Below are 144179 nucleotides of genomic sequence, written 5' to 3'. Positions count from 1 at the left end.
TGTCGCCCTGATGGATGACTTTTATCGAGAGAGGGACAGGGGGAGTGCAACCCTGTTAATTCTGCTTGATCTCTCATCAGCTTTTGATACCATTGACCATGGTATGCTCCTGGATTGACTCCGTGGGATGTTGACTCCGCCAATTTCAGAGAATAACCTTGGGTGACTATTCCTCGGCCCCTTGGCAATTGAGTTATGGGGTGCCGCAGGGTACCATCTTTTCCCCAGTGTTGTTTAACATCTATATGAAGCCACTAGGAGCGGTCATTAGGGAATTTGGAGCTAGATGCCATCAGTATGCTGATGACACACAGCTCTATCTCCCTGTGACATTTGAATCAGAAGAGGCTGTGCAAGTCCTGAATCAGTGCCTAGACTCAGTAATGGGCTGGATGAGGGCCAATAAACTGAAGCTGAATCCTGGCAAGATGGAAGCCCTGTAGGAGAGTGGTTCCCTGGTCAGTGAGATAGGCTCATTGCCTGTTCTGGATGGGGTTGCACTCCTGAAAGATCAGGTCCGTAGTCGGGGTACTCCTAGATCCATCATTGTTGCTGGAGGCCCAAGTGGTTGCAGCAGATCAGAGTGCCTTTTACCAGCTTCAGCTGATTCGCTACTACGGCTTCTCTTGGACAGGGATAGCTTGACCATGGTGGTACAGGCATTAGTAACCTCAAGACTGGATTACTGCAGTGCGCTCTATGTGGGGCTGCCCGTAAGGCTGGTCCAGAAGCTGGAGCTAGTGCAGAATGCAGCAGCTTGGCTGTTGTCAGGAGTTGCCCCTTTTCAGCATGTAACTCCTTTGCTGAGGGAACTGCACTGGCGGCCTAAACCGGGCCAGGTTTAAGGTATTAGTACTAGCGTACAAAGCCCTAAACAACTTGGGACCAGGTTGCCTGAGAGAGCGCCTCCTTCCTTACCAACCTGCCCGGTCACTAAGGTCATCAGAGGGCATGCTCCTGGTGGTTCCACATTTGGACCCATGGCTTGGTTGGAGTCCACCAGGAAAAGAGCCTTCAGTGTGGTGGCCCCCTTCCTGTGGGATTTCCTACCATTAGAGGTCAGGCAGGCGCCAACATTGTGTTCCTTCTGGCACCTCCTGAAGACGTTGTTCTTTCAAGAGGCCTTCCTTGCATGACCAGCCGTGGTTTGTTAAACTCCACTTTGTTGGGGTTTGTCTGTTTTAAAAAATGTTTTAACTCTTTTAACCATTGTTTTATTCTTTTATCATGTTGTTCACCGCTCCAAAATCTTCTGATGAGGAGCGGTATATAAATATTGTAAATAAATAAAATAAATAAAGTGCCACAAGACGCTTGTTTTTGCTGCAACAGAGTTAACGCAGCTACCGCTCTGGAAACCAGGTAAAGGAGTATGTCTTCTGAGCATCATTTTCTTATCACCTGAGATATACTACCATTTATGAGAACCTTTGAAACTCTGGCTTCATCATCATTGTTATGCTGCTTGTCATACTGCACTTAAGCCATGTCTTCCCAGGCAAATACCTTTGGAACCAACAGTAAGAAAAGTCTATGGCATGTTTCCATGTTTGGTGGTTATACTATTGTCCATGTGACTGAATAATACCATCTTCAAGGCTGGTCCAAATAGAGATGTAAAATGTCCAGAAATGTTGACGTCATGGAAAAAACCCATTCCCGCTCCCTGCTTTTTTCCTGAACAAATAGAAATTTGGGGGAAAATTAAAAAAATATACAGTACTTCTTTTTTTATATCTTTACAGACCTAAATTCACCTCATTACTTCAGGAATATAATATTTTTATGTATAACTTGGTTTGCTCATAAAATTACCATTAATAATTTTAATGAGCTATTGTGATGTAGTGGTCAGAGTGTTGAACTGGGATTCAGGAGATCCAGGTTCTAGTCCCCACTCAACCATGAAGCTCACTAGGTAACTCTGGGCCAATCACTCAGCCTAACCTACTTTGCAGGGTTGTTGAGAGAATAAGGTGGAGAGGAGGAGAACCACATGAGCTGCCTTCGGTTTCTTGCAAGAGGAAAAAAAGCATGTTATAAATGTAATAATAAATGAAATGTAAAACTAAATTGAAGTTAAAAATGTTTAAAAGTAAACTTGTAATTATTGTCTGAATAACCTATACGTATACATGTAGTGTACCAAACATGATAATTTTATGGGCAAACCAAGTCACATTTAATACATTGCAGGTTCTTATTTTATATCTGACTAGAGAGAACTTCAGGAAGTAGTCCAGCAAATATTGGAATTATCTTAGAAGCTGGAAGAAGCAGGAAGAACTGGAGGCAGAGGAATACTAGTGTCTTGTATCTGTTTCTGTTTGTGAGGAATTGGTTGGGGTGGAGTTTAGGGATATCTGATCTGAAGGGAAAGCTCTTGAGAACTTATTTAGGTGGGGAATGCTCTCGCACCTGTTCGGAGTGGTAACTAGGCATATTTTAAGTACCTTTAAGTAATCTCAAGCTTTTACTTGAAGAGTGACATTTTATTCTCTTTTGTAAATGCTTCTTAATAAACATCTTAACTTTTGTTCAGTTTGACATGTTGTCTCTGGTGGTGCTGTCAATTCCATGTCTATACCATAGGAACCAGTTACTGAGGTTTTTTTTTTTTTTTTTTTTAAGGTATAGAGGGTTTATTTTGGTAGTAGTGGTTAAAGGTTTTATAGCTGAGTCAACATTCCCTAACAATTGGGTGTTTTATTAAAACCTGTGACAGTGTATTCCATAGACAGTGAATGCCAAGGCTCAACATTTTTTTTTAAAGAAACATAGGTGGAATAACCCACATTTATGAAAGATATGACCCAGTGGACTTTATCATATGTTCTTTTCAGGGTGTTTTTTTTAAAAACTACACTGAAGAGAAACTAATTCCAGGGCACAGAAAGGTGAAGATGGTCAGGGCTGGCCCTAACATTAAGCAAATGACAGTCGCCTCAGGTGGAAGATGCTGGAAGGCAGGCAGTGGCAGCAAGGTGTTGAAGAACAGAGCTTTGCACCCCCTAAGCTAGCCTGCTGCCGTCAGGAGTAATGGAGGATGCTGTCCCATTGGCAGCGTTGAAGCAAGGTTCACCTGCCAGTCTGGTTGGCTTCTGTACATGGAATTGGAGGTGGGCATTACCCTGTACTTCACCTCAGGCAGCAAAATATCTTGGGCCTTGATATTTGTGAAGGCCCAGGAAAAATATATGAGAAAAAAACCCTTTTTGGTTTTTTTCTGAAAATTTTGAAAAATCGAACAGTTGTGTATTATGAATTATTTTCTTTTAGAATGATGAATAAAATGTTTATGACAAAGTGTTCCTATAATACTACTGAGCCTTTACTCCCCAAAAATAATTTCTAAAAACTATACAAGAAGAAGATTTTTATGTAAGACTAGAGCTGTAAAATTCCTGAAATTTTGAAGCCATGGGTAGAAATTGTATTTTTAATCCTCTCTGTTAAGTTTTACAGCACAGTTATTTGTTCAATTCCTTATTACAGTTATTGATCTAATGTACATTTTACTAACAGACATTTAGGGATGCTCCAAGTCATGCTCAGTTTCCAAATGTGTAACTATATAATATGTGAAGAAAATGTGCATATCTGCACATTTGTGGCAGTTTGAGTTTTATTCTGTATAGATTCCTCACTTTGTGGGCTTTTTCTGGTTCGATTCTATAACAGTCAATGAATATAGTTATAAAAGCCACATGTGAAACACTGTGCATTATCCCGCCACTACATGTGATGGAATCAGTCAATATTATACACTAGACTTTTCCTCCCAGTGTACAGTGAAAACAATAACGTTAATCCTCATTTCCTTTCCTCTTAAGAATAGTAAAGTATTAACTCCTGCTACTTAGGTTTTTAGTGCCATCAAACTTCTTCAACTCTTTTTTCTATATAGAAAGTATTTTCCTAATACAGAGACGTTCACCAGTATATCTGGATGTGGATGTGTTTTGACAATATGAGATCTGCAGCGTGAAAGGTGTGTGCACAGCTTATCCCTTTGGGCAGAAATCCAGTGCTGCCCTTGCGTGAGTGGCCAGCCCCACTGATTGTGGTCCATGAACCTGCCCTTCCTGGAAACGAGAGTTTACGCTTGTTTCGGAGCTTGTCCCTGAAAGCACTACGTCGCCGTTCTGCAAGCAGTAGGGGCTGTATGTGGGCTGGAAACGTAGGGGCTGGCTGCGTGCGGACAAGAATCAGTGGGGCTGGCCACGCGTGCAAGGGCAGCAATGGATTCTGACCTTTGTAACTCTTGCAAGAATACTATTACTTGATGGGATACAGGTGGGCATACCTTTTAACTGTGTTGCAGTGCAGAATGTTGAATAATCACTTACATTTCAGTCCTGCCTTGCCTCAGGGACTTGGCTTTTTATTTAAAATATTATCTATGAAGAACTGTGTCATAGTACTATTGTAGGGAAGCACGTTGATTTTCTTTAAATATTTCTGTGTAAAGTTGTTGTCTCTTTCAGGCCCAAATTGCGTTCCTTCAAGGGGAAAGAAAGGGTCAAGAAAATTTGAAGAAGGATCTAGTGCGGAGAATAAAAATGCTGGAATATGCTCTTAAACAAGAAAGGTACTCTGCTTTATGACAGTTATCTATATCTTAAATTGTTAACTGCACATGTAGGTGCTGCTTATCTGCCTTGAAGGGGCAACATTGACTCTCTGATCCTTATTTTTCCCTCCTCCCCCACCCACCCACCCACCTAGAAAAATATGAAATAGCCTTTAACTAGCTGCTGATTTTCTCCTAACCAGTCAGCAGAAGCTATGTATTTACAACCACTCCCAACCATAATTAATTTATAGATGGTAATGCATAGAAAGGTATCCAGTCTAGAGATGTGAAGGCCTCGGGGAAAAAACTGGAAAATTCAGGGAAAAAACAGTTTTTTCAAAGCCTTTTTTTGTTTTTCCGGAAAAAAATAAAAAAAATCTAGGATTATGAAATGTTCTGTTTTAGAATGGTGAATAAAATGTCTCTATCCAGGCAAACCTTCCATTTTTAGATTTTTTACATTTGTAACAAAAATTAAAAACATTTAAAAGCGAATTCAATAAATTCTTTGTAATGATTGTCTGAATAAACTATAGTTTTAAACTTAATATACTAAATACGATAATTTTATGAGCAAACCAAACTAGAAATTAGAAGATGTCTTATGTATAAAGTAACAAAGTGACTTTCGATTGGATAAAGGGTGCTAAAAAGATGTACTGCATATTTTTGATTTCCCCCAAACATTTCCATTTCCCAGAGAGAGTGAAAAATCAGTTTTTTTTCCCCATGGCTTCCATAAATTTTACATCTCTAATCCGGACTATAATATTGCCCCTACTTGAGGCCAGGTTTAAATCCAGCCTGATTTGAGATAGAGATGTTATCTATCGAGTTATTTTAAAAGCTTCTGGCAAACTATATCCATAGATAAGTAAAGGGTGAACTGAATGGTCAGTCTGAAAATGATAAATATACAGATGCAGTATTTTATTTATTTATTAAATTTATTAATCGCCCATCTGGCTGGTCACCCAGCCACTCTGGGTGACGTACAATAATAGAAACCGTTTTAAAAAATAAAATTCTACATTAAAAACATATTTCTAAAAATACCCTAACCCACCCCAAATGCATGCCTGAACAACCACATTTTTCATGCGTGGTGGAAGCACATTAAAGTGGGGGCAAGGCGGGGTTCCCTCAGGAGGGAGTTCCACAGAGTGCAGCCACCACAGAGAAGGCTCTCTCCCTTGTCCTCACCAGTCTAGCTGTCCTGGCTGATGGGACAGAGGGATGGCCATCTGAGGCTGATGTTGTTGACCAAGAACCATTTGGTGTTGCTGGAGGCGCACCTTAAGATAGGCTGGGCCAGAACCATATAGGGTTTTAAAGGTCAAAACCAACACCTTGAATTTGGCCCAGAAAACAACTGGTAACAAGTGTAACTCCTTCAGCACTGGAGTGATGTGATCTTGCCGGTGACTGCCTTTTAATCAGGCGAGCCGCCGCGTTCTGTACCAGCTGCAGCTTCCGAACCATCTTCAAGGGTAACCCCATGTAGAGCGAGATTTGAACGAGAGGTAGACCTGCATGTGATCCACATATCGATGACACCGCACCCCAAACCTCCCGATGATAGCCCCCAGCAGCTTCACATAGATGTTAAATAGCATTGGGGAGAGGATGGAACCCTGTGGCACCCCACAAGTGAGCGGCCATGGGTCCGAAACCTCCTCTCCCAGCGCTACCCCCTGGTACCTGCCGGAGAGGAAGGACCGGAACCACCGTAATACGGGGTCTCCAATGCCCAACCCCTCCAGGCGGTCCAGGAGGATACCGTCAACGGTATCAAAAGCTGCTGAGAGGTCGAGGAGAACAAGGAAGGAGCATTCGCCCCTATCCAGAGCCCTCCTCATATCATCCACCAAGGCGACCAAGGCCGTTTCTGTCCCATGTCCAGGCCTGAAGCCCGACTGAAATGGATCTAGATAATTGGCTTCTTCCAAGTGTGCCTTCAACTACTTTGCCGCCACCTGCTCAATCACCTTGCCCCAAAATGGCAGATTTGGGACTGGGCGAAAGTTGTTCAGAACTTGGGGATCCAAGGAGAGCTTTTTAAAGAGCGGTCTTATCATTGCTTCCTTGAGAGCTGATGGCATCACTCCCTCCTCAAGGGAGGCATTTACCACCACCCTGATCCCCTCACCCAGCCTCTCTCTGCAGCTCATAATGATCCAAGATGGGCAAGGATCAGGTAAGCAGGTGGTCGGCCTTACAGATGAAAGCACCTTGTCCACTTCATCAGAAGGAAGAAGCTGGAACCTATCCCACAAAACCGGTTTGCCACAGACTGCCTCTTGCTCGCTAACTGTATCCACAGCGCACGGAATAACACTCCTAATCCGTATGTAAGGAACCATTCAGTTATAGCTTTAATTGCTACAATATCAACTATTGAGAATAATTTAAGTGTCCTAAAATCTGCAATAAAGTTTTGAAAGGAAAGGAAAGGTTCCTCCTTTGCAAGCACCGGGTCATTACTGATGTCAGGGTGGACACTGAGCCCATAGAATCCCAGAGTAGTTCTGATTCTGAGGAAGAGCAGTTTCTCCTGGGAGAGGAGCGCGCTCCTCTTTCCCAGGACCAACAGCTGACAGAGATTCCTCCCACCAGCATTCCTAGTTTAGTTAGCAGTCCAGGGAGTGACCAAGCACAGATAGCAGACTTGGTGGATGTGCGACGCAGACGCAGAGAGCGGCGCCAGATGGAGGGCGCGGAAAGGAGGCGAAGTGCCAGGTTGGCGCGCAAACAACGGCTGCGCCCAGAGGCTCCAAGGGAAAAGGGGAGGGACTCTCCCTAGTCCTTAAGTTCAGGGGTCTGCCAGTAATTCCCTTTCAAACGGGGACCAACTGTTCCAACTTAGGGCATAGGTACTGTGCTGCTCAGATCTAGTTGCAAACGGTATAGTTGTTAAGTTGTAAAAGAAGAATAAAGCTTTGAAAGGAATCCCTTTGTCTGTGTCTGGACTTAGCTACTGGATTAGACTGAGAGAGCCCTCCAAGGAGCCCTTGACAACTGACCCCTAGAGGGACGCTGCTTACGCTGGCATTTTCATGGCAGACTATAGCAGGGTGGTTCACCCTTGCCTTCCCCAGTCGTGACTACCTTTCTCCCAGCAAGCTGGGTACTCATTTTACTGACCTCAGAAGGATGGAAGGCTGAGTCGACCTGAGACAGCTACCCGAGACCCAGCTTCCGCTGGGATTGAACTCAGGTCTTGGGGAGAGTTTTGGTTGCAATACTGCTGCCTACCACTTTGCGCCACACGAGGTTCTAAAGTTTTGAAAAGTTTAGGTGGAAATGGGAAAATTAACAAATGTGCCTTTTTAAAAAGCCAACATCAGCTGACCATTGCACTTGTTGATAAAACGCTATTGACAGATGCACAGTCTACGTTGGGACAAATCATTTGAACTTCTGTATAATGTAATCTGAGCTGCTCATTGCTGACATAGCTGAACTGTGTTTAGTTGAGAGAAGACCTGTGCTGTAATTAAATTATAATTTTAAAAGGCTTTTCATCCAGGAAAGGCCTAAAGGCACAATCAAGCTGTCAGGATATATGAAGTGTAATGTGGGAAATAATCAGAAAAATTATCTAACGTCCTTCCTGGAACCTACATTCCCTTTTTCCAGTGGTGACATAGTAAAATCTAGGCCAATTAAGAAAAAAGTCTGATGATGAACCTACATGAGGACACTAAGGATTACTTCACAGCCTCTGATCTAGCTAGCTGGTTGTGATTAAATCCTACTAATTGCAATGGGATTTAAATTAGGTATGACTAACTTCCAATGAGATGTGCAGACCAATCCTATTAATTTTTACTGGGAAGTAAATTCCACTGATTTCAGTTCAGCAACCTTCATCACAGCGAACAGTCTGAATCTTTTCACAGTTGCTTATGCTTAAGCCCACTGATTTCAGGCTGTAACTCTGGCTGGATCAGAGCCAGTATTCCTACTTCCTACACTTAAGATTTAAGTGAAATATATATTTGTTACATGTGTACACAGTTTTCCTACATGAAAGCAATATCCATATAAGAAACCGTGGGTAGGGCAGCCCTAAGAAATACTACAATTGGAGAGAAAAGCAAGGAGACACAATGATCCAAAATTATATAAGAATAATTAAGAAGAAATTAATATTACTATTCAAAATCTATCTCATATAAACAAGATATACCAGAGTAACTGTTCATGCATCCTTCATTTTGCTTCTTGGACCATTCAGTTATTTACATTGAATAGGACTTGTAGTTAAAAACAAGTCTGTGCTTGAGGCACTTTTTTTAGAAGTGTAACAGCACTTCCAGTACTTTCAGATTGTGGAATGAATACTTTTACAATTTTAATTTAGCACCAAAGATTATTTGTTTACTATTAGCTTAGTATCTGTTTATGAGGGCTGCATACTTTAACGGATTTCATCAGCAGATTTACCATCCAAAGCTTTAGTGGCTTAATTGTTTTAATAAGTTGTAATTAATGAGAGCAGATATTAATTGATGGTGCTGCAAATTAAGACACTTCAGTTTTTTTGAGGCTGTTTGTTTCTGGTGTGTGGCTGTAATGGGGAATGGAAATATAAACATGGCTCTTGCCTTCTAACAATGGTGGGTGACTATTGTTTGTTAAATTCAAAGGACATCTCTACTGAGATGTTGATAGTATACAGACTGACATTTTTTACAGAATTAATCAGTTAAAAGGTAGATGATTAATCAGCTAACAGTACTTAGCTGGTAATAGGTCTGTCAAATCAGCTGATAGTCCTGTTTATTTATTTATTGCTCTTTGTATCCCATCCTTTCTCCAAGGAGCTCAGGGCTTCCACAGACGGGCTTTTCTCACTTTCCCTTGCCTCAGCCCTGTCACACTGAGAGAAAGTTAGTCAGCCAAGGCCACCGACTGAGCTTTATGGCTGAATAGAGATCTGAAGCCTGATCTCCCAGCACGCTCTATCATAACTGGCTCTCAGTGTATGCATGTCACGTGATTGTTAGATGACTTCATGTTGCAGAAGGCTTTCAGTTGCAGCAAATAAGAAAAATAACAGCCTTGACATTGCTGTTCCATTCTCTGTGCAATGTAATAATTTGATCCCCAAACTCTGAGTGCTCAACACAGCTTAGCTTGATTTTAGTTTATTATTTATAGCCCTAATTCTATTAAAATAAACTGCTATTCAATAGGGACCTCAGGATTGAAGCGGGCATCGCCTCTGTAATAGATAAACAATCTGATATACGTTCAGGTGTTCCCAAGCAGGAATCTTACTTGCCCAAGTGTGCGCGCAAGATTTCCAGTTCATATTAAGGCATTTGTGGTCACTGCTTTTACTCAATATATTGAAGATGCATGAAGGACACAGTCAGCAGCAGAAGATAAATATTTTTTATAGTCTACATATAGGCTGGGATCCAAAGAACTACTTCAGGTGAGCCTACGAATTTGAGATAATTGAATGGGAATATTGACTTTAAGCAGCAAATCCTGAAGCTGTTGCAAACTGCTTCTGTAATTCCCCTCAATTTCAAGCTCCATTGAAAGTTCAGTATTCTTGGGAGCACAGAACTAGTTCAATGGCTCTTTGGATTCTGGCCCTGTATTGTGGGCCTTGTTAACAATGCAATTGGGTTAGATAATAAAACTGAGTTGGGTTGGATCCAGAGTTCCCATGAGTGGAATTCCACCCATGGGATGCTAGTGCTGGAGGAAAAGGTGTGGGGGTGGCCATCTTTGCTGATTTTTCCTTCCCCTGCAACTCCTTATTCTTCCTGAAAAGCTGCTGTGGAGACCCTGAGAGAAGTGTGAGAGGTGGCATGGAGACTAAAGGGAGAATTGGCAAAAAAAAAAGCCCTCCCTTTTTTTTTCACCAGAGGGAGCTCTGCTCGATCTCAGTTCCTTTCATAAACAGAAGGAGCCCTTCCATTCTTAGAAAGCATTTTTTTTTTGTCTTTGCATTTGGAAAATTAATTAAATTTTAAAAAGAAAAAGAAAGAAGGATCCTATCCATAACTAATTAATTCAATGCAATATTTTATTGCGTTTTTGATATACAAAAGAAGCTAAAGGGCAACAGATGATGGGATAGAACCACTTGCATAATGCAGTAGGTTCTAAATTAATTATGCTGTAGTTTCTTTAACATCCACAAAGTTGCAGTATCTGCTTGTATATATGTCAAAGCCATCCTTGTCGAGGTTTCTCTAAGAGATAAAGACCTGATTCACACAATCAAAATAAGTCACCCAGCACGTGCTGGGCAGAATTTCCATAATAACTGCCCGGGCATGACTTGTCGTGTCATCCAAATCCAGATGGCATGGCTTGTTGGAAGGGGGAACAACCCTCCAATAATCCTGCAACAGCCCATGGGTTATTGGAGGGTTGTTTCCCCCTCCAACAAGCCATGCCACCTGGGTTTGGATGACACGACAAGTCATGCCCGGGCAGTTGTTATGGAAATTCTGCCTAGCACGTGCTGGGTGACTTATTTTGATTGTGTGAATCAGGTCTTTATCTCTTAGAGAAACCTCGACAAGGATGGCTCGACAAGGATACAACAAGCCGTGCCCAGGCAGTGATTATGGAAATCGTGCCCCATGCTGCCTGACATGTGCCATGATTTAAAGAAGCCACTGTGGCTTGTTTTGATCATGTGAACTGGCCCACCATGTCATTATATCCCTTAATGGATACCCATCTTTTATATTTCAAGTATGCTCCCAGTGCCTCTTATCTAAAGGATTATACTTTTAAAATAAATAACTTATTCTTATGTAAGTCTTTTGAGTTATGTTTATGGTCAGAGCCTTCTCCATGACAGAGATTCTGTCTTGGTGCTTTTCCTGGCAGTGTTGCTTGTTTATGTCTCTTGGTCTGGCAGTAACTCCTAGTTTTTCTGTGCATGTTTGGCAGACTTGCTAAGCACAGCTGGATTGGATTTTCCAGGTCTTTAGACTGCAGGTTTGGCAACCAAACTGGTCCTTTTGTAGGAACAGGCCTTGTGAGATTGATTTGTCCATTGTTGGTAATTCATATATATCAAGTATATCTAACTGACAAATAGTGATAAAATGGATTATAGTATTTCTGAACTTTAAAAAAGCGTGATTTAGGGAGAGAATTTCAAGGAGATATACTTTTTTTTTTGCTTTTGTTACGGTGTAAAAGAGTGAAGACAAAATAGTTTCATGGTCTTCTCCAAAGAGAGGCATTTTCACACACTAATTCATTTCCTGTTTCTTTTTTAGAGCGAAATACCACAAGTTAAAATATGGCACAGAGCTGAATCAGGGAGATATGAAGCCCCCAAACTATGATTCTGGTAAGAATTGATTTGTATGGAGGAAATCAATTAAGACTGGGCAGAAAACAATTTGGAAAGAGTGCTGCCCAGGCCAATATGGATGTAATAGGTACCAGGGCTGAGGGATCAGGAGTGAGTAATAGGATTTTTCATACTCTGCTTTGTCATCATCCCGCTCCCCCCTTCAGTCTACCTAATAACATTAACCTCTGGCTGTAGTCCACTTGGCGTAAAATGAAACTTGGTGGGCTCCCAAGCTCACTTTTGAGAACCCAGTTTTAATTGAGGTTGTATCCAGCACAGACAACACTGGCGGTATCCAGGTATAGAAGGTTGGGGGAATTTGATTGCCAGAGGGGAGAGGATACACACTCAATCTTGTGGAGCTTCTAAATCCTGGTTACTGGTGTTGTCCAAACTGACTTTGCATTTTACAACATAAAAATACTTAATAAGTAGTTACATTGTTGAATTGGTATGTAGGTTGCTTCTCAGTGCTCACTGTAGACACCCAGAAAAAAACATAAATTCAATGTATCTGGAATAAAATCTGTTAAAAATCTGGAGTTTACATGGATTTTTCTAGGGAAATTGTTTGTTCTTTAATGCTTAATAAATATCTAGAAAAGCCTTTGTTGGGAAACTACCAATAAAACATAAAAGCAATATGGGACTGGAAAAGGTTTTTTCTGTGTATTGTAGCTCTGTGAAAAGAGCTCTGCCTCCTTTGGAGATACATGAATGATTGAACGAGCGGATGGATAATTTTCTTGGGACCAGATTATATGTGACACTAAACGTGCTATTAGAAAGCATTTCTCTCTGTGTGTGTGTTTTAATTCATAGGTGCAGGGCTGCTTTTCATTGGAACTGCAGTATGTATGGGGGGGGCAGATTTAACCCTTCTCTTCTGAGCTGTCATCTCAACTAAAAACATTTGTGCTCAAGTTTGATGAAAATCTAGTCTGTCCCCCTGCCCCTGCCGTTAAATTTTTTTAAATGCTTTCTGATTATATTTTTAGCATCATGCCTGATTTGGCCCTTAGTGATCTCTTGAGTCATTGAGGATAAGAGCAGCTGTAATTCCTCTTGCTTTTATTAGCAAACAACACTTGAAAGAAGGACTCATTTTCTGCACTTTCATCCACTATGCTTTGGAACTTAACTGGTAGAAAGAATAACTGAGGTGATCCTTCAGTTTTATTCAAATGCTGCTTGAAATATTCTCTGAAAAGTGTCTCCTGTTTAATTGAACATTGTGTTGTCTCTATCATGGGCAGATGCTAAAAAGACATAGCAAATTTTACACTTGAGAGTTTTCAGGCTTACGTAGAAACTGAGTCTTATCCTGTTTTCTTATAAATATATGTGTCATGTGCCATTATGTGTGACATGTTTACCATTATATATACCAGGGGTGACCAAAGATACAGTTCTTTGACAGTTCAATTATGGCTCTTGTGCTAACAAATGTGCCCATGTATTTTGTGATTCCTGGCATCCTCCCAGTGGACTGAACAGTCCCTACCCTCTGCGGCTATTTTGGCTGCAGGCACCTCTTAGGGCAAAGGGAAAGCATCTTGCATGCAAGAGAAAGAAGGGGAGGAGACTGCTGAGGACGTATGGAGGGGAGCAGACACAAGCAGTTGCCTAAGAGGTGTAAGCAACGTAAAAAGGAGGAGAGAGTCACTGGCTGCTGAACTCTGCTGTAGTTTAACAGCATGGAGAGAGCAGATTCAGCCAAAAAGGAATTACACAAACCTGTGGCAGAGAGGAAAGAGAAGGGGCTACTAAGGCCTAGAGAAGGGCAAGAGGTCTGTCAATACTGCCCCCTTTTAGGCACCCATGGCCATCTTGCCAGGAGTTATCCACAGACTGTGGGGCCTCCTCCCCACTTTTTCTTTTATCCATTTTTTGTATGCCTCACCTAGGAAAGTATGTGTTAATCTGTCCCTTCCAAGGCCTGTTCTTTTTTCACAGAATACTAGAACAGACAGGGGAACTAATCTGCAGCTTCTCTTGGCCTTTCCCTTCTCGCCATGCTCTGCAGGCCTTTCCTAGGAAAGGCAGGAAGTTAATGCATGATTAAAAGTTATTCCTGTCTTGTGGCTCTTGAACTCTTCAAGGTTGTGGTCTGTGGCTCAGGAGGGCTGAAACTTTGGCCACCCCTGATATTTACTGAAACTTATTTCCGGTGCAAGCCATTAATTAAAATACCTGGCATCAGTCATTAATTAATAGACCTGGTTTTAACTGTTTTATTTTGAGTTTATTTATTTATTTATTATTTAATTTATTAATCGCCCATCTGGCTGGTCACCCAGCCACTCTGGGCGATGTACAACATACAATAAAACAATAAAATTCTACAATAAAAACATTTTCTAAAATACCCTAACCCACCCCAAATGCCTGCCTGAACAGCCACGTTTTTAATGCACGACGGAAGCTCATTAAAGAGGGGGCATGACGGAGTTCCCTAGGGAGGGAGTTCCACAGAGTGGGGGCCACTACAGAAAAGGCCCTCTCCCTCGTCCCCACCAGTCTAGCTGTCCTGGCTGATGGGACAGAGAGAAGGCCATCCGAGGCTGATCTTGTTAAGCGGCGGCCTGTCTGGTGCTGCTGGAGGCGCTCCTTAAGATAGGCTGGGCCGGAACCATATAGGGTCACTAATCACTAATATTTTTGAAAATGTATAGTAGGGCAATACCTTTATTAGGACGAACTAAAATGTCTCAAAATAGTGATCAAGCAGAGTGTTAAACAAAAGTGAGGGAAGAGATTTTGGATTTTTTTTCTAATGTGCCAAATGTTCAACTGTACTAAGTCTGTTATATCTCTTCTTCCATCCCACTTTTTCTTTGCAAAACAAAAGGTTCGTACATAAGAGCAGAGCTATTGCTTCTAGATTCCTCAGACCTAAGAACGGGATTCTTAGGCATTCTCACCTTGTTACCTATTTTAATCTTTGTACCTGTTTGTGAAGGATTGCTGGTTTCACCCCAACAACCCTGCAAGGTAGGACAGGCCCAACTTGGCCACAGATTTCCCCAAAAGTAACCCAGTGGCTGCCCCAATGGCCCTCATGGTTCTTACGTTATTACGTTATTAACCCATTCTGGACACTGTTTAACAAGCAGCTTTTAATACACAGTAGCCTATCCTATTAGGGTAGCACCTTCTGTTTAGGAAAATCACTAGCAGCTGCACATCCTCCATTCCTCGAGATGAACATCATCCATAACTCTACAATTTCCAAAAGCAAATCATACTAAAACAAAGGCAGTCATAAGAAAAAATCCAAAATTCATATAGTGTAATACCTTTATTAGGCCAAATCAAAGGTCACATAAAAGGTGCAAGCGTTCAAGGTCTCCAAATCTTTTAATCGGGCAAGGTGTTACAAAAAGCAGGTTGGTGTGGGTGGGTGAGGAAAGGCTGACTGGATGTTTTAGTCAGGATGTCTGCATAGTCAGTCTTAAGATGAGGAAGAGGAGGGTTTGCAGACATTCAAATTGGGTTCTGCTGGGCGATGTGATGGTTTCCATGCACATAGGATCACTGGGGGCAAGAAATTACCAGCCATTTTTTGAAAATATAGAATCCAGCTGTTAACTCAAAACGTTCTCTATCCCGCCTGCATCTTCTTCCAGTGTAGTGCAAACCAGTTTTTCTTTCTTTGGATGCATTCAGACAGAGGGTTCCTAGCACTACCAATGGGAAATAATTGTGCAGCTTTTCCGTCTTTTTCTCGGTAATGGATTTTCTGTGGTAAGAAAAAAGACAAAGCAGTGGGAAAACATGGGAAAGTTACGAGAGGAAGATGACATAATCTGTACCCCCCATAACATTCCGTGAATGAGGCAGGGTGAAGGCATGATAAAAGCCTCTTCTGCAAGCATCCCTTACACAGGCTTTCTTTTCTTAAATGAAGATTTTTGAATAGATGGAGCATGTAGACCAATGCTTGAAGTGTAACTTACCAAAATATATTATTTTTTCTGCTCTGAATTATAGGAATTAAATGTACGCTCTTCAGATATAAATAATTAAACATGTAATTGTTTAATTTTCTTTCTTAAACATGGTATAATACACAATTTTCTGAGCAAAAGGAGATCCAAAACTGTGTTCATGTCCAATGCACTTTATGTTTTTAGTACAGTGTTCTACACCTTTCCAACCTGTGTTTCTCTGTGATTAGGACAGTTATGATTACATAGTCACTGCTAGAAGATAGACTTGATAAAACTGAAAAACTCCTCACTGTGTCTTTATTATACTGGGTTTTGTCTTGTTTTCATTTTTTAGATGAAGGGAATGAAACTGAAGTTCAGTCACAGCCAAATAGTCAGCTAATATGGAAACAAGGAAGACAGTTGCTCAGACAGTAAGTTGTCCAAAAGTTTGTAATCTTGTCCTATTATGCTTGTTCCCATTGTCCTAGGAAACTATTTTGTGGCTGATCATTCTCTGCATAATACTAGTTCCAAAGAGAGTGCAACTCTAAATGTTAAAATCCCAGTTATCCAGTACAGCCTCTGAAGGCTTCCCCTGAGAGCACCCCACCAGTGCAACTTTACCCCATTCCAGTAAGCAGTGAGAAAATTACAGCTCCCACCCCCTTTCTCCTGTTCTGGCCACTTCTCCCTGTTGGCAACGACAGGCTTCTCTGCTGTCAGTGATTGCCTCAATACCACGGTAGATTACTACTGCGATAAAGCGCTAATGCACATTTTTTTAATGGCAAGGGAAAGAGGAGAGAAAGCTCCCTGTTTGAAACTCTGAAAATGTGCACATTCAAAACTGCGCAAATGTGCGAAGCAAAAATAAAAAAGGAAAAGGAACAGAGATAACTGCCGAATAGGGGGAAATGGGAGGCGGGGGGATGCTCACTTTTGAATGAAGAAGCTAAAATCCACAATTATCCAGTACAGCTGCTGAAGGCTCCTTATGAGAGCACCCCACCACTGCAATTTTGCCCCATTCCAGCAAACTATAACTTCCAGTCAGGGAGTTATAGTTCCTACCCCTTTTCCCATTTATGCCCACTTCTCCATGAAGAAACTAAATCCTGCTATTATTCACTAGAGCATTTGGAAGGGCACCCTGTCTATACAGTTTCAGCCCATTCCAGCAAACTATCAGGGAGTTACAGCTCCCACCCTACCTCTTCCCCTTTATGCACACTTTTTAAGCATTGGAGAAGCTCCAAAGTAATACATGCATCAGAGAAGCTCCGAAGTAATACATGCGTCAGAGATTCTCTGATCGCGTGGCCTCGATACAGCGAAGTAACATAAGCATCAGAGAAGTGCCAGGGTAACACAAGCATCAGGGAGGTGCATAATCATGGGTCTCAGTGGGGACAGGCTGGAAAATGGGGTCTAGTTATTCCCACTGCTGAAAAGGAAGTACAGTGCAATTCTGAAGGCTCAAAAGAGCACTCTAGCACTTTGATGAGTTGGAAAAGCAGGCTAGTTATTCTAGTTAATCTCCCTGGGGACAGTAGTGCTAATGGGGAAAAAGAGTGAATGAGGTGATGGAAGAGGTGGCCCCACACCTTGACCATGTCACTGTCAGGTCACAGAGTCACACCCAGGATTTAATGAGGAGGGTTGGGGCACAATGCAGCAGAACCACCTGGGAGCTGCTTTAACTATATGAAAAAAAATGGAGCAAAAGGACTTTCTGATAATGCTGCTTTTCAAGACAGAAGTTGCTGGTTGGCAGTGGATTGGCAACAACGTCATGTGTTGCAAAGGACCTCAAACTACTCTCACTCTGAACTAAATCACTCGTGTAGACAGCCCCCAGGAGTCTTGATCTTGCTGGAATTGACAGGCAGAAGGAATTCAAATAGGCAAAAGCATTTGCTCCTCGTGATTATCGCATTAATATTTAAAAGATTTTTGCTGAAAAATTAAAAGTGGGGAGGAAGGTTAAACCAAACGTAATGGATAGGAGATTTTAGGGAGGATCCAATGGGGCACTACCAGTGGTGGTGAGCACCCCTGGTTTCTGGTGCGTGTGCAGCTGGCCCTGCCAGCAGTGGCAGCAAAGTAGACTTCCGGGGGCAAGCCCCCCAAAGACTGGAAATGCCAGTTTCTGGAAGGCGTGACCTGCCCCTTCCAGAAACATGTGTTCTCGGTTGTTTGGGGGCTTGCAGCTGGAAGTGCTACATTGCCTAGGGGCTGTGCGTGCACCGGGAACCGGCAGTGCTTGTTGCCAGTGGTAGGGCCTCGTTGGATCTTACCCTTAACTCTGGCTTGGTTTGTCAAATCATGAACAATTGAAATGGAAAGTTTAAAACAGTGGTAACCGAGGGTGAAATCAAATATCATGCTAGCAGACTTCTGCTTGTGCAGCAAGCCCAACTTCTCTAGAGTGTCCCCCGATCCTTTGGAGCAGATTTTGAGGGCATGTGAGGGCTGCATGGAGGAGAGGGAGTTGCCCCCTTCCTATTCTGCTGACGGAAGCACTTCTGTGGTGGGGAGGGGCTAATTGAATACAACCCTATGTTAGGCACACCTTTCACATATTTCCCCCCCGCCCCCGTATTAATCTGTGTGAAGCAGATTTTATTAGACAGTGTTCTGCTGAAAAAGGAAGCTGGAAGAGAATGTAATGTGGTAGACTGGGCAGCTGACACAATGGAAATTCTTATGAAATTGCCTAGTTTAAGACTTTGATCCTAGCAAATTTCCTCTAAAGAGTTGCATATATGTCACCGGGTTCTATCCAGAGGGTTTCTTTGAGGCTTCCACTGGACAAAGGAAGAGGGGACTATTTTTGTTGATTTCCCCCTCTTCCTTGCATGCTGCCACACCACTTCCCATACTGTTCCAGAGGGCCCCTCAACCCTCAGGAGCAGTTCTGCAGGGGAACAGAGGAATCACCAAAAATCTTCCTCCCTCCTTCCACCACAGGTTGTGCCCTGTGAGTAAAGTTCTGCTCACGGGAACTCTGGAAGCAATTCACTAGATTTATGAAAGAATGTTTTGGCTGATTTTTTCCCTTTTGGCTAATATAATGAATAACGTATTTGTGCATATGCAGATAGCAAAGCGCTTTTCTTTTCTTGGGGACTGTAGAGGCTGGTACTGCAAGAGACGATCCCCACTGCAGCTGGTACAAGATGATTTGTGTGAGCCTCTTGTGTCAGCACACAGCCACATTCTTCTTCCCATTTAAATGTTGATCAGTTCTAGGTGTATTGTAGCAAGTGACTGTAACATCTCTGACCAACTGGCATGGTTTCTATTCATACAGATACCTGCAAGAGGTGGGATACACTGACACGATACTGGACGTGAAGTCAAAACGGGTACGAACTTTGCTGGGTCTCTCAGGTGATGGTCCAGACAGGGAAAATGACAAAAACCAAGAATCAATGGTGAATGGCACAGATGCTGAGCTTAAAGAAAAAGTGATGATTGGGTAAGTATTATTGGGTTTATCCCAGTAATGCAAATTACACTTTTAAAATAATCTACATAAGTTAAAGTTTCCAGTGGTGTGGTATACTACACCAATATGACATTCGAACAGTGTGTGTGTTTCCTGAATTTTTATAAGAAATAGGCTCTTCTCTCCCCACTTTTGTTTCTTGTAAGCTATACTGACAATTCACATTTCTAGGTTTGCATAGCTTAGCAAAATTGGTGGGTTCTTTACTAAAGTACGCTAGTAGGATACTGTAATTATCAAGCTCAGCTAGGACCTTTGTTGGGTCTTTAACTTGTCTGTTTCTTGTGCAAGTCTTGAAAGAAATGTCATGACCTGAGATGCAATATGGTTGCTGCTCGGCTTTCAAAATGTCATTACAGTAATTCAGGGCATTACCATGATGCTAGTTAGTAGTTAATGTCTACTGATTATTTTAGAACGGATACAGCTGGAAATTGGAGGGAGAAAAAAATAAAATAGTTTGTATGAAGAACTCTGGATTCAGGGACTCCACATTTATAAAGTCCTTTATTTTTCTTCTGGGACAACTCTATTGATGAGTGTGTGCTTTTATTTACTGTTATCAGAGTAGTTATAAATCAGCAAGTGTAAAAAACACTGGACAAGAAAACATCTTTTTAAGAGCAAATCTTTTATCTATTTAGCTCCGCAAAGTGATGACAAGGTGGCATAATGCTTCCTTAAAGAAGAGTTATTTGTTCTGTCCATGGAACTGTTTACGCAAGCCAATGTATTTGCTAATGTACAGATCACAGTGAAAACTTTTACATTCAAGAGCATCATGTGACTTGGGAGGCATCCTGGAAGATTTCGAGTCCATCAATGGAAACATTATTTTGATAGTTTGACAGATATAATCCTACTCACACATGTTTCATAATATTTAATGAAAGAAATGTTGCACTTCTTCAGATCAGCATACTGCTTTTACAAAAGATAAGTACCACAGCTCAGCATGAACGAACTCAGCAGGGATTACTAAAAATTAACCTTTGTATTAACATTGAGCATTTTCAGTGTTTGCTGTGAATGTAAAGGATGCGTTTTGCCATTAACATCTTTGGAAGAAGAAAAACAGACAAATGAAACTGCCGCATCAGTTTGGGTGTAGCATTGTGTGGCATACCAGTTAGTTTTCATTTTAATCCCTGCTTCTTTATTTTAATAGTGTTACTTTTCCCTTGCAAGTTGAGTAAATATTTTTGGGACTGCATTGTTTGATATCTAATGTATAAATGTGCAGTAATAAAGCTGAAAACATGTAAAATGTCTGCTTTGAAAAGAAATTGACTTTAATGGAGAAGTATCACTGTAAACAGTCTGCTTGTCAGGCAATATGTTTAAGGTGTGTTTAAGTTTTTAAAGTTATTTTTCCATTAAACAGATAAAAAAACTTTAAATAATACTTTAGAGTACTAGTACTGATTATACTGTATAAATATCCACATTCATTTTTGTAGTGCCAATGTTTTGAAGCGATAATTTTCAAAAAATCTACCTTTGTTAAATATCTTTTAACTGTCTCACATATTAAAATACTGTAACATTTAAATAGGTTTCATAACTGAAAAAGTCTCCTAGCTAATTAAACTTCAAACTGGCATCCCATACAAAGAGCTTCATGCTTCAGATGAGTTGATACAAGTATTCCAATATCAGACTTGTGAAAGAACTTTGCAATAATAATGTCACTTTCTCTTTCTTTCTCTCTCTCTCTCTCTTTTTGCAATGCTGAGATTGATTTTTTTTAAAAACCTGCTTTTTGCTGTGCCATATATTCTCCAGGCCAAACTTTAGACATGTCAAGTTTGTATGTGGGGGCCCTAATCACTCCCTTTTTCACATCAGTTATTTGCAGCCTGAGGCTTGTATACAACAAAACACTTGCGTGAGCAGACAACAGTTCTACTATCCCAGGGAAGAGCTTTGGATTTCTGCCGATTCTCCTCCCTGCCCTATACCTGAAGCTTCTTGTGTCACATTAAATGTTGTTCTGAAGGATCCTCTAATGCTCAGAAATGGGCATGGGGGTTGCACAGGCAGGAGAACACAGGAAAGCCCCTTTCTGTGAGTGGAAAATTGCTTAGTGTTCTTTGGATCCAAGCCTTTATTTGTGGTTTTGCTGCCCCTTTTCCTTATTTCTGCTTCTTGTTCTTGGGACTGTGATGCCAGCTAGTCAAGGATCATGTTGTAAATGTGGCAACATCACATAGCCAGTCAGATTTTGCCGCAGTGCAGTGTGAAGCCAGTTCAAAGTGAATATCATGTTTCTTGGCCTTACATTGAATGGCCTTTTTGATGGTGTCATGTGGCAGACAGATTTGACTGTGTGACAGCATAATAAAACCAATTCAGAGTGTGGGCTGAAAGCATTTTTCTCATGCTGGGAGGATGCCAGGAAGATTGCCATGTTGCAAACACGTCTTACTTTGTTCATAACATCTTTCTTTTAAAAATTGCCAAAAAGGAGGCACTTCATGCAGGTTGGGAATGAAAACATTCATGAAATCTGTGTGCCATTTTGGCTCAACCTTATTTACAATTATAAACTATTTTTAAAAATCTGAAATAGGAACATAAATCCACAAGGCTAGGATTGAAGGCCTAAATCTAAGTGCTTCTTGTATCAAGGCAGTATCAATGAGGACTTAAGCTGGCGAATTGGATTGTATTCCAGAAAGCAGAAATAATACAGGTATCTTAAGGAGCGCCTCCAGCAACACCAGACAGGCCGCTTAACAAGATCAGCCTCGGATGGCCTTCTCTCTGTCCCATCAGCCAGGACAGCTAGACTGGTGGGGACAAGGGAGAGGGCCTTTTCTGTGGTGGCCCCCACTCTGTGGAACTCCCTCCCTAGGGAACTCCACCATGCCCCGTCTTTAATGAGCTTCCACCACGCATTAAAAATGTGGTTGTTCAGGCAGGCATTTGGGGTGGGTTAGGGTATTTTAGAAAATGTTTTTACTGTAGAATTTTATTGTTTTAAACTGTTTTATTATATGCTTGTACATCGCCCAGAGTGGCTGGGTGACCAGCCAGATGGGCGATTAATAAATTTAAATAAATAAATAAATACATGTTTTAGCTCTATCAGATTATTTTTTCTCCATCCATGAATTCCCTGAGGATTTAGGGATTGTGCTGTTTCTGCTCCTTCCCACACCCACAAATCTTCATCAGACAACAAATTGCAGAGAAAATAAACTATAGACCCGAGATCCTTTTTCAATTGATAGGAGTTCTAAGGAATATAGGTATATAGAAGGGATGCAGTAAACCTTGTTCTGTGTAACAAAAAATAGTTACTCCCTTTATACAGTAAGTATGTGTAGTATATGTGGTATTTGTATTTCTTTTAAAAGATATACATTATGACAGTTTCCTGGATTTTATTGTGTGATCTGATTTTCAATATTGTCATTCAGTAGATGTTGGAATAGTCATGATTGTTTAGGCAGTAAACATAAACTGCATTTAAAAGCACTTTTGTTAGTATTCCAAAGTTAATTTGCATAATCTCTTGAGCAGCATGTATAAAAGGGAATTCAGAATGCGTTCATAAGTTGTGGCTAGTTGTTTGGCACAGTGAGTACAACCTCTGCAATACAATTCTGGCGTACCAGTATTATGTGATAGCTGTTTCTTCAAGTCCTCCATTCACACATACCTGCAAGTGTGTGAAATCTACATTTTGTGGGGAAATGGAATCGTCCAATGTGTACCTGTCCCATCTCTGGGCCCTGTTCATGTTTACATTGGCATAATATTTGTTGGAACTCCATTTTCAACATACGTAGGCAACATCTGAGTTATTCTTAATCCTAAAATTTATGTGTGTAGAATCCTATGTGCATAGATTCCATTTAAATGTTATGTTGAATATGTGCATGCTAGATAGGCATACCTTAGGGCAGGCAGTTTTGCCACCAGACACAGACACTTTCAGAGATGTATGAATAAGATCATGTGATGTTTCTGCACTGTGGTGCTGGTTAGCTACAGAAAGGAATGTATAAATTGGCTCTGTATGTGTGTTCCCTACAATTTCTGAGATACTTAGGCTGCAATCCTATACACATTTACTTGGGAGTAAGCTCTATTGAACTCAGTAGGGCTTATGCCTGAGTAAACATGCATAGGATTGCACTGTCAGTCCCGTTAATATCTTGATAATGTGCATGAAAACAACATATGGATAGCTTTCAGAAATGGTAGCTTTGGTTATTCTTAATGGCAGTGGGCTTCACTTGGGCTCCTTTACAGTCTTCTAAAGTGACCTTGACTGATACAGCATTAATGCTAACCTTTTCCTTGCATTATTGTTCCTAGTAGAATGGTGAAAAATAGCTTATCAACATAGCCTCTGATACAGCCTCCTAGTGCATTTCAGGCTTTATTGAAAAGAAAACCATAAAACTGCAATATAGAGATAATACTTGCCCATTCTCTCCAATTTTAGTGTTACATAGTAATTAGGATGAAGTGAAGGGTTAATTATTAGAGAGTTGTAGGTTATAAACTTCGTGCACATTCAAGAATAAAATCATTGAAACTCTTGATCCAGCAAAGTTTATGATGAGGCTAGATTTTCTGAATTTTCCATCTAGTTGCGGTGTATGTGTGTTACACTATCTAGAAAATGAATTTAACAGTTGCTGGGTGAGTGATGAAGACATCTCATAGTTTTCTTGGGAGAACCTCTTAGTAAAGAGAGGTGTTTTGGTAGCTGTAAGTTGTGGCTTCAGTTATTTTCTTCTTGCCCAAGAAGATTCCTTTCATTGTGAATAGGGAAGCATGGAACCCAGCAAGTGAATTCTATTTTTTCAAAAATATAAAATGGTAATGTAGAAACATCTAGAGACTTAAACATCTAGCTATATCAGTGAAGACATTACTCTCCAATCTCAAGACAAAAGAAGAGGATTTCAGGTACAGAACTGAGAATTTTGATGTGGCTGTTTAATAGTAGAAGCACTGGCTAATCTGTTGGAAATCATGGAGCCATGTGTGTTTCTTTCCAAAAGTAATGCTGATAGTGGCTGTGTGTATGTTTTTCCCCTTTTAAAACAACTTCACAATGGTTGCCAAAATGTGATCAATCAAGCTAGTAATTAAAGCACAGTAGGTAAATGTAAGGGCTTGGATCCAGAGTAGCCCTTCTGTGAAGGACTGAAGATCAAGCAGAGGCTGCTGCTGCTGAAAGAGGGAGAGGAGGTGATCTTATACAATCTGCCCCCCCTTCCTGTTGCCACCTTCCATACCTCTGGAGGAGATTTTTAGGGGGTACAGGAAGGATCAGCAAAAATTGGCTCCCCCCCCCCCCTTCAGTCAGATTGAGACTCAACTTACAGATTTCTGAATCCAACCCAAGCTGTAATATTATATCCCCTGGTTGTTACCATATATTACTATATATCTTTATGAACCTGAAAGTGCAGATCCAGTGAAGAATTATATTATTTTAATGTATGTTATTGTTATGTTGGGCACAATGAAGAGAAGCAGGCAGAGACAAAATAATTTGTGTTGCTGTTTTAATTTTTATCTAGGAAACCAGATTTGACAGACTCTGCCTCTCTGCTAGAGACATTTAAATTCCTTGAAAATGCTGCTGCAGAATTTAGTGATGAAGATGAAGATGATGATATTGATGGAAGAGAGAGAACAATCATGGACACTTCAACGGTGGGCTGAGAAATCTAATAGTAAAATGAGGCTTGCAGTGAAGGGATCTTAAATATCTTGATATGACAAAAACATATATACATAAAGATACCTTTATCTGTAGGCAAATTGCAAGGACTTAATTGTAGCGCGTTCATTTGCAACAAATCTGATAAAATCCTTGTTATATGAGGCCAAAACTTTCCTCAAGAAGGATTTCTACAATCTGAATAAATTGTGACATGTATGAAACCTATACTAAACATAGGAAGGGAAAAGGAGCTATGCAGGAATACTGAATTCCCTACCTACTGGCTAACTAGAAGCTCAGCGTGGCTTCCTCCTGGCTTCTAAGATCTACAGTTTACATGATGTAAATATAGATTACATACTGCTCTGAATAAATTCCCCAGTATTGTAAAGATTATATTGGGTGGGGAATTTGTAGCCTTCCAGATTTTTTGATCTACACTTCCCATCAGCCCTAGCCAATGGTGAAGGATGATGGGAGCTGTAGGCCAGAATATCTGAATAATATATTAGTACTTCAGTTAGATTTAAACTGAGAAGCAATCCGTGCATCCTCTTGTTTTTCTTGCTTGCAATTTTACTTGCTTAGAGGTGTGTGTGTGTTAATTTGGTCCTGTTTAGCTTCAGAACCGATACCAATTCGGTTTAAGACACTCTGGTGGGTTACCAAGCAAAGTCTAAACAGGGGAACATTACCACGACTCAAAGGAAATTGAAATGCATTAAACATTTAATTTAAGAAAATTACAAATAATTGAGAAAATTAGTGTGTTGGTTATGTGAGAATAATTTGGAAACTTATTTATGATGACATTATTAGTAGTGAAAGAGAATGTAACATAAATTTAAGGTTAAATAAAAGGATTGCGGTTGACAAAGCTGGCACTCCAAATGTAGCAAGCAAGATAGCAAATTGAGTTTTTAGCATTGTTGTTTGTTTAATATGACTCACCCTCAGCACTTTCCTGCACTCTACTTGCATTGTAAAGCTACACTAAAACATGCTAAAATTTCTAACTTCTCCTTGACTTTCTCCTGCATATTACTTGAATGTAAAAAGCTATGGTAAAGCATTACTAAGTTCCTCTAGGAATGTGAAGAATTAAACATCATACCTATGTAATTAAGGGTGCAATCCTATGACCGCTAGTCAGCGGCTAAACAGCCATAGGAGAGGTTGGTTCCCGGAGAACCTACCCCCACCCCCTCCTGCGCTGCCTTGTAGGCAGCACGGATCAGCCCCACACTCATAAGAGCAGCGCGGAGCAGCGAAAATGGAGCGTTCCAGGGGTGGGCCGGGTGGGGAGGTTGGAAATGCCAGTACAACACATCCTATGTATCTTCCGGCTGCCACTACCTGCATTCCGAGGTCCTGCAGCTAGACAGCCAAAATCAGCTGTCTAGGCACGAAAGCAGGGCGGGGAGAGTGAGGCGATCTGCTCCTCACCACTCCTCTCTCCCTGCACTGTATCGGCGGTCACCCCTGGGGTCAGAGGCCACTGTCAATCCACATAGGATTGCTCCCTCCATGTAGAAGGTAGAGTGGGAAAACCAAAGTCTGAAAGTTAAAATTAAGTGGTCTAAACAAAAATGTTTCAGGGGCTAACCAAATTTGGGATTAAAAGGGTTAACCAAATTTGGTTGTAAGTTAGCTTCAAATTCGGAAATGATTCCAAGTCCCATTTTCCAGGAGTAAGACAAAATCCTAAGTCCAGAATATATTTTTAAGGTCTAACTTCAGGAAGTAAAGAGTTAAAATTATTTGCAAGTTCTAAGATATTAGAGTCTAAAGAAGTCAATAGTTACCCAAATCTTTGGTTCTTGTGGTCCAGAGAAGTTCAGAGGCAAAGCAGCAAGAGAGGAAAGTGAAGCAGCAGTAGTAGTAACTAAGAGCTCTCACTACCTGTGCTTTTAAATGCTTGTTCTGGCCGGAGGTGGGGGCTCCAATGAGTGATGTGATCATAGAATCATGGAAGAATAGGGTTGGAAGGGGCCTACAAGGTCACTGAGTCCAACTCCCTGCTCAATGCAGGAATCTAAGTCAGAGCATCCCTGACAGATAGCTGTCCAGCCTCGTCTTGAATGCATCCAGTCTGGGAGAGCCCACCACTTCCTTAGGTAATTGGTTCCATTGTCGTATTGCTCTAACAGTCAGGACGTTTTTCCTGATGTTCAGCGGAATCTGGCTTCCTGTAACTTGAGCCCATTATTTCGTGTCCTGCACTCTGGGATGATCGAGAAGAGATGCTGGCCTTCCTCTCTGTGACAACCTTTCAAGTACTTGAAGAGCGCTATCATATCTTCCCTCAGTCTTCTTAAGCTAAACATGCCCAATTCTTTCAGTCTCTCTTCATAGGGCTTTGTTTCCAGTCCCCTGATCATCTTTGTTGCCCTCCTCTGAACCCTCTCCAGTTTGTCTGCATCATTCTTAAAGTGTGGTGCCCAGAACTGGACACCGTACTCCAGATGAGGCCTAACCAGTGCTGAGTAGAGGGGAACTAGTACTTCCTGGGATTTGGAAGCTGTGCTTCTATTAATGCAGCCCAAAAGAGCATTTGCCTTTTTTGCAGCCACATCACCTTGTTGGCTCATATCCAGCTTGTGATCGACAACAATTCCAAGATCCTTCTTGCTTGTAGTGTTGTTGAGCTACGTATCCCCCATCTTGTAACTGTGCATCTGGTTGCTTTTTCCTAGGTGCAGAACTTGGCATTTCTCCCTATTAAATGTCATTCTGTTGTTTTCTGCCCAGCGCTCCAGTCTATCAAGATCACTTTGAATTTTGTTTCTGTCTTCCAAAGTATTAGCTATCCTGCCCAATCTTGTGTCATCTGCAAATTTGATCAGCATTTCCTTCCCCTCCTCCTCCAAGTCATTAATAAAAATGTTGAAGAGCACTGGGCCCAGGACTGAGCCCTGCGGTACCCCACTCGTTACCTCTCCCCAGTTTGAGAAGATCCCATTGATAAGCACTCTTTGAGTCCAGTTCTGTAACCAACTGTGGATCCACCGGATCGGTGTTTCATCTGGCCCACTTTGAGCTAGTTTGCTCATCAGGATATCATGGGGCACTTTGCTGAAAGCTTTGCTGAAGTTGAGGTATATTATGTTTACAGCATTCCCACAGTCCACAAGGCAGGTGACTTGATCAAAAAATGAGATCAGATTTGTCTGGCAGGACTTGTTTTTGACAAATCCATGTTGGCTTTGAGTAATCACGGTATTGTTTTCAAGGTGTTTCCAGATGGATTGCTTTATCATCTGCTCTAGAATTTTCCCAGGGATTGATTTCAGACTGACTGGTCTGTAGTTCCCAGGTTCCTCCTTTTTACCCTTTTTGAAGATAGGGACAACATTAGCCCTCCTCCAGTCATCTGGCACTTCCCCCATCCTCCATGATTTCTCAAAGAGAATAGACAGCAGTTCTGAGTTCTTCTGCCAGTTCCTTTTTTACTCTAGGATGCAGTTCATCTGGCCCTGGAGATTTGAACTCATTCAAAGTAATTAGGTGTTCCTTGACCAGATGCCTGTTCATCTCAAGCTGTAATCCTGCCCCTTCAGCCTGTACTTCGTCTTTGCCAGTGGGGGTCATAGACCTTCTTTGAGGAGAAGACTGAGCCAAAGTAGAAATTGAGCACTTCTGCCTTTTCTTTGTCATCTGTTATCATTTTGCCATCCTGATTTAATAGCTGAACCACCATTTCTTTCCTCTGCCTTTTACTATGCGCGTAGCTGAAGAAAGCCTTTTTGTTGCTTTTAGCATCCCTCGCTAACCTCAGTTTGTCCTCAGCTTTAGCCTTCCTGACGCCATCCCTGCAATTCTGTGCTAACTGCCCGTACTCTTCCTTTGTTGCTTGGCCTTCTTTCCACTTCCTATATGTGTCCTTTTTTGTTTTCAGGTCATCTCTAAGCTTTTTGTGAAGCCACATTGGCTTCTTCTGTTGTCTTCCACCTTTTCTTCTTGTTGGAATTGTTTGTAATTGTGCCTTGAGAATTTCCTTTTTTAAAAGCTCCCACCCATCTTGGACTCCTTTTCTCGTTAGAGTCGCTTGCCATGGGACCTTACTTATCACTGTTCTGAGTTTATTAAAATCAGCTTTCCTAAAATCCAGGGTACGCGTTTGACTTCACTCGGATTTTGCTTCCCTTAGAACCAAGAACTCAAGTATAACATGGTCGCTTTCTCCCAGAGTTCCTGTAACTGCTGCTTTATCCACTAAGTCATCTCTGTTGGTTAGGATCAAGTCAAGGATAGCCAATCCTCTAGTTCTTCCTCTACTTTCTGTAGGAGGAAGTTATCCACCACACAAGTCAGGAATTTCCTGGAGGGGCCATGTTTTACAGAATTTGTCTCCCAACAAATATCAGGGAAATTGAAGTCCCCCATTACTACTACTTCATGCTTCCTTGAAACATTGGCAATTTGCTTTTCAAAAGTTTCATCCTCATCTTCTCCTTGATTGGGTGGCCGGTAGTAGAATCCGACCACCGTGTTCCTTTTCTTCTTTGCTCCATTTATTTTAACCCAGATGCTCTCTATGGGGCTACCAAGCTCATCCTCCTGTATTTCTTTGCAGAGATATGTATTTTTAACATATAGTGCAACCCCACCTCCCTTTCTGTTCCTTCTGTTCTTTTTGAACAAGTTATATCCTTCAATTGCTGTATTCCAGTCATGAGAGTCATCCCTCCAAGTCTCAGTTACACCTATCAAATCATAAAATTCCTCTTGTATTAAGAGTTCAAGTTTGTTCTGTTTGTTTCCCATACTCTGGGCATTATGTTCTTCATTGTGTGGCTTTCTTCCTACATGTTTCTGAAGACTATTACTGGGCACTATTAGAGCTGTTTTCTCCGTTGTGGTGCATGAGCCTTCATCCACTGTTACCCCCAACTTTACATCTCCCTTCCCCGTAGGATTCAATTTAAAGCCCTCTTGATGAAGTTCTTCATGCTGTGGCCAAACACATTCTTCCCAGCCTTTGTGAGGTGCAGCCCATCCCTTGTCAACAGTCCATCTTCCAGGAAGTATAGCCCGTGGTCGCAGAATCCAAATCTCTCACGCCTGCACCATCTTCGTAGCCAGTCATTTACCTGGAGTATTTTTCTTTCCCTTTCTATCCCTCTTCTAACTGCTGGAAGGATGGATGAGAAAACTGTTAGGCCCCCAAAGTTCTTGAGTTTCCTTCCCAAAGCTTCAAAGTCTGATGTGATTTCTTCGTAGCTCTGCTTGGCAATATCATTTGTTCCCACATGGATGAGAAGAAAGGGATACCTGTCAGTGGGCTTTATGAGTGCAGACAACCTTTCAGTCAGGTCTCTAATCCGTCCTCCCGGGAGACAACATACCCGGCAAGTTCACGGGTCTTCGCGACATACTTGGGTTTTGATCCCATGCAGCAAGGAGTCTCCCACTACTACTACTCTTCTTGTTGTTGTAGGCCTGGGTTTCATCGCCTCTCCTTGACTGACCTTCAGCCTCTTGCTCACTCTCATGCAGGTTCCCCTGTAATTCTTCCTCTGCAGGCTGTCCTCCAGTCTCATCCTCAAGTACCTGGAATTGGTTTCATAGCTCCACTGCTTCCACTGGTGCAGAGTGGCATCTAGTTCTTCTTCTCCTGACTGTCACCCTTTTCCAAGGAGTATCCTCTACTCCATTTTTCTTCACCTCAGCATTTTCCACTTCTGCCTCAGCTTGCTGTTGCTCTTCAAGCTTCTGGTCTTCCCTTTGCTGCTGTAGTTCCCCCATTCTGTCCAAGAACTCTTTGTGTTCTCTTATTCCCCGGAGGGTCGACAGTCGCCTCTCCAGTCGTCTTACTTTTTCTTCCAGCAGCGTGATCAACTTGCACTTGTTGCAGGTGTAGGCCATGTTGTTCTCAGGCAAGAAAACAAACATTGCACACACCTTGCAGGTCACCACCACTGGAGAGTCTTGTCCTTCCATAGTCTCTTTTCCCTTTTTGTGTCTAGCTTTGTGATTGTTCTAGACTAGCCTGTGCCTGGTCCTCTACTCACTGGAGATTAAAAGCAGAGTCCCACTGGTATGGAAGTGTGTTTTACAAGAAAAATAAATTTTAAAAAAATGTTAGGGGCCTCCCCCTTGACCTCCTCTGCCGAACTCCCCTGGCCAACTCCTGTTTGCTCCCCCTGTTCGCTCGCTCTGGTTGGTCACTTTCTGGGAGCTTGCTTGCTTCTGTAGTCCCTGGACCAGCTGGAGTAGCCTGCTCTGTTCTGCTCAGCTGGGAGGTGGGAAACAGACTGAAGCTTCCTGCCCACACAGCTGCTGGGAGTACTCAGGCCACACACTTCCAATTCAGTTGGAGCTCTCAGGAGCACCTGGTGAGCTCACAGCCACTTAGAAGGATAAAGGACAGCCTCCTGGGCTTCCTGCAGCCCACTTACCTCTTTGCCTCTGTCTCCTTTGTCTCTTCTACCACCTGGTGAGCTCACATCCACTCAGAAGGAAAAAGGACAGCCCCCTGGGCTTCCTGCAGCCCACTTACCTCTTTGCCTCTGTCTCCTTTGTCTCTTCTACCACTGCAACTCCCCTGGCCAACTCCTGTTTACTCCCCCTGTTTCCTCGCTCTGGTCGCTCGCTCTCTGTGAGCTTGCTTGCTTCTGTAGTCCCTGGACCAGCTGGAGCAGCTTGCTCTGCTCTGCTGGGAGGTGGGAAACAGGATAATCATCTTCCAATCAAAAATGGTGTGTGTGTGTGTGTGTGTGTGTGTGGTTAGACCACCCATTAACCACTTAGAAATGAGATTTCTATCCCCCAACAATCTCACGTTTTATGCCCACATGTTGGGAACATCTCTGACCTTATACTTAAACAGGTTAATCTGAAACATCCTAAAATTTTGCAAAAGAAATTTTCTACCTGAGCATGTTATCTTGATTGATGTGTTTCTCCCGGGTACATCGTCCTTGAACTTACGGTCATCTTCTGTCACATATGCCTTAACACCTTTGTTCGTGCTTAAGTTATGACTGCCCAAACCAATAGGCATTGAGTAAGAACATGCTTCAGCATCTCTTGTCAGGCAGGTTCATAACACTATCTGCTTTAGCAGGGTTTTTTCCCCCTTAGTTGTTATCTGAGCATGTGTCAGACCCCACTCCACCGCTCACATCAGCATCTCTGCCAGCACAGTTCTAGGGATGGACGGAACACTTACCTTCCGTTCCGTTCTGTTTCTGCTGGCGGGGGGAGGCGCTCTGTCCCTCCCCCCGGAATCCTCGACGGGGCGGGGAGGCGATCCAGTCCTCCCCTCCGGAATCCTGCCCGGCCGCCCACAGCCGGACATCCGGCCGCTGGGCAGCCCTGCAGGGACGCAAATGGCGGCTGTCATAGCCACCGCCATTTGCGTCCCTGTATTTAGCCGTGATAGGCTACGTAAATATTTATGTAGCCTATCACGGCAGGGGGGGAAAAAATGCAGCATACGCAAATGGCAGTAGCCGCCACCATTTGCATACGCTGGGGTTTTTTTCCCCCTGCCATGATAGGCTATGTAAGTATTTATGTAGCCTGTCACGGCTATGAAGAGGAAGCGAATGGCGGCCGCAGGACAGCCGCCATTCGCAAAGCAGCGCAGACGGGAGCAGGTAAGTGCTCCCTTTCACGCACCTTTTGTGGGTTGGGCGCGGGGGGGACTTTGTCCCGCGTGCCTTTCGTGGGTTGGGGGGGGGGGCTTTGTTCCGCGACGGATTTGGAGGGGCCGAATGCACTGGCATTCAGCCTCACCGAGATCTGTCGCGGAATTCTCTGACATCCCTACACAGTTCACCATGATCTTGCTGTTACCCTACAGAAGCCATTTGCAAAATGCAGTTGCATTTTTTTCTTCCTTCGAAGCCAGTCCTGTAGAGTCTTAGAGGCGTTATAATGCCATAACATTAATTAGCATAGAATCACAATTTCAGGGTCTTCTTGCCCATGGGTCATGTCTCTGGAATATAAGTATGAGGTCTTCTTAAATATGAGTCTGGGGTCTTTTAGGGGATGGACTTGTAGATCTCCAAAATCCTCATTCAGACCATTCAACCATTCCAGATCAAATTAGCCTTCTGCAGTTTGAAGTAACCTCTTCAGTCTTTTGTTAGCAAAATTATTTAACCCCTTCAGTTCCAAATTAACAGGGTGCAGGGGAGAAAAATAACACATCATTTTTAAATTTCATTTTGTGTCCTTCATAGATTGTGAGGAAACGGGTGGTGTCTGATAACAGTGAAGACAGGGATACTGAAGAAGCCCTGAAAGAGTTTGATTTCTTGGCTACATCCGATGAAGGGGATGGAGAATCCAGAAGTTCAGGAGATGGTACAGACTGGGGTAAGGAAGTAAAAAGAACTTGTCAAAAATGCAGGAACTTGGTTAAATCAACAATTTATGCTGAGATTGCAGTATCCTTAGGAAAATCCTGCTGTAGTTATTGAGGGAGACAAGCCTGGTAAGGCCCCCTTTTTCTTTATTTTCTTTGCAGAAGAAATATTTTTCTTGAATGGATTACCTACTTTTTATAGTTTGGATTAATTGCAGGCTGTAATTCTCTAAACTCTGTTTTTTAGGGGGAAATGGCTTTTCCCCCTTTGGGATATTATTAAAGCACCATACAAAAACTGCTAACTCTTCAAGCACGCAGCAGATACAGTGTCTTAACCACATAATGTATGGATATTCGCTGTGAACCAAGATAAGAGGTGACCCAGTATTAAAACACTGTAGTCAAATATGTGTACATGCCAGTGGTTGGCAAAAAAGGAAACAATAATTCAGTCAAAGGGTTTTCATTATAGAAGTGAGTACTTACTGCTTCTGTTCCTCCTTGACGTTACTCAGCATTAAATCCCTTGGGTCAGAATAGGCCATAGAGTCCATTTTAACATTAGCTCCTTGACTTCAAGAAGGAACGGGGGAGACAGGAGCAGGCTAAGAGAACATCAGGACTTGCTCCATTTGGACTCCCCACTCCACCAAGGGCTAAGTGACCATCAGTTGCCCTGTGGAAAAGAAGAAGGGGCGAGGAAGACAGGAGCAGTCTGAGGGTGCATCAGGGATTGCTCCATTTGGACTCCACGGGGCTAATGGACATCAAGTGCCCTGTGGGAAAGAAGAGGCAAGGGAGACCGGACCAGGCCGAAGAATCATCACAGCCTGCTACATTTGGACTCACACATACATACATGCACACAGATGGCTAACTGACATCAATTGCCCTGTGGGAAAGAAGAGTCAGGGAGACAGGAGCAGGCCAAAGGAACATCAGGGCGTGCTCTGTTTGGACACCTCTGGGCTAACTGACATCAACTGCCCTGTGGGAAGAAGAAAGAGCAAGGAAGATAGGAGCAGGCTGAGGGAACATAAAGGCCTGCTCCAGTTGGACTCTCCTCCTCCCCTTTGGGAGATGAAAGGCGTAGCAGGGCTGTTCCACCAGCCCTGCTGAAAATCTACTTAATTTTTTCCTTTTCCCTTCCTATCCCCTTTTCCTTGTGTGTCATGTCTTTTTAAATTATAAGCTTGCAGGTATTGGTTGTAAGCTGCTCCGGGGACCTTTTTTTGGCTGAGGAATGGCATAAAATACTTTAAATAAATGAATAAGTAATGAGTAGGCAAATACAAGGGGAAGTGGGGTAGAAATGGCAGCAGATATGAGTCTGCGTTAGGGCAAAGTGGTTAGATGGGAGTCTGACGTGCAGCTGACACCATGCCCAGGCCATTTAAGAATATCAAGGATCTTTCTATTGCCACTGATACTTTTTATCACAACATCATTTGGATATTTTCAATGGCTTCACATGCCCATCTGTTACAACATACACAACATCTTGGTAAATCAATGTCATGTGTCTGCAGCTTGCACTTGTTAATGACATCACTCCCTAGCTGCTAGAATGTCTGGCAGCTGCTGGTGATCATGAAGTCTCCTTTCCACAGTAAGCCCCAAAACAAGTACCAATACCTTTCTGGAGCTGCAATATTAATTCCTTACTTAACTCAGTACAGTGGAATTTGTTATGACTCTGATCATATTAAATAATCTTATTTGGGGTTGGCCCTACATAAAGCAGTCAGGTTGGATATTTTAAGATACAGGAAGGACAGGTTGCTTACTTGTAACTGTAGTTCGTTGAGTGGTCATCTGTGAACTCACACATACAGGTTTTGTGTCTGCACAGAGCAGTCCTTTGGAACCTGCTAGAGCTAGGCAGAACTTTAGGCGGGAGTTCTGTCCACTCTCCCCTATTTGAAGCCATGGCTCTAGTCGAGTGGCTGGGTCAAAAGTTCTGAGAAACTAGGCTTGCAGTGGCCACACACAAAGGCATGTGTCAGGGTCACAGCCGTGGTTGCAGCCATCAGGCCAAAGAGGCATTGGCTTCTGCTCAGCACCAGAGACAAGAGTTGATACTGCTTGCCAGACATCTCAGCGGATCTGCTTTGTTGGCGGGTAAGTAGGCATGAACCTGTGTTGAGTCCAGAACAGTCCCTGTGAACTGGTTGACCTGGGGATTCACAGAGCTTAAAAGTTCTAAGACAACCTTGATGTTGACCTGGAAAAGGTTGGATGAGGGGTGATGAAGAGCCAGTCATCCATATATGGGATGATGAATATTCCCAGCAATTGGAGATGCCCTATGGCCATGCATTTTGTGAAAATTGTTGGCACGGTGGCAAGGACTTTGAATTGGAAGTATTTGTTGCTGAGGGTGAAGAGAGGAAACAATATGATGCAGGGTGGATAGTGACATGGAAATAAGCATTGTGGAGACCCACTGTGGCAAACCAATCTCTGCAACAAAGTAAAGGAAGTATTGAAAGAGTAGTCATCCGGAATTTCCTGGGTCTAATAGAGCTGTTGATGTCCTGTAGGTTGAGTATGGGGTATAGACCTCCTTTTGGGAGGGTACAGTGAAATACTGGGAAAAGAAGCTGGTAAGCTTTTGGTGAGGGGCAATCCTTCCTATTGTTCCCTTGTCCAAGAGTGTAGTGATTTCTTCCACGAGCGTGGAGTTGGGATGAGTGGTACAGAAGTTTCCCATGGGCAGAGTCTGTGTGACCTCAATGGTGTAACTGTCCCAGATGATCGATAGCACCCATGCATCTCTGGTGATGGATTGGCATGACAACTGGAATGTCTGAGATGGTTGGAAAAAAGGGGGTTGGGTGGTAGGACTCATCTGTCCAAGTCAAAGACACTGTTTTGATTGGTTGGGGTTCTTTCCCCTTGAGGGTTGGCAATATTTATTGTGGAAGGCTCCACATTAGCTTGAAATGGAGTCTCAGACCATGGTCTGGGTGCCCTGCTCAAGGTTTAATTTGACTGGCACTTAGCGGGTCCCTGGGGCGTCCAGTATGATTGAGGGCATTATGTAGAGGCTGATGAGTATTGTGATCCCATTCTCATTCTGTGGGCCGAAGTTTTCATCTTTTGGAACTGCTCTGGCGTTTAATCTATGGAGGCACTGAAAAGTCCCTCTTTGTCAAACATTGTCCTGAGCCATGCATGATGATATGGTGAGATGGCGGCTGCTGTTGCTTAGAGCTGCAGTCGGTCATGTGACAGACTGTGTTGAGATTCAGCTTGAAAAATAATTGCCCAGTTCTTAACATCATTGGGAGGTGGTCAAAGAAGGTGGCTGCCTTTTCCCACAAGAATTGCTGGTAGGTGCCTGCATGCCTTGTAATTTGCCACCCTGAGTGCAAGAGCGGCTGTGGAGTATATTCTGTGGTCCATGGAGCCCAACTTCCATCCTTTGGAGTTGACTGGAGAGGAATGGGGATTCTGTTGGCCCTTAGTCTGAGAAGCTTCAACAGTTATCGAGTTCGGAGTTGGTTGATTGAAGAGAAAGGAGCACTAATCCTCTTGTACTTTATGGAGGTTTCCAAGCTTTCTGGAAGTTGGTGGCATAGTGGAGAGTTTTGTCCAGGATTGTTTGATGCCTTGGAGCAGGGTGAGTAACATCAGTATTGTTACTGGTGGGGCCAGATCTGGTTGAATGCTTTTGAAGACCATGATCAGGACTGGGGGAGCTGTTATTTTCAGACTGAAGGACTCCATCTGGAGCATTTGTTTGGCATAGGGTCATATATCCTCCTTAGGAGAAAGAGGGTTGTGGTCTCTGACTGTCACATCCAGAGAACTACCATGGATGAGCGGGAAGACAAGTCCAAACAGTAGCTATCCTTTCCTGAGGAGCGGTTCCCCAAGTGAGGCGGAGCTGCAGGCTTCTGTGCTAGCTCCTGAGGTTTGATAATGGTCCATATGTCCATTATGGTTGCTATTGGGGCTGTGATACTGTAGGTGTAGACAAAGAAACCATGGCTCCCGAGGTAGTCATCGGTACTTTGGGGAGAAGGGCATTCTGGAAGAAATTAGGAGGTAGAGGTGGCCTCATTGCATATCACTGAGTAAGTTCTGCGTTGGGTGGCCTCGATACCATGTGGCTCAGAGGTCAGTAGATATAAGGGACCTCTGATTTGTCACTATGCTGAGGAGAGCGAGAGTGGTAGTGTCAGGAGTAGTGGTGGTGGGGCATCCCTCCCCGTGTAGTCTGGGTGCCACACTGAGGATGGGTGATGCCATTGTGGTGGTGACCAGTCCTTATAACAGTAAGATGAAAGGAACTGAATGTAGCGTGGACAATATCAGTCATCCCAGGGAAGGTCGTAGAAGTAGCAAAGGAAACTTCCCAAAGAGGTTGACAATGCTGGGGAGGCCTCTCAGTTCCAAAGAGATCGGGTTTGATAGGAGTGATGCCTATGTGGTGAGGATGAGGGTGATTGGTGTCTGGAAACAAACCTACAAATAGTGCTTGGTGGGGAACTTGCCCTGGTTTCACCTTCCAATACCGATCCCACACATTGAACCTCGTCCAATGAAAGATGATCTGGAGATTGCAGTTTCTCCAGGAAAGGGCTGGGGGATGAACTGGTGGAGCTTGAGGAGGAAACATTGTAGATTCGTCAGTGGATTTGATTCTACAGGTCATCATCTTTTTTTTTGGTCCCATCCCTCTGGCTTAGCTGAAGGGAGTTTGGTGCAGGACTTTGTTGGCTTAACCTGTTCAGCCTCAACCACCGGTACTCAAGTTTCAGGATTGACTTGGGGTGCTGGAGCTGAGCGTGAATCCTGAAGCACAAATTGACCTAATGTCCCTTGCCTAAACAAAGGAAGCCCTAGGAGCGGCCATCGGTTGGTGCTAACTTCCCACACAACAGGTATACTTCTTGAAGAAGACTGTGGAGGCCATACACCCGTGAGGCGGGAAGAAAGAGAAAAATGAGTAGTTCGATGATGAAGTATAATGATGAAGGAAAAGATGGAGGAAAATCCTCTGCCCAGCAGTCCCTGAGAGGGGAACAACAGAATGAGAAGAAACCATGAATATGGAGGAAATTCCAAATGCTGCTAATGCTGCAGTGAGCAAAAAGGAACTGAGCAGGAGACGGGAGCTATGCCCAAAGCATGCGCAGGGGGTGGGGTGGGACCCCCATCTAAAGCTCTGTTCAGCTCTAGAAGGTTCTGAAGGACTACTCTGTGCAGGCACCAAACCCATATGTGTGAGTTTGCCTTTTTCTAGTTTGGCCTTCAATTGCAGCGTTCTTTATTGTTGAAATAAAAAATGTATAGATAATTTTTATGTCATTTTTCAGTACAAATATATATATATATATATTAAATGACATAAAGAGAATGTTTCATTTGTTTTACTTTGTCTAGAAAAGGAAGACCAGTGTCTCATGCCTGAAGCCTGGAATGTGGACCAGGGAGTAATAACCAAACTGAAGGAACAATACAAAAAGGAGCGCAAGGGGAAAAAGGGGGTGAAGAGTAAGTGGAAAACATTGCACTTTAAAATTCACAAATCCTGCCTCTTTTACTTCACCAATATTACGTTTCTTTCAATGTTTTCCTCAAACTACTTACTCTTACTTTGCTGCTCCCAGCTGCTTTCCTCTTCACAGTTACCAGGGGTGGAAATTAATGCTACTTAAAATCAAAAGGTGTTGGGAGTATTGCTTTTATCCAGCTGGATAAAGTAAGGGGGAGTATCAATTAGTAATTATCTTTGGCTATCATAAAACACTTCTTGCTAAGGATTGTCCAAACCAGCCAATTTTGCGTGACTTAGATACCTAGCAATATTGCAGAGGGATTATGAATCTCGTGCTTCATTGTGTGATCTGCCCTGCCCTCTGTTTCTGTGATTCTTCACGTAGAAGTCAGGATTTCAGTAAATGGGCACTAAGCTTCTCTCCTAACTTTTAAAACTGGTTTAGTGTGTATGTGCTCATTTACAGTAGACACTGCAACTAGGTTCCAAAGAGCCATTCAGGTCTTTCCATGTGCCAAAGGATGCTTTGGACTTGCTTGTTTCTTGAACAGCAGCCTTCAATTATATGTGTGGCAAAACACTTTAGAAGTTAAGGGGAGCTCAAAAAGCCATTTGTGATAGTATAAACATTCACTTGCAGTGCACAGGCCCATGAGCTAACCTGAAGTAGCTCTCTGGATCTCAGTTCTTTTTACTTTCATGTTAGTTTTCTAATGGGAGCCATGAGGCAACTCCCCCTAAACAAAGTAAAGAGGGTTGTGTCATATTATAAACTTCACAGTCCTTTAGAGATGTTTCATGACTTTTCTGCGCATCAAAGCTGTTAGTGTGTGTACAGTGTGTACAGTGTCTGTATATTTAGTAGTGTGTTTAAAAACAAAAGCCAGGCCCATTGTTCTGGATGGAAATGTGGGTAGACTGCAAACCTGTAAACAGTAGCACAAAGGATGCGCAAAATCAAGATGTAAAGAATGACAACAGAGGATCCTTGGTCTGGACATACCCTTAACCAGCAGTGGAAGATAAATTAATTTCTACCCTTGTTTATATTAAATGTTTGCTACATGCAAGTCATGCTGTCCTCATAACTTGAATGCAGGGCTTGAAATGGAAAATATTCTCTGATCAGGCTTTTAGTAAAATCAGTCAGTCCTAATCAAACATAAGTATATTTGGCTGAGTGCTGTTTTTATACCAAGCAAATAATTGGATCAGTATTTCAAATGAATTTCTAGCCCTGCATATCATACTTTTTTTCCATGTTACATCTCTTAAAATATAAATCCATTATGTGGAAACTATGCTCTCAAAATATGCTGTGTAACTCTTTTATATGTTTAATATGGAAGTCGCAGGCTTATATTTCATACACAACATTTGTATTCTGTGGATTCATGAAGGAACTATATGATGCTATTGCACAATAATTGAGAGGTTCAGTTGAGGTGGATATTGCAAGAAGATGCTTAATTTTAAATAATTGTGTGATTGCAATGTTGATAAAAATAGTAACTTCTCCCCATTATTATGTAAGGTTACTCAGCAGATTGCTAGGTTTTAGCATGTTTTAGAGGTGTTTCCTGTGACTTGTAGTGTTAGCTCTGTAAAGTTCATAGAATATAGAATTTTCCAGTTAACAAATAGTATAATTGGATCACTGTACCACCATAGAACAATGCAAAAACACATATGGTAATGTTAAAAGATAATTCATTGCTTATGGGCCTCATGGCAAAATGCACGCTAAACACAGGAATTTGGATAAAGAGGAATATTTGGTGTATATCACTATTTTGTTGCTCAGAGCTTGGTATACTTATTAGTCTACAAACCTATGAAGAAGTGCTCTTCATACCAGCTGGTTGTGAGGTTCTACTGAGGCCATGGTAGTTTCTCAGATGTTACGTTTGGCAAGTTGCCTATATTTTCCCCAGAAGACTGCCTCCCAGAAGAGGAAAAGCGGGAGCCCTTTGGGAGTACTTGCTTTTCTGAAGCCTCATCACTTAGTCAGTTCCTTATATTCTGCCACCTGAGTAGTGAAAAAAGGAAGGCAAATAAACTTATTGCTTAGTTTTGGGTTATGGAGGTACAGTTCACATTCATTAATACAAGTAACTTGCACCTGGAGCAGTTATGTCACCTTGCAAATCATTCCTTCAAAACACTGTATGTAGCATCTTCCTCCAAAACATCACTTGAGGCTAGCCACTCTTCTGGAGCTGTTTCCAAGATCTCCTGGCAGCCTCCCACTATTTCTTTTTAAGTCTTCTGCCAGCCAGTCCAAATCAGTTAATAACGGGGTCAGACACCAGATAAAGACTTTGGACTCTGGACCAGATGAAGACCTAACCACTGATCTGAACACATACTTTAGAAGAGGTATTCACACTCCTGTTCTGCGGGTATGGATTCATCTCTGATGCCTGTTCCTCAGCTGTTGTTAACATTACTTAGCGGACCTAGTAATAGACCTAGTTCTTTACCAAATTCCTTATTGTTGGGGTTGGGCAAAGGTAATCTCTTGCCCCTTGTCCATTTACCCCCCCCCCATGTGTATCCCACAATTTGGGGATCTCTACAAGCTTGTTAAATGTTGTGGTTCATGAATGTATACAACATGGGTGTCCAGCCTTGTCATATGGGTGGAACAGAGGCCTATATAATTCACCATGCTGTAGGCGACCCACTAGCTATACATTGCAGCCTGCCAGAGGCTTACCTGTAAAATTGGGTAGTATCCAGTGATAGCACAAGTGGAATGCATCTCATGCAGCTGATTTTTCTGTCCCTTCCTCCTCCTGACACAGCCCCTTGTACCCCCCAAAACCCACTCCAGAGGTTCAGAGGGCTCTCCTGAGTGTGGGCTATGTCACACAGAATTGCAGTGTGAGGTGGGAAACCACCAAAATTGGGGATCTTGTGCCAGTGGAGTGACCACTCGTGCAAGGTTCTGCTCCCCAATTTTGGGCAATTCCTTCCTCATAACAGCCCATGCTGTTCACGCTGCCTTCTGTTCATGCGGACATCGGATAGAATCCTCTGGTTTTGCTCCCTGTCTGAGACTGCAAGAACTGGAAGTTGCCAGTTACCTGGCAGGTGAGCTGTGTTTGGTTTGTTGGGTAACAAGACTTAAACAGAAGCAAAATTAAAGACCAGGGGACGGTATGAATATTGTAATGCTCCTTAGTGTGACACACTTGGGCAAAAAAATTGGCTACCACTGGTATAGAAACAAACTTCTTGCCACTGGAGAAACTAACTAAACTAACTAAAGTTATTTTAAGGTGAAGCGTTTGGAACTTTAACTACAAATTCTGTGATAAATTGCACGGAACCAAATTGTGTATGAAAGTCATTGCTCAGCTCTTTCTGAACCAAAGAACTAAATATTTTAACCCAAACCAACTTTTTCTGCTGTGAAAAATAACAGCTTGACTGAAGTCAAACAGCTTTTTGCCATTACAGAAATTAAGCCTCTTTTCAGGGCAAAATTCCCCTAAAGACATCACTTCTGTGTAAGCTAGAGTACCTTAAAACTGAGATAAACTGGTTTGATTCGATGGATGAACATTTAAAAGTAGAAATCTAGGGGGAGGGGGGAACAAGAATGTTCAGCTGCAAGTTTTATCATTTTAATCTAATCAATTATGAATGTACATTCCTATTGAATTGTGTATGTTTTTGCAGACATGCATGTCAGTGATACAATCTTGCAAAATCCTACATAGTTTGTGTGATGCAAATATTTGTAGTGATAAGTTACAATGTTTTCATCATTTAAGGCAGGATTTGGGGCATATAATATTTGACATGAGGGCATTTCTGTGATTTTGCAAGGCTGTGGTAAAAAGTCCTTGTGAAGAGTATTAAGTTCAAACCTATGTTAGAATACGCTTTAAGCTGCCTAGCAATAGCTGTATTTACTAGATTAGGAAAAACAGTTATGGACTGTGGGTAAGATATTTTCCCATTCTTAATTAAACTTACAACAGGAAAAACTACCGAAGATATGTTTCAGCCTCAGTCCTATATTAAACAGTCAAAGCAGGGATGTGGGAAAATGATGGAGCAAAATACAGGTAAGTGTTGAGAAGGGCATGGGTCTTCACCACATGTAGTTTCAGGAAGAACGAAAACAGTGACTCTTGCTTGATTTTTGTTTTTATTTGTTTTTAAAGTAACTGTCATACTTTTTAGATTGTGGCACAACAAAGCTACAGCCCAACTCAATTTTGTGAAAGTTTCAAAACTTGTGGAAATTTTTTTTAATTCACAAGCATTACAGTTTTTTGGAAAATTAAAAATATTTTCGTTTTATCATTTGCTGTCACTTTGATGTACTTTACATTGTCATGCAAGTCCATAAAGTGAACAAAAGTGTTGTGTCTCTGTGTGCAAAATCTCATTTTTTATTACTTCCTTTTCAAAACACTTCATTTCATGCATTAAATGTCATTATTGTTGAAAGTAGGGCTCATGAATTGACTCACATTCACATTTTTTGCTAGCACCCACTGATAGCACCCACTGTAATTAGTATTGGCATAACATACCTGGTAATGGTAACCATACTTTTATTAATGTTTACAAAAAGTTTGCACGTTTTTTGTTTGTTTTTGGCCAGGGCCCAACAGGTCAAAACTACAAGATATGCTTGCTAATTTGAGAGATGTTGATGATCTGCCTGCATTACAACCATCTGTTGTGCCACCCACCAGACCCAGTACTTCACGGCTTATTGAGCAAGAGATAAACAGGACAGATGAAGGTAAGACGTGTGAGTCTGTACGCACTTATAGAACGTGTATGTAGGTTTACATGTATGTGTAAGGTTATTGGTGCGGATTGAAAAAATCTTAATTAATTGACTAGCACTCAGAAGATCTATCAAACAGGTATATGGATAAAAGCAATGGTTCTGAAATAAGAGGAGGACCTGGTTTTTTATGATGTGTATTGCAGCAGGCATAATTTTAGAAGAGGCAATTGAGAGCAAAGCGGGGAGTGGGGGAATGCCAAGATGGAACTTGCCACCTGCAGTTTTTATTTTTAAGTATTGGTATTACAAATATATATACATGTTTGGAGGGGGGATTGTTTTAAAAAAAATCTGTCAAATTCCACTGTCTAGTTATTTGGGGGACAACCCTTTAGTTGATTTAAAGGTTTTTTAAATCAGTTAATCTAACCAAGTAATTGATTAAATATTGCCCTGCTAGTTTGTACATAAAATTAAGATACTTGCATTTTACCTTCTCTGAGTATCTCGTCCATTTCACATCACTAGTTTTGAGGTGGGAAAGCTACCTCCTAGTTCTTACATAGTAACATGTTATTGTGACAGCACCCCTATCTAGCAAGACTGCAGAATTGCCATAACCTGAGTATATTCCCTTTTCTAGCAGTTTTTCAGGTCTTGTCAAATTGTAGTTATTTAATCAGCCCTTAATGCACCTTACCAATATATAAAACATCACTGTTTCACTGTAAAATAGCTAAGTATTGGATTTCTGTAGCATGTTTTCCAAGAAAGCCTCGAGTTTATAATTTTTAAGGACCCACTTGCATTTGATGGCCATCTCTACACAAGTTCCTCACGAACATGCAAGACTGGGTTGACTAGCACTCAAATGAAAGAACAATTTGTGTGATCCAGCACAACCACATATTGGGGTTTTGTGCACAGCTGCCACAGCCTCAGCTGTTGTGATGGTACTTTTGAGCTGCCCTTCCATCAGTGGAACTATTTCATTGGATTTCACCCATAAAATAAAAAACCATAAAACAACAAATCAGCAAAACATCTTCACATGTTTTCTTTAATTTTGTAGATATATTTTGTGAGTAATAAAAATTAAGGAAAGTTGGCACCACATGGACTTCTCTGGAGAGGGTGCTTCATAACAGTGGTGCCACCACAATAAAGGCCTGGGTTCATTATATTTCTAATGATGTGCTTCAAAATTTCTATTTGAACTATCGGTGAGCTATCCAGGGAGGGTACTGCTCTAGGTTTGTTTTGTACTCTAATATTAATTGTTTCAATAAACCCTTTTCCCCCCTAAGATTACCTTGTTACTTTTCACCTTGTGATGATGGGGTGGGATGGTTATGTAGGAGTCAAATCCATATTGCTCAGGGTTTTTACACAGAATGTAATGAACAAACGGGCCCTGAAAGTCTCTTGCACTAATACTTGTGCAATCAATCTTACACTATTTCCTCTTTTTGTAGTGAATTGCTTTGAACCACTTAGAGGGGTATTGATTCCTAGAGGTTTATATTGTAGAGCTTTGTTTGCCAATAGTCAAATCTTTCTGGTGCTTCTTCTTAAATGTTAATTTCGTTTTGTTTTTTGTAATGAGGTTACTATTTTGAATTCCACATTGAATTTCCTACATGGAATTTCTTATGTATAGGTTTTAGGTTTGTGGCATACCTACCTGTATTTTCTCTCTTTCAGTGGAAGCTTTAACATTTCCACCTTCATCTGGAAAATCTTTCATTATGGGAGCAGATGAGGCCCTTGAAAGTGAGCTTGGGCTTGGAGAATTGGCAGGCCTCACGGTAGCCAATGAGGCAGATTCACTGACGTATGATGTAAGTGCTATTCTGTAGTAGTCCCCCACCGATCAACTGGGAATAATAGTGATCTACCTTTTGGATTGTTAGAAGGGCAGACATAAATAGAGAGTACAGAATAATGTATTAATAAAAATGCTTTATAAAAATGGTCACTAGCATTTGCACACCAGGTCCATGCAGTATTATCCAACATAATCGTAGTGCTTGCTACAGATTTCTCCCCTCCCCTTATTCTGTTACTTCCTCAATCTTCTCATCTTCTTCTCATCTTTCATTCTCTTTTCCTGATCTCTCCCATTTTTCAGCTTTTTTCTTCCTCCAACCTTTTCATTGTTCCTTCTTATTCTCTTCTGTCTCTCAAGGAAAATGGTAAGCAGTCACAGAGTAGCTGCCAGTAGCTTCACCCCTCTTTGCAAAGGCTCTGGGAGATAATGTAGGGCAGATGGCTTGGTACTTGTTTCTCATGAGTACAGTTTCCATGCTGTTCTGATCCCTGGACTACTCAAAGCTGCCTATCCTCTTGTACAGGATAATGTTTTGATGTGCAGTTTTTTAAATATTGGATAGTGGTTGGTATGCTGGAATGAGACACACATGCTTTTTGTAATGCATGGGCAGATAATTTATTGCTGGCCCTTAATTGTATGAACTTTTGAAGGCTTTTCTAAGGGGCCACCTCCCATGTGAACCTGCCTGCCTGTGGGATGCAAAGCTGAGGCGTTGCTTTGCATCCTACCACCATCAAATGTGCAGTCGGCAGTGACTTGGGACGGGGCCTTTTCAAGAGTGGTGCCCAGGCTTTAGAACTTCCTCCCACTTGAAGTTTGTATGGCCCTGGAACTACAGGTTTTTCATTGTGCTGTGAAAAACATTTTATTTCACCAGGCTTTCAGTCTGGAGTGATTCTTCTGTTGCCCCAGCTTTGTTGTTGTGTTTTGCTGAGAGACTCTACAGCTCTGTGTTTACACTTTTTATTTAGTACTTTAATGCTGTGATTTGGGATTTTGTTTGTAAGCTGTTTCGAAGACCTTTGGGTAGGAAAGTGGCTTATAAATATAAATAAAACATTTATATTGCTGATATTTAAAGAAACAACCTCTTACACAAATGGAATAGTGGGGAAGGTGGGCTCAGAGAGCATGAGCATCCTTGAAATTATGTGGGTGATGGCATCACTGACAGACTGTTATAGGAAAGGGGAGGCAAGTGTAAGATTACAGAACAAAAATAAATTGATTCAAAGAAGGAATCAGAATTATAGTCAGAGGCAGACGCTTTATCAAAAGCCTTCCAATTATTAATAAGGCATGTTGAGTATTGTTAAAAAGAGAACATATGTTCCCTTGAGTTTATAGCTCATGATGTTTTGCAGACTACGCTATTAGGATGCAAAAGTACAGGTTGTTCAGCTCTTCTTGGCATTTTTTAAATCTTAAACTGCTGTTGGTGAGTTACTTTAGTAGAAACAATAGCATCAGATAGGGAAAAAACAATCAGATCTTCACTTACCTTGTTACACATAGTCCTGACTAAGCATTTGATAACAGGAAATTGAAATATATAATTATTGATATTTTCCCCTCCCCCTGCCTAAACTATAGATTTTGGTGTGTGTTTGTTTACAACAGATAGCAAACAACAAAGATGCACTGAGGAAGACTTGGAATCCCAAGTTTACTTTAAGAAGCCATTTTGATGGAATAAGAGGTCTGGCCTTCCATCCAGTCGAACCAGTGCTAATTACAGCCTCAGAAGATCATACATTAAAAATGTGGAATTTGCAAAAAACTTCTCCAGCTAAAAAGTAAGGTCATGTGTGATAAAGATATGTGGAGATTAAATGCTTATTATATACATTGGAGAAATGTAGTAGGAATAGAATGGCTGTTATGAGCCTGATTAATTTTCCACTGGAGTACTGAGACGGTCTGGACTTGATCCTAACCAACAGAGATGACTTAGTGGATCAAGTAGCAGTTACAGGAACTCGGGGGGAAAGCGACCATGTTGTACTTGAGTTCTTGGTTCTAAGGGAAGCAAAAGCCGAGTGTAGTCAAACGCGTACCCTGGATTTTAGGAAAGCTGATTTTCATAAACTCAGAACAATGATCAGGAAGGTCCCATGGCAAGCGACGCTAGCGAGAAAAGGAGTCCAAGATGGGTGGGAGCTTTTAAAAAAGGAAATTCTCAAGGCACAATCACAAGCAATTCCAACAAGAAGAAAAGGTGGAAGACAACAGAAGAAGCCAATGTGGCTGCACAAAAAGCTTAGGATGACCTGAAAACAAAAAAGGACACATATAGGAAGTGGAAAGAAGGCCAAGTAACCAAGGAAGAGTACAGGCAGGTAGCACAGAATTGCAGGGATGGCGTCAGGAAGGCTAAAGCTGAGAACGAGCTGAGGTTAGCGAGGGATGTTAAAAGCAACAAAAAGGCTTTCTTCAGCTACGTCCATAGTAAAAGGCAGAGGAAAGAAATGGTTGTTCAGCTATTAAATAAGGATGGCAAAACGATAACAGATGACAAAGAAAAGGCAGAGGTGCTCAATTCCTACTTTGGCTCAGTCTTCTCCCAAAAGAGGGTCTATGACCCCCCTGGCAAAGGTGAAGTACAGGCTGAAGGGGCAGGATTGCAGCTTGAGATTGATAGGCATCTGGTCATGGAACACCTAATTACTTTGAATGAGTTCAAATCTCCAGGGCCAGATGAACTGCATCCTAGAGTAATCAAGGAACTGGCAGAAGAACTCTCAGAACTGCTGTCTATTCTCTTTGAGAAATCATGGAGGACGGGGGAAGTGCCAGATGACTGGAGGAGGGCTAGTGTTGTCCCTATCTTCAAAAAGGGTAAAAAGGAGGAACCTGGGAACTACAGACCAGTCAGTCTGACACCAATCCCTGGGAAAATTCTGGAGCAGATGATAAAGCAATCCATCTGTAAGCACCTTGAAAACAATGCAGTGATTACTCGAAACCAACATGGATTTGTCAAAAACAAGTCCTGCCAGACGAATCTGATCTCATTTTTTGATCAAGTCACCTCCTTTGTGGACTGTGGGAATGTTGTAGACATAATATACCTCGACTTCAGCAAAGCTTTCGACAAAGTGCCCCATGATATCCTGATGAGCAAACTAGTTCAAAGTGGGCTAGATGAAACAACGATCCGGTGGATCCACAGTTGGCTACAGAATTGGACTCAAAGAGTGCTTATCAATGGGATCTTCTCAAACTGGGGAGAGGTAATGAGTGGGGTACCGCAGGGCTCAGTCCTGGGCCCAGTGCTCTTCAACATTTTTATGAATGACTTGGAGGAGGAGGTGCAGGGAATGCTGATCAAATTTGCAGATGACACAAAATTGGTCAGGATAGCTAGTACCTTGGAAGAAAGAAACAAAATTCAAAGTGATCTGGATAGACTGGAGCGCTGGGCAGAAAACAACAGAATGACATTTAATGGGGAGAAATGCCAAGTTCTGCACCTAGGAAAAAGAAACTAAATGTACAGTTACAAGATGGGGGATACGTGGCTCAACAACACTACAAGCGAGAAGGATCTTGGAATTGTTGTCGATCACAAGCTGAATATGAGCCAACAATGTGATGTGGCTGTAAAAAAGGCAAATGCTCTTTTGGGCTGCATTAATAGAAGCAAAGCTTCCAAATCTCGGGAAGTACTAGTTCCCCTCTACTCAGCACTGGTTAGGCCTCATCTGGAGTACTGTGTCCAGTTCTGGGCGCCACACTTGAAGAAGGATGCAGACAAACTGGAGAGGGTTCAGAGGAGGGGAACAAAGACGATCGGGGGACTGGAAACAAAGCCCTGTGAAGAGAGACTGAAAGAACTGGGCATGTTTAGCCTTGAGAACACTGAGGGGAGATATGATAGCTCTGTTCAAGTCCTTGAAAGGTTGTCACAGAGAGGAAGGCCAGGATCTCTTCTTGATCATCCCAGAGTGCAGGACATGGAATAATGGGCTCAAGTTACAGGAAGCCAGATTCTGGCTGAACATCAGGAAAAAATTCCTGACTGTTAGAGCAATACGACAATGGAACCAATTCCCTAGGGAGGTGGTGGGCTCTCCCACACTGGAGGCGTTCAAGATGAGGCTGGACAGCCATCTGTCAGGGATGGTCTGACTTGGATTCCTGCATTGAGCAGGGGGTTGGACTCGATGGCCTTGTAGGCCCCTTCCAACCCTACTATTCTATGATTCTATGATTCTGTGGTCTACTAATACAGAGTTGGATGCAGACTGTCTCTCCGTGAATGGAAGGGCTCCTTGTATTTGTGAAGGAAACTGGGTTCCTGTGGAGGCTTCCCACTGGAAGAAGGGGTTGGGCCATCTGGAGTTGGATCTGTGCCACCTACATCCCTACAGAACAGCACGGGAGGTGGCACGTGGGAGGCTGCTCTGGGAATCGGGAAACATTGCTTCCTTCCTCCAGTGCTAGTGGAATTGCACAAGTCTGGATCCAACCCAGTGTGTTGTATTATGATCATTTTGTGGCTAAAGAATATTGCCTCCCTTCCAAAATACATGCCACTTGAGATTTGGGAATGTTTTTAAGTATAATAAGTTGCCATAGTCTCTAAGTAAAGGAGGCTTAGCCATAGCCTTCAGTGTTCTCCTATAACTCAGGAGTGTTGGGCTTTATAAGTTGGTATTTTCAGCAAATAAAAAATTTATCCTGGTAGAATTATCATAACTAACCATAATTTATTGCAGCTAGAATTGATCTGTGAGTGAGTACTCATTAGCTTTTCAAGAGCCACATTTTCTCTCTCTTCCTAAACAGTAAATAATTTGGCTATTGGCAGTTGGTGGCCATTGAAATTAATTTTGTGAGCACTCTCTGCTGGTTATTTCAGAGTGTGTCTTTTCAACAGGATAATGAAAAGATTCCTTCTCCGTTTGCAAGCTGTCGTAATTATGATTTGTCCGCACACACCTAGGAGAGCAAGAAGTCCCTGCCCACAGGACTGATATGTTTCTCAAAATATGTGAGAAACCTAGGGTGTGGAGTCAGGAACTAATAATGCACATCTTGATGTGAAAGAGGGTTTAGAAATCTCTAAATCAGTTTATGTCTTATCAAATGTTTTTCAGTGGCTTGTGCCCTATAAATGTTTGAATCTGTGATTCCGCTTTTATTTTTGTGTAGGAGTGCCTCTCTTGATGTTGAACCTATATATACCTTCAGGGCGCATAAGTAAGTAAATGTTGAGGAAGAGATGGAACCTATTTGTGTTGTCACAGATGTAGTTGCAGTGCTTGATGCAACCCCTATTATGAGAGAAACTGGGTTGATGCAATCCATGAAATAGTCATGAGATTGCTTCAGCTTGTGGCTGGAGCTCAGCTCACCACATGTCTGGTATGTTACTGAACTGCTTCTTCCAAAAGGGGTGAGGTGGTGTGATAAAAGCTGTGCTCTGACAGTGCAATCTAACATCAATGGGGGACGTTACCTACCAGCCCTTCATTTCCAAGAAACACAGAAAAGTCTGTACATATGTGATATCAGTTGCAGGCCTGCATATGTTTGTGTAATATTTGTGTAATGTTGATTAGGTTGCACTACAACCTGCCATTAGGAAGAAAACTTACTAAATCAGTATTGTTTTGACATCCTTTCTCCTGCAGCAGTCCAGTACTTTGTGTGGTAATGAGTAATAGTGGTGAGCAGTGTTACAGTGGAGGAACTGATGGCCTCATCCAGGGTTGGAATACTACAAATGCAAATATCGACCCTTATGATTCCTATGGTGAGTGTCCCTTATTTTGGGAGGTCTCATTTTTGCACATTAAAAAGTGCATGGCAGCTTGCTGAGTGCACTGGAGCTCAACATAAAATCCGGGAAATGGGTATATTGAGGAACAAAATGTGACAAGAACCTGGTGAAACAGACGTTCCAGATAAGAGATCAGTCATGTGAGATATGCTGTCTGGAAGTAACCTTACATGGGTTAGGGAAAAGATATAGAATAAGCTTGTGGTGGTTGATAGATTTGGAGGGAAAATGAATCAGCAGTCAATGTTATCCACTATCTTGCAGTTAGAATAGAGCAATTAAAAAAAATACTGGCATCAGAACATTTTAAGTTAATAAGGCACACAACTTAAGAGACTTTTAAAACCTTGATTTTATCTTGACCTGTATAATTTGTTCACAGATCCTTCTGTCGTAAGAGGAACATTTGTTGGCCACACGGATGCAGTGTGGGGCTTGGTTTACAGCGGAACACACCAGCGCTTGCTGTCCTGTTCAGCAGATGGCACTATACGTTTATGGAAAGCTTTAGAGATCTCTCCAGCTCTGAATATATTTAATGATAATCAAGGTATGGAATAACCTTCTGGATTTTAGAACTCTCCATAGCTCATTGTTTTTAACTATCATTGCTTTAACCACATTCTGACAAGATTATGTGATTTAATTCAGATGGATTGTTTTATGCAGCTGAATAGTGGTAAGAGATTCCCAGCATTGCAACATTTGAAGCTCCCTGGGAAAGCATACAGTTCCCAAAGCCATTACATTAAATGTAATTACATTTTATAATAATTATTACATTTTATTGTTTTCAACTGTTTTTATTGTATGTTGTACATCGCCCAGAGTGGCTGGGTGACCAGCCAGATGGGCGATTAATAAATTTAATAAAATTACATTTTATTGTTTTAAACTGTTTTTATTGTATGTTGTACATCGCCCAGAGTGGCTGGGTGACCAGCCAGATGGGCGAGTAATAAATTTAATAATAATAAATTAAATTGAAAAGTTTGTGTTTACACCTCTTAAGTCTCAGAATAAAAATCACACCACTCTATTTCATTTGCTTTGAGGGGTGTGGGTGCATACATGCTACAGTTATTTATAGTAGTAACTGTTACTAGAGAATGTCCATTGATTTCTTTTTTTAAATATTTATTTGGGACAGTATTATGAGGTTCATTTTCTAGAACAGAAATGCATAGTAAGTTCTATTACTTACTATAAGTTAAGTTATAGTAAGTTGCTATATTTAACACTTTGATACTCCTCTTGAGAAATAAGTGAGCAAATTTGAAATTCTGGTAGGTGCTGTTTTTCTTTGATGATTGTAATAGTATAAGCAGTTCCTATCAAATCTAGACAAAGTAGTTTCCTGCTTTGCTAGAAATTGTAATAAGAAAATTTAGGCTATTGGAGTGAGGTTCCAAGAGAGAAATTGTAACCATTGCCCAGAGAAAAATTGTAGCTTTTGCCCTCTAAAGGTGCATACTTAAAACTTCTTACTCTTGAGTAGTCCCATTATTCAGTGGGACTATTCCATAGTAGCAGTTTGAGAATTGCACAAACTGCTTTTAGGATTGCAGTATAAATACCCTAGAGCAATAAAAGCTACATGATTATTAGATTCGAGGCAAAGTTTTAAGAAATATTATTTATTTTATGTATTTTTAAAATTTATCAATTTATTTCTGTTTTGTAGAGATGGGGATTCCAACTTCTGTGGATCTTGTGAGCAGTGACCCAAGCCACATGGTTGCATCGTTTAACAGTGGGCATACAAGCATTTTTAATATGGAAACAAGACAACGCATTCTGACCTTGGAATCCAACATAGATACTAGTATGTATCCAAAGTGGGGATTGGGGGATATTTAAAGTATTCTTTTCATTGTTTTTAGGACAATGTGCTACTGTAATCTCAGTATTCAATACAGATTTTAAAGTTTATTGGGGATTCGAATATGGAATAGCAAGAGAGAAGCAAAGGCCACGCATAATGAGAGAGAAACTATATTTGGGTTTAGAGCAAGGAAAGGAGGAGCTCTAGATTTTAGGGGAGCAAAGCAAATTGAGAATTACCTTTCCAGAAGGATTTAAAGTAAAGCAGGGGAATTTGGATGGCCCAGAAACCCTGAAGCATTGGGATAATGGGGGATGCACAGAAATAATAGGTGGCAAGACACCAGTCCATATGTTGCAGAGAAGCAGGAAGTGCTTCTCTCCTGTGATGATGTGCAAAATAGGAGTTGCCTCTGGTGATATCAGTGAGCGCCAGGGGATATCTGTAGCCTATGAATCTGTCCACAGGTGAGGGTGCAACTCCCCACTTTGCACAGTAGAGCAAAATTGGTGAAAGCAAAATGCAGGTCGCTTCCTCTTTTCTGTAAAATATGAACTAGCATTGAAGAGACTATAGTCTCAGATTTGTGTCTGCTTAATTTGCCAACTTCCACATTTACACTGTTTGAGAGACCATCATCCCCATCCTAAGCATGTTGCCTGGAAGTGAATTCAGTGAGGTATTGTTATGTATAACACATTTGGGATAGAGAAGTTTGTGTCTAGTTGTTTTTTATGGGCTGCTGGCTGTAGTCCTTATGTAATTGACAACCTAATCATAAGTGCAGCCTGGTACAGACAGGGGAAATAATTCTGGAGAGACAAAAGTGTGAAATAGCGCACCAAGCTCTCGTACCCTCCCTGTTGCTCATTTTCCCCTTACCATGCTTCTCTCCCCTTAAGTCTACCTGTACTATCCCTAGACAATTTGGTCTTTTGTCCCCCCATTTCCTCCTCCCTTCATGCTATCAGGATGGATACAATCAACAACATAATCAGTGCAAAATGTTAAACATAGGAATTTCCTGCATTATAGAGCTACATGACAGAGGAGGCTTTTTACCAGCCTCTCTGAGACTGTATGGTGTTGCCTAATTTATGTGTGATTTTTGTTTTGTTTTGTTTGGGAGGGCATTGTGGTTTCAGTCATCCAGTACACTGAATGAGCATTCTAAGGTGCAACAAGCTTGAGTAGGCTGAGTATAATATTTTGAACCTTGAAAATGGTTTTGTACCAAGCTGGTCTGCTAAATCGGCCCAATAGCCTTTTGGTAGCGTATGTGACTTAATCATTTTTAGGGGAATTGATTATGTGTGTTTATTCCCTTAGCACTTAGCTCTTCTTGCCAAATAAACAAAGTAATCAGCCATCCAACGCTTCCAATCAGTATCACAGCCCATGAGGACAGACACATCAAATTCTATGACAATAACACAGGTAAGCAGACTCTTTCCCCCTAGTGTAGCTTATCATAAAAAAATAAATATCATGACATTGTCTTAACATCTAACAGTTTAGAGATAAATATTTGAAACTGAGCTTTGGAAGTTTTCTGAGATTTAACATAGATCATAGTAACAAAAGGCCTGGTGGCTGAACTGTGCTGTCCAAAGGAATTGACCTGGCACAACATTTTAATTATGGCTTCGACATCCCACCCAGAAAATCCCTGATATTTTTCTTTGTCTAAGAAACGTGGATGGTCCAGGAACAAGATACTTGGGGAGACTGGGAGAACTATTTATGCATCCATGTCTTCCACACTGCACAAGATGGGATTGCTGTCAAAGCTGTGGGTGCTTTTTTGTGTGTATCTTTCTGAAAAGCTACAAGAGGAGTGTTTATGCTCTTTGTCCTTCATCTTAAAGCCCCACACCACTACTTCATCTGTAATGAAAGTAAATATGTAAATCATAGCTGTTGAAATACTTGCAGTCATTATAGGTTGTATCTTAAATATGTGCTTCAAGCAAAAACATGTTCAGTGCATTATTTTCCCAAGCTGGATGCAATGTTATTGATCTCTGTTATTTAGCTCTATATGTCTTAACCTAGGAGCCTTCTGCTTAGCTTGGCAAAGGAGCATAGTAGGAATCTATACAAGCAGCTTTGTTATAACCTTGAGCCACTAGATAACTTGAATACCTTGTGATTTGCAAGATCTCATACCAAAGCTGCCTAGGAGTTTTGATTCAGTAAAGTTACCTTGAAATGCAAACAGGCTGCACACCTTTCCAGGAGAATTGAACTACATTTGCTTTGATCTAACAAACTGAGGTCATGGTGGTTTTTATTATACACTTTGGAAGAGAAACGGTAGAAATGATTCTCATACTGTGCTAGTTATGATGAGAATATCATAACTGCATTATCCTTTCTAATGTATGGAAATGGCAACTAGAATTGGGCCCTTGCTTCCATTTATTCTAAAGGCTAATGCTGCAAAATACATTTTTGTGTGCGTTTCACAGCTGGGTATATATGTTGTTGTTGTTGTTGTTCAGTTCAGTCGTGTCCGACTCTTCGTGACCCCATGGACCATAGCACGCCAGGCCTTCCTGTCCTGCGCTCTCTCCCGGAGCGTGCTCAAGTTCATATTCATTGCATCGGTGATGCTATCTAGCCATCTCATCCTCTGCCGTCCCCTTCTCCTTTTGCCTTCAGTCTTTCCCAGCATCAGGGTCTTTTCCAGGGAGTTTTCTCTTCGCATTAGGTGGCCAAAATATTTGAGCTTCAGCTTCAGTATCTGTCCTTCCAATGAGCAGTCAGGGTTGATTTCCTTTAGGATGGACTGATTTGACCTCCTCGCAGTCCAGGGGACTCGTAAGAGTCTTCTCCAGCACCACAGTTCGAAAGCATCAATTCTTCGGCGCTCAGCCTTCCTTATAGTCCAGCTCTCACAGCCATACATTACTACTGGGAAAACCATAGCTTTGATTAGACGGACCTTTGTCAGCAAGGTGATGTCTCTGCTTCTTACTATGCTGTCTAGGTTTGCCATAGCTTTCCTCCCAAGGAGCAAGCGTCTTTTAATTTCATGGCTACAGTCACCGTCTGCGGTGATCTTGGAGCCCAAGAAAGTAAAATCTGTCACTGCTTCCATTTCTTCCCCTTCTATATGCCAGGAAGTGATAGGGCCAGATGCCATGATCTTCGTTTTTTTAATGTTGAGTTTCAAACCAGCTTTTGCACTCTCCTCTTTCACCCTCAACAAGAGGCTCTTGAGATCCTCTTCGCTTTCTGCCATTAGGGTGGTATCGTCTGCATATCGGAGGTTGTTGATAATTCTCCCAGCAATCTTAATTCCGACCTCTGATTGATCCAACCCGGCGTTTCTCATGATGTACTCTGCATATAAGTTAATAAGCAGGGTGACAATATGCAGCCTTGTCGTACTCCTTTCCCAATTTTGAACCAATCGGTTGTTCCAGCTCTGGTTCTTACTGTTGCTTCTTGACCCTCGTACAGGTTTCTCAGGAGACAGGTAAGGTGGTCTGGTACTCCCATCACTTTCAGAATTTGCCACAGTTTGTTGTGATCCACACAATCAAAGGCTTTAGCATAGTCAATGAAGCAGAAATAGACGTTTTTCTGGAATTCTCTTGCTTTCTCCATGATGCAGCGAATGTTGGCGATTTGATCTCTAGTTCCTCTGCCTCTTCGAAACCCAGCTTGTACTTCCGGTAGTTCTCGGTTCGCATACTGCTGAAGCCTAGCTTGTAGGATTTTGAGCATCACCTTGCTGGCATGTGAAATGAGCGCAATTGTGCGGTAGTTTGAACACTCTTTGGCGTTGCCCTTCTTTGGAATTGGAATGTAAACTGACCTTTTCCAGTCTTGTGGCCACTGTTGAGTGTTCCAGATTTGTTGGCATATTGAATGCAGCACTTTAACAGCATCATCTTTTAGGATTTTAAATAGCTCAGCTGGAAGACTGTCATCTCCGCTAGCTTTGTTGTTACTAATGCTTCCTAAGGCCCACTTGACTTCACTCTCGAGGATGTCCGGCTCAAGTTCAGTGACCGCACTCTCATGGCTATCAGGGACATTCAGATCTTTCCTGTATAGTTCTTCTGTGTATTCTTGCCACCTCTTCTTAATCTCATCTGCTTCTGTTAGGTCCCTGCCTTCTTTGTCCTTTATCATGCCCGTCTTTGCACAAAACGTTCCCTTGAGATCTCCAATTTTCTTGAAGAGATCTCTAGTCTTTCCCATTCTGTTGTTTTCCTCGATTTCTTTGCATTGTTCATTTAAGAAGGCCTTCTTGTCTCTCCTTGCTATTCTCTGGATCTCTGCATTCAGTTGGGTATATCTTCCCCTTTCTCCCTTGCTTTTCGCTGCCCTTCTTTCGTGAGCTACTTGTAAAGCCTCATCAGACAGCCACTTTGCTTTCTTGCATTTCTTTTTCTTTGGGATGGATTTCGTTGCTGCCTCCTGAACAATGTTACGGACCTCCGTCCATAGTTCCTCAGGCACTCTGTCTATCAGGTCTAATCCCTGAAATCTATTCCTCACCTCCACTGTATATTCATCAGGGATATGATTTAGGTCATACCTGAATGGTTTAGTGGTTTTCCCTACGTTCTTCAATTTAAGCCGAAATTTTGCAAGAAGCAGCTCATGATCTGAGCCACAGTCAGCTCCAGGTCTTGTTTTGACTGACTGTATGGAGCTTCTCCATCTTTGGCTGCAAAGGACATAATCAATCTGATTTCAATATTGACCATCTGGTGATGTCCATGTGTAGTCGCCTCTTGTGCTGTTGGAAAAGAGTGTTTGCTATGATCAGCATGTTCTCTTGGCAAAACTCTATTAGCTTTTGTCCTGCTTCGTTTTGTACACCAAGGCCATGCCTGCCTGTTATCCCGGTGATTTCTTGACTTCCTACTTTAGCATTCCAATCCCCTATGATGAAGAGGACATCTTTTTTTGGTGTTAGTTCTAGAAGGTGTTGTAGGTCTTCATAGAACCGATCAACCTCAGCTTCTTCAGCCTCAGTGGTTGGGGCATAGACTTGAATTACTGTGATGTTGAATGGTTTGCCTTGGATTCGTACTGAGATCATTCTATCATTTTTAAGATTGTACCCCAGTACTGCTTTTCCCACCCTTTTGTTGACTATGAGTGCTACTCCATTTCTTCTAAGGGATTCTTGCCCACAATAGTAGGTATGATGGTCACCTGAATTAAATTCGCCCATGCCTGTCCATTTTAGTTCGCTGATTCCCAAGGTGTCGATGTTCAATCTTGCCATCTCATGTTTGACCACCTCCAGCTTACCTTGATTCATTGATCTGACATTCCAGGTTCCTAAACAATATTGTTCTTTACAGCATCAGATTTTCTTTTCACCACCAGACACATCCACAGCTGAGTGTCCTTTCGGGTTTGGCCCAGCCGCTTCACTCTTTCTGGCGCTACTTGGAAATACCCTCTGCTCTTCCCCAGTAGCATATTGGACACCTTCCGACCTGAGGGGCTCATCTTCCGGCGTCATCTCTTTTAGCCTTGTGATACGTTCCATGGGGTTTTCTTGGCAAGAATACTGGAGTGGGTTGCCATTTCCTTCTCCAGTGGACCACATTTTGTCAGAACTCTCTGCCATGACCTGTCCGTCTTGGGTGGCCCTGCACGGCATAGCTTATGGCTTCACTGAGTTACGCAAGCCCCTTCGCCACAACAAGGCAGTGATCCATGAAGGGGGGGTACATATGTATTCTGTACTAAATAAGAGTCCACCCTTGGCTCTTTCTACAGTTTGCTTGTCAATAACATTGTTTAGGACTGGGATTCCCAAGTGGTATGCCAGGAAACACCAGTCTGCTCTGAGAGATCCCTAGGAAGTGTACCTTTGAAAAATGAATGCACCATGATGGATGCATCTACTACTGTATCTGTACCAGAGTAATGTGATCCCATGCAGGCTTAATCCTCTCATTTTAGTCACTCAGTCACAAAAGAGTGGCTGCACTGGGATTCTGTCATGTAGTCTTTGCTACAGCTGACAGGTGCAAGGAAATGCCAGAAGTAGAACAACTGCCCAGAAACAAATGGATCCATTGATTGACTGGGCAAAAGAGAAGGTGGGATGCTGGTAGGGCTTGGGGAGGAGATGGCTGTCCGTAGCAGTTGTAAGGCAGGTGCCTGTCCATTGCTCTGGAAGCAAATCAAGAAAAATATGTCTGTCTTTTGAGTGCAATAGTGAAGTGTGCTTTCACTTTTAATTGAGGAAATAGCTATGGTCCAGGTGTTCAGTTTGGGAAGCACAGGTTTAGGAAACTGTGAAACTGACCATCACAGAGACAGTAAGGTGATCACTTTTCAAAGGGAGGGGGAAGGTAAGTAATACTAGGCATCAGAGCTCCACCTCAGTCAGAATAATGGGTGGGTGTGCTTTGTCTAAACTTTTCATTATAAATACCATCTTACATAAACACCTCTAAAGGTCTGTAATGCATTAAAGTATGACAAGTTATAAAACAATGTTTCACCTTTCTTTACAAAGGGAAATTGATCCACTCCATGGTAGCCCACTTGGATGCAGTCACAAGTTTAGCTGTTGATCCAAATGGCTTATACTTGATGTCTGGCAGTAAGTACATCTAATATTCTTTAAGTATCTTACTAATGTTAATGTTGACTGCAAGTCTAAGAAAATACGTTTTCCCTCTTTCTAATGTAGGCCATGACTGTTCAATACGATTATGGAACCTTGAAAGTAAGACCTGCATTCAAGAATTTACAGCTCATCGCAAAAAGCATGATGAATCCATTCATGACGTGGCATTCCACCCATCCAAATGTTATATTGCCAGTGCAGGAGCAGATGCGCTTGCTAAAGTCTTTGTATGATGCAATACTTCCCTTCCAGCTGCCGTGTATATGCAGCAAGCTGTACAAAAGACAAGGGCAAGAATCTTCTCTTTGTGCCCTTTAATTCGGTGAATGTTAGTAATTGTTTAGGGTTTTTTTCTGAAGGGTGCTCTTTTCTAAATTAAAGGGTGGTTCAGGTTATATTAGCTCAGCTAGTGCTGAGAGCTGGGAAACCTTCTGTTTCAAATGGTCCATAAAAGAACCATTTTTATTTTTGATGGTATCAGTATTTGTCCAGGCTGGCCTTGGGCGAAATGAGATCCTCTGAAAACAATATGGGCAATCTAGGGTCGTCAGTAAAGAAGCCAATAGTTCAATGTCTGTAGAGCATGGGTAGATAAAAGCTTTTCTGCCTGTTTTTTGAAGAATTTTATTCACATATTTCAGTAAAACAACCCCAAAATGTGGTGATTCATGTAACTTGGAACCATGAAATATATTGCATTCCATCTTCTCCTTTTTTGGTATTGAACGGTTGGATGATGTAAAGAAAGTTGATTTCATCTTAGCCTGCAGACTATTTATATTAGGTGGATTGGATTTAAAAATATGAATGCAGCAATTCCCTAAATAAATCATATTAAAAGCAGATATATAAAATGCATTAAAATGTATCTTTTATTTAAACTTTTGAAAGTATATGTTAGGAAGTGGCTGGAACCACAGCTTAGCCTTTAATCCAACTTCATATAATGTGGTGGACATCTGTTTGCAACAGGGATGACACTTATTTCTAATGCTGATGACTCTTCTGCTCACATTTGAGCTCAGTAAAATAAATTATGAATCTCTGTCCTTTTCAGTTAAAGAAGAAATGATTATATGTGCAGGCTTTAACATGTCTTAAAATGGAAATGCGTCTTAACTCCATCCTAACAATATTTTTTATTATGAATAAACCCTGCCCTGCTATCATGTAAAGTCTCCCCAACCCCACCCCAATTTCTCTCACTTAAACACATATAGCATCGAAACTGCTTCCCTGTGGTTCAGTCCCAAGCTACTGGCATGGGGGGGATATGAGTGTGTGTGTGTGTGTGTGTGTGTGTGAGAGAGAGAGAGAGAACCATGTAGGTGGGGCTGGTCAGGAGGCTTTTCTCCACTTTGATCCTCACTCTCCCAGTGGGGCACTTATTGGGTGGGAAAGTGTGTGCAAGTGAGGCACTTATTGGGTGGGAAAGTGTGTGCATAGCTGCTTAATTCACAAATTCTACAGCAGCAGAAGCAGATTCTATGCTACTTGGAGTCTGTGTAGGACGATTTAGTGGCTGTTCATCCAGCATGAAAACTGCTGTAGCATCCCAGAAAAATGTCCTGTCTTTCAAACTGGTACAGCTTCCTGTGGCCCCAAAACATTTATCGTTAACTGCATGAAAGGATATGCCAGCCCTAGGGGGAAGTGACCAAAGGTGAATGGTGTTGTCTTATAGGAAGGGTAGTCCACCTTATCATCATGGCTTTAGCCAAGACGTTTTCCTGATTGGGAACAAGTAGTTGGGATTATATTTTAGAAACATTTGAAGTTCATAAAGATTTGTCTTTTTCTTTTTTTAAGCAAAACTGCTTAGGCTACCACACACATTTGGAGCAGAAACAAATCTTAACACAAGCACGGAGAACGTTTGTCACTGTCTTGTGGCACTGTAAATGGTTATCTTCTGTAGGTATAAAGATTGCAGAATTTTGCATTTGGTACAAAAAATGTGTAAAGCACCTGTTTGTAGATGTTTCTTCTCTTGCAGGTACTGATGTGCAACATGTTTCCCTTAAATGCAAATAGACTTCTTGTCCAAAAAATTACAATAATATCTCAAAAGATTTAGCATTCATTATATGCTTGATTTTGACTCAAAGCAGAAAGTCCAACATAAAATACATTTATCTTCTGTGTATGCACCCCTTGTTCTCTTGGTGTTCTTATTTTTTTAAAAGGATATTACAAAGGTTTATTTGGGGAAAAAACATGAAGTTGTGTATATTATGTGTGTGTACATATATATATATATATATATATAGATAGATATATAGAGAGAGGTTGTAAACAGTATGTATTAAATGCATCTAAGGGAAGATTCTATGGGTAATTTTAATGTTTTAGTATTAAGTTCTCCAGACTTTGTTGAATACAAAGGATAAAAGGTATTGGTATTGTGCTCTTTGCTTAAGCAATATAATACATAGTTGCTGATGTTTAAATTGCTGTACATACAACTAATAGGCCAGCATGCTTGTTTTTAAGACTCCCATTTGATTAAATTATGAATGTAAGAAAAAAAAAGTTGCTATTCAAATGTGAATTGGAAGATGCTCCATCCTGCTTAGTGAAGTCTTGATCCAAGTGAAGTGACTTTTAAAATAGGCGAATAGCTAGAGGCTGAGGTGCCTTTTGACAAACAAAATGTAGCCTTACTATAAGGTTGTGGGCTCTATTTGTGCTCTTCTCCAGACTGTGTTTGTGTCTGTCAATCTCCTGCTTGCGTACTATAGACTGCATTGTACTGTGCACAAGTATTAAAGTTATTTGAGATGTCATCTTCTCTTAGAGATGGAGACCCTGTTTAATTTGGCTACCTCTTCCATTTACCTGCCAGTGTTGTGTTGCACTCCTTTTATGCATTTACAGGCATTTGAACCAGACTGGTTAACCTTCAGCCCACATCCATTTTTACTGCTATTCTTTATACCACTCAATTGCAGCTGACTAAGTGAACTGCCTTCATTGGAATGTATAGTGGTTAAAATCATATCCCATGATATCAAAGCCCTGTGGTTTGATCTGTGGGGAACTGTTGAACATATGCCTGTCATTGAGTGATAAACATGCATTAAGTAAGCTTACTTTTGGAAGAAACTTTTGAACTAACAGCACACAAACACCCACCATGATTTTTATTAGAACACAGCATGGTGGACTTCCCCCTGCCTTTCATTTCTCCTTTGCAAATAAGGGGAGGAATTTGAAGCGTCCATTTGTGGTTTGTAACAAACTGCAGTTTCCCTTTTTGTTTGTATATGATAAACTGCAGTTTGTGCAAGCCATAGTTGAGTATCAACCCCGGATCAGATCCATAGTCAGATGAAATTACGGTTTGTTATGAATTAGATTTTATAAGACATTTCCCTAATTCTGGCTTCTAACCGATGCAAAATTAATGATCCAAGGCTTTAGAATTCTAACTTCTTGCATGCAGGTACTTGAACTGATGGATCCTAACATAACTTGCTATAAGTCTTGCAGAAGAATTACACAGCTGGACTTTTAGGAATTTTTAGAGAAAGAAAAATAACTCTTTGCCAAGTCAAACACATCCATTGCCTTCATGGATAACGTAATAAAAACCAGCCAGATTATATAAGGAATATTGGTAGGGTTCAGACTTTAAACAATGTTTATTCCTCCTCTGTAATTAGTGTTCTAGTGTAATTTGGCTTCTAGTTAGATGACTTCCGAAGTATTTCCTATCATAGTCAGGTGTCTATCATAAACACAGGTTTCATAACCATTGCAACTGTGCTATTATTTCTAACTGGAGAGCCCACATTAACTGAAAAGATCTCTAATACTAGAGTCAGTGGCTTCCTGAAACCCTGCATAGTAGCAACTGAAAACACAGGATAACAGCCATATTTCACAGTTATGTGTGCTGGTTGGATTTACCAAAAGCATTTCTGTTGAAGTGAAAGGAAGTTACATCAGAATACTTCTTTTGTTGTACAGTCTTACTGATTAAACCCAGCCAGTGTGGAGGTTTCTCAAAAGTCCAAACACAACTCCATTGTGTTTAGACTGAGAACTTTTCTTCATTCTTTGCACATTGTTTGGTATCTTGCTAGAACATCATCCTTTCTTTGATGAAAGGCTTTTAATAGGTTGGTTTGGCTTTCCTACATGCTGATTGGTTATTTGTTTGGCATATTTCTTCTTGTTAGATATTGGTTGTTTGGCATATTCCTTCTTGTTAGATATTGACAAAATGACTGGACCATCACTTGCTTTGTTTCTTTTGCAATATTTTGTTCCAAACACTGTGGAAACATGTTAGAATTTAAGTAATTTGTTTTAATTTTACTGCTTATTCTTTAAATACTTGTATTTTGAGTCCCGTTCTCATCTTTAGGCAGTGAGTGGTAGTCTGAAAGTACTAGATGTGATTTTCATTCCTGACCAGGTAACTATGCTTTATTTGCTTCTGCTCGTTTTCAACACAATTGAACTGAAGTTGAAGACACTTCCCAAAATATGTGGAAATATATCCCTAAAACAAAAACTGCAGTTAGAGATCCTAATGTTCTGGTTAGTTATTAGGATCACATGGTGACTGAAATAATCACATGATCCCCAGGTAATTTGATGCTTTTGTGTGTGGGGAATAACAGTCAACAGGAGTAATGCTTGTACATAGGACTATTGGAATATGAATAGGCTGTGAAATGTTCATGTGGACTGGATTAATTTAAGACCAATATGACGTGGGCCCTGGCCATTTTCTGAGGCATGAATGGATAACTACACCAAGTTGCTCGCTCTAGTTGATTTTTCTAGTTGATCTAGAATATCATGTACGTTGCAAGATAGTTACTGTATTTACCCTGGATAGGAGCTTTCATATTCTTCCAGATCATCTGAAAGAATTTCCTGTGGTGAGGAATGGTGATCAGTGAACATGTGAAAATACTCTTGCTTAAATATGGTCAGCCTTTTCACTTACTTATTGTCCTGCTATGGCTGGGTCAGTCCCAGTGTTAAGGTAAATTAAGAGGCAAATTCAATAGAAATGCAAGTCAATGAACAGTCAAAGGTCAAGCACAGAAGTACCAATCCAGCAGAAGAGCAGTTCTAGGCAGGGGTAGTTAGTAAACAAGCAATGGCCAAAGGCACGGTATTACTAGACAAGAGGGAGGGTTCCAAGAAAGAGGTCTGAGGTACGGCCAAGATGCAAATACAGATAGGTTGTTGTTGTTGTTGTTCAGGCGTTTCCTTCTCCAGTGGACCACATTTTGTCAGAACTCTCCGCCATGACCTGTCCGTCTTGGGTGGCCCTGCACGGCATAGCTTATGGCTTCACTGAGTTACGCAAGCCCCTTCGCCACAACAAGGCAGTGATCCATGAAGGGGACAGATAGGTAGTCAGATGCAAACACAGTCCAAGAAGCAGAGTCAAACAGGATGCAAAGAACAGTAGCACAAAGGTTCAGTCACAGATCAAGGTCAAAGGAACAAAAGTACAAGGCACTAGTTGCTGAGGTAAGGTGCTGTTTCCAGCAGCTAGTAGGTAGCCACTACTTATATGCTGGAGCTTCCAGAGCCCCAACTAGGACTCAGCTGTATCATGTAGAGGGTTGTATAAGAAGGGCTCTTCTCATGAGGAACCCTCTTCAGCAAGCAGGGACTCCTTTGACTGGCCACCATCCTTGCCTGAATCTTAAGGTGTCCACGTTCTTGGGGGGTAGGTGGTGGTTCAGCATCACCCTATGCCTCAGAAGGTGAGCTCTCTGCCTCTCAAGGGGGCAGATCTGCAGGCATCTCCTCTGAGGGCCTAGGGCCATCTTGGCTAGTGCCAGGGTCCTCTGAGGCGACCTGTTCCTTGGGGACATCTGGCTCCAAAGGTTCAAGCACTTCCTCTGATGAGGAATCCTCCGAGGGAGTCATGACATTTATAGAAAGGTAGCTTTGATGGAAAATACCTGGTTACTGAGTAGTCATTTTTTCCTTCAATCTATGCATGTTTACTCAAAGGTTAGCTCCACTGGCTTACTCCCAGTTAAGTGTATATAGGATTGTAGGCTTAGTATTGCAGTACATAATATTTTTTATAGTGCCATGTAATATAGTGATTTGTCTAAATTTTGACCAAAGTAAATTATGTCAGTCTAAATCAGTGTTGCAGTCATTTTCATCACATTAGGGATATTTAGTATTAATGAGGAAAGCATTGGTGGTGGTAATACATCTTAGGCATAACTTTTCCACCACAAAAATACAAGGCATTACTGAATGTTAGCTGAGAGCTGTAAGTTTGACTCTTGAGAATCCATCAGCAACAGATTGAAGGATGTGGGTTTGAAGAACTGCTTTCAATATGTTACCATTTTTATCAAAACCAAGTAAGATGCAAAAAAAAACCTACCGAGAAATCACTAGTGTGACACTCTTCTTAAAAACTCTAAATTTTAGAGTTTAAAAACAAGCCACCTTTAAAAGTAAACACCAGCAAAACTGTTTGTGGAACATCTTGAGTAAACTTGTTTGCTTATCTGATAATGTGGAGAAAATGTTCTCATAATATAGTACACAGATCATCTCCTGTTAATACATAGTTTAATGAGGAAATACTGAGTTATTAATGAAGGCAGTTGCACTGGATAGTAGCTAAGCAAAGTGGGATTTTTGTGTACAGTACCTGCATTCTATGTTAAGTAAAATCAAATGGACCTTCCTGAAGTAACACTATACAGAGCAGCTTTACTAAATATTACAACAGCAAATAAATGTCCTTTGTACTATGTATTTATGTAAATTGGGTGCTAATAAATACTATTTTTCAACATCTCTGTGTGTTTTCTAAATGAAAACAGGTTACAGGTTTGGAGAACCGCTCTGAAAATACAAGGCATAGGGATATTGTCAGTAGCCATGTTGATCCACTAGGAAGAAAAGTTCAAAAGCCACAGTAACGCAATACCTTTATTAGAATCAATTATTTTTTTTAAAGTAGTAAGCATGTGAGTTCCCCTGATCTCCACTTCAGGCTGGATGTTAGGAAAAACAAGGGGGAAAGAAATTGATCTCCACTTCAGGCTGGATGTTAGGAAAAACAAGGGGGAAAGAAATTCAGGCATGATGAAGAATCTGTAATTCATAACCCTCTTAAGATGGTGTGCAAGAGGTATTGGGCATGTTTAATCTGATTAGACTGCTAAGTGCAAAACACATATTAGGTTGCACCTGTGGCTGCTGGATGAAACAATCATGGGTGCTCCCTCAATTAAAAAAAATACTGTGGGTTTTGGATCTGTTTGCCCATATTATGCACACTCTTAGGAATAGTATTTAGTATAAGAAGCAGACAGTTCTGTTACTTTGTAATCAGTTGATGAAATAGGACAGATGGTGTTTGTAACTTGCCCAAGCTATCAGCAAATCCTGACAACTCGTAAGAATGTCTCTGGTTCTGTACTGCAAATTTACAAGGCTACTTTCAGTGATTCAGAGATTCCAGACTGTTTATGAAGTACAAATTAACATACATGATTCTCCTTATTTTTTTCAAGTTGAGTGTGGAACCTCATTTGTATTCCCTTCATACTTAAAGTATGTGAAGCTCAAGATGGTCTTTACCCTCCACACACACCCAGCTTTGTAGAAATAAACGTAGGTAAGAAAAGAGTATTTAGAACCTCTGATATCCCTCCATTTTAGTATGTATGAAATCTAGAACCCCTACCACAATCATCTTAGTCTACCTACAGATGTACAAGCTGCAGCAATTTTATCCTGTGGTGCCAAAGGTATGGTATTTGGGAAAGGTGTTTAATTAGGACAACCCTTGCTCTCACATGCTTGGTTCACCGTTGCCATGTACATTTCAATACACTTGATTACTGGCAGCTGGAAAGCCTTTCAATTGAAGTCTGTTATGTTTGGGCTGGTATGAAGAAGAACGAATGAAAGCTTTGTCTGTGGTAGATCATTCACACATGCAATTTAGCACTTGATGTTGCCTTTTTAAATGTGAACTGGTTTATAGTTTCAGGAATCTCTAGGAAAAGAGTTCAACTCTGTCTGGAAATGGCGCCCTCTGATCTGGAAGCCTAATACTTCATGCATAGGGAGTATAAATGCTGTAACTAAGTAAAATACTCATTAGTGAGTGACATCTACTCTGTACATGATCAGGGCATTTTCATATACTCCAGTTAAAGCCTTGTCAATGAAAACATGCTGGGGAGTATGCTATTGGAATGCAGCTTCTAAATACCACATAAGCTTGTTCAGACAGTAGCCTAATCCTACTGTTAAACTGTAAAAGTGTTACAGAGCTAACGGAAGGTACAATAACCTCTCCAGTCAGAAGAATAACAGCAGCTATTTAAGAACAAACCAATATGTTAATTTGGTGAGGGTCCATAGCTTAGTGGGTGACCACATGCTTTGCATGCTCCAAGTCCAAGGGCCAATTGCTGGCATCTTCCTTTAAGAAGATTTCCAGTGGCAGTGCTGCGAAAGACGCTGGCCTACAACCCTGGGCAGCCCCCGAGTCAGACAAACTACAGGTCTGATGCAGTAGGCAACTTCATATGTTCACATTCCTAGGCAGTATGAATGTCGCCTTGAGTTTCCAAGGAAAGAACTGTATACAGGCTTTGGTTTCAGAACTGCATTCTAAAGGCATTGTGCAGGTATTCTGTCTTTCCCTCCTTAATGGATTTCCTATGGTAAAAAAAAAGGCGGAAGAAGCAGTGGGAAAAGATGGGAGAATTACAGATGGCAGATGATGCTGTACGGGCCGCCCCACTGCCCCCAAATTCTGTGAATGAGGCAGGGCAACTGCACAATAACAGCCTCATCCAGAAGGACCCAAAGTTTCTTAGGTATTAAAAGTGTGTGGACATAATGTCACATGTTTGGGGGTTTTCTTCAAAAGAAACAAAGTCTAATACACTATTTTTTTGTAAACTTTATTGCAAAAGATAACAGCAACTTATGAAAAGCTCTTTAAGTGATAGAAGAAGAGTTCTGCTTCCTTTTCAAATATACATGTGTTTAGGGGGGAAAAAACTTTAAATGGAGACTTCCAAGATCATGTTTCATCCACAAAACCTTTGCAGAGATGTTTCAGTATTCAACGTTGAACACTTTGCATCTGTCATCACTACATGAGATGTAGAGCAGGCACCCAAGGAAGGGAGTCTGAAGAACTGAGGCAAGCAGTGGCGACAGATGAAATTCTAGACCTTACTGGCAAAATAAAAATTAACAAATCCCTGGGTCTGGATGGTATCCACCCAAGAGTTTTTAAGTCTCATGTGAAATTCCTGATCATCTAGCAAAAATATGTAACTTATCCCCAAAATCAGCCTTTGTACCTGAAGACTAGAAAGTGGCCAATGTAACACCCTCTTTAAAAAAAAGCCCTGGGGGATCCAGGAAATTATAGGCTTGTTAGCTTAACGTCTGTTCCAAGTAAATTGGTGGAAAGCATTATTAAAAATAAAATTATCAAGCATAGAGATGCATCTGAATACAACCTTAGTAGCATCTGTATAAACTACAGACCATCTCTAAATTAAGGCTTGCTTAGTAAAATAGCTGGAGGGGAAGTGTAGAGTAGGGTATCTGCCTTGTCAGTGGATGTGATGTTACTGAATTAGGATTGTGAGATGCTCATCTCTGGGCCTGCTCTTTGTGAAGGTAAGGAAATCAGGAGGTACCTTTTTTTTGACTGCCTTGCCCTTTGGTGACAGGTTACAGACTCGGTATGTCTGGCTTGTGTTGCAGCCGCTCTTGGCAAAACCTCCTGGTGTGTGTTATTTCATATGCAAGCAACAATTTGCCCAGCACATCAAAATGCTTCTACCTGTATAGAAGGCACAACAAACTAAAGTAGCCTGAGGGGGACAGCTAAGAGAACAATTGTATGCAGGCATGCAGCTGGTAGGAATGCCACACTGCAATTCCATTGTTGTTAGCTGTTACATTTTCCTAGACCAAATCCTGCCTCCCATCTTTCATTGATCTTGCTTCTTGTAATTGTTACTCCTTGCGTGCCTCCTATATCCTTGCAAGTCTGCCAGCTCTAATTAAAGACAAGGATCCAGTGCTGTGCAATATTTGAAAGCCACCTCTAGGTCAGCCACTTGCTCCCCTCTCCATCACTGGGGAGTTGTAATGGGACATGTCCCAACAAATGACATTTCCAGCACACCCATGGTTTAAGTCCAGTGCATCTGGGTTGCAATCCTAGAACTATTCTTCACCTGTTCTATGTGGAAGTTAATTCCAAACTATGCCTTTGCGTCAACTGAATTTTTCTAACCAAGGATTATAGCTGACTCACTATCAAATCAATTTTGAAACCAGCAAGGGGGAGGGGGAATAAATGCATCAGTCTACACCCATTATTGCCATGCATGGAGAACAGAGCTGAAATAGTCCCTTATCTGGAAATGCCTTTCAAACTCCTGGCCAGCATAGCTTGCCTAAAATGTTGTGTTCTGTCTCATGTCGTATTCAGTGATGCAGCATTTAGTGGAATATGCTGAACTGATCAGTTCCGTGGCTGTGAATTGAACTCCATACAAATATTCTGGATGATCCTAGGAACGAATCTGTAGAGGCTGTCGAATTCGTCCACAAAGAATGAGTGCTCTTTATCAGGGTCGGTTGCGATGGCTTCCAGCTCATCTTGGGCAGCCCATGCAATTCCTACCGAATAGGCTATGACTCCTGAAGTGAGAAATATTAGTACATAATGTGTGGATGCCTTATTTCGAAACAATAGTGCATACAGATTAATCTTTAGTATAATCCATAATATGCAAAAGATGATCATTGTGTGTTAGAAGAAATGGCATGGGTTGATTTTCTCCCCCATTCATTTGCAGTTGTGACAAGCAGCCTGGTTTTTCTATGCTAATAGGAGCTCAAAAGCCCCTATACCACAGTGTCTGTCTTTGGAGGGAGCAATGCCACCACTGACTCTTACAGGGAATGATAGCAAAAATAGCTACACTGAGACCAAGAAAAAATGGGAGGGAAGAGGTTAGTATAATGGGAATAACCATCTCTCACCTTGCTGCAGTCATTTAAGTTGAGCAAATCTGCACATGTGTGTGTGTGAAAATGTTTCATGAAGTATTCCAATCACCATCTGGAAACATTTTCGACTTCAGGACCTATACAATTCACTACAAAGCAGAACTAATGCTCCCCAATTTCTGTTGTCTTGTATCTAACGACACATGCTTGCTATCACCCCTATCTCAACCTGTTAGAGTCAACATTTATGTGTGTTTGTGGTGGTGGTGGTGGTGGGAGAGATGGGGGAATCCCAAGCTTAATTATCACAATTAATAGTTGTATCTAATTCTGGCTCGCTGCCAACAGAACAAATGGGCTTCCACTTGCACCTTGTTCTCCGCCCCCTGCAGCCGCCCCCCACAATCTGCTCTGGAGTACCCCCAGAGCATGTTTGGGAGTGGGGCTGCAGTGGGGAGGAGAGCAAGGTTGTGCAACATTGGATTTAGGCCTAAACATGCAAATGTGCAACAAAATGTTTTTCTTCACAGATTTCTGGATTCCATAATTTAAGTGCAATATTCTAGAGCCACAACTCCACACGCCGTGGGCTGAAGCTTTTTAAACAGATGTATATTTGGCACCGCGCTTTACCGTTTTGATGAGCTGCTATCGCTGGCCCTCGGACATCATCATACGATCTGCCGTCAGTAATCAGAATCATTATCTTCCTCTTGTTGGGCTTAGATTTGCTGAAGAGCTGTCCAAAGGCATAGTTGATGGCTGCTCCAGTGCTGGTTCCTCCACTCCAATAGTTGATTCTCTTGACAGCATTCAGGACATCCTGCTTAGTGCTGTGCTTGTCAAAGCCAAACTCCAGCCTCTGTTCGTAGGTGTACTGCACAGCTCCGACACGGGTGTCTGTATCAGAAATCTCAAATTCTTTGCTAATATTGGCCACGAACTGGAGGACGGTGCGGAAGTTACCAGTGCCGACACTGCTGGATCCGTCGATGACAAACCCAATATCTGCCGCGTTTAGACAGGTCTTGCTGCATGCCAGGCGATCAGAGTCACAGATCCGTTTCACTAAAGGCTGCACCACTTTGTGTAAGCTAAACCAGCTGGGAACATTGATAGAATAGTATCCATTGGTCCTGCATACAGCCTGAAAGAGATGTGAACAAAAAGTGTTTGCAATGCAATTTATGAAGATGTCATGATATGACTATCCCTGATTTCACCTTACCACATTGGTACTACATTGAACAAGCAGAAAACAGGGCTGGGTAGTGCCTGTCCCTTTAATATACAAGGAAGTTTGAGTTTTGTGGCATGGTTGTTCTCTCACTACCACCACCACCACCAGGCACGCATCTTACCTGCCTCCAGCAACTGTCCCACTACAGCTTACTGGGCTGACAACTTAATGGTAGACCAGTCTTCCCAACCTGGTGTTCTTCAGATGTTTTTGACTACAACTCCCAGAATTTCTGAGCATTGGTCATGCTGGCTGGGGCTGATGGGAGTTGAACTCCAAAACATCTGGAGGGCACCAGGCTGGAGGTCTTTATACACTTTACTAGACCAACTACCATATTGCAAAACTGGCATTTAAATGGGATCTATAATTGTTGAATAGATTAAGAATTCATTGCGTATATTTATGCTCTCCTTTCTTGCAGCTGTTTCCACTTTCTCAGATATGCCTACCATAGGTCACTACTGTGTATGAACTTGGACTTCTTGTCTCGTTCTACTTTTCCAATCTGGCAAGCGCACAGAGGCTCACTGTGGCTCTGCCCCGTTCAAACTTAAAATAAAACCAAGGCCATCAGCCAGTCCAATTCAGGCTGGATGCTACCCAGCTTGAAGGTATTAAGGGGCTTTGAAGCTCATAGGAAATGTGTTTCATGGCAGAGACACAGTGGAAAGTGCACAAAATTATCAGAACAAGTGTCCAGAGCAAAGAAGTTGCTTTCTGAAGGACAGTTACCAAAGTCCACTTTGCTTCCTGAAACAGAGCTTGTTTGCCAGGCTTCCAGGAAGAGCTACATGCCAGACTAACACCACTCAGTTGAATAGGCATTCTGTGATGGGTACCAATCTATACTATACAGCTTGTGAGAACAAGATCTAACTGAAGTGTATCCAGAACTTCCATGTGTGTTAGAGGAAAACCGGAGGTAACAGCACACAGTGTTCAGTAAACACCATCTGACACTACACACCTTGATTTAGGCTTTGAAATTACTTGATTGCTTGAGCCTTGCTACTTCTCCCTCCAAACCTTCATACTATTTTACTCTTCCAATTAAGAACTCAAGGCCAAACTAGATATGTTTGCTATGTAGTTTGCCCTTGCACAGTTGTTTTTTTTTTCAAAACAGCTGGCACGTGGGGCAGGGGGAGTGCGAGGAGAGGGTCATTAACTCTTTGCTTCTTCTGCAGTCGCAACTGGAACCTCCCTCACCTACTATTTGAAATAAGAGAAAAACGACCACTGATGCCAGTGGGAGGTTTCCTCCCTTTGCAAACAAAAGGTGCATGTGTGGGTGGCGTGGGGAATGACACTTCCAGTGCGGACTGCACTGGAGGCAAAGAATTAAAATTCCCCCATCCCCATTGGCCATTTATCCTTTTAAAAACAAAAGGGAAGAACAAAACTTTCTGGTGGGGAATGTTTGACCCTCCAGATGTTGGTCCAACAACATCTGGAGGGCCATATGTTTCCCATCCCTGACATTTTGTTGTTCAGTCGTTCAGTCGTGTCCGACTCTTCGTGACCCCATGGACCATAGCACGCCAAGCCTTCCTGTCCTGCGCTCTCTCCCGGAGCGTGCTCAAGTTCATATTCATTGCATCGGTGATGCTATCTAGCCATCTCATCCTCTGCCGTCCCCTTCTCCTTTTGCCTTCAGTCTTTCCCAGCATCAGGGTCTTTTCCAGGGAGTTTTCTCTTCGCATTAGGTGGCCAAAATATTGGAGCTTCAGCTTCAGTATCTGTCCTTCCAATGAGCACTCAGGGTTGATTTCCTTTAGGATGGACTGATTTGACCTCCTTGCAGTCCAGGGGACTCGTAAGAGTCTTCTCCAGCACCACAGTTCGAAAGCATCAATTCTTCGGCGCTCAGCCTTCCTTATAGTCCAGCTCTCACAGCCATACATTACTACTGGGAAAACCATAGCTTTGATTAGACGGACCTTTGTCGGCAAGGTGATGTCTCTGCTTCTTACTATGCTGTCTAGGTTGGCCATAGCTTTCCTCCCAAGGAGCAAGCGTCTTTTAATTTCATGGCTACAGTCACCGTCTGCGGTGATCTTGGAGCCCAAGAAAGTAAAATCTGTCACTGCTTCCATTTCTTCCCCTTCTATATGCCAAGAAGTGATGGGGCCAGATGCCATGATCTTCGTTTTTTTAATGTTGAGTTTCAAACCAGCTTTTGCACTCTCCTCTTTCACCCTCAACAAGAGGCTCTTGAGATCCTCTTCGCTTTCTGCCATTAGGGTGGTATCGTCTGCATATCGGAGGTTGTTGATAATTCTCCCAGCAATCTTAATTCCGACCTGTGATTCATCCAACCCGGCATTTCTCATGATGTACTCTGCATATAAGTTAAATAAGCAGGGTGACAATATGCAGCCTTGTCGTACTCCTTTCCCAATTTGGAACCAATCGGTTGTTCCATGTCTGGTTCTTACTGTTGCTTCTTGACCCTCGTACAGGTTTCTCAGGAGACAGGTAAGGTGGTCTGGTACTCCCATCACTTTCAGAATTTGCCACAGTTTGTTGTGATCCACACAATCAAAGGCTTTAGCGTAGTCAATGAAGCAGAAATAAACGTTTTTCTGGAATTCTCTTGCTTTCACCATGATGCAGCGAATGTTGGCGATTTGATCTCTAGTTCCTCTGCCTCTTCGAAACCCAGCTTGTACTTCCGGTAGTTCTCGGTTCGCATACTGCTGAAGCCTAGCTTGTAGGATTTTGAGCATCACCTTGCTGGCATGTGAAATGAGCGCAATTGTGCGGTAGTTTGAACACTCTTTGGCGTTGCCCTTCTTTGGAATTGGAATGTAAACTGACCTTTTCCAGTCTTGTGGCCACTGTTGAGTGTTCCAGATTTGTTGGCATATTGAATGCAGCACTTTAACAGCATCATCTTTTAGGATTTTAAATAGCTCGGCTGGAATACTGTCATCTCCACTAGCTTTGTTGTTAGTAATGCTTCCTAAGGCCCGCTTGACTTCACTCTCTAGGATGTCCGGCTCAAGTTCAGTGACCGCACTATCATGGCTATCAGGGACATTCAGATCTTTCCTGTATAGTTCTTCTGTGTATTCTTGCCACCTCTTCTTAATCTCATCTGCTTCTGTTAGGTCCCTGCCTTCTTTGTCCTTTATCATGCCCGTCTTTGCACAAAACGTTCCCTTGAGATCTCCAATTTTCTTGAAGAGATCTCTAGTCTTTCCCATTCTGTTGTTTTCCTCAATTTCTTTGCATTGTTCATTTAAGAAGGCCTTCTTGTCTCTCCTTGCTATTCTCTGGAACTCTGCATTCAGTTGGGTATATCTTCCCCTTTCTCCCTTGCTTTTCGCTTCCCTTCTTTCCTCAGCTACTTGTAAAGCCTCATCAGACAGCCACTTTGCTTTCTTGCATTTCTTTTTCTTTGGGATGGATTTCGTTGCTGCTTCCTGAACAATGTTACGGACCTCCGTCCATAGTTCCTCAGGCACTCTGTCTATCAGGTCTAATCCCTGAAATCTATTCCTCACCTCCACTGTATATTCATCAGGGATATGATTTAGGTCATACCTGAATGGTTTAGTGGTTTTCCCTACGTTCTTCAATTTAAGCTGAAATTCTGCAAGAAGCAGCTCATGATCTGAGCCACAGTCAGCTCCAGGTCTTGTTTTGACTGACTGTATGGAGCTTCTCCATCTTTGGCTGCAAAGGACATAATCAATCTGATTTCGATATTGACCATCTGGTGATGTCCATGTGTAGAGTCGCCTCTTGTGCTGTTGGAAAAGAGTGTTTGCTATGATCAGCATGTTCTCTTGGCAAAACTCTATTAGCTTTTGTCCTGCTTCGTTTTGTACACCAAGGCCATGCCTGCCTGTTATCCCGGTGATTTCTTGACTTCCTACTTTAGCATTCCAATCCCCTATGATGAAGAGGACATCTTTTTTTGGTGTTAGTTCTAGAAGGTGTTGTAGGTCTTCATAGAACCGATCAACCTCAGCTTCTTCGGCCTCAGTGGTTGGGGCATAGACTTGAATTACTGTGATGTTGAATGGTTTGCCTTGGATTTGTACTGAGATCATTCTATCATTTTTAAGATTGTACCCCAGTACTGCTTTTCCCACCCTTTTGTTGACTATGAGTGCTACTCCATTTCTTCTAAGGGATTCTTGCCCACAGTAGTAGATATGATGGTCACCTGAATTAAATTCGCCCATGCCTGTCCATTTTAGTTCGCTGATTCCCAAGATGTCGATGTTCAATCTTGCCATCTCATGTTTGACCACCTCCAGCTTACCTTGATTCATTGATCTGACATTCCAGGTTCCTAAACAATATTGTTCTTTACAGCATCGGATTTTCTTTTCACCACCAGACACATCCACAGCTGAGTGTCCTTTCGGGTTTGGCCCAGCCGCTTCACTCTTTCTGGTGCTACTTGGAAATACCCTCTGCTCTTCCCCAGTAGCATATTGGACACCTTCCGACCTGAGGGGCTCATCTTCCAGCGTCATCTCTTTTAGCCTTGTGATACGTTCCATGGGGTTTTCTTGGCAAGAATACTGGAGTGGGTTGCCATTTCCTTCTCCAGTGGACCACATTTTGTCAGAACTCTCTGCCATGACCTGTCTGTCTTGGGTGGCCCTGCACGGCATAGCTTATGACTTCACTGAGTTACGCAAGCCCCTTCGCCACAATAAGGCAGTGATCCATGAAGGGGATCCCTGACATAGACACATCCTATTAGGCTGGGATCATAAAACTTCACAGGACTGAGCAGTAGTAGCAATAGAGAATATGAATGGGGGACAACTGTAGCTGAGCACAGGGGTAGTTGGAACAGAGTGGCAGGCATTTTGTTCACACTTGTTTATTTTGTCAGGCAAACATGTCCTACTTCTACATCGACTGCCCCACACATTATAAAGGTGAGGGGCTCAAAACTCTGACAGCCTCAAAGTCTATATCTTGCCTCTCCTCTGATGTATTTTCCTTACCTTGTCCACAAAGTTTGTTTCAATGACATTCTTTTTTTCATTTTCATCTGGTCCTTCAATGGTGACAAAGAAAATGTTAATGCCAGATTCCCTTGCCAGCCTGGAGGCCTCTTCTACCTTATCAGTGGGCCATCCATCCACCATCACTATAACAACATTGGGTGCACCACCTCGGTTCCCATTGGAATCCTCAAAGAAGTTTTTGTTAAGAAAGGATAGTGCTCTCCCTGTCAGAGAAGATAGGAAGGAAAAAAGCAAGAACAGTTGTAACTCTAGTTGGTCTTAGAAAAGATGCAAATGCAAGAGCCTAAGAGGGCTGCTCACTGTTCCTTTGTTTTTGGCATAATGTTCCATATAACTTTTAAAATCATCATCACCATCATCACCATCATCATTATCATCGTAATAGTCATCATTATCATCATCAACACTATCATCAGCATTATTAACATTTGTATGCTGCCCCATATCCGAAGCTCAATGGGCAGTTTACAAAAACTAAGGAACAGAGACAGTAAATGGAGGACACAATATGACAATGCTGCTAAAACTGTCAATAGCCCAGATGCAGTTACATGCAATAACATGCATTCAGCCTGAGATGGTGCTTGAGAGTGCATATTTCTATCCAGATTGCAATGGAAATACGTATCCCAATCAAAACCATGTTGTGCAAATGGTTGCCTCACATTCAGATGTGCCTGACATTGCAGATTATACATGTGGTTGCACATTCATATCCAACATGTGTATGTAGTCTCTGACCCAGCCAGAGAATTTGCTATGGAAACTGCTTGCATGTGTATCTTTGCTGGATTGGATGAATGTCTCTCTAACATATGCCTGACGTAGCATAGAAGCTGGAAGCGGGGGATGGATTTTCCATAAGTGCCACAGAATTAATGTAGAATGTCATTCTCAACGAGATCCTTTTGGCAACCTCACTGTATGCATTTAGATGCCAGGCTAAGACCTTCCGAGCCTCGTGTGGCGCAGAGTGGTAGGCGGCAGTATGGCAACCGAAACTCTCCCCATGACCCGAGTTTGATCCCAGCGGAAGCTGGGTCTCAGGTAGCCAGCTCAGGTCAACTCAGCCTTCCATCCTTCCGAGGTTGGTAAAATGAGTACCCAGCTTGCTGGGGGAAAGGTAGTCACAACTGGGGAAGGCAATGGCAAACCACCCCGCTATAGTCTGCCATGAAAACGCTAAGCGGCATCCCTCTAGGGGTCAGCAGTGACCCGGTGCATGCACTTTCCTTTCCTTTCCTTTCCTTTCCTTTCCTTTCCTTTCCTTTCCTTTCCTTTCCTTTCCTTTCCTTTCCTTTCCTTTCCTTTCCTTTCCTTTCCTTTCCTTTCCTAAGATCTTCCAGTACGCATTTAATCTTTACTGTTGTTCTGATTATTAAATTTGTTACTGGCTCTTTAATATTTTAATATTTTCATTAGTTGTATTATTGTATCATTTGTCATAGAATCATAGAATAATAGGGTTGGAGGGGCCTACAAGGCCATCGAGTCCAACCCCCTGCTCAATGCAGGAATCCAAGTCAGTTTAGTCTTGTTCTGGGTTATGATTGTAAAACAGCCCAAGGGGATTTTCTCATTTGGGTGGTATATAAATTTAAGAAATAAGTAATTAAGGTATTGGGTATTTAGTTTTTGTTTGGAACCCCATCCTGGTAACTAGCGGTTGCAACCCACTGTGGCTGTTCTCATGCTGTGAAATAGACACACACAAATATATTTATATCAGGGAAACGATTCAGATACTAACTCTTGACTTTATGGAAGAGAAGCATATTTCCAGCATGGAGGTAGAGGGAACTGAAATGAGTGAAGTCTTGACCTGAATCTGCCTAGAATATGAGCATACCACTGTGCCCTGTCTTCTGACTCTTTAAGCTGATTAGTTCTGAATGCATCATGCAGGCTACATACCAACATTAGATAATCCTCCTTTCTGGACTATTTTCTCGATAGCATTTTTCAGATCCTTAGAGTTTGCATAGGTCTTCAAGTTAAATTCGGTAGAAGGGTCATCGCTGTATTTAAAAAAAAACAACGAGCAGTTTCCTCTTGTGTTATCCCCTACAAAATCTGGTATTAATGGCAGCACATTAATGGTGATAATTGGGGGGGGGGGCAATTTACATGTATACTTTTCTGAACAGGAAACAATGTGCATGAATAATTACTGTATGCACACAAATATGTGAATATTTACACACAACATATGCTTGTGTATGTGTGTGTGGGGGGGTTCTGTGTGTTTTTACTTTTCACAATTATACATTTGACCATTACATTTTCATAGGTACAAAACTCATTTGCAGAATTTATTTTCTCACCAGAAAATGCAGTGCTAATAATTAACTGATCATTCATTTTCTTCCACCTGATCATTTCATATCAGGACATCAAGGCTTCTGTCTGATGAATAAAAACATACTGCTAAAGAAGGAGTGTGATGTGCAGATCTGCGGGGTTAGGCATAGGGCTCCATAGAGCCCTCTTACATCCTGATCCTTCTCCAGCTGGCCCTTAGGTGTGGATACACCGTGTGTGCTGTTTGCTTTCCCCAAAAGGAGGGCTGTGTGCTTGTTCCATATACTCATCTTGCTATAAGAGGGCCAGCTAGATGCATACTGGGAGCACCAATGGGCTACTCATTATGAGAGATAGTTGGCACAAGTGGGACCTGCGACAGAATGCTGCAGTGTGGAGTGCTTCTGTTCAGGATTCCAGCCAGCCATGCCCTCTTTGAGAATATGCCATTCCACCACCACCCTGGTTTTTCTGTGTCCCTCCACTCACACATCCCCAATGAGCATGGTCAGTCCTTATTTGGCTATTTTGAAGGGTTCCCCTGCACTTCAGTTTTTTAACCCCCTAAATATTTATTTGTACTTCTACCAACCTTGAAGTTCCCCCAAGGCTGCTAATATCTCCCTCTTGTGCATTGGATATGGTGTTTTGGCTACATAAGGACTGGCACTTGGAGAATGCGTTGGCTATTAGTATATGGCCAAACAGCATATTACTAGTGTCCACAGAGGGATGCATTTTGGCCAAGTGTTTTTGTTTTTCAGATAGTCACACAAATAGTTGCTATGTCTTTCGATTGGCTTAACTGTTGTAAACTAAGAAGACTCACTTATCCTGTCAGCATAGTCTAAACTTTGAGTCTCACTCTTCAGGACAATATATTTGTGCCCATGTTTCTTTCCTGTGATGCAGATGTAATTAGTGTGATGTTCCACATTATCAACATACGTTCTGTGATGATGTGCTGGCAGTCCTGCTAGCACATTTTCTCCTAAGCTGCTGATGCAGCAGGTGGGCTAGTAATCCTATAAAAGTCTACTGTTTCAGTCCCCTGAATTCTTACTGGAATTTATAGCTGTCCCTTTATATAACTCAATTCTAGTCAAAACAGTAAAAATAGATATAAAATATTTCCAGAAAAATTATTATTATTTATTTATTTATTATATATTCAATCTGCCTAATAACCAATGTTCTCTGGGCAGAGTTCAGAAAGTTCTTGTGGTATTGCTACATATACAGGTATGGAGACAGGAGTTAAGATTAATCCAGATGTTAAGAAAACAAAGAATGTTCTTACCCATACTGAATGATGCCAATGAGAGGGCCAGATATGCCAACATCCAGGGCTTGAGTTACATCTTTGAGGAACTGTTTTTGGATCTGAAAGCGGCGCTTGCCGATGCTCCAGCTCCCATCTATCAAAAATGATACATCAACTTTGCAATCTGGAAAAAAAAGATTAGAAGAACTTTGCTCTTTCTCCAAAATGGTATGCTTTTTCAGCACAAGATCATGACACCTAACTATCATAGACTTATCAGAGCATCTACTGGACCATTCTAAGAGTTTATCAAGGATATGAACAACTCCCTTGCCATAGACAGCAGTAATCCAACTTGGCAAGTAGGTGAGGCCTTATTCCACCAGTTCAGTTAGGAAGAAATTCAGGTTCTGCAAGTGAAGTTTGAATTAGTAATCTAGACTGTTTATTCCTATAGCCTAGATCAGCCAATTTAGACCTTCCCCCCTATAATATAGGACAATAGAACCAATCATCTTGAAATCACACAGACCTTTTAAAGGAAAGCTCAGCTCAGTAGACAATTGTAGGGACCCACATGTACATTAAGGCTGCAGTCCTATACACACTTACTTGGGAATAAGTCTAACAGAACTGATATTAAGTTCTGATATTATTATTGTTGTTCAGTCGTTCAGTCGTGTCCGACTCTTCGTGACCCCATGAACCATAGCACGCCAGGCCTTCCTGTCCTGCGCTCTCTCCCAGAGCATGCTCAAGTCCATATTTATTGCATTGGTGATGCTATCTAGCCATCTCATCCTCTGCCGTCCCCTTCTCCTTTTGCCTTCAGTCTTTCCCAGCATCAGGGTCTTTTCCAGAGAGTTTTCTCTTCGCATTAGGTGGCCAAAATATTTCAGCTTCAGCTTCAGTATCTGTCCTTCCAATGAGCACTCAGGGTTGATTTCTTTTAGGATGGACTGATTTGACCTTCCTGCAGTCCAGGGGACTCGTAAGAGTCTTCTCTAGCACCACCGTTTGAAAGCATCAATTCTTCGGCGCTCAGCCTTCCTTATAGTCCAGCTCTCACAGCCATACTTTACTACTGGGAAAACCATAGCTTTGATTAGACAGACCTTTGTCGGCAAGGTGATGTCTCTGCTTCTTACTATGCTGTCTAGGCTTGCCATAGCTTTCCTCCCAAGAAGCAAGCATCTTTTAATTTCATGGCTACAGTCACTGTCTGCGGTGATCTTGGAGCCCAAGAAAATGAAATCTGTCACTGCTTCCATTTCTTCCCCTTCTATATGCCAGGAAGTGATGGGGCCAGATGCCATGATCTTCGTTTTTTTAATGTTGAGTTTCAAACCAGCTTTTGCACTCTCCTCTTTCACCCTCAACAAGAGGCTCTTGAGATCCTCTTCGCTTTCTGCCATTAGGGTGGTATCATCTGCGTATCTGAGGTTGTTGATAATTCTCCCGGCAACCTTAATTCCGACCTGTGATTCATCCAACCCAGCGTTTCTCATGATGTACTCTGCATATAAGTTAAATAAGCAGGGCGACAATATGCAGCCTTGTCGTACTCCTTTCCCAATTTGGAACCAATCGGTTGTTCCATCTCTGGTTCTTACTGTTGCTTCTTGGCCCTCGTACAGGTTTCTCAGGAGACAGGTAAGGTGGTCTGGTACTCCCATCACTTTCAGAATTTGCCACAGTTTGTTGTGATCCACACAATCAAAGGCTTTAGCGTAGTCAATGAAGCAGAAATAGACGTTTTTCTGGAATTCTCCTGCTTTCTCCGTGATCCAGTGAAAGTTGGCAATTTGATCTCTAGTTCCTCTGCCTCTTCGAAACCCAGCTTGTACTTCCGGTAGTTCTCAGTTCGCATACTGCTGAAGCCTAGCTTGTAGGATTTTGAGCATCACCTTGCTGGCATGTGAAATGAGCGCAATTGTGCGGTAGTTCGAACACTCTTTGGCGTTGCCCTTCTTTGGAATTGGAATGTAAACTGACCTTTTCCAGTCTTGTGGCCACTGTTGAGTGTTCCAAATTTGTTGGCATATTAGTGCAGCACTTTAACAGCATCATCTTTTAGGATTTTAAATAGCTCAGCTGGAATACTGTCATCTCTGCTAGTTTTGTTGTTAGTAATGCTTCCTAAGGCCCACTTGACTTCACTCTCTAGGATGTCTGGCTCAAGTTCAGTGACCGCACTATCATGGCTACCAGGGACATTCAGATCTTTCCTGTATAGTTCTTCTGTGTATTCTTGCCACCTCTTCTTAATCTCATCTGCTTCTGTTAGGTCCCTGCCTTCTTTGTCCTTTATCATGCCTGTCTTTGCACAAAACGTTCCCTTGAGATCTCCGATTTTCTTGAAGAGATCTCTAGTCTTTCCCATTCTGTTGTTTTCCTCGATTTCTTTGCATTGTTCATTTAAGAAGGCCTTCTTGTCTCTCCTTGCTATTCTCTGGAACTCTGCATTCAGTTGGGTATATCTTCCCCTTTCTCCCTTGCTTTTCACTTCCCTTCTTTCCTCAGCTACTTGTAAAGCCTCATCAGACAGCCACTTTGCTTTCTTGCAATTCTTTTTCTTTGGGATGGATTTCGTTGCTGCCTCCTGAACAATGTTACGGACCTCCGTCCATAGTTCCTCAGGCACTCTGTCTATCAGGTCTAATCCCTGAAATCTATTCCTCACCTCCACTGTATATTCATCAGGGATATGATTTAGGTCATACCTGAATGGTTTAGTGGTTTTCCCTACGTTCTTCAATTTAAGCCGAAATTTTGCAAGAAGCAGCTCATGATCTGAGCCACAGTCAGCTCCAGGTCTTGTTTTGACTGACTGTATGGAGCTTCTCCATCTTTGGCTGCAAAGGACATAATCAATCTGATTTCAATATTGACCATCTGGTGATGTCCATGTGTAGTCACCTCTTGTGCTGTTGGAAAAGAGTGTTTGCTATGATCAGCATGTTCTCTTGGCAAAACTCTATTAGCTTTTGTACTGCTTCATTTTGTACACCAAGGCCATGCCTGCCTGTTATCCCAGTGATTTCTTGACTTCCTACTTTAGCATTCCAATCCCCTATGATGAAGAGGACATCTTTTTTTGGTGTTAGTTCTAGAAGGTGTTGTAGGTCTTCATAGAACCGATCAACCTCAGCTTCTTCGGCCTCAGTGGTTGGGGCATAGACTTGAATTACTGTGATGTTGAATGGTTTGCCTTGGATTCGTACTGAGATCATTCTATCATTTTTGAGATTGTACCCCAGTACTGCTTTTCCCACCCTTTTGTTGACTATGAGTGCTACTCCATTTCTTCTAAGGGATTCTTGCTCACAGTAGTAGATATGATGGTCACCTGAATTAAATTCGCCCATGCCTGTCCATTTTAGTTCGCTGATTCCCAAGATGTCGATGTTTAATCTTGCCATCTCATGTTTGACCACCTCCAGCTTACCTTGATTCATTGATCTGACATTCCAGGTTCCTAAACAATATTGTTCTTTACAGCACTGGATTTTCTTTTCACCACCAGACACATCCAAAGTTGAGTTTCCTTTCGGCTTTGGCCCAGCCGCTTCACTCTTTCTGGCGCTACTTGGAAATACCCTCTGCTCTTCCCCAGTAGTATATTGGACACCTTCCGACCTGAGGGGCTCATCTTCCGGCGTCATCTCTTTTAGCCTTGTGATACGTTCCATGGGGTTTTCTTGGCAAGAATACTGGAGTGGGTTGCCATTTCCTTCTCCAGTGGACCACATTTTGTCAGAACTCTCCGCCATGACCTGTCCGTCTTGGGTGGCCCTGCACGGCATAGCTTATGGTTTACTGAGTTATGCAAGCCCCTTCGCCGCAACAAGGCAGTGATCCATGTTCCACCGTTAATGCCTGTTCATGATTTGATGACTATGGGTTTGATCCAGACTTTCATGGAGCGGAAGTCCACTTACTGTGTGCCCTTATGGGTGAAAAGGAGGGGAGATGGTTTTTGCCACTTGTCCCTCCCTGCTTCATCCCCTATGCCCCTGAAAATATGGTTGGAACACTGCGGGAGACAGAGATGGGGGCTGCAAGAGGAAGGGGGAAGTTGGTGAATATTACTTCCCCTGGTTCCAGCAGGGAGCTTGTGCTCAATCCAAGTCATTTCCACAAATGGAAGGACCCTTCCCCAGATCATGAGCCCTATAACTTTGCACAAGATTCAAACTTCAGAGGCAGTCTGGACAAACAGTTCATCATGTGTTAAACCTGCATCTGGATTGCACCATGTGAGTATGGAGGTCTGGAATTAAATGAATATTTAACAAAACAAGCAAATAAAATCCTCCTTGCACCTATAAGACTAGCATAGCAGGGAAATGGCTATGGTAGAATGTTTCTCTCTCTCTGCTAACATTCTGTGTACAGAGTGTGTTTTTTACAAGAAAGCATTCAATCGGGGCATTTCCACCCACAGCCCTGTAGTCTGAAGTGGTACAGTCCAGGAACAGTTTTACCATATTAAGTGTCTCTCTTTCCTTCCTACATTGTAGTCATATTCTTTATAACAGAGGTGTGCAATTTTAGGCAGTCCAGGGGCCAATTTCCAGCACCCAGAACCCCTTGGAGGCCACATTTCTACCACCTCACTACCCAGTGGCACAACCCAGTGGCAAAAAAATGGTGGTTTACCACCAAAATCCAGTGGAAAGCCATTATGGAGACTGAAAAGGGCCACATTTAGCTTGAAAACAATCTACATTTGGCATTTTTGAATCACCATAGCGGTTTGCAGCCAAATTTCACTGGCAAAACCACCAGGATTTTTGCCACTGCACCACCAAATTTCAGCACTGTGGGGGCAGCAGTGAGTGTGTGGGTGGGTGCACTCAAGGCCATGTGGAGGTACATTTTGCCCACTCCTGTTCTATATAAAGTGAATCCTGCATTCTTATTTGTATAGTTTTTTATGTTCTTTAATTAGGTCCGGAACAAAAATTCAAGCTGGAATTGCTATTTTGCCAGAAGTAATTCAAAGAATCATAATCTCTTGTGTGGCTTTCTGATCTGTCTCTTGAGTCCGGATATTTTAAAACTTGTTTATCGTCTCCCTACTCGTCTTGCTATTTTGGCTCACAGAACTCTAGACAAACGCCCAATGTTAAAACAACCTCTTCTCTTTATTTTATTTTTTTAAAGAACCAAACTGATTCTTAGTGACTTACAAGTAATGTCTTCAAGCATTAACAACCTATTCTTATTTCTCTGCACACTGGCAAGAAAATACTCATTTACTAGAAAGGATAGGCTTAAATGGCAATTAATGGTTTTTGTTCTCGGTCGTAGTTCTCACATGATTTCTCTTTGAAACTAGTCCCACTAAGACTTATGTGCTAATAAAGGTACATTTAATTGGAAAGAGCAAGCTTGTAAAGATTCCCCCCTGTCCCTCTATCAAACAGATGAGCGGCTGTGTTCCAGCACTCTGTGCTGGAAGCAGGATTTGTAGCGCATGCTGGGATTGTTCCCCCTGCCCAGTAGAACTATTTCAGTGCGTGCAAGATTGGATCCAGAATCATACATGCCTAAAAACCTAGGCAAATGGTGCAATTATATGTGGAGGATTGAAAAAACAACAACTGGTGAGACATTAGACCAGGTCCACCCCAATATATTTTGCTGCCTGAGGCAAAGGACAAGATGGTGCTCCCTCTCCATCCTAAATTCAGAAGCCAGCTAGACTGGCAAATTAATCTTACTTCAACACTTGCGATGGGATAGTGTCCATCACACCTGAAGCACCAGGCTAGTTTAGGGGGGCAGATCAGGCTGTTTCCTCCAAAAAGAAGGGAATAGCCAGGGAATTCAAGAGAGGCCCCTTCTTTGAGATCACTACTTTCAGAGGCACATTTAGGGCATCTCTACACCATAACAGGGCTTTCTGCTTCTGTTTTAAATGCAGGATCACGGTGACTCCCTTTTTCATGTGCTTCCTTTTCCCCCACTCCCTTCCCCCTCCTTCTCCCCATAATCTGAGTCTTCCATTATCTTTCATTGATCTAGCTCCTCTTCTTGCGGCTTTTACTCTTTTCACAGAGGAAACTGAAGCAGAACACAACAGGGTAATTTGATAGCTCATTATCTGCGATCTATTTAAAAACAAAACAAAGGGCATTTAATGCGGGAGACGCCTTGAATGATCAAGTAAAGAGCCCGCAAATTTCTGTGAAGGAGCAAGCTCAATCTCAGGATAAAAGCTCAATTTGAAGGAGCCCTTGGTGGCAACATGAAAGAGGGCTTTCTTGATGGCCACTCCCATGTTGCAGAACTTCCTGCCAAAGCAGGCTAAGTTGGCTCCCTCTTGGCTGCCCTTCTGCCACCAGGCGGAATGAAAAGACCTTTTCATTCAAGCAGGCCTTGGCCTGTAAGCAGGTCTGTTGGGCTGGATCTTGTTTTTATTCTGTTATTGTTCTGTTTTTGATTGTGCTTTAATGCATTTGTTTTGTTAATGTTTTAATCAAGTTTTATGTATGGTTGTAAGCCACCTTAAGTACCATTTTTCTTGGTAGAAAAGTAGGCTACAAATCAAATAAATAAAGTAATAAATAAACAGTCAGGAAGGTGTCACTGTTGTCCCGCAGCATCTATCACTTGAAGCAATCACATTGCTCTACCTAATGGCAGATTATCCTTCTTACTAGTCTAGGAGGAAAAGGTACACTTTTGTGCAGATTTCCAAAGGTGGTTCATAAATTTTGTCCAACAGTGGTCAACAATGCAAGATTATATAGATGGCATTTGCCACAAGAAATGGTAGTGTATATGTTTGTGTCCTAGAAAAGAAAAGTAATGTCTCTGAACTGAGAGGAATGAATCAACATGCTGATATATTGCAATAAAAACATTATATGTGAGCAAGGCTTCATTCTGATTTGAGTTGTTGAATTAGCCTTGCTAATACTTCTCTACAGTCAGGTAGCATTTTTCTAAATTGTGCTTGTACCTTAGCATATCTCCTAAGTTAGGATAAAATGTCTGCTAAAAATAAAGAGAAACTAGTTGTACAAAAAGAAACCTCACTGACATAATCAGGTATACATAATGAATGATGTGGAGGAGCTTGGTGATTTCACTCTTGCAACAGACCCTTACTGGCAGCCCACTACTGTGCTCAAAAATCCCTTGATCAGGACACCTGTTCACTTCTGATACAAAACGAATAAAAGATGATGTACTGAAAATACTGTGAAAGCACAACATGTTAGTGAGCATTGAGCACGGCAAGTCAATTTCCTCCCTGAAAATCACTGCGTGAAATGCCGTATTGCATTTTGTACATTTCAGTTGATTTTAGGGACATTTCACACGTTTGCAACTGGATTAACTGGCTGCCAAATGTAGACAAGAACCAGAAGCTGAAGCTAACCCTGGTTTCTTGGTAAGTATACTTGGATGATACACATGACTGTAAAGACATGTTTATCGTAGCCATAATTTATATTTGTAGGTATACATTTGCAGCATTGTAAGTGTGCACCTGTAAGATGTGAAGCAGCTTTCAGTCCTAGTACATCTCCCTCTAGGAGCATCCCCTTCTGGATTATTCTACAAATCCTAACTAATTTAAACAGTAGCTCAGTTTGTAGAAGTAAAGCCCAGTCCTGGATGAACTCTCCTTGTCTCAGTTTGGAATGGATTCAGCTAAAATTATTGTGTGTGTGTTTTTAAATAAGCAAAATATCCACAAGCCCACTTCCAAAATGTGGACTCCATTGTAGTCCTAACTGTATCAGTGGGAATGTGATGGGGCCTAAATAGCGTCCTGCAAGCCCCTACCACCCCGGAGCAACCACAATGGAGGAGACCTCCTAAAAAGTTCTCCATACCTCCCAGTGGCTGGAACACCGAAACAGCAGAAACTCGAGTGACAGTACATTTTTGATTCACTTACTTGGGTTTCCCTGGGAAACTGGCTCCAAAGGTTTTGGGACCAAGTCTTCCTTGGAGCTGAAACCTAGAATGATCAATAATACATTTAGTTATTAAATACAGAAGACATGAGTCAATGAACATATCATATGAAAAAATATCCCTACACATTTAAGAAGTAAATCAATCATCTATCTTTTAACTATTAATCAATTAAATGTAAAATAACTTTGCACATGAACAAAGCTCAGTGTGTCTTTTTGAAATACTGAAGGAAGTAGAATATCATAAAAGCAACTACTGTTAGTTAGAAAAGTCCATATTGAAGAAGTTATTTTTCATTCCCTATTACAGAGTATATCAGAACCAAAATAGCCAATAAATTAATAAATAATGCTTTTATTCACCTGTTATCATTTTTCCTCTCTAATTTAAACAGTTCTCATCAATTAATCAACACTCCTCTTTGCCACGCAGATGATAATTAGCCTGCAATCCTATATCCACTTATCTGGGAGTAAACCACACTGAACTCAATACGACTTAATTTTGAGTAGACACATTTACAGTTGTGCTGTCGAAGTACAATATCAACTTTATTTATTTCATTTATTTCATTTATATCCCTCCTTTTTTCTTCCTGAAGGAACCCAAGGTGGCGTACATAATCCTCCTCCTCCTGTGTGGTAAGGTGGGCTGTCTGTGACTGGCCCAAAGTAACCCAGTGAGCTTCTATGGCCAAGTGGGGACTAGAACCCAGATCTCCCGACTCCCAGTCTAACACTCTAGCTGCTACACCACTGATCAAAGTTCACAGTCCTACCTATTGATATAAGAAGTGTGATAATTACTTGTGAAATGAGGAAATATAGGAAGAGGAAGATCTGGTCTCCACCATATTGTACTTTCAGTTATCACCTGTCCTGCACAGCAGTCCATACAGGATTGTTGCACTGAATTGCATCCCACATAATGCCACAAGGCATACTAGACTGTGTTTATGCTTTTCCTGGAGACCATGCTGGGCCAGTTCGCACAACACAGCTAGCTCATCCTGTGTATTATTTAACCCACAATGAGCCATGTGCAGCCGCCATTTTGAATATGCAACCCCAATCAGGGGTTGCCTATTGAAAACAGCAACCACAGGGCATGTGCCACAGCTCATCGTGAGTTAAATAACCTATGATGAGCTGGCCGTGTTGTGCAAACCAGGTCACTGTATCTCTCCTAGCTCAGAATAATAATTCCATTTTGAATCCTGAACAACATAGTCCTTTTGGTGTTCATCTTTTGGCGGAATGTAATACTTACATAATACTTATGGAAGGTTGAGAATTAGCCGACTTTTTAAAAGTGAATTGTTATTGCTTTAAAACTGTATTTATACTAGTTTAGCTGTATTGTAAGCTGCTTTGTGAAAGCTTCCTGTCTTGAAAAGTGGTGTATAAATACCTACCCTAACTAACTAACTAACTAATTAAGAATAAGAAGGCCACCCAACAAGTAATGTAATTGAAAAGGCAGTCTTTTACGGTGAATCCTGCCCTACCAGGTTCCCAGACCTGCTTTAAGATTGTATTGTCAGTCATGGGAATATTAGCTCTCTGTCTTCGTACTTCACTATAGGCTAATTAAGCTTTTTCACCACTGGATTGTCACAGCTGTCCAGCCTCATTAAATCTCCAGTCAATAGTTGTCTCATACAAACTATAAGTAATTCTCTTTGAAGTGATAATCTGTATGCATCAAACTTCACCACTAGGCTAACCTTTTACTGCATTCTGGTCCCTTGGAAAACATTCCTCCTCCCTGCAACCCCACCCCACCAAGCTGGATATCTCCTGCAATGAATAATTTTGTCTGCAAATAGATATTCAGACCCGTTTTTGAAGGTTTGTGGTGTTTCCCTTCTGTTAATGCTAATCTCTTAGCATCCTTGTGCTGAGATCCAATTTGGAAATGTAAACCTTTTGGCTGTTCTGACTTATAGCGCACATGTATGAACAGCCTCACACAACACTCTCTCCCTCTTAGATAAGACAAGAAAAAGTAAAACATTACTGAAAATGTAACAGTACGGAGGGCAAGTTCAGCCATACACACTCATCACTCCGCAACAACATCATGTGATAATTCACATTCATGAAGCTATCACTGAAAGAGAAAGAGCTTGTTGAATCACCTCACATTACTTTGAACACTATACTTTTCAGTGGACACATTTAGGGCATCTCTACACCAGCCTAAAATCCTGCATTTAAAACGGGGCTTTCTGCTTCCATTTCAAATGCAGGATCACAACTGACTCCCTTGACATGCACTTCCTTTCCCCCCTCCCCTCCCCTCCTTCCCCATCTCCCCATATCTGAGTCTTCCATTATCTTTCATTGATCTCGCTCCTCTTCTTGCCGCTTTTACTCTTTTCATGGAGGAAACTGAAGCAGGACAGAGTAATTTGATAGCTCATTATCTGCCATCTATTTAAAAATAGAACAAAGGGCATTTAGTTCAGGAGATGCCCTGGGGGGGTCACGGCAGGGTCACGGCATCATGTAAACAGCCCACAAACTTCCGTGAAGGAGCAATCTCAATCGCAGGATAAAAGCTCCATGTGATGAACCCCTCGGTGGCAAGTCATTGAGTGCTAGGTGATCAGCTGTTTGAGCATTACGTATACATGTGTGAATCACTCTTAAAGCAGTTTAATTCCGTATTCCAGGTTATGTAGCTTGCTTTATTTTGTTGTGTGCTTGACTTACACTTGTGACAATTCATTGACTCACAGGAGCCAAAGGGAGACACTTCTTCATTCATCACATTTGAGCAACTTGTAGTCTGCAGTCTTTAGGCTTATGGGTTCTACTTTGTTTTACACTAGAACACTGAGTTCTACCAACCAGAGCCAGGTGTGAGAGAGTGGCTCTGGAAAGGAACTGAGGAAAGACATAAGAACAAGTTGATTCTGAGCCCATTCTCAGCCCAATAATTTGTTTTCAGCATCAGAGCTGGAATTCACACATAAATCCTTTCACAAAGAAATCCATGCTGCCCGATCCCCACAACTTTTCTTGTTTTCAGGACCTAATTTAGAAGTGAAAGGGCCCTTTTTATTGTCACTTACCATTAAACCACGTGGAGTATGAAATACTTGCTGAACTACTGAAAATGTCCCAGAAATCTCCCAGTAGACTCCAATTTTCTGCCCACAGCTGTTCTACTAGATACATTCTGCTGATAGAGCTTTATACTGGTTAGCAGAAGTGGTGGAATAAAGCAGATTGAATCTAAGAACTGAAGCTCCTGGCAAATTTTACTGAGTCAAAAATAGTCCCCTGGCTAAGCAGCCATAAATATAAAACAGCAGAGCCAATCAGGCCAGGCTCCTAACAGAATGAGACAACTAGTCCTACAGAACATACTGAACGTGCTATTCTTCTTATACACAAGAAACCTAGGCTAAAAGAAAACTAATTTGGTTACGTGTGGCTGCTAGCAACATTCCCCCCACCCCCTTGCAAGCTCTGTTTGCACCCAAATCTCTTGGATGCATCCAGAGCTCTCAATCAGCACTGCACCCTGAGTGACCCTTGCTATTGCAACTACTGACTGCTCTAAAAATTCCAAGAACAAATGAGCCCTTAGCTTGCACCTTTTTTAGTGTGATCCCCTGCCATCACTATTCCAATATATAGACTTGGTTCAGATGATCAGCAGGGGAAACATGGCTTGCAGTAGGGGTTGTGGGGTGGGTGAGAAGTCACTCCCACCCCGCCGCACACTGGGTTTGGACGATATGGCAACCCAGACACGGCACCGGTAATTAGGGAAATGTCGGTCGCAAGACTGGCATGCACAGGAGAAACGACTCATACTGCATTTCTTCCTCTGCTGGTCATCCGAACGTGGCCACAATGTGCTGAGCTACACAATCTGCAAGGCCTGTGAATAATTTGTGTTTGGATTAGTTAAACTGGACTGCTTTGCCTTGACATGCTACTTTGTACGGCAGAATCCTATCACCTGAGTATATAGTCCAGCAGAAGATTTATTATGCAGTTCATGGAGAGTATTCAGTACTGCCAGCTGTACCAGTGGGACCCACTGCTAGTCCAATGACAAGTCAGCACTGACTAAAATATCCCTGGAAATGAGAGGAAACACTAGTTTCTGGATCGGGAAAGGCCAGCAAAGCTGCCTTCTGCAAGCTCCTCTAACCTGCCCCGTTCTGGAAATGAATGTTTCCCGTTGCTTTAAGAACTGCTAGCTCCCCTTTCCCCTTCATGGATCACTGCCTTGTTGTGGCGAAGGGGCTTGCGTAACTCAGTGAAGCCATAAGCTATGCCGTGCAGGGCCACCCAAGACGGACAGGTCATGGCAGAGAGTTCTGACAAAATGTGGTCCACTGGAGAAGGAAATGGCAACCCACTCCAGTATTCTTGCCAAGAAAACCCCATGGAACGTATCACAAGGCTAAAAGATATGACGCCGGAAGATGAGCCCCTCAGGTCGGAAGGTGTCCAATATGCTACTGGGGAAGAGCAGAGGGTATTTCCAAGTAGCGCCAGAAAGAGTGAAGCGGCTGGGCCAAACCCGAAAGGACACTCAGCTGTGGATGTGTCTGGCGGTGAAAAGAAAATCCGATGCTGTAAAGAACAATATTGTTTAGGAACCTGGAATGTAAGATCAATGAATCAAGGTAAGCTGGAGGTGGTCAAACATGAGATGGCAAGATTAAACATCGACATCTTGGGAATCAGCGAACTAAAATGGACAGGCATGGGCGAATTTAATTCAGGTGACCATCATATCTACTATTGTGGGCAAGAATCCCTTAGAAGAAATGGAGTAGCACTCATAGTCAACAAAAGGGTGGGAAAAGCAGTACTGGGGTACAATCTTAAAAATGATAGAATGATCTCAGTACGAATTCAAGGCAAACCATTCAACATCACAGTAATTCAAGTCTATGCCCCAACCACTGAGGCCGAAGAAGCTGAGGTTGATCGGTTCTATGAAGACCTACAACACCTTCTAGAACTAACACCAAAAAAAGATGTCCTCTTCATCATAGGGGATTGGAATGCTAAAGTAGGAAGTCAAGAAATCACCGGGATAACAGGCAGGCATGGCCTTGGTGTACAAAATGAAGCAGGACAAAAGCTAATAGAGTTTTGCCAAGAGAACATGCTGATCATAGCAAACACTCTTTTCCAACAGCACAAGAGGCGACTCTACACATGGACCTCACCAGATGGTCAGTATCGAAATCAGATTGATTATGTCCTTTGCAGCCAAAGATGGAGAAGCTCCATACAGTCAGTCAAAACAAGACCTGGAGCTGACTGTGGCTCAGATCATGAGCTGCTTCATGCAAAATTTCAGCTTAAATTGAAGAACGTCGGGAAAACCACTAAACCATTCAGGTATGACCTAAATCATATCCCTGATGAATATACAGTGGAGGTGAGGAATAGATTTCAGGGATTAGACCTGATAGACAGAGTGCCTGAGGAACTATGGACGGAGGTCCGTAACATTGTTCAGGAGGCAGCAACGAAATCCGTCCCAAAGAAAAAGAAATGCAAGAAAGCCAAGTGGCTGTCTGATGAGGCTTTACAAGTAGCTGAGGAAAGAAGGGAAGCGAAAAGCAAGGGAGAAAGGGGAAGATATACCCAACTGAATGCAGAGTTCCAGAGAATAGCAAGGAGAGACAAGAAGGCCTTCTTAAATGAACAATGCAAAGAAATTGAGGAAAACAACAGAATGGGAAAGACTAGAGATCTCTTCAAGAAAATTGGAGATCTCAAGGGAACGTTTTGTGCAAAGATGGGCATGATAAAGGACAAAGAAGGCAGGGACCTAACAGAAGCAGATGAGATTAAGAAGAGGTGGCAAGAATACACAGAAGAACTATACAGGAAAGATCTGAATGTCCCTGATAGCCATGATAGTGCGGTCACTGAACTTGAGCCGGACATCCTCGAGAGTGAAGTCAAGTGGGCCTTAGGAAGCATTAGTAACAACAAAGCTAGCGGAGATGACAGTATTCCAGCTGAGCTATTTAAAATCCTAAAAGATGATGCTGTTAAAGTGCTGCATTCAATATGCCAACAAATCTGGAACACTCAACAGTGGCCACAAGACTGGAAAAGGTCAGTTTACATTCCAATTCCAAAGAAGGGCAACGCCAAAGAGTGTTCAAACTACCGTACAATTGCGCTCATTTCACATGCCAGCAAGGTGATGCTCAAAATCCTACAAGCTAGGCTTCAGCAGTATGCGAACCGAGAACTACCAGAAGTACAAGCTGGGTTTAGAAGAGGCAGAGGAACTAGAGATCAAATCGCCAACATTCGTTGCATCATGGAGAAAGCAAGAGAATTCCAGAAAAACGTCTATTTCTGCTTCATTGACTACGCTAAAGCCTTTGATTGTGTGGATCACAACAAACTGTGGCAAATTCTGAAAGAGATGGGAGTACCAGACCACCTTACCTGTCTCCTGAGAAACCTGTACGAGGATCAAGAAGCAACAGTAAGAACCAGACATGGAACAACCGATTGGTTCAAAATTGGGAAAGGAGTACGACAAGGCTGCATATTGTCACCCTGCTTATTTAACTTATATGCAGAGTACATCATGAGAAATGCCGGGTTGGATGAATCACAGGTCGGAATTAAGATTGCCGGGAGAATTATCAACAACCTCCGATATGCAGACGATACCACCCTAATGGCAGAAAGTGAAGAGGATCTCAAGAGCCTCTTGTTGAGGGTGAAAGAGGAGAGTGCAAAAGCTGGTTTGAAACTCAACATTAAAAAAACGAAGATCATGTCATCTGGCCCTATCACCTCCTGGCATATAGAAGGGGAAGAAATGGAAGCAGTGACAGATTTTACTTTCTTGGGCTCCAAGATCACCGCAGACGGTGACTGTAGCCATGAAATTAAAAGACGCTTGCTCCTTGGGAGGAAAGCTATGGCCAACCTAGACAGCATAGTAAGAAGCAGAGACATCACCTTGCCGACAAAGGTCCGTCTAATCAAAGCTATGGTTTTCCCAGTAGTAATGTATGGCTGTGAGAGCTGGACTATAAGGAAGGCTGAGCGCCGAAGAATTGATGCTTTCGAACTGTGGTGCTGGAGAAGACTCTTACGAGTCCCCTGGACTGCAAGGAGGTCAAATCAGTCCATCCTAAAGGAAATCAACCCTGAGTGCTCATTGGAAGGACAGATAATGAAGCTGAAGCTCCAATATTTTGGCCACCTAATGCGAAGAGAAAACTCCCTGGAAAAGACCTTGATGCTGGGAAAGACTGAAGGCAAAAGGAGAAGGGGACGGCAGAGGATGAGATGGCTAGATAGCATCACGGATGCAATGAATATGAACTTGAGCACGCTCCGGGAGAGAGCGCAGGACAGGAAGGCCTGGCGTGCTATGGTCCATGGGGTCACGAAGAGTCGGACACGACTGAATGACTGAACAACAACAACAACAACAAGCTCCCCTTTGTTGTTCTAGCAGTGGGTCCCACTGACATGTGGACAGTGTTGGATATTGTCCCATGCTTCAGCTATCTGTTAGCAACCAGTTTTTATTTGAATCTCAGACTTCTCAGCTTTCACATTCCTAAAAAGGTCTCTTTTTATGATTTATCCTATACAAGAGCAGATCTAAAGTACCACTCCTGCTGTAGTTTAATAGAGACTTTAATCTAAAATGGAATTCTCTTTTCCTAGATCTCTTTTGTTCCTGCAAGTTACAAGTTGGTATACCATGCTCAGGATCAGTGTTCACAACATTTCCAGAAAACCTTTGAAGAAAAGTTTTATGCTTATACTGTGCATATGATCATACAGGTGGTTTTCCTGAATATAACATGCTTTCCATGTAAAAATGGCTTTATAATTTCTTCCTAAAGAGTTGGTGTTTAGAAGGCTTTACATAGGATATTTACCTGTGTCAAAAAGACTTGATCCAGGTTTCCACATGTCTGTTTCCATAGCTTTCACACACAAGAGGCAAAAATAGTAATTACTTTAAATCAGAAAACAATCTGAAGTTAACAGAACAAACAGCACATCTTAAGAAGAGACCTGTTGTAAAATACATTATTATTATTATTATTATTATTATTATTATTAAATTTATTAATCGCCCATCTGGCTGGTCACCCAGCCACTCTGGGCGATGTACAACATACAATAAAACAGTTTAAAACAATAAAATTCTACAGTAAAAACATTTCCTAAAATACCCTAACCCACCCCAAATGCCTGCCTGAACAACCACGTTTTAAATACACGACGGAAGCTCATTAAAGAGGGGGCATGGTGGAGTTCCCTAGGGAGGGAGTTCCACAGAGTGGGGGCCACCACAGAAAAGGCCCTCTCCCTCGTCCCCACCAGTCTAGCTGTCCTGGCTGATGGGACAGAGAGAAGGCCATCCGAGGCTGATCTTGTTAAGCGGCCTGTCTGGTGCTGCTGGAGGCGCTCCTTAAGATTACATGTGTCAACTTTTGCATAAGAAGAAGCAGTATAACCAGATCGCGTACAAGAGACTGTGCCTCAAAATTATTAATATGTATTCCATGCCAGACACAAAAAAACAATTCTCAAGCCCTGACATGAACTTGGGGGCGGCGGCGGGGGGGGGCTAGTGGGGGCTTTCATCATATTGTTCGTAGTAATGTATGGCTGTGAGAGCTGGACTATAAGGAAGGCTGAGCGCCGAAGAATTGATGCTTTTGAACTGTGGTGCTGGAGAAGACTCTTACGAGTCCCCTGGACTGCAAGGAGGTCAAATCAGTCCATCCGAAAGGAAATCAACCCTGACTGCTCATTGGAAGGACAGATACTGAAGCTAAAGCTCAAATATTTTGGCCACCTAATGCGAAGAGAAAACTCCCTGGAAAAGACCCTGATGCTGGGAAAGATTGAAGGCAAAAGGAGACGGGGATGGCAGAGGATGAGATGGCTAGATAGCATCACCAATGCAATGAATATGGACTTGAGCACGCTCCGGGAGAGAGCGCAGGACAGGAAGGCCTGGCGTGCTATGGTCCATGTGGTCACGAAGAGTCGGACACGACTTAACGACTGAACAAGTACAAAAACAACAACAACAACAACAACAACTGTGGACAACTTACCCTGATTGGCAGGATTGCTGGCAGGCTTCCGGAATGTAGCAATTGGCTCTTGGCGTTGAAGACCTGTGTGGTTTGTCAAAAGGATGCACTTAATACAGGAGTAATTCTAAGTAATACAGTAGTAATTCTAATGTATCAGAAACTATCTTTCTCTGGACAAGCAAAGGTAAATAACTGCATTGTGTGTGTGTGTGTGTGTGTGTGAGAGAGAGAGAGAGAGAGAGAGAGAGAGAGAGAGCGAGCGCATGAAAAGGGATGTGTTTTAACTGCAATGGGAATTTGTATATTTTCAGCAGGGAGCAGGTCCTCTCTGTCCCTTTGGTCTTGTCCAAATGAAAATACGTATTGATGCCAGGCTTGAATTCTGTGTACCTCAGTGAGCAAAATTCTTTAAACATACTGCATTTATTTCCATTTGGCATTTGAGCATACTCAGCAATTCTTCAGGCTGGAGACTGATAATGCCCTGCCACACACACACACACACACACACACACACCCCTACACCTGAAAACCTTTGGAAAATTGATGCTCATGTTGTATACTCTCATCCCACTTTCACCTCTGCTAAATAGTTTTTGCAGGTTTTGTCCAGAGGAGACAATGGGACAAAGGAAATATTTATTTACCCCATGGATAGATATTTATAACATGGTAAACCTGGCTATGGTTCTCTCAAATCACTTTCAGCTCTATTGCCTGGCACCTGTTCAGGATAAAACCTGATTTTAGTAAACTCACAGCTTTTATTAACAACAGGAGTTTTTATTCAATTCCACGATAATTTTTTTGTTTTGTTTGAGTGCTATTTTCAAAAAAGGTATTAGAACATTTTTAGTTTTATTTCTTTCTTGTTAATTTGAATAAGTAGGTCTAGCTCTTTATCCAAGAACTTCCAGTTTTAACATGAAGAATGTACACTGTAGTCACTTACAATACCACAAAATGGTTCAGTTTCAGCATATTTTAATAAGATGTGCACTCCAGACCTGAATGCTTACAATGTGGGTTTTGCATGGAATGCTATCATAATGTCGCACAGCAGTCAACCTTAGGTTTAGGTTGCAATCTATATACATCATCCAATGACTTTATTAAAAGTCTTCTGATTATGTAAATGGTTTGTGAATTTCAACTCCAAAATCAGAATGTGTGCTAGCCAAATCTAGCAAATTTTAGATCCCACTGATTTCAGGGGAGGATTTCAATATGTGCTTTAATTTCTTTTATTGAAATCACTGGGAATTAAGACAACTTTGGCTCAGATGTGCCCAATACTTTTCATGCATATTTCTCGGGAAGTAAGTAGTGGCTAATTCAGTGAACTTACTTCCAAGTAAACATGCTTAAGATCGGGTTGTGGATTTTACTTTCATGAGTCTGATTTATTATAGAGAAAATTAAAAAAATCATATAAAGGCTTTACCTGTATTAGGTCGAGGGATATTTCTGTTACTTGCATAGCTGGAAGTGCCTCTGAATGCTTTAAAAATATTTTACTAATCAGCACATAAACTTGAACATAATTTTAATTAGATAATTAATCATTTTAATAAATTTAATTCTTAATCTGTATTAGTTTAAGTTAGGACATACCTTGATTTTGGGTTCTTCCTTTTACAGCCTGAACCTGCCCTAAAGCATGCATTAAAATGGAATATATTATTTGCAGTTTCAAAATCTATTATGATAAGGCATTTCTTTAAAAATAAGGTTAAAAGCACCTGTTCTAATCCTTAAAATTGGATTTTTACATGTTTATGTACGATTTTTAAAAAATCAGCACAGTTTAAATTTAGAAAACAATATTTATAAAATGTTATACAGAGACTCAGGACCAGTGGCACACTATATATTTAAACTAGTTTACCAGTCATTACTTCTTTCCAGGAAATATTGGGAACTGTATTTCTATAGAGTGGCTGGTAGGGATCTCCAACAGAGAATAGTCAGTACCTCAAACTACAATTCCCAGTATATGTAGATATTGTGACTCTTACAGAGTAATCCTATACATATCTGCTTAGAAGCAAGTTCCATAGAGTTCAATGGGAATTACTCTTCCTTAAATGTTTATAGGATTACAGCCTTACAGTGCAATCCTATGCATGTTTACTCAGAAGGAAGTCCCACTGTGGTCAGTGGGCTTACTTCCAGGTAAGTATGTATAAGACCGCTGCCATAAAGTGAGATAAAGCCCAAATAAACAGTAACTACTTTAAGTTGTCACTTATGTCTAATGATATCAGTCATGATTCAGTTGGGCACTGTGTGGCACTCCACTTTTCTTATTTTACAGAGATCTAAAATTTAGAAGTCTCCACAGCAACCTTTCCCAAACTCACCTGAATAACAAAAAGTGTAGTGTGGAGGCTACTTAATGTTCATATACACATGCTATTTTCCATAGTTTCATTTTTAACAGCTCCCATGCCAACAGACTCCTAGTGCATATTAACCAGAGGGAGTTTAAAACAGAATTGTTGAGGGTAAATTCTTTCAAAAATATTAATACATACGTTTACATCCCACATGCCTTGAGAGGAGCTCAAGGTAGCAAAACGTCTTATAACCATTAATTATTCAAAATCTAATTTGTGGTATTTTCAAAGAGGAAGGTCGGATAGTCCTGGGCCCTGGATAATCATAAACTCGATCAAGTTGATGCTTATAAATATTCGGGTATTTATAAGTTGATGCTTATAAATATTCGGGTATAGCATGAAGCTGCTAACTGGAGAGGCCAGGGGAGGTTTGCAAAGACCAAGGCTGAACAAAACATGGGTGATGTAGTTCCCTTTTTTTCATGATGGGTGGCCAATTGGTTTCTGTTTCCATCTGTGTCTTGAAAGCCAAAATTGTATCCCAGATCCTTTTTTGAGCATCTTTCTGGTTTCCATGCTCAAAAAATTATTTTGAAGGAGTTCAATCTCACTTTCTCAGATCTATATTTGGTGTGCCCAGGTGTGTTGCTGGAGCTACTCATAATGTGGAAGCCGGCCTTAACTCCCTAAACTGTTTGGCTTGGATATATTCTATCCATTTTTGGCTTCCCCCTGCTCTCTCTTGCTTATCCCCAATTCCTTTGTATTCCAGGTGATGACAGACTCTTACAAGTCTGCCTGGAAGTAGAAAGTGGTGCAGAAAGTTGTTTCTGTGTGTCTTCTTCAACTAATTTTAATCAAGGGCTAAAGAAATCTTGATTTACACAATCACACAATCCCTTCCGGGACAATCCTTAGAGTCCTGGTTGATTATTTTACTTGAGATTTCTAACATCTCAGTTACAGAGGAAGTTGCTACATTTTTAAATGTACCTATCCAGATTAGGCCCTCTATGATTGTTTCATGATTCCGCTCTTACGTTTCTATGTACTTTATTTTTCAATATGTATTTTATATTTTTTTATCCTGTATGTCTATGGTTAGTACACTGTAAATAAAACTAACAAGAACCCCCAAAAGAGAGCCTTCTGTATTCGTGGAGGCTCTCTCTATGCAATTAAGAACCCTGATTTTCTAGGGTTCTTAACTGCATGGAGCGCCTCCACGTATACAGAAGGCTCTCCTTTTCGGACTGCCAGCCTCCTTGCGTACAGATAGATGTGATGACGGAGGGGGTGGGGCTGGAGGGCTCCCCTCTTCACATGTTCATACAATATGGTAAGCAGAAAGCGTGAAGAGGACTAGAGCTTTTCCAGACATTTAAAACACCACTAGACCCTTTCAGTGGGTCATTTCATGCTAGAACTAACCAAGCCAACAACATTTCCCATCTCTATGGGCTTTTCTACACGAGACTGTTAATCCACTACATCTACCTTTGGTTTTGTTGCAAAATTGAGATCGGAGCGCTGCATAAAGAGTGTTTCGTTTCCTGCTTTCCTGCTACATAACCTTTAGGTGGCAGGATGGTATAGCGAAATAGCACAAATATATAAGTGGAAACAGCATTTCCTCTCACCATCAGAAATAATACCCCATTTTCTCTGCTCTAAAAAACTCCCCGAAAGTGCTGTTTACAAATAACAAGTGAAACTGGAGAGTCATGACGTCGTCTAAAACCCCCGTAAATAACTATGACAGGAATGGCGAGTGCACGATAAATGACTCGTGTAGAAAAGCTCTATATAATCAATGTTGGGGAAGCTTTGCTGAAGAAGTGATGTACAGAGCAATTTTGTTTGCTGTTTTTTCTTTGAAGTTCAGCTAGTCATACTTGTACTGCTCCATTAAATAAGCATATGTCACTTTAAAAAAAGGACCAGAAGGGGTTGCAGAGCTTATTGGGGTAGAGCAGCCTTCCCCACCCTGGCGCCAACCAGTTGTTTTGGACTGCAACTCCCAGCATTCCTGACCATTGGCCATGCTGGCTGGGCCTGATGGGAGTTGAAGTTCAAAACATCTGGAAGCCACCAGTCCGGTGAAGACTGGCATAGAAGGCTGGTGCTGTGTAGCGTCTTTGTGGGGGTGGGGGAGTAAAGAGCACTTCCTCACTGCATTTACAACTTCCTTTGAAAGTTGTAAGCAATGAAATATGCATTTATAAGTTATAATTTTTATAAGTGCACAGAAATGGGACTGGTCTCCAGTGATATAATGGGCAGTAGTTTAACCAATAGGTGTCCATGTTGCCATATTTCCCACAGCCTTTGTATTTATATAGTGTGATTCTGAGTGTTCAAAGCATACCATTCTGGTCTTAATAACTTTAAGCCTATACCTATATCCTGAGCAATATCTGGCCATGCTTTTAGTTTTTCCAAAGACATCTCACAGGACTTTTTCACCACAGGCAAACTAAAATGCAAACTGGAAAAGCAGCCACAATGCAGCCCGAAGTTGTATTGTTGTACTGCGACATTACTGTTATAATCTACCCACCACAACAACCTCTTCTTTAATAGGAATAATTTAAATTTAACTACTTCTTTCTTAGTGAAAGGGCTCAAAAGGATGTTCATTTAAAGAGATTCCTACGGTTGCGATCCTAATTACGTATGCTTGGAAGTAAGCCTATTGATTTCAATACGATTTGTTTCAGATAAATATGCGTAGGATTGCAGCCTTGGTATACCAATACCCTGTCTCTGTACTTACTTGATGCCACAGCTGCTACTGATGAGTAAGCTGGATGGACATTGCTAGAACCTAAGAATAAACAAGAGAATCCCTTACTATAGAGAACATAAACAGCACTATGCACAAAAATCTCCAGGTAGGGCTACGAAGGAATCCTGCCTGAAACCGTGGAGAGCTGTTGGCAGGCAGTGTCAACAATACTGGGCTAGATGGACCCAGGGTCTGACTCAGTGAGTTGATTCACATGACAAAACAGCCCACCGTGGCTTAATTTACCCATGAGGTCTATTGCACTATGTTGGGCATCTGTGGGTGGCCAGCTTGCCATGGTTTGCCATGTCATGTGAACCAAGGCACCAGGCGTTGCTTGAAGGTTAGACAACCCTCAAATAACCCATAGCTTGTTTTAGAGTTATTTGAGGGTTGTCTAACTATCAAACAACCCCTGCCAAACATTCATTTAGAGGGTTGTCTAACTATCAAACAAATTTGCCAAACATGACAAGCTATGTCAAGCTAGGCGCCTGCGGGCAACATGCAAAAATGGCGCCTGCGAGTGCCTGGCATGATGCAACAGCCCCTGGGGGTAAATTAAGCCATGGTGGGCTGTCGTGTCATGTGAACTAAGTCACCTTGCTATATTCCTAACCATGCCTGTGCACCTGCCAGCTCCACCCTCTGAAAGCTGAAGTGGAGCCTCTAAGTGTACAGCCTCTGCACATATGGCTGTACCTACATAGGCATTCCTATTCAGATGTCACTCTAGGTGAATGGATGTTGGGCGGGGGCAGTGACTGGGGCAGGGCTGGCAGGAATAGTCCTGTTGCCCCCTTGATGCGTTTGGTGTATCTGTGGAGGGGGTTCATTTGACCACCCCTGAGAGAACTATGGCAAAAGCTTTATCTAGTAGTAGCACTCCTGTCCTAGTAGTAGCCTGTTCTAAAGTGTTCAGAGTGTCAGGGAGACATAGAACAACCATATTCTTAAATCACAGCAACCCCTTCCATTCTACTCACCTATATCCCTGACTTTGTGCACTGCAACTTGAGGCTTCACAGTCGCAAATGCTGTTGTCTTGATCGTGATGGTTGTAGTGATGGTTGTTGGGACTGTTGTTGGCTTTGGGGTTGGGCTGACAAATGCTGTTGTCATGATCAGGGGTTTTGGTGTTGTAATGACACCTTGTGTAGCTGGTAATGGTGCTGCTGCTGTTGTCTGATATTCCTTCCGTAGCGAACGTCCTATATTTAGCATTTAAATATAGTATATTAACGTAAAGGAACATGTGATGTGCTATATGTAGAAACTGCCAAAACTATGGTTGGGTCAGACTAACACGCAAGCACAGTGGAGGTGCACAACCAGACATTTTTATTTTTATTTTTATTTTTTTTTAAGAAAAGAAAAAGAAATTAACAATGAGCTAGAACTGGGGGCAGCGATAAGCATGCAAAGGAAGCCTTGTCCAGGGCTGGGAAGAGCAGCCATTCCTCCAAGGGCCAGCCAAGTCCCACACCACTTACATCCCCCCTGTTATTTCCAGTGGAGGCTGGTGGCTCCGATGTCAGTGGGCCAGTGACTCCACTCCAGGTTTCAGTCAGAGCCAGTCAGAACTCTAAAGGAGCTCTCCAAGGTGCTTTGCACTTTGTAAAGCTCCTTTAGACTTTTGACTGGTTCTGATTGAAACCCAGAGCGGATCGGCACCACAAGCCTCCATTGGTTATTTCCAGTTGGAGATTGGAACAGATCAGAGATAACAGTGGGGATTCCCTCCAGGGGGGATTCCTGTAGGCCCTGCAAATTGGTTTAGGCCCATGGGCATGAGGTTCTCCACCCCTGGTGTACATCCAGAGAAGATTAAGTGGAATGCTGCTTGTGCAACGGTACTTTCCTGGGCCCTGTTTCCACAACAATAGAAGTAGAAGGGAGGAGCGGCTCACCCATATTTTTGTAGGATCCACTTTTGGTCTGGGCAGGGCTCCACAAGAGTGTACATCACACCATTCTAAGTGGCTTCACATAACTTACTTCGGGGCAGGGGGGTTGGAGTGAACATCATCTGAGTGGCAGGGGCTGCTCAACCAATAAGAGAGGTTCCCTGCCCCCAGGCTCCGTAAGGAAGGTGCGAAGTAGTTACTTCCGCTTGGGCGCATTTGTATGACAAGCCTCCCAATGAGCCCCAAGCCTCACTGAACACAATGGGTGTTACTTTTGAGTAGACACATATGCTTGTTCTGGGAAAGTGGGGGGTAGAACAAAGGGATGGAAAACCAGCCCCCTTTCTAACCAAACCGATACTATGCAGAATCTTTATAACGAAGCTGTGAATTAGTTACCTCCTAAGGCAATAAAGCAAACAATGGAGAATTGGAGCCTCAAGATCATGCTTAACCACACTTAGGGAACTGGGCTTTAAACTGTGCCATTTCAATTGAGGGGGATCTCTGTAAGTACTGATGTGGGCATTCAGAGGGCGAGCCTCATTGACCACAATGGGAGTTACTGCTGAGGAGACACTAATTGGTTTGTGCAGGGATGGGAAACACACAGGAAACACCCCTTGACCGGGGTCACAGTGAAAGGCATACTCCTGGGCAGGGCTAGCATACCTGAGGTAAATGCAGGGGTTGCTACAGTAACTATACTGGGAAGAACCTGACTTGAGGGAAAGAATCGGACTTTAAGCAGTCTCAGGAAATCCAGTTTTTCCCTGATAAGCTCCGGGGTGGCTGCTGGATGACCATGACGTCACGACTTCCACATGCAGCCAGTTTGAAGTAAATCACTCGTGGAAACAGGCCCCTGGTTCCTCTCTCCCTACAACAGCCTGCTATGCTCTCCCCAAAGCCACTCTTAAGGGTCACCCTCTGGAATGGCATGGGATGGAACACGGGGTGGGGGTGGGGAATGCTTGCAGGAGGATGAACAAAGGAATTTGGTGGGGCTGCCTTGTGCAAGCAGAAATGCTTTTCCCTTTTGCACAACACATCTCTAGGTCCAAGCCAAGGTATCTGGTTTGGTCCAAACCAGGCAGCTTCAGAATTCAGGTACTTCTGACTGGAATGCAGATTTTACTTCATAATGTGAAACTTAGTTCAAACAGATATTATCATACATGAGGGAATATTGAAATAACAACATAGTCATGGGACAGAAGCAAATTACAAATTACCTACCACAGTTCTGCAGTGTTTTAGCAGGACTGCCAGTCTGAGGAGAATTATGATGCAGAGAATAACAATGAAATCCATATCATTTTCAGTTTACCAGTAAGTATAAGTATGCTTATATGAAAGAGGCCACTGGTTCAATCCCTGGCATCAACAATGTCTTAAGTAGTGGGACTTGGAGGCAGCTCTTCATAGCACTGTAACTCCCACTGAATAATTTATTTATTTTTTACATGCATATCCCACCTTTTCTCCAAGGAGCTCAAGGAGGTATACATGGGGTTAAATGCAATGGGACTTTCTCCCTCTCTCCTCACAACTGCAGCCCTGTGTGCCACCAGAAAATCTGCTCTGGAGGGTTTCCCAGCCCTCCATATCAGATTTTGAGGTTGCATGGGCTGGGAAGGGGGGAACCCCTCTCCCGATTTCACTGATGGAACGCCTTCCATCAGTGGAATGACAAGGCTGGATATGACCCACTGTTCTCTCCTCACCCCTACTTTTCATCTAATAGAAACCTGTGAGGTAGATTAGGCTGAAAGAAAATGGCTGGCCTGAGGGAGTTTCCCAGGGAGTTTCATGGCTGAGTGAGGATTTGAACCTGGGCCTAGTCCAGCACTCCAATCATGACACCACACTTCAGATCAGGGGCGCAGAATGTCAGGGGGCCAAATCTGGCCCTGCAGGGGTCTATTCTGGCCCTCCAGGGTTCCCCAGATGGCCACTCCACCTTTCCCCCAACCACCAATTGTTTGGTGGTTTCCCAGCTTCTGTGCATGCTTTCCCCATTCTAAAAGGTTGAAATGCCTCTCCTAAGGAGCTTTAAGCTAAAACATGCTGGTATTTTTGGCCATGCCCCTTTTGCCTTCAGCCCCGCCCACCACTGGAATGTGGCCTGAGAGCTTCTCCAAAATGGAATTCTGCCATCAGGCTGAAAGAGGTTCAACACCCCTGCTTTAGATGGACTGTATACATGTAGGTCCACTCCCTCCCATTATTGATGCAGATGAACAGGGGGAGGCGCTCCCTGCTCGCATGTTTCCTTACGCCCTTTCAGGGCTCGAATATAGCTGTGGATAGGTGGTAAAGATTTTAAGCAAAGCAACGTTTTGAAATACACATATGCATGTGTGCGCGCACGCATGCACGCACGATTTTATGACGCCTCTCCCATGACTGATAGCAGAAAAAAGCCTGATCCAGCTCTTGTTGTGGCAACAAGGCATTGTAATAACTGATGACCCAGGAAGGTGGTGCATCTCCATCAAAAGGCAGTTCAGTGGGTTGTGGATCAGCAACGGCACCATCATCTGCACTTGTTATGGCATGCAGGAAGCTGCTTGTGTGTGTGGATCTCCCTTGTTGGATCAGGAGGAAACTTTGTATCACACCATACCCACATATGTGGAAGGGAACCCACAAACACACACTCCAGCAAAAACAAGCAAGCAAACAAACCCCATCACTTGCCTTTAACAGGTGTGCTTTTTGGAGATGAATATTCAAGAGTCGATGGATACTGCACACCTTTTTGGGGTTTGCCTTCTATGGGAACAAAACAGGAAAGGGCAAATCAGAGACCTTGCAATAAAAGCTCATTGTGTATTTTAAATCAATTAAAATATCAACGTTTAATATGGAATGTGATGTATGTATTTAGCATATGGAAAGCTTAAATCAACCTTCAACGGATCTGAGCTTTGCACTTAGCCATTTCCCTGATTTTCAACTATTCAGTGCAAGATCTACTATTTATTTATTTATTTATTAAATTTATTAATCGCCCATCTGACTGGTCACCCAGCCACTCTGGGCGATGTACAACCCACCATAAAACAATTTAAAACAATAAAATTTTACCATAATTTTTTTTTTTTTTAAATACCCTAACCCACCCCAAATGCCTGCCTGAACAACCACGTTTTTAATGCACGACGGAAGCTCATTAAAGAGGGGGCATGACGGAGTTCCCTAGGGAGGGAGTTCCACAGAGTGGGGGCCACCACAGAGAAGGCCCTCTCCCTCGTCCCCACCAGTCTAGCTGTCCTGGCTGACGGGACAGAGAGAAGGCCATCTGAGGCTGATCTTGTTAAGCGGCCTGTCTGGTGTTGCTGGAGGCGCTCCTTAAGATAGGCTGGGCCGGAACCATATAGGGTTTTAAAGGTCAAAACCAACACCTTGAATTTGGCCCGGAAAACAACTGGTAACCAGTGCAACTCCTTCAGCACTGGAGTGATGTGATCTCGCCGGCAGCTGCCTTTAATCAGGCGAGCCGCCGCGTTCTGTACCAGCTGCAGCTTCCGAACCGTCTTCAAGGGTAACCCGACATAGAGCGCATTACAGTAGTCTAAATGAGAGGAGACCAGGGCATGTACTACCGATGGGAGCAGATGGTCGGGAAGGAAGGGGCGCAGCCGCCGTATCAGATGGAGTTGATACAGCGCTGTCCGGCTCACAGCTGACACCTGAGCCTCCATGGACAGCTGGGAGTCCAAAATGACCCCCAGGCTGCAGACCTGGTCTTTCAAGGGTAGCCGTACCCCATTCAACACCAGGTCAACATCCCCCAGCCTCCTCTTGTCTCCCACCAAAAGTACCTCGGTCTTGTCAGGGTTCAGCTTCAGCCTATTCCTCCCCATCCAGCCACTCACCGTCTCCAGACATTTGGACAGGGATTCTACGGCCAACCTTGGTGAAGATTTAAACGAGAGGTAGAGCTGCGTGTCATCCGCATATTGATGACACTGCACCCCAAACCTCCTGATGATAGCCCCCAGTGGCTTCACATAGATGTTAAATAGCATCGGGGAGAGGATGGAACCCTGTGGCACCCCACAAGTAAGTGGCCACGGGTCCGAAACCTCCTCTCCCAGTGCTACCCTCTGGTACCTGCCGGAGAGGAAGGACCGGAACCACCGCAATACAGTGTCTCCAATGCCCAATCCCTCCAGGCGGTCCAGGAGGATACCGTGGTCAATGGTATCAAAAGCCGCTGAGAGGTCGAGGAGAACAAGGAAGGAGCATTCACCCCTATCCAGAGCCCTCCTCATATCATCCACCAAGGCCGTTTCTGTCCCATGCCCAGGCCTGAAGCCCGACTGAAATGGGTCTAGATAATCAGTTTCTTCCAAGTGTGCCTTCAACTGCACCGCCACCACCCGCTCAATCACCTTGCCCCAAAATGGCAGATTTGAGACTGGGCGAAAGTTGTTCAGAACTTGAGGATCCAAGGAGGGCTTCTTTAAGAGCGGTCTTGATTTAGTTTAATACTGAAGAATCAGCTCCTTAACATTATTTTCCCTTTGTATTTCCTGAGGTTTCTTTGCAAGGATAATGTTCCAAAACTTATTCCACTGAACCAATCAAGATTTAAGTCATGGATGCATGTAAACACACACACACACAGAGCAAAAAAACTGTGTGGTTCCCTTATTTAACTTACATATTTTTTTCCACTGACTTCCATTTCATGGCAGATGATTTTAAAAGCCCATAATTTACAATGATAATAGTAAAGGAATTCAATATGTGTGTGCTACAGCATATGAAAGCTAAATTTGAGTCTAAGTTTAGGATTCCCCGCTTTATAAAGAATGCAAAGTTCATATTTAAACCCTATGTGGGGGATTGTGACAGTTATACCCTAGTACAAACCGCAAACTTTTCATTGTGCCACATCATATGTTACATCTGTTGACGACGTTTGCTGCTCCAAGATACGTTTTAAATAGAAACAGTAAATGTCCTAAGAATAGTGTTTATAAAAACCAGAACATTTTTCTGCTCCTGGAAAGATGCAGAAACTCTGGTGTAAAATGTTAATTATATTGCCCTGTGCCTGCTTATCATCTCTAAGGTTGTGCATTTTGGATAGGAATGCCAAGTTTTATACCAGTAAATTCCAAGATCTTTTCATATGCACTATTGCCAAGTCAGATATCCCCCATATTGTATATCTGATTCCCCTCCTCCAATGCAGAACTTTGCATTCTCTGGTGAGTTTCATTTTGTTTGTTCATCCCGGTTTTCCACTCTATCAAATGGAAGGTGTTACCTATCCCTCCCAGTTTCGTGTCAATTTGTGCTGAAGTGCTTTTTTACTTAGGTGCTGTTGCACGATTAATCACTTTTTAAAACAAAGGTAGGCTAAAGAGTGCAAATAAAAGATCAGAGATCCATGGTGCTAAAATAGCACTGACTGGAAAGACATTTTATTTATTTATTTATTTATTTATTTTCTTAATCTCCCATCTGGGTGGTCACCCGGCCACTCTTGGTGATGTACAATAATACAACAGTTTAAAACAATAAAATTCTACATTAAAACATCGTATTTCTAAAAATACCCTAACCCACCCCAAATGCCTGCCTGAACAACCACGTTTTTAATGCATGGTGGAAGCTCATTAAAGAAGGGGCATGGCAGAGTTCCCTAGGGAGGGAGTTCCACAGAGTGGGGGCTACCACAGAGAAGGCCCTCTCCCTTGTCCTCACCAGCCTAGCTCTCCTGGCTGATGGGACAGAGAGAAGGCCATCCGAGGCTGATCTTGTTGAGTGGCCTGTCTGGTGTTGCTGGAGGTGCTCCTTGAGATAGGCTGGGCCTGAACCATATTTATTTATTTATTTATTTATTTATTTCTATACCGCCCAATAGCCGAAGCTCTCTGGGCGGTTCACAAAAACTAAAACCAAACAACACACAATAAAACAATTTAAAATATATAGAACATTAAAACCACAAAGCCTTGGCTGCAGACCGGGGTAGCAGACGGACCGGCCTGGCCAACACCAGGTAGGGTCCGTCCCAGGAAAATTTCGCAGGGTGGTGGTGGGGAGTGCTCCGTTCCCCCACGGACTCCGGGGGGCTGGATTCTAAAGAATCCGGCCTCATTGGAGTCCGTGGCGGAATTCTCTAACATCCCTAGTCAAAACCAATACCTTGAGTTTGGCCCAGAAAACAACTGGTAACCAGTGCAACTCCTTCAGGACCGGAGTGATGTGATCAGGCGAGCCACTGCATTCTGCACCAGCTGCAGCTTCTGAACTGTCTTCAAGGGTAACCCCACATAGAGCACATTACAGTAGTCTAGACGAGAGGAGACCAATGCATGTACTGCCGATGGGAGCAGATGGTCAGGAAGGTAGGGGTGCAGCCATCGTATCAGATAGAGTTGGTTGATTTTCCTTAAATCAATTGTTAACTTTGTGCTATAATGCCTTTTCATTTAAGTATTATTACATGCACATTTTAATAATTTAAAATATATAGAAAAAAGGCATTTTAGCACAAATTAAAAGACTGATCAAAGAAACAGCACTGTTCTGTGTTTTTTTTTTTAAAGTAGGATTTTCAGTGGCCTGAAAAGAGTCAGAAGACTCAACGGGGAGGGGAAACAGTGATTTAATGACGATGTAAGTGAACAAAGCATGGCAATTCCAGAGTAAACACAGTTAGTGTGGAAGCTGCTGTGGTTTTTTCCACTCTATTGTTATAAAGTGAAATAACTCTGTAGAGCTGCATGTGATTTGAACGATTACCTACTACACTACTGATACTTGATACTTGATAGCCACAATCCAACACAGAGTTAAGTGTATTTAAGCTTCTTGATTTCAGTGGGTAACTCTGAAATGGCTGAGGTAAAACCTACTGCCTGTCCAAGGCTAAGCGTGCTAATTAGATCCGCTTGCTTGGTCCTCCATGCAGCATCTAAAGCAACATCCTTGTGTTTTTCATTTCAGCAAAATAAAATAAATTTTATTAATAAAAATAATATGCAAAAACATAAACCTTAAAAAAACATCAATTGGAAGTATAGTGAGAATTGAATAGAAAAACTGAATACTTTCAGTGCTGCATGAAAACCTGAGCAGATTGTGGATCTAATGTCCATAACTACCCCAAAACTTCAAGTGATACAGAACAAACCATGTGCATTTTCATAACCCACTAGCAGGGAGCTGTCACCAATCTGAATGGAGTCATTCATTTACACATAAGCTAGACCATTTTCAGTAATCTGAAAAGTGAGTACCAGCCAATTTGCATGCCTCCTAGAGTGTTCATCACTGGAGTCCTCATACACTTGCCTGTGCTCCACTTTTTGCATGGTTCTACTAGCTTGGCAACCCTATTTTATTTTCTATGGGCTTTTGTATATACCCTGATTAGCCAAGCTGGCACATCCCAAACCCCTAATGTTTTGTTAAGTGGGAACGCATTGTCAGAATGGCTTTTGTTTTCAACTCTGCATTGGCTTATAGACAATGAGCTCAGTTGCAATGGAAGTAGCTCTACTGTTCAAGCTTAACTTGCCTTCCTATTAGATATCACTCACAGATGACTCACTGCATTTTTTATTTGCAATTTCTTCTACTTTCAACTTCTTCCTGTTTGCTTATCTAATTCAAACACTAGCAAATGTATAGATAATGGTGAAACTTGCAGCTCATTAGAAACCAGTGGAGGTTTTGCAACCTGACACTATGACAGAAGGATTTCTTTCTTCTGCTTTTTCAATGGATTTGTTAATCAGTAGGCTGATTTGTTATTCTGCCTCAGCCCAACCCAACATTGCTAAAGTTTGGAGATACATTATTTCCTTCTGTAAATTCCTTTCACATCAAATGTCATATAGCGGAAGGCTTAAGCAGAGTTTTTATCATGCTTTTCTTATATTGGACATTAACGGCTTCCATTTAAAAAGAGAGAGAGAGAGAGAGAACTCATTTCGAGGCATGCTTATTGTCTGATCATCTGATTAGTGGTCTTTAAAAGCATAAAGTATGGCACTACCAAAAAATAATTAATTAGGTCCAGCATTACCTGAAACAATGAAGGACTCTCTCCATCGTGGTAAAGACAATGATCGGATTCCATGAGAGAAACTACCCTTGTAACCAGATTGTCCAGCAACTTTTTGAACCAGGATTTTCCCTCCAGACTTGTCAATTGTACCACTGCAAAAGTAATGCATTCAAATAAGAAACATCCCTGATGTTCTTCCTCTCCCGGCCAGCCCCCCCACAGCTAGACAGCCAAAAATGGCTGTCTAGCAAAAAAGAACAAGGCAGGAGAGTAGTGGAGGGAACAATCCCACTGTGCCTCTCCTGCCTTGCTTTGGATAGGCGGTCGCCTCCGAGGTTGGAGGCAGCCGCCTATCTATTTAGGATTGCACCCTTAATGTTTGAAGCAGCTGTAATATACATTTATTCATTAACGCAAAGAACAACTCTTTGGAATACTAGAAAGTTTGGTTTATATATAGTCTGTCTGTCTGTCCGTCTTAGCAATTTCATTGCCATGCAAATTGTGGAGAAGATCTATATTTTTGGTCAATTAACAGGAATGAAATACATCTCTCCACAATTTGCATGGACATTTAATAGAAAAAGTGGAAACTGCAACAAAATGTTGCATTGTGGAATGCTTCTGTTCAGGATTCCATGCCCTTTTCCAGGATACTCTATTCAATACTCTTGCCCCATTTTTCCAGACCAACCCCCTCCAACAAGCACTTAGCATTCAGTGTTCATTGAGCATTCTCAGTCCTGATTCAGATGCTAGAGTGTTTGTTTTGTCTTTTGTCCCCTTAGAGTTTTCTTTCTACATTTTGGCAGGGTAATTCTGAAAACCCTGGGGTTCCCCCAAACCTGATAATACCTCCTTCTTGTGTGTGTATGGTGCTGTTTTGGTTACATAAAAATCTACACTTAAGAGAATGAGTTTACTATTAGTATATAGGATGTCTGGGTACACAATTCTAGTCAGTAGGTGGCAGAATTCCTGAGATCTAGCCCAAACATCAAAGAGGAAAGCTATAATATAATATACCATCTAGCGTTCATCTCTTAAATCTATTCACATGTTAAGCACCTAACCTATTTTTTACTTCATAATGCTTGCCTTGCATCTTTTTGCAGAAATACACCATTTATTGAGTTGGGGTTGGCTGGGGCATGCTGGAAGTTGTAGGACTTTTTTCTGTCTAAACTTGCATAGAATTGTGCCGTAAAGTATCAGGTTTCTCCAGTTCTATTTTGTCCAGTCAGATAACTTTATAAAGTATGTGGGTTAGGGTCTCATACAAATAAACTGAGTATAGCAATTACCAACATCCACAGGTGCATTCCTTAGTAGAAATTGCCTCTTGCCATAAGGAAGTGCTTTTCAGTAGGTGTCAAGTATATTTCCTTCACTCTGACTTGGGTCTGCTTCAGATTTGAGGGCATCCTCCCCCAGCAAAGTGCTGTTTTCTGGCCACCCAACATCTGTGGGGCCCCTGAAATCAGTTAGCCCCTCTCCCCTGGTAGGTTCACTGGTGGTGGTGGGTAGCAGTTACAGACACACTATCTGCACTGAGCGGCTGTGAGCAGCCAGCCGATCCTTTCACATTTCCTACACTGTCCCAGGGCAGCATCACTCTGGGACATTGCATGGATTTTTAAATGGTGGGCAGCTCACCGCCACCCAACCACAGAGTCCCAAAACCAGGAGATGGACATGTGAGCAGATGTGGCCACTCCGCAGGTGTCAAAGCTGTCAGGCCTTGGCTGCTACCCAAGTATGCTGAGTGAATGTAGATTGCACAATTCCGCACACTGTTTTTGAGGTTGGGGACTGAAGCTTCCAGGCAGACATGAGCGCCAGGACTCAACTGTGCACTCTGTAATTCCTTTTCTGAAAACTTAAGGCTTGGAATAGCCACTCTTACCTGTGGTGATTAAAACTCACAGCCAGGTGACCAGATGGAGATTGGTTCTTTGATGTCTTTCTTACTGTGTCACCAATGATTAACAGAGAAATGCAAAAGCAGACGCACTAGCAAAAGTTTGTGTGGGCTATTCTTTTACATATATTCTTTAATTTTTTTCTCAGACGACCTTATCTACTCTTCCATCTTCCATCCCCACTAATGTGCACCTATGTCTTGTACATCTTAACGCTGAGTGGAAGCAATGGCTGTCAGGGCTGGCCCGTGACATTTTGCTGTCTGAGGCAAAGGAGAAGATGATGCTTCTCCCCATTCCATGCACAAAAGCTGACCACACTGGTAGAGAGGAGAAAACATCCACCACCGCAGCTGAGAGAAGCAGGGTAACGTGGTGCATGCAAGGTAGGCTGCATGGCACACACAGCTCTGTCCTCCAACACCTTGCCATTGCTACCTACCATTCAGCAGCTGATGTCTGAGGCAGCTGCCTTTCCCTGCCTAATGACAGGGCCAGCCCTGGCAGCTATGGTACTTTTATATAAGCACAGTACCCATGGAAAAGACAGAAGTGGCATGTAGAGAGCTCTGTGGCTGAACTGGAAGTGGTCTCCCTGCATTCAGATCTAACATACCTACTCTTCTCCAGGCCAGGTCAAGATCTTAATCAAAATGGTTCAGGAGCTTTTCAGAACATGCCTAGTTGTGTGCGGCATCAATTGGTTGGCACCTGTGATGTTACCAAGACAGCTCCCCCCAGTGGAGGCTCATGGCTCCAATGTCAGCAGGGTGGTGTATCCGCTCCAGGTTTCAGTCAGAACTAGTCAGAATTCTAAAGGAGCTACCCAAGGTGAATAGCTCCTGTAGAATTCTGACTGGTTCTGACTGAAACCTGGAGCAGATTCACCACCCCACTGACACCGGAGCTACCAGCGTCCATTGGCTCCTTCTAATCCCAACAGTAGTTCTGCACTTAATTTTTCCCCATTTTAAAAAAAATATGAGTAAGGTAGCAAACAATATAAACAGATAAACGATATAAACGGATAAACATACATGTGATTTTTTAAAAAAAGAAAAGAAAAAAAGGAGCTCGTCTCCCTGAAGGAGAAGCAAGACTGACATCTGAGCTAGTGTTCAGTCCAGTGGTATGTGGATCTTTCACATAAGCTGTCTTTATATTACATCTCTCTTTACCCCTAGAAGGCTGTTACTGCAAATAAATGTGAAGTGTCTACAGTGCTAGCTGTAGCTGTCAGAGCAGCAAAGTTAAAGGGAGTTCAAAGGTGATTAGTCTTAGGTGGTTGGCTGTAGAACTGCTGCATTTGTAGAATTCTTCCCTCACACCCTGTGAGTTTTTAACACCTTTCCCTTTGGTTCTGCACATTGTCTTAGATTAAAGGCCAACCCTGCTGACCTGTGAATAGCAGCACCACATATACTGGAAAAAGAAGCATAGATATCAGTGCCATAGACTCGATATTTGACATCTTGACATCCTGAAGGACACTTAGCAATAAATTCTGGATTTATGATCTTCGCAGCTTTGATGTCACAGTCAATCTGAGGAACGTCTGTGAACACAAATGCTAAAGTTACTTTTAATATTGGTGTCCTTAGAGTATAGAAGCAATACAATTAACACAAAAGTGTTATGTCTAGGCTATCTATTCATATGGATTTATGCCATTTTTTTAGGTATGTAATTTTTAGGTAGAGGAGACTAGAAACCCAATGTTCATTTTATGTGTTCTCTGTTTATATGACAGCAAGAATATTACTACTGTGCATTTAATTCTATATATTATAGCCCAGTCCATCAGTTTGCTGTAAGTCAAGAATATCTGCTATGCCCACCCAAGTCTCAGAGAATTCTTCACATGTAGCCCACATGTGAAGGAGCTCTGTATTCTTAGATCTCACCCGTGGTTATGGTTCATGGTAAATGAGTTCATTTAGCCTTGGAGGTCACTCAGAGTTAAATCTCTGAGTTGGAGAATGGATACGTCTTGTCTCTCTAGAGTGCATGTAAATAAATCTACATAAACGCTTAAACTTCATTTCAGACACTGCAGTTGCTGAGTTTCATTTTGAACTGTCGATAACCTATTGTATGGTTGTTTTTCAGTTATATTCTTTGGGTTAATTAATTACCCCCTTGGCTTTTAAGTCAACGGAGGTCAGACTATTACAGATCAAATACATCAGGCAGTAATGATATGGGGTGGGGGGAGGTGTATGTATGTATGTATGTATTTATATTATTTATATACCGCCCCACATCCAAAGATTTTGGAGCAGTGAACAGCAGATAGGATAAAAGAATAAAAACTGGTTAATATTTTTTTAAAAGAACTTCTGATAAAACTGAGTTTTGATAAACCGTGGCTGGTCACTCAAGGAAGGTCTCCCGAAATAACAATGTCTTCAGGAGGCACTGAAAGCAACACAATGTTGGCGCCTGCCTGACCTCCAAAGGCAAGGAATTCCATAAGAAGGGGACCACCACACTGAAGGCTCTTTTTCTGGTGGACTCCAGTGGGGCCATGGTCCGTGTGGAACCACCAGGAACATGCCCTCTGATGACCTCAGTGACCGGCAGATTGGCAAGGGAGAATGCGCTCTCTCAGGTATCCTGGTCCCAAGTTGTTTAGGGGGGAACTCAAGGGAGAACTCAGGTGATGATCCTTGATATGAGAATTGGGATGTTGTAAGCATGCCCTTATTTTCTGTATGTATTATGTGCAGAACTGTAAGAAAATGTGTATTAAGTGTTGCTTCTATTGGCTGTTTCCCTAATGTCTCTTTTAAAGACACAACCCAGGATCTAAACACATATTCAATTTTCAACAGGGTCGAACACTTCCATTTTAGATCAGTCATGTTCACAGATTTGTTCACTCACGTAATTTAGACTTTTTGTTCTTCTTTGTGGCTTCTTTAGTTGCATATATACAAGGCAGCAACAAAGCTGAAACAGAGTAAGTTGAAAAATATAAGGAAAGCACAAATCATCTTGTATGAAGCAGCAGCATCTTGTGTGGGCAGCACTTAACTGGGTCCAGTTGGCAAAGGGAAAAGAACAAATTAGACACACTGACATAGCTGGGAAAATAAATTGGCCACAGCTTTATTGGCTTTCACTTGAATAGGCTTGGTGGTGGCATAGGGCGTGGACCCTGTCATCCGCCAGCCCACCTGCTGTCCAATTCTCCCTTCCTGGGCCACATGCCAGGAGTGCTGGTGGTGGATCGCGGGGCCAGGGGCAGCTAATGTGAATCCTTTTCCACCGTCCCGGATGTGGCCAGCTCACAGCCCCCATCCTGCCCCGGTCTTGGTGCCACATCCCCAAGAATCCCCACCGTAGGAGAGCGGCAAACCCAGTCCTGCTCCCCCTCACCAGTGGATCCAGCCCAATGCCTATCATGCCTACATAGTTGTGACAAATGTTATAAAATGAAGCATCCACAAAGAATTTACTGATAGTCCAGATCAACTTATTTACAATGGAATTAATCTTGCAATGGGGAAGGCAAAAAACCCTGCACCGTCCTGGCCAATAGGTATGCAGGTAAAACTCCTTCCTGGCCCCATTAACTGGCGACAACTTCTGCTACTGCAAGACATTTTAGTAGGGATGTACGAATCCCGGTGGCAGCGTCTGCTGGAGGGGGGGAGGCGCTCCGTCCCTCCGCCCGGAATCCTCGATGGGGGGGGAGGCGATCCGGTCCTCTCCCTCCAGAATCCTCAATGGCTGGCTCTGCTCTGCGGCGGCTCTGCTGAGCAGCCGGCCAGGCCAGGGCCATCCACAGCCGGATTTCCGGCTGCGGACTGGCTGCTGGGTAAAAAAAACACCAAAAAAGGCATACGCAAATGGCGGCGGCTATGGCCGCCGCCATTTGCGTTCCTTATTTTTCGCCATCTTAGTCTACGTAAATATTTACGTAGACTATTACGGCGAAAATAAAGGGGAACGCAAATAGCATAGTGGGTGCTATTTGCATCCCTTTTTGATTTGCCGTTTTAGCCTACGTAAATATTTACGCCGCCATTTGCGTACGCGTTTTTCTTTTTTTTTAAACCGGGACGTGATAAGCTACGTAAGTCTTTATGTAGCCTATCACGTCTCTGTAAAAAAACCCAAACCCCAAACGACCAGACTGCAAATGGCAGCGGCGGCAGCCAGTCAGAAGACCAGCCGCTGCTGCCGCCAAAGCTGCCGCCGCCGCCGAAACCGCCGCTGCCTGGAACATCCGCCCCAGGTAAATTTCGTCCCGGGGGGGATCCGCAGGGGGGGGGCAGGCCGTTCCGCCATGGATTTTGGGGGGCCAAATGCACTGGCATTCGGCCTCACCGAGATTCGTGTTGGAATTCTCTGACATCCCTACATTTTACTACCCATGGTAGGTAGGTTGGGATGTCAGCGACTGCAATTCTGCAGCTGTGTGTGAGGCCTGCTTTTTGGGTCCTCAGGTTGAACTGGAGGGAGAACAAAGGAGAGAGATCTCACTCCAGTGGGTCCACGCCTTTGGCCCACCCCATCAAGCCCACTGGAGTACCAATTGGCTCAGCAGTCCTCTTCCTGGGAAGGCACCGACTTGCAACTGTGCAGCCGCTCCCCGTCAGCCTTTGTGGCTGTGCAGCCGCTCCTCGCCAGCCTTTCCTCCCTTCTCTGCCCAGGTGCATGCCCCAACAAATCACAGCTTCCTGATAAGAGCGGAACTCAGCTTGGATAAAGCTGAAAGGACATGCAGTTGTGGGTTTTCTGGGATTCACAGTGCAACCCTATGCATGTCTACTCAGAGGTAAGCACCACTGCATTCAAATGGGGCTTACTTCCAGGCAAGTGTGAATAGGATTGCAATCTCACACTGATGGTTTATAACTGTCTTTAAATTCTCTCAATTAATTACTATATTTTTTCTATCAGTACATCTGTTTCGCCAAGCTTTGTATACAAATTGTATATTCTTGTTTTAAATTGTAACCCTTGGGAAGACACTGATCTGTCTTTTCCGAAAGAATACTTTAACCTGACCTGAATCTATGGGATAGGGCAGGCTATATACAAACAAACAAATAAATATTATACAGCTCAGTTAATTACTTACCAAAGACCATGGCAGTAGCTGTTGTTGCCTTCATGGTGATAGAAATAAAGCCCTGGAATTTTAATAGGGTTCAGTGTAAAAAATTCAATATATTCACACTTAGTTTTAAAAGGTCACTTTCTAATATTACCTATAATATTTATTTTTATTTATTTATTTATTATTAAATTTATTAATCGCCCATCTGGCTGGTCACCCAGCCACTCTGGGCGATGTACAACATACAATAAAAACAGTTTAAAACAATAAAATTCTACAATAAAAACATTTTCTAAAATACCCTAACCCACCCCAAATGCCTGCCTGAACAACAACGTTTTTAATGCATGATGGAAGCTCATTAAAGAGGGGGCATGACGGAGTTCCCTAGGGAGGGAGTTCCACAGAGTGGGGGCCACCACAGAGAAGGCCCTCTCCCTCGTCCCCACCAGTCTAGCTGTCCTGGCTGATGGGACAGAGAGAAGGCCATCCGAGGCTGATCTTGTTAAGCGGCCTGTCTGGTGCTGCTGGAGGCGCTCCTTAAGTTAGGCTGGGCCGGAACCATATAGGGTTTTAAAGGTCAAAACCAACACCTTGAATTTGGCCCGGAAAACAACTGGTAACCAGTGCAACTCCTTCAGCACTGGAGTGATGTGATCTCGCCGGCGGCTGCCTTTAATCAGGTGAGCCGCCGCATTCTGTACCAGCTGCAGTTTCCGAACCGTCTTCAAGGGTAACCCCACGTAGAGCGCATTACAGTAGTCTAAACGAGAGGAGACCAGGGCATGTACTACCGATGGGAGCAGATGGTCGGGAAGGAAGGGGCGCAGCCGCCGTATCAGATGGAGTTGATACAGCGCTGTCCGGCTCACAGCTGACACCTGAGCCTCCATGGACAGCTGGGAGTCCAAAATGACCCCCAGGCTGCGGACCTGGTCTTTCAAGGGTAGCCGTACCCCATTCAACACCAGGTCAACATCCCCCAGCCTCCTCTTGTCTCCCACCAAAAGTACCTCGGTCTTGTCAGGGTTCAGCTTCAGCCTATTCCTCCCCATCCAGCCACTCACCGTCTCCAGACATTTGGACAGGGATTCTACGGCCAACCTTGGTGAAGATTTAAACGAGAGGTAGAGCTGCGTGTCATCCGCATATTGATGACACTGCACCCCAAACCTCCTGATGATAGCCCCCAGTGGCTTCACATAGATGTTAAATAGCATCGGGGAGAGGATGGAACCCTGTGGCACCCCACAAGTAAGTGGCCACGGGTCTGAAACCTCCTCTCCCAGTGCTACCCTCTGGTACCTGCCGAAGGACCGGAACCACCGCAATACGGTGTCTCCAATGCCCAACCCCTCCAGGCGGTCCAGGAGGATACCGTGGTCAATGGTATCAAAAGCCGCTGAGAAGGAGCATTCACCCCTATCTAGAGCCCTCCTCATATCATCCACCAAGGCGACCAAGGCCGTTTCTGTCCCATGCCCAGGCCTGAAGCCCGACTGAAATGGGTCTAGATAATCAGTTTCTTCCAAGTGTGCCTTCAACTGCGGCGCCACCACCCGCTCAATCACCTTGCCCAAAAATGGCATATTTGAGACTGGGCGAAAGTTGTTCAAAACTTGAGGATCCAAGGAGGGCTTCTTTAAGAGCGATCTTATCACAGCCTCCTTGAGGGCTGATGGCATCACTCCCTCCTCAAGGGAGGCATTCACCACCGCCTTGATCCCCTCACCCAGTCTCTCTCTGCAGCTCATAATGAGCCAAGATGGGCAAGGATCAAGTAAGCAGGTGGTCGGCCGTACCGATGAAAGCACCTTGTCCACTTCATCAGGAGGAAGAAGCTGGAACCGATCCCACAAAACCGGTTTGCCACAGGCCGCCTCTTGCTCACTAACTGTATCCACAGCATGCAGAGTAACACACCTAATCTGATCAATTTTATCTGCAAAGTGCCTTGCCAAGGCCTCACAGGAGGCCTTAGAATGCTCCAGTGGTTCCGGAGCCACAGGACCGACCAGACTCCGGACCACTTGGAACAGCCTCCTGGGACAGCACTCTGCAGACGCGATGGAGGCAGCATAATATTCCTTTTTTGCTGCCTTCACCGCCACGTGATAGGCTGAAGATACAGCTCTAGCCCGTGTCTGATCGTCTTTGGAGCGAGACTTCCGCTACCGGCGCTCTAGCCGTCTCACCTCCTGTTTCAGAGCTCATAACCGCGGATTGAACCATGGTGCAGTCCGAGCCCTGTTCAGGGGGAGAGGGCGTTTCGGAGCCACCTGATCTAATGCCCCAGTGATTGCGGCATTCCAGCCACCCACCAGGGTCTCGACCGAGTGGCCGTTGGCATGCCCGAGAATCCCCAAGCGCGTTCAGGAATCCATTTGGATCCATAAGACGCCTGGGGCGGACCATTTTAATTGGTTCTCCACCCCTGCGGAGGGGTTGTGGAACCGAGAAGTCCAACATCACCAGATAGTGATCTGACCATGACAAGGGGGTGGTGGATATACCCCCGACTTCAAGATCACTCCCCACTTCTCCAGAAACAAACACAAGGTCTAGTGCATGACCGGCTACATGGGTGGGCCCAGTTAGAATATGGTGCAGCTCCCAGGAGGCCATGGTCTCCATGAAGTCCCGAGGTGCTCCTGTGAGGATGGCCTCCGAATGTACGTTGAAGTCCCCCAACATCAGTAAGTTAGGGGACTGCACACGCACATCAGAGACCACCTCAAGCACCTCGGCCAGGGAGTCAGTCGTGCAGCGGGGTGGACGGTACACGAGCAGAATCCCCAGACTGCCCTTCGGGCCCAACCTCCAGTATATGCACTCAGCAACCTTGGTCTCCCGGAGAGGGGGTCTGGTGAAGACCAAGGACTCTCGGTAGATAACAGCCACTCCCCCTCCCCGATCCCCAGCCCTCGGCTGCTGTGCATACGAAAATCCAGCTGGACACATGGCTGCAAGGGTTGGAGCAGCAGCCTCGGCCAGCCAGGTCTCCGTAATACATGCCAGGTCTGCACCCTCATCCAGGATCATGTCACAGAATATATACAGAATATAAATTCTGTATGACCAGCTCTGGACACACTTGATATAGTGTGATGATTATAGTGGATGAAATACTAGCTCTCTGCATTGCTTTCTCAGCCACTGAAAGTTCAACACTGAACAGGCTGGTTCACACATACAGTACATGTTTGTCGAAGACACTTGATGTGTGTGTTTATATAAAACATTTCTATCCCATCCTTCCTCCCAGGCATTTAGGATGGGATTTCCTCATCTGTGAAGGTAATCCTCATCCTTATCATACCTTTATCCTATTAAGTATGTTAGACTGCGAGTTATTGGAATAAAGCAACACAGGAAGCTGCTCTAATCTGAGGCAGACTATTGGCCTAGCTAGTCCAGTATTGTCAATACTGAGGGTGTTTCCAGATGAGACTTTTATAGCGACCATCATTCACAGAATGTTTACGGAGGGTCCAGACATCATTTCCCACTTGTAACTCTCCCATGTTTTCCCACCGCTTGCTCTGTCTTTTTCCTTACTGCAGACAATCCATTAAAGGGGTGGGGGTGGGGAGATGGAATTGTTGCACAATGCCTTCTGATAGGTCATGCTGGGAGCCCTCTGTCTGGAAACATCCCAACCAGCAGTGACTCGCCATGGATTCCAGCAGGAATTTTTCTAGCTCTACTTAGAGATGCCAGGGATTGAACCTGGGACTTTCTGCATGTAAAGCATGTACTCTACCTGATTTGTCCATGACCACCCAGTAAGCTTCATGGCTGAGAAGGAATCTGAACCCTAGATTCACTGGTTCATGTATAACAATCTGTTGACTACACTACATTGGACAGATGGAAGTCTCATGTCACTGTACTTTATCTCAACCACAGTGCTTTTCAGTGAAAAGCATCTGCAACAAAATCATTTCATCAAAATCATTTCATCAAAAATGTAGATGTCAGGCAGAGGCAGGTGCCAACATTGTGTTCCTTCTGGCGCCTCCTGAAGACGTTGTTATTTCAAGAGGCCTTCTTTGCATGACCAGCCGTGGTTTGTTAAATTCCACTTTATTGGGGTTTGTTTTTAAAAAAAATGTTTTAACTCTTTTAACCTGCTGTTTTATTCTTTTACTGTGTTGTTCACCACTCTGAAATCTTCTGATGTGGAGCAGTATATAAATATTTTTATTTATTTATTAATTTATTAAATTTCTTAATCGCCCATCTGGCCGGTCACCTGGCCACTCTGGGCAATGTACATCAACACAAACAGTTTTAAAACAATAACATTTTATATCAAAACATCATATTTCTAAAAATACCCTAACCCACCCCAAATGCCTGCCTGAACAACCATGTTTTTAATGCGTGGTGGGAGCTCATTAAAGAGGGCTTCCGCCATGCATTATTTATTTTAATTATTTAAAATAATTTTAAAAATAAATAAATACGTAATTTAAATATTGTAAACAAATAACTAAATAAATAAATAAAAGGAAAAGGAAAGTTTGTATTTTAAAAAGAGGGGGTTAGGATACTGTTAAAGATGAGCTGGAAAAAGACAAAAAGCGGAAAGCTGAGGAGAAAACCAGAGACAAGATAGAAGTAGAGACAACAAGTCAACTGAGCACCTTACAAGGCTGGAAAAACAAAGGAGACTCCACATTCTACTTCCTCCACTTAACTTTTCTCTACTTCTAGGTCTACCTTCTCTTTCTGTCCTCTCAGCTTTTCCCTTCAGTTCTCCTCTTGTCCTTTTCCATCTTCAACAGTCTCTTAACCCTCTTTTGAAAACACAAAGTTTTTCCAAAATAAAAGCGGCCAGGTTAAGCGTACTTGTTTTAGTTTGGTTCTCAGTCGAAGGCTGCAGCTGTTGTTCATTTGCAGGTCTGATCTGAGAAATTTCAATGCCTGGACCAGATGATAGAATTTGGAAAAGACATGGATAATATTCCTGTAGTGACTGGCTTTGTGGGTATAACAACATCTGCATAAAGCAGATGTTTTCTTATTCAACTGTAATTTAATAAGTTATACTATATTTGTCTAAGACAGGTGCAGAACATCAGTAGTAGCCAAATCTAGCCCTCCTGGGGTCTGTGTCCAGCCCTCAAGGGTTCCTCAGATGGCTAAACCTCTTTTCCTTTACCACCAACCATTTGGTGATTTCCTGTTTCTGGGGCAGTTTTTGCTCCATTCTAAAAGGTTGAAATGCTTCTCCTCTTGATGACCCACAAACCCACTCAAACCTAGAACAGTGTTCACCCTATCAAATATCTCTTTGAAAGGGGATTTCATAAAACTAAAGTTAAATCCTTTCTTTAAAAGAATAATACTGGGGGAAAAATTTTGACATTCTAAAGAAAACGACTGTTTCAAACCACATCTAAGTTACAGAAAGCCACCCTTTTAAATTATAGTAATATTGGCAGACTGACCTTTATGATGCCCTTTGATACAGCTGTAGGATGAAAGGGAATGTTTAATCACAGTCCTCATAGACAGTTTGGGCATGGCTAATCTTATGTTTTTCAATGGAAGTGCTGGTTTTCAGTATTTGATTTCCACTTGTGGATTACATGTGCGAACAGGAATTCTTTATGAGCATTATGTGATTATCCTGGGCAGTGTAAGCAGTTTATTGTCACTAATCCTGTGAAGTCAGCTTGTACACTTTTTTTCTACAAGAAGGGTATGTGAACATTTCACCCCTCTCTTAACAGATTGGTGTTATAGCTGCTGCTGCAGTAATAATATAACGAACAGTAGGGGACTATGACCTTTTAAAAAATAATTTGAGGAAGTGGCTTATGGGGAAACAGTATTAACCTTGCATATAGGACTTTGACTACAATATAGCTTTACATGGGATACAGAGAATACCTGGCATGGGAATTGGTGAACTGGATGTAAATTAGCACATGTTTTTATTAGACCAGGCCTGCACAACCAGTGACCTGGCCAACCAAACACAGCTCACCGCCCATATATGGTGATCTGTCAGGTGTTTGATAAGTCCTATTTTTGCAGTCCTAAGAGGTTTTCTGGTGGGCCTGCATACATGGTGAGTATGGGTTAGTGGGTCACATGGTATGGAACCCTGCTTTAAATACTGTCAAAAATACTGAATTGCTACATAATATCTATGGAAATTTTGTTGCAGACAACAACAGAAAATGAGATTTATTAAAGAACATAAGAAGAGCCCTGGATCAGACAAAGGCCCATCTACTCTAGCATTCTGTTCACACATTTGCCAACCAGCTGCCCGTGGGAAACCCACAAACAGGACATGAATGTAATAGCACTGTACCGCTCATGTTCTCCAGCAACTGCTGTACATAGGGATACTGCCTCTTATAATGGAGGTACACATAGCCATCAGGACTAGTAGCCATTGACAGCCTTCTTCTCCAGGAACTTATCTAACCCCCTTTTAAAGCCATCCAAATTGGTGGCCATCACTATATTTTGTCGTAGCGCATTCCATAGTTTAACTATGCACTGTGAAAAGAAGTACTTCCTTTTATCTGTCCTGAAGCTTACACTAATCAGCTACATGGGATGTCCCTGGCCTCTACCATTATGAGGGAGGGAGAAAAATGTCTCCCTATCCACTTTCTCCACACCATGCATAATTTTGTACACCTCTATCATGTTTTCCCTTACTTGTCTTTTTTTCAAGCTAAACAATCCCAGCAGTTGTAACCCTCCCTTACAGTAGAGTTGCTCCAGCCCCTCAATCATTTTAGTTGCCCTTTTCTGCATTTTTTCCAACTCTACAATATCCTTTTTTAGGTGCATTGACCAGAACTGTACACAGTATTCCAAGTGTGGTTGTACCATAGATTTGTATAAGGGGACTATCATAGAATCATAGAATAGTAGGGTTGGAAGGGGCCTACAAGACCATTGAGTCCAACCCCCTGCCCAATGCAGAAATCCAAGTCAAAGCATCCCTGACAAATGGCTGTGCAGCTTCATCTTGAATACCTCCAGTGTGGGAGAGCCCACCACCTCCCTAGGTAATTGGTTCCATTGTCATATTGCTTTAACAGTCAGGAGGTTTTTCCTGATGTTCAGCCGGAATCTGGCTTCCTGTAACTTCAGCCCATTATTCCGTGTCCTGCACTCTGGGATGATCGAAAAGAGATCCTGGCCTTCCTCTCTGTGACAACCTTTCAAGTACTTGAAAAGCGCTATCATATCTCCCCTCAGTCTTCTCTTCTCAAGGCTAAACATGCCCAGTTCTTTCAGTCTCTCCTCATAGGGCAGTTTCCAGTCCCCTGGTCATCTTCGTTGTCCTCCTCTGAACCCTCTCCAGTTTGTCTGTATCCTTCTTAAAGTTTGATGCCCAGAACTGGACACAGTACTCCAGATGAGGCCTAACCAGTGCTGAGTAGAGGGGAACTAGTACTTTCCGGGATTTGGAAGCTATACTTCTATTGATGAAGCCCAAAATAGCTTTTGCCTTTTTTTACAGCCACATCACATTGTTGGTTCATATTCAGCTTGTGATCTACAACAATTCCAAGATCCTTCTTGCCTGTAGTATTGTTGTGCCAAGTATCCCCCATCTTGTAATTGTGCATTTCGTTTCTTTTTCCTAGGTGCAGAACTCGGCATTTATTCCTATTAAATTTCATTCTGTTGTTTTCCGCCCAGTGCTCCAGCCTATCAAGATCACTTTGAATTTTGTTTTTGTCTTCCAGGGTATTAGCTATCCTGCCCAATTTTGTGTCATCCGCAAATCTGATAACCAGTCCCTGCACCTCCTCCTCCAAGTCATTAACAAAAATGTTGAAGAGCACTGGGCCCAGGACTGAGCCCTGCAGTACCCTGCTCGTCACCTCTCCCCAGTTTGAGAAGATCCCATTGATAAGCAGTTTTTGAGCCCAACTGTGGATCCACCTGATCGTTGTTTCAGCTAGCCCACTTTGAGCTGGTTTGCTCATCAGGATATCATGGGGCACTTTGCCGAAAGCTTTGCTGAAGTCAAGGGATTGTCTGCTTGCATCTCCTTTGTGCAAGTTTGTGCTCCCTGTTCTGATTAGGGCAAGACTTCAATTTTCTGAAGGAAAACCTTTGGTGGACCACTATATAGGGCTGGTAAGCTCCATTCAACCAGGTGGATCTCAGATTGTGCACACCAGCCCTACATGAAAATGTAATTTATTTATTTTCACATTTATACCCACTTCCCAATGACAACACTGAAGTAGGTTGCAGCAGTAGCTAGGGCTGCCCACTGATTAAAGCACATTTCCCCAACCTGGTGCCCCCAGATGTGTTGAGACTACTGTGGACATTGTCCACAGTCAACATGGCCTGCTGGAGGTTATGGTTGTTGTAGTCCAAGACATGTGGAGGGCTGGATTAAGGGCTGGATTAAGGGCTGGATTAAAGAATTTGTAATTGTCTTTTCTAGTAGTGAACTGACTGCTTTATTTAATTAACCACATTGCTACTACTGATGTGTTTTTCCAGATAGTGAAGAATAAGTAGAATATCTTAACAACTGACTACTCCTTTTTTGAATGAGCAATTATTTTCATCTCTATAAAGGACCAAAATAGCTCTTAATTTTCAGCCTATCTGGTAAAAACTGGCCTCCACTAATTAGTTAACTAAATGTTAATTGATTAATCTACTGGTTAGACTGATAAAAGTTTGTAGCCCTAGTTAAAACACATATTTAAATTAACCTATACTTTCAGAGTTATAAGAACTCTGAGTTCTTATAACTCAGAGTTATAAGAACTTTCCCTTTCCAGATATCTTTCACATGTCTTAATCTCAGGGTGAAGACAACAGATGTTGACCTAGTTCGGATGTCATTCATGTCCAAACAACTGTTTACCTGCTAAACCATTCCTCACACTTTATCCTCCTCATCTCTCCTCCCTTTGTCCCTTCCCTCCCATGCTTCCTGGTTTGTGATAACTACAATTCGTCATTATGTCCAAATCAGGTAAGCTATGGTTACAGAAGTCATAGTTTGCATATAAACCAAAACTAGAAACCTATTTCAAACAGTGGTTTCCAGTTGTGGTTTGCATTGCAAGCAAACTATGCTTTATTGTAACTGTAATTTGCCGAATCAGACTTAGTGGCATACTATATTTACCATGAACTGGGAAGTGAGGGATGGAAGCAAAGTACGCAAGGGAAAGATAGAGGGAAAGAGGAGTGTGCAAATCTGAGGTACAGCACCAAATGGCCAAAAAATGGTTTGGGCATGATGACTAAAATGGGTGACTGAAGTGCAATCTCACCAGATCTTTCATGTGTCGAGGGAGCCCAGCTTCAGTTGGCAAACTGCATTCCACATTTAGCTTTTATGTTTACAACCATGTATATTTTATTGTAAGGCACATTTAGTGTTTTAATAGAAAACGGCAGTGTAATAAACTAACAAACTAACTACTTGTTGGAAGGCAGTTGCTGAATCAGTCCCCAGCCTTGTCCCTCTCCTCATGGATTAAATAGCTGAAAACTTTTTAAATTACTTTTTAACACATGATTTGTTTATATATCCATCCTTCACCTTACAACTCCCCACCACCATCATAAAAAGAAACATTTTGAGAAAGGTTGCACAGCTGCTCTAGGATATTTGGGAAGCTTCCAGCCAATTCATAGCCTCTGCAGACAGGTTTTCCTCACTTAAGCTGTGCCATTCTAAAAACCTGCCAAACCAATTCGTTTTAGAGCTCAGCTCAGGACAGAAAACTGTGTGTCTATTTCCCACTGGTACAATGGTAAATTTGCCTTTACTCTCACCCTTGGGGGGCTTCCAGATGGAGGGCCCCTAGTGCTACCAGTTAGAAGGCACTGTGAAGCTATTTTGATTTTTCTTCCTTAATTAATTTTCTGTGGTAAGAAAAAAAATGAAAAAAGGTGGAAGAAGTGATGAGAAAACACCAGAGGGTTACCAATCGATGACAACAACATCTGGATGTCCTGTAAAATTATGTGAATGAGGCAGGGCAATGGTGTAATAAAAGCGTATGTCTGGAAGCACCCTAAGCCACTCTGAACGTTTTTTTTTTTTTTAAACTAATACAGTGGAATAACAATCACTGTAATAAATAATAAATCACTGTAATAAATAATACAATTTGAATGAGAAACCCATATTCGCTAAAATGGTTCTCAGCCACTTTCTGTACTGTGTTAACAACCTTCTCTCAAGTGATATGTTCCAAGTTAAAAGGTGTGCTTAGCATGGAAACTAACTGCTACAATTGTATACAAGCTTACCTGGGAGTAAGCCCCATTGAACTCAATGAAACTTATGTTGAGTAGACTTGCATAGGATTGCACTGTTAGTGAACTACCCAGTGAAGTTCAGCTACTGGGTGATATAAAAAATGTGATAAAATTTTTAAGTGTGTATACAATTGGAGCCTAAGAGATTCCTTTCTTTAGCAGATGGAATAAATTCTTGCAAGTTGAGATGTGACTTCAGGTTTGCTGGCAGCTCTAGCAGCCCAATCCTATGCATTATCTTTAGATTTCTGCAGTTAAAAATTGTATTATAATAGCTAGGGCAGTATCCTAGTTCTGACAAAGTGGACAGAGATATCCTGATCCACAGGGTTGTGCTGCTGTTTGTCTTTCCAGGGAAGACAAACAACTAATTGGATAGAGCGCAGAGGCCTGTTGCATCTGTGGCATGTAGGGAGAGAGTGCAGGTACCAGTCATAGTTCTGTGCTGTGGGCTTGGGTCCTTTTGTTGGCACAAGGGCATAAGTTAACCTCTTGCACTGGCTCTGGGCCCTGTTCATGATCTTATGAGCCCCTCTCTCAGTGCTGTAGCTTACATGATCAGAGCAAATCTCCTCTGGCTGGCACCTTAGAGGCTCTTTGGTTGATTTGGCATGCGTTTTGCAGACTCCGAGCCAAGAAATGGCTGGGATTCTTGATTCCGGTACAGCTTGTCCAGCGAAGGTGGCTTAGCGTGTCAAATTTCATAGCTTATGAAACTGGAATGGCAAAAGAAAATACGGCACCATCCGAGCAAGGTGTGAGAGTTTTCAATTGAACTTTTAGTTGCAAGCTTTGAAAGTGTGCAGCTGCTGAATGATTAGTTGGTCCATAAAAAAGGCATAATTTGCCTACTGTAGAGGCCACATTCTTTGGTACCTGCATGACTATAAACACCCTGATCACTTTATTCTGCACAGTTTAGTCCTACACCTGTGCTTCCAATGCAGAGGAAAGTAGTTGCCAGGTGTGGTTCTATCTGCAAACAGAAGCAGAGATGGGCTTAGCCAGTGCCTGGATATGAGGCCACCTGGGAACTTTTTATATACCACCACAAACTCTTTAAAAGAGAAGAAACAAATGGAGCATATAAATATACAGCAATATTATAATACTAGTAAATAAAGCTTCACTGCTTTCAGTGGGCCCCAGGTAAGGAAAGATGCCCACCACTACCATTTTCAGAAGCACCTTCAGTGAATACTGGGCTTGGGCTATGCCTGCTCTTCCTAGCCATGACTTAAAGGGCTCCATGCATCTTCTCACTCCGAGCCACATTCAAGCATGCAAAGACGCAGCCCAATATTCTGAGCCATGTTCAACTTGGCTTATGAACTCCATGACCCAAGTGTGGAATGTTAGGTGTAAAATGGCCAATTTTCAAATTTTCTAGTAAGCACAAAGTGTCTTACACTTTGCATGTCATACATTTCAGCTTCTCAGCTAGTGTGGAAGTAGCTGCACAGGATTAAGTCAAGTATGGGTTTTTTCAGCCTTCGTGGCAGCATTTTAGCAAGTATTATACCACCTTCAAGTTTGGCAGGGAAAAAAAATCCGTCTTCAGCTTGACTACCTTTAACTTTGTCGGTCACTAGTAGTAGTAGTTCCCGCAATGCTTTTTTCAGTGGTGTATATTACAAAGTAAACATATTGTACAACCCTTTACCCTCACTAGTTCTTTATCAAGGCCTTGTACATCTTATGGAGGGATTTTCTACACAAGGCTGTTGATTTGCTGTATCTACTTTCAATTTTGTCACAGCATTGAGATCCGAGCTCCGTACAAAGAGCTTTTCCTTTCCTGTTTTTCCACTACATAACCTATAGATGGACTGTGTTATAGTGAAATATTACAATTAACAAGAAGAACGCCATTTTCCCTGTGCTAAGATAATAGCCCATGTTCCCCATTCTAAAGAAACTGGGAAGTGCTCTGAAAAAACAGAACCAAAACAGGAGGATCACGACATCATCTAAACAACCATAAGGAATCACAAGTGCAGAATAAATGCCTTGTGTATAAAAGCTCTTAGAGCCAAATCACACATTATGTTATTTGTACTTTTTTTTTAAAGTGTGCTTATGTGGGCCACTTTTATTTTGAAGAAAAAGCAGCTCTGGGGCCCCAATTTGGAATGTGCTTCTGTGTGAATTTCCTGTTGAAAATCACTCCTGTTTGCACTGGAGAATGCCATTTTCAGTCAACAGCACCTTTGGGGAGGGGGAGTGGGAAAATAGCAGCTGGGGCAGGATTTTGGGCAGGAAACTGCTGCAGAGCCTCAATCCAAATTGGGAACACAATCTGGACTGGGGCCCCACATTTGCTTTGTCTTCAAAATAAAAAGGGCAGTTTTAAGCAGATTTTTTTTTTAAAGCATGAATAATGTAAGGTATAGTTTCACTCTTAGATTAAGGACTTTTCTAGAAGAGGCTGTTAAGCTGTATGTACTTCTGCTTTCATTGCAGAATTGAGATCCTAGCACTACATGAAGAGCATTTCTGTTCCTGCTTTTCCACTGCATAACCTCTAGGTGGCACTGTCGTATAGAGGAATAGCGCAAATACACAAATGGAAACAGCATTTTCTTTCCAAAATAACACCCCATTTTCCTTCCCTGAAAGTGCTATTTACAAACGGAAGTGAAACTGGAGAGTCACAATGTCATCTAAAGAACCTTTAAACAACCATGACTAGGGAATGATGAGCACACAATAAATGCCTCATGTAGAAAAGCTCTCAGTCCTTCAAGTAGTATTGCTTGCATGGTCTGTGCAGTGCCTTATCACATTGCTGAGGATACTGCTTAATCATAGTGCACTGACTGAAGATGTATTAGCTCAAGCATGGAAAAGTCACGACAAGCACTCAGTGAGTGTCAACTGTTCTCAAAGCCCACCTGGATACGGCTGTAGCAGCCTTCCCCAACCTGGTGCCCTCCAGATTTGTTGGGCTGCAATTCCCATCATTCCCAGCCAGCATGGACCTTGCAGGGAATTGTCATCCCGCACATCTAGGGAGCACTGGGTTGAGGAAGGTGGGCTCTAGGATTTCATCTGAACATCTGACCCTGATGTTTTTGCTCCAGATTGCAACATGCATAGTGAAATTCTAAATGTCGGAAATGTGAAATCTCCTTAGGACGATTAAATCCTCCTCCAGCTCCTTCAGGAATTCAGCTTCTCTCCCAACTGACTGACACCTGTGGGATATTTATGCTTTTATTCAGTCATCACTCAAACACCTCCACTCATATACACATCACAGGAACTTGCATGCTTCCAGTCATTCTTGCCTGAGTAGTCAGGAAAAAAGTATTAATTTGAAGGAGTTAAATGCAAAACTCAAGCCATCTCAAGTGGGCTGTCGTGCATTTAGAATACAAAATCCTATGGGCTTTATAACTTTTTATTGTTCTGCATAATCCTCCTTTGATCCTGTAAACTATTTTTACTGCTACTTTTCATTGGTATATAGCATCATTTAAGTTTGCAAATTGTTTTATAGGCTTTTGTGGTAGGTTGCTATGCTTCTCATTTTGCAAATGGGCAACTGAGGTTGGGAGAGAATGATCTGCCTCAGGTCACGCAATGGCCATATGTACATCACAGACTGGTATCTGTTTTATGCCAGTTTGTCTATGACTGCTTCTCCTAAACACCCTGGGAAGTGAAGATTGGTAGAGATTTCCACCCACCCCCTTCCTGGGAAAAGGGAGACCTATGAAAGTAATCAAAGTGTGTGGTACAGATATGCCCAATGAATCACAGCATCATAGAATCATAGAATAGTAGGGTTGGAAGGGGCCTACAAGACCATTGAGTCCAACCCCCTGCTCAATGCAGGAATACAAGTCAGAGCATCCCCGACAGATGGCTGTCCAGCCTTGTCTTGAACGCCTCCAGTGTGGGAGAGCCCACTACCTCCCTAGGGAATTGGTTCCATTGTCGTATTGCTCTAACAGCCAGGATGTTTTTTCTGATGTTCAGCTGGAATCTGGCTTCCTGTAACTTGAGCCCATTATTCTGTGTCCTGCACTCTGGGATGATGGAGAATAGATCCTGGCCTTCCTCTCTGTGACAATCTTTCAAGTACTTGAAGAGCGCTATCATATTTCCCCTCAGCCTTCTCTTCTCAAGGCTAAACATGCCCAGTTCTTTCAGTCTCTCTTCATAGGGCTTTGTTTCCAGTCCCCTGATCATCTTTGTTGCCCTCCTCTGAACCCTCTCCAGCTTGTCTGCATCCTTCTTAAAGTGCGGTACCCAGAACTGGACACAGTACTCCAGATGAGGCCTAACCAGTGCTGAGTAGAAGGGGACTAGTACTTCCTGGGATTTGGAAGCTATGCTTCTATTAATGCAGCCCAAAATAGCTTTTGCCTTTTTTGCAGCCACATCACATTTTTGGCTCATATTCAGCTTGTGATCGACAACAATTCCAAGATCCTTCTCGCTTGCAGTGTTGTTGAGCCACGTATCCCCCATCTTGTAACTGTGCATTTGGTTTCTTTTTCCTAGGTGCAGAACTTGGCATTTCTCCCTATTAAATGTCATTCTGTTGTTTTCTGCTCAGTGCTCCAGTTTATCAAGATTACTTTGAATTTTGTTTCTGTCTTCCAAGGTATTAGCTATCCCGCCCAATTTTGTGTCATCTGCAAATTTTATCAGCATTCCCTGCACCTCCTCCTCCAAATCATTAATAAAAATGTTGAAAAGCACTGGGGCAGGGCTAAGCCCTGCGGTACCCCACTCATTACCTCTCCTCAGTTTGAGAAGGTCCCATTGATAAGCATTCTTTGAGTCTGATTCTGTAGCCAACTGTGGATCCACCGGATCGTTGTTTCATCAAGCCCACTTTGAGCTAGTTTGCTCATCAGGATATCATGGGGCACTTCGTCGAAAGCTTTGCTGAAGTCAAAGCATATTATGTCCACAGCATTCCCACAGTCCACAAGGGAGGTGACCTGATCAAAAAAGGAGATCAGATTCATCTGGCAGGATTTGTTCTTGACAAATCCATGTTGGCTTTGAGTAATCACGGCATTGTTTTCAAGGTGCTTACAGATGGATTGCTTTATCATCTGCTCCAGAATTTTCCCAGGGATTGATGTCAGACTGACTCGTCTGTAGTTCCCAGGTTCCTCCTTTTTACCCTTTTTAAAGATAGGGACAACATTAGCCCTCCTCCAGTCATCTGGCACTTCCCCCATCCTCCAGGATTTCTCAAAGATAATAGACAGTGGTTCTGAGAGTTCTTCTGCCAGTTCCTTTATTTCTCTAGGGTGCAGTTCATCTGGCCCTGGAGATTTGAACTCATTCAAAGTAATTAGGTGTTCCTTGACCAGATGCCTATCAATCTCAAGCTGCAATCCTGCCCCTTCAGCCTGTACTTTGCCTTTGCCAGGGGGGTCATAGACCCTCTTTCAGGAGAAGACTGAGCCAAAATAGGAATTGAGCACTTCTGCCTTTTCTTTGTCATCTGTTATCATTTTGCCATCCTTATTTAATAGTTGAACCACCATTTCTTTCCTCTGTCTTTTACTATGCACATACCTGAACAAAGCCTTTTTATTGCTTTTAGCATCCCTCGCTGACCTCAGCTTGTTCTCAGCTTTAGCCTTCCTGACACCATCCCTGCAATTCTGTGCTACCTGCCTGTACTCTTCCTTTGTAGCTTGGCCTTCTTTCCACTTCCCATATGTGTCCTTTTTTGTTTTCAGGTCATCTCTAAACTTTCTGTGAAACCACATTGGCTTCTTCTGTTGTCTTCCATCATTTTTTCTTGATGGAATTATTTGTAATTGTGCCTTGAGAATTTCCTTTGTTAAAAACTCCCACCCATGTTGGACCCCTTTTCTCATTAGAGTCACTTGCCACAGGACCTTACTTATAATTGTTCTGAGTGTATTAAAAATCAGCTTTCCTAAAATCCAGAGTATGGGCTTGTCTACACTCGGCTTTTGCTTCCTTTAGAATCATGAACTCAAGTATAACATGATCAATGACTCCATGGCAGATGTAGGACTTGAACTCAGGATTTCCACATCCATGGGCAACTCTGTTTCCATTGGCTTAAAGCTAAAATGTAACCCTTCAACCAAAAATTACATTAGATCTCTCTATGGTCATGAAATAAAGCAAAGTACTATTTGAATTCTGCATTGCACTTCTTACAACCTAGGAACTGCTGAACAATGCAAACTTTCCCCTGGAGGTACAAATTTAGTCTAGGAGCAAAGAATGTTTGTGTAAGACTCTGGTTCCCTGAAAAACACCTCAGGGTTGGTTTTATGAATTTTTCTTACATGTCCACACAGAGCTTGTCATCCTTTTGTAGAGGAGAGCTTAAGAGCAGAATTTCATGCAACTCTGGGCCCATTTATTTGCAGTATAGTTCAACATCACTGTTGTCTCTATGTCAAGATGAACAAAAATTATCTGTGGCTTATGGGCTCACATGTTTTGTGCTGAATTTGGATTTGTCAATACAGCATGATCTTCCCATTAACCAGGATGATCGTTGCTCATACTTGTTCCTTAGGCTGACAGTTAGAAGGATGAGTACGAACCTCCAGATACTCCCATCTAGGACCTGCCTCAGGCTTTGTGGGGCCCCAAGCTGCAGCTGGTAACTGCAGAAAGGACTGAGGAGAGGCTAGGAAAAAGCACACTGCTTTTTCAGAACTGGTTCTGGAAAGCAGCTATTTTCAAATGCTGAGGGACTCTGGGATGGTACAGGTGTATATGTGCGGGCATGACATAAAAGCAAAGGAGAGACTCTTTGTTTTCATCTCTCCAGTGCCACTTCTCTGTGTTTTGCTCCCTTTCTTTCCTGAATGAAGCCAGTTCTCTGAGGAAAGGTTGAAAGAATGGGATATTTTAGCCTGAAGAAGACTGAGGGGGGGACTAGATTTGCCCTCTTCTCTGTGACATAGACACCTGGAAGGGGTGTCACAGAGAAGAGGGCAAAGACTTGTTCTCTGCTGCTGCAGAGACCAGGACTAGATCTAATAGGCTTGAGTTACAGGAGGGTACATTTCAGTTGAACATTAGGAGAAACCTACTGAAGGTAAGAGCAGTTGGTTAATGGAAGGAACCAATTACCTAGAGGGGGTGGTGAACTCTCCCTCACTGGAGGTCTTCAAGCAGCGTCTGGATACCCATCTATTAGGGATGTTCTGTTGGACCAGGTGGCCTAAGAGGCCCCCTTCAACTCTAAACGTGCTTCAAATGAGGCTTTAATTATGTAATTGCTCTGCCTCATTCGCTGAATGTTATGTGGGATCCAGACAAGAGATGGGCAAACATGCAATGTTCAAAGTCATTGAGGTTCTCTGAATTCCTTCTTGAAGCTTGGTTTGCTTCACTTGCATTCCCAAATGTGAGCAATCTGATTGAAAACGTGCATTTTCAATCAGATTATTTGTTTAAGTGTGCACCCAAAATGCACACTTTTCCTCACAGCCTCAAGTGTGAAAATGCGGATGGGGGGGGATGCACGTTTTTGGAAGTTCACACTAGCACAGGTGCACCTTTTTGAACACAAATGCAAGCTTGAACAATTGCAAACATTTCCCCAGAATTGCACTCCTGCTCACGTTTGCGTTCAGGGTTGTGAACAGGGCATGTTTGCATGAATTGGTAACTGGAATGAAATTCTTGTACATTCCTTGTCCAGACCTTGGCATCTTCAATTTGTAGCTTTCCCGTGTTTTTCCACTGCTTCTTCCATCTTTTTTTCTTGCCAGGAAAAAACCCATTAAGGAGCAAAAGGCAGAATAGCTGCATGATGCCTTTTGATTTGGAGTGAAAGGAGCCCACCATTTGGAAGCATCCAAAGATTCTATGACATGCCTGGCAGTGACTTTAGAAGGGTTCCCCTTCTCCTTCTTAGGATTGTAGTAGTGCAGCCTTCCCCAACCTGGTGCCCTCCAGATGTTTTGGACTTTGACTCCCATCAGCCTCAGCCAGCATATCCAATGGTCAAGAATGCTGGGTGTTGTTCAAAACATCTGGAGGGCACCAGGTTGGGGGAGGCTGCTCTAGTGCACCTGTGCTGATCTTTGCTCTGCCAGTTGCTACCACACACATGCCAATATCATCTGAAGTAGTAGGACATCAAGTCACACTGCAGAAGCTTCTTCAAATTTCAACCCATACCTGGAAGTAGTGCTCATCTTACCCCTCGAGACATACCACTCCATCTGTCTTCCTACTCTGCAGCCAGTGTGCTTAAGTGAGAAATGGGGGACATTTCACTGAAGAATCACTGTCCAAGCCCCCACTCCTGCCCCACACATAAATATTCATCGACTCTGCCATAACATAACCTGAACTAATTTAAAAGCAAAGCAAGTGTTTTTCTTTTGGTTAAAAATATATTTGTGTGTGTTGGGGGGGACGGGACGATGACACACAATTGCTCTACAGCAGCCTTCCCCTGCCTTGTAGTTGGCCTACAAGTCCCATCTCCCTGGCCATACAGGCTGGGCCCAAACATCTGGAGGAACCCAGGTTGGGGAAGCTTGCCCTGCGGTGTGTTATCAATAGTGAAAAGTATACCTGACCTCTGAAGGGGAAGTCAGCGATCCATCCACCAACTCCGCCCCCTCACAGCTGGAGGGGAAAGAACAGTGCTGGCTGACCTCCAAGGTTGGAAACTTGACTTCGGCGAGGGGGAAAGGGGTGGTGGTGTTCTGGTGGACAGGGAAGGGAGGAGACCAGAGAGGCCAGGATACGAGTTATCCTGAGCCTCCTCCAGCCTCCTTCCCTCCCTCCTCTCCAAAGCTCCCTGCAAAGGGAGGGCAAAAATCACCTCTGCCACTCCACCTGCCCTGTGTTGGATAATCGGACACCTCTGAGTTTGGGGGCTTCCGATCACCAAGGGAGGAATCGATAGGACTGCATTCTAAATGTATATAATGAATGCACCTGGCATATCACCCTGGGAAGGTTCTTCCACAGACAGCAGGGTCACTGCAGAGAAGGCTCTGTCCTTGGCAGCCACCATTGTGAATGGCGGCGCCTTGAGAAGGGCCTCCAAAAACAGTCAGTGCTGTGCCGCAACATTCATGTGAAAGTTCCCAAACTGCACAGGATAGGGCCGCCTCAGTCCAGTAATGGTTTGCCGGGCGTAGATTTGTCATATAAAAGGATGTGACAAGGAATATCTGAGCCAATCAGGAGGTACAGAAAAGAATCCACAGAAGATTAAATCAGTTGTTTTGTAAAAAGCCAGTGAAAGCATATGCCTCTGCTACCGAACAGTCTATAGACTAGTTAGCTGGGGACATCAGACATATAAATTAGGGCATATTAATTTCTAATGTTCATATTTAAACCAATGGGCATAGTTTTGTTTGGTCTATTTTACATTCCCCACTCTTCCCCCCCCCCCCCCGCCGCCTTCAGACTTTTTGACAGCTTTCTAGCCTCCAGGAATAACATTCCCTTCCCTGCATTTGGCATTAGTTCCAGCTGGCCAGTGTTGTTATTGCACTCAGTGAAGTGAGAATTATTTTGTTAATTTTTGTACATCACAAATGAGCACACAGGTGCTATAGGAAAAGGTGTTGCTTCTTCCCGTGTGAAAGAGCTAATGTTATCGAATACAGAACCCAAGATCTTTACGCCTGGTAATTAACTGAGCCAGGAAATAAAGCTCTCGTTCAGAGCAACACTCCTGTATGTCACAGGTTTACTAGATAGCATTGAATACATATCTTTGGGAAAATGGCAGCAAATAAAACATTGTCCGCCTTCAGCTTTGGAAAAGGGTCCTCTGGGAGTGTGAAGAATTGATGCTTACAAAATTTTCCTAAAACAGAGCATTGGCTTTAATTCTTCTCTCCTGGTAGCTTCCCTGATATCTACACATAGCGGTCGCCATATTGGCAAGCAGATAACTTGGCAGGCAGCTGGCCAAACCAAAAAAACCACAGCTCAGCAGTAGTTCCCACAAATGTCTACCTCCTAAAGGACTATGCCTATCTCACCCTGAGAACCGCGGTCCCAGAAGACAGACAGTACATACCAGCTGTGGGGTAGTAAAATGTAAGGCACTGCAGACTGCTAGGCACTTTGATTCCAGCAGAAACATCGCATGATGAATGGCACAGTTTAAAAATAATAATACATATTTAACATTAACAGCTCATTAGAATAATTAGATGCCAAATCACCCAGACCAATGGAATGCATAGGCTTAGCTTGGCCAGGAACAATACAAGAGCACAAACTCCCAGCTATTGCTCCCACAAACACTGCATTTTTTTTCCAGTGGAATTTGTGTGGGACTAGCACATACTGGATTGTGCCCAATATATTTAGCATTGTGCAAAATGTGCTCCTAAGAGGAGAGTGCTAACATTCAGTAAAAATCTTAGAATGTATATGTACCAAGGTGTGAACACATCCTACAAGGGTTCTAGAAGGTGCAGTACATTTTATTTTATAGGATTGTAAATAACTTTTAAGAAGCATAAATGCATATTTTAAAAAATAACCTTGAGGTCAGATGGTAATTTCCACCGAGAGATCAACAGGAGCAATTCTAAGGTTGTTGTCTTATTATACTGTAGGCTGAGTTGTGGGCCTGCCACATTGAAAAGTGGGGTATACATTTAATGAATTAAGAATGAATAACCAGATAGATATTTATGTAGCCTTCTGCACTGGTGACTATGAGGTGCTGGTGTCACATTTCTCCCCATTCTTGTTCCTGCATGTGAGCCCTCTGGGCACAATCATACTGAGGTAAAGTTTTAGGGGTTACTAGTAAGATCATGATATTCAGCTCTGCCTCTAATTTTAATCTGGCATTCTGGCTCCAGTTGTAATGTTTACTCTCTATCTGGTGGGAGGGCTATTTCTTATTTATTTATAAGATGTATTAGTTATCCCATAGCTAATAGCTCTCCAAGCAACATACACTACAAACACAAATAAAATCCATATAATTCAAACTGGGGGAAAAACCAGTCAATTCCAAACAGCAATCAATAAAAGCAGCAGAAGCTAAAACAGGCATCACAAGAAAATCTAAAAATATCACAGAGATAGGCAAGTCAGCTGAAGACAAATTCAAACAAAACTGGGGTAATTATGTAAGTCTTGTGACTTGGAAGGATAGGAACTCCTTTAATAGCTTGTTACTTCTTGACTACTAAGGTTTACAGCACCTGGACTGATAGCTGTGCCTGGTAGCCTAGGTCATAGTGGTGGCCAGAAACACTTTTCACAAGTTACATGTGTACTGAGAAGGTTGCAATCTTTTTTGTCAATAAAAAGATAATTCATAGTTTTGTAACATCAAAGCTATATTACTTTCTTGTGCTATGCACCTTGACTTACCACTCAAAAACTTCAGCTGGAATATTGTGAGAGTCTGCATCCTCACAGCAATTGTGTTCTCTTCCAGGCTCAATCCAATCTGCTGATTTCAGCCCATAAAGACTGCTACACCATTAACATTATTTTTCCCCATTCCCCATTGCAAACTCTATGGTTCACCAAAGGTGCCTTCTTAACAGTATCACCTATGTGCCATTCAGACACCCAAGGGTGCGCAGAAATGTATTCCCTATGGCTAAAACGTTCAAGACTTGTGCACCTCTCAGAACACTTGCTCTCCTGCATAAGCCCCACCCAATAGTGTTTGTGCAGACGACGTTCTTGGTGAATTGTGCCTTATATGATTTTATGTGTTTCTCTCTACCTGAATACTTTGGGACTGGATGGGCTAAAAAAAACACCCCCATACATATCTCCAAGAATGATACTGATTTGCATAAAATAGGTATATACTAATGTATATGTTGGGGCCGCGGTGGCTTAAGATGCTGAACTGCAGACCGGAAGGGTTAAGACGCTGTGGTTAAGATGCTAAACTGCAGACTGGAAGGTTGGCAGGACAGCAGTTCGAGACCCGAGTGCCGCGTGATGGAGCGAGCTCCCGTCTTCAGTCCCAGCTCCTGCCAACCTAGCAGTTCGAAAGCAAGACATTGCAAGAAGATAAATAGGTACTGCTCCAGTGGGAAAGGTAACAGCGTTCCATGCACCTCGGTGTTCAGTCATGCTGGCCACATGACCACGGAAGTGTCTTCGGACAGCGCTGGCTCTTCGGCTTAGAAATGGAGATGAGCACCACACCCTAGAGTTGGACACGACTGGTTGGGGACACCTTTACCTTTACCTTTTTAATGTATATCTGTGGGTGCACATTTAAAAGCAATTACTATAATTTAAGTAGAAATACAATACACTACATTCTATCTCTCCTTACGGCTCTTTATCTTGAAAGCAGACTTGGACTGGGTAGCCCTTCACATAGAGCAAGGCTGAGGAACATGTAGTCCTCCCGATGTTGTTGGACCATAACTCCTATCATCGCTGACCATTGGCCTTGCTGGCTGGGACTGATGTGAGTTGGAACCCAACAACATCTAGAGAGCCTCATGTTCCCCACCCCTGAAATAGAGGGTGCCTTCAAAGAGAGGATTGTCATCTGTACAGTGGAACACATGGCCACCCTAGAAAACACATATGCTCCAACTGTCCCTGTTTATCACGGATAGTCCATCTTTTTCTAGTACCAGTTCCTGATCACTGAGCCTATTTTTGCCTGTGGGGGTTCCTGTTAAAATTGTGTTAGCATGAATTGCAAGAATGGTCATTCTTCCGAGTTCAGCTTCCTCCCCAAAACTTCTCTAGAAGTTATATCTCTGAGTGGCTGGGTGGATGTATCTTGTCTCTAGTGCACATGGTTTCATATCAATGGAGAATTACCTACGGCAGAGTAAATTAATAGATCATATAGCAGGTGGGGTAGCCTCTTCAGCACTCTTGTATTAGTGTGGAGGAACTCAGGTCACAAACCTTGGTATGAGGATCAGGGTGTGTTCCAGTTTTTATGGTTAAATCTAGGGATGTACGAAAGTCACTTATCTTTCCACGGATTATGTTGATGGTGGTGGGGCAGGTGTTCCGTCCCTCCCCCCGGAATCCTCGACGGGGGGGGAGGCGATCCGTTCCTCCCCCCCCCGGAATCCTCGACGGCCGGCTGTGCTCCGTGGCGGCTCTGCAGAGCAGCCGGCCAGGCCCAGCCCAGGCCAGAGCCACCCGCAGCCGGATTTCCGGCCGCGGAGGGCTCTGGGTAAAAACAACAACAGCAACAACCGCGTACGCAAATAGTGGCAGCTACGGCTGCTGCCATTTGCGTTCCTTATTTTTCGCCATCTTAGTCTACGTAAATATTTACGTAGACTAAGACGGCGAAAAATAAGGAACGCAAATGGCAGCGGCCGTAGCCGCCGCCATTTGCATACGTGTTTTTTTTTTAAACCCACCCCCAACCATGATAGGCTACGTAAAGTTTTACGTAGCCTATCACGTCTTTTTTTTTTCTTCTTTTTAAAACCTAGCCATGATAGGCTACATAAATCTTTACGTAGCCTATCACGTCTCCCCCCCCCCCACAAGCCTGGAAATGGCGGCGGCAGCCAGTCGGAAGACCGGCCGCTGCCGCCGCCGCCTTCGCTGGAGCCGCCGGAGCAGCCACAGCCCAGAAGATCCACCTCAGATAAGTCTCATCCCGGGGGGGATCCGCAGGGGGGCGGGGGGTGGCAGGCCGTTCCGCCATAGATTTCAGGGGGCTGAATGCACTGGCATTCGGCCTCACCGAGATCCGTGGCAGAATTCTCTGACATCCCTATAGGCTACGTAAATCTTTACGTAGCCTATCATTTCCCTGTAAAAAAAAACAACTTCCAGACTGCAAATGGCGGCAGTGGCGGCTGGTCGGAAGACCAGCCGCCAGAGCTGCAGCTGCCGCTGGAGCTGCTGCCGCCCGGACCATCTGCCCCAGGTAAGTCTCATCCCGGGGGGGATCCGTGGGGGGGGGGCAGGCTGTTCTGCCACAGATTTCGGGGGGCCGAATGCACTGGCATTTGGCCTCACTGAGATCCGTGGAGGAATTCTCTGACATCCCTAGTTAAATCTGGAGGGGTAGGTATGGACAATTCTGATAAACTCTGTGAGTAATGCATACTGAGTTTTCACATAGACACTAGGGGCTGATCAATTCATTGTGATGACGGGTGTAATGTAGATCGGCCCTAGATCTGACTACAAATCATAGATAATATATTACACATAAGGATTAACTGCACCCACTAAGTTTATTTTTCATATAATATAAATATAATTAAACTGATTGCCAGGAGCAGTCATACAGTGAGTCCATGTGTCAC

The 144179-nt window shown here is 42.7% G+C and overlaps 2 protein-coding genes across 3 annotated transcripts in view; one reads left to right on the top strand and one right to left on the bottom strand.

The window, feature by feature from the left end:
- STRN (striatin) overlaps positions 1–61870 on the top strand; it is a 73391-nt gene extending 11521 nt beyond the window's left edge. Inside the window, exons 2-19 of one of the 2 annotated variants that reach the window (XM_084828332.1) lie at positions 4488–4591; positions 11842–11915; positions 16209–16287; positions 19170–19337; positions 24917–25052; positions 33258–33393; positions 38780–38890; positions 42887–42973; positions 43519–43662; positions 45358–45494; positions 47108–47283; positions 50645–50692; positions 51127–51248; positions 51658–51825; positions 52960–53100; positions 54430–54537; positions 59606–59692; positions 59783–61870. In XM_084828332.1, the coding sequence (XP_084684458.1) occupies positions 4488–4591; positions 11842–11915; positions 16209–16287; positions 19170–19337; positions 24917–25052; positions 33258–33393; positions 38780–38890; positions 42887–42973; positions 43519–43662; positions 45358–45494; positions 47108–47283; positions 50645–50692; positions 51127–51248; positions 51658–51825; positions 52960–53100; positions 54430–54537; positions 59606–59692; positions 59783–59952 (2196 nt within the window). In that variant the 3' untranslated portion in view covers positions 59953–61870. The remainder of the gene's footprint in view (positions 1–4487; positions 4592–11841; positions 11916–16208; positions 16288–19169; positions 19338–24916; positions 25053–33257; positions 33394–38779; positions 38891–42886; positions 42974–43518; positions 43663–45357; positions 45495–47107; positions 47284–50644; positions 50693–51126; positions 51249–51657; positions 51826–52959; positions 53101–54429; positions 54538–59605; positions 59693–59782) is intronic. The other variant, XM_084828331.1, reaches the window with a different exon arrangement.
- Positions 61871–69421: 7551 nt separating this feature from the next.
- VIT (vitrin) lies at positions 69422–119701 on the bottom strand. Its single transcript, XM_084828333.1, has 17 exons — positions 119668–119701; positions 117462–117527; positions 115974–116130; positions 112672–112805; positions 107316–107390; positions 103692–103916; positions 102694–102744; positions 99190–99228; positions 99020–99076; positions 97594–97656; positions 96400–96447; positions 88462–88524; positions 80577–80724; positions 78890–78993; positions 76952–77178; positions 71366–71879; positions 69422–70420 (listed from the first exon to the last, which is right to left on the bottom strand). Exons 1-17 carry the CDS (start codon positions 119699–119701, stop codon positions 70242–70244), a joined length of 2184 nt encoding a protein of 727 aa, XP_084684459.1. The 3' UTR covers positions 69422–70241.
- Between the last annotated feature and the right edge of the window lie 24478 nt (positions 119702–144179).

The sequence above is a fragment of the Heloderma suspectum genome, chromosome 1 (genome assembly GCF_057233095.1).
Source record: "Heloderma suspectum isolate Gila_16-S chromosome 1, 16-S_ref, whole genome shotgun sequence".
NCBI classification, from domain to species: domain Eukaryota; kingdom Metazoa; phylum Chordata; class Lepidosauria; order Squamata; family Helodermatidae; genus Heloderma; species Heloderma suspectum.
This window is presented reverse-complemented; position numbering and strand designations above follow the sequence as displayed.

Coding starts and splice junctions, on each gene's coding strand:
- VIT (XM_084828333.1), bottom strand. CDS start 119,701: ATGAAGGCAACAACAGCTACTGCCATGGTCTTTG. Junction 80,725..88,461: donor AGTTTCCCAGGGAAACCCAA/GTAAGTGAATCA, acceptor TTTTTTTTCCAG/ATTGCAAAGTTGATGTATCA. Junction 71,880..76,951: donor AAACAAACTTTGTGGACAAG/GTAAGGAAAATA, acceptor CATCTCTTTCAG/GCTGTATGCAGGACCAATGG.